This window comes from Agelaius tricolor, unplaced genomic scaffold (assembly GCF_023055355.1).
Source record: "Agelaius tricolor isolate 1412-34295 unplaced genomic scaffold, bAgeTri1.0.p SCAF_3, whole genome shotgun sequence".
NCBI lineage: Eukaryota > Metazoa > Chordata > Aves > Passeriformes > Icteridae > Agelaius > Agelaius tricolor.
Genome location: NW_027269263.1, coordinates 33,087,620 through 33,231,798, shown reverse-complemented (window position 1 = coordinate 33,231,798; position 144,179 = coordinate 33,087,620). Strand labels below are relative to the sequence as shown.

Here is a 144,179-nt window from a genome sequence, read left to right as displayed (position 1 = left end):
AACTTGCAATTCAAATAGATTCATGAACATTTAGGAAGTATAGACAAATCACATACACAAATTTAAGTACCTCTTCCTTGGCAATGCAGCTTGGGTTTTGTAAACTGGTCCCAGCAACCTGCTTCAGACACTTCAGCAGTACTTGGTTGCCTCCTTCCTTTAAATAAAAGCACTAAACCTAAAGCTTTTAATAACATTATCTTCAATGAGACATCACAATTTTTTTCTCATTGCATTTTATGTACTTAAAACCACTTAAAGTTAACCAACCAAAGATTTTTGGCAGTAGAATTCTAATGAGCAATACCAACGACTTCCATGTCAATTATTGTTTAATTTATGGGTTATTTAATATGGTTTTAAAAGCTTGGTTACCTGGCAAGTTCAATTAAGAACATTACAAATGAAAGCATTTTATTTCAGTTAAAATTAATTACATTTAGGACAACATATCTAACATGATAGAGGGAAAAAGCCTAGATCAAGCAATTAAATGACATTTCTTCATTAGATCAAAATAATTTTATACCAATCCATTATTTATTCCATAATTTTATTCCATTATTCCAAAGAAAACATTTTCCCAATTTACTCTAGGATCATCTAGTTTAGTTTAAAAAACAGTGAGCTCCTATCTTGGTAAGGAAATTGAATGCTTAATATGGTCTGCCTGCATAGAGGTGATGTAATTTTGTTCACTCTTCTCTTTTTGGAAAGGTAAAATATTTATGAACATGTTTCAAAATATCAAAAGATGCATGTCAAATCTAATTTAATAATATGATTTTTTTTTTTATTGCCAATGGCCAGGTTGCTGAGTAGTAAAGTAAATTGTCAATGTTGTGTTGAATTGCCTTATTTTACCGTGAGGAATGTTTTCTATTTTGAAGTATTTACCCTCAGAATAGTCAGAGTCTGACAACGCTGCTGGTTATATTAAGTGCAACATTCCACCAGATTGGGCACCTACAACATCTGAATCGAGGGTTTGGAATTTGTGAGGCTTTACTTTGGTTAAAGCATTTTGACTAAGATGGCCATGTAGGCCATTTTGGAGGTTCTCTTGCCAACACCAACTCCAAGTACTAAACCAGATATGCTTTTGAGGACTGGCTGAACATTGATATCCCCTATTACAAAAGCAGAGTATTCTTGCTTTGAATGGGAAAAACCAGACAAATTTAAAAAAAAAAAGTACTAGAAATTACTCATTCACTTTTACTGCCTATTTAAAAGAGCAGGCACCCTGCAGGTCTATTTTCCTGCCCTGTGGATGGTTTGGGAAGGTTCAAGAATTTCTGTAGACAACTTCAATTCTCAAGCAAGGACAAAAGTCTCTCAACATAGTCCAAGATTAATCCAAATGGAGAGTTCTCTCTGATCCACCTTCTGAGGACTGTACCACCCTTGAGCAGTCTAAAGAGAAAGATCAGAAAATATAGTTGGCTCAAGAGGAAAAAAAAATGTTGGGTGATCTAAGTTGCTCCTTCCTCAGTTCTGCTCATCACCTAGGATCCAAAACAAGCATTTGCCTTTAGAAGCCCTACAGCCTGTGGCTTTACTTTAAGAGTTGCTTTTGCCATTTGTTTCAACACTAGAGAGTATTTTATTCCCCAAAAATACAGTAGTGTTCATATGTGCTATTTTGCAAGGGTGGCCCGCAGTCAATTTCCATCCATTAAGACAAGTGCTGTCACTCACTGTGGAATGCACATTTCCAGCTTGTCATACAAATGAGCCAAGGGTGAAAGGAAAATAGTGGAAAAAATACAGCACCATAACAGAAACCGACTCACAACCTGAAGAGATCAAAATATGTAGGCTAAAATTGAAAAATCCTTTCAGAATAGTTGCAATTAAATTAATTTGATTGATGTATGTGAACACCAGACATCAGCCTTGTGTTAAGAGTCTTAGCCTTCAAGTCACCATCAGGAAGGACATGTTAGTTTGTTATTTTCCTCAAATGGATTAAGTATATAGACTAACCTTTTAAATTTGTTTTAGGATATTGCGACTAGTATTACAATAATACCTGCAGCCTATTTTATGCCATTGGATTGGGTTTGCATGGCCAAGTTTTGGTAGCACGTGGGCTACAGTGGTGCCTTCAGTGAGAAGATACCAGAAGGTTCTTCTGTGTCCAGCAGAGCCCATCCCTGGCAGCTCCAAAGACAGATGTGCCACTGGTCATGATTGAACTAATTAGATATGGTGATAACACTTCTGTGATAACAGATTTAAGAAGAAAGAAGAAAGTTATTGCACAGTTGTAGTTGTGGCTAGAGAAGAGCAGGGTGAGAACATGTGAGAGGAACAGCCCTGCAGACACCAAGGTCAGTGGAGTAGGAGGGGCAGGAGGTGCTCCAGGCACCAGAGCTGGGATTCCTCTGCAGCCCATGGTGCAGTCCATGGTGAGGCAGCTGTGCCCCTGCAGCCCATGGAGATCCACAGGGATGCAGATACCCACCTGCAGCCCATGGAGGAGACCCACACCAGAGAAGGTGGATGCCTGAGAGGAGGCTGTGACCCTGTGGGAGGCCCATGGAGAGAGGATCCTTAGCTGGAGAAGCCTTTCCTTGCAGAACTGCACCCTCTGGAAGCCTGACCCACACTGCTGCAATCTGGGGAGGACTGCTGCCCATGAGATGGACTCCTGTTGCAGCTGTACACGGAGAACTGTCTTCCACGGGAGATACCCCGCAGTGGAACAGGGCAATGACTCCTCCCTGAGCAGCAGGAAAAACAGCAGGTCATAACCCCCATTCCCTTCTCCCTGTGCCACTGGGGAAGGAGGTAGAGCTGGGAAGGAGGGACAGGCAGGGGGAAAGTGTTGGTTGTTTTTACTTCTCATTATCCTGCTTGGATTTTGTTAGCAATAAATTCAGTTTATATCTCTAATTCAAGCCTGTTTTGCCCATGACTGTACTTGATGAGTGACCTCTCCTGGCCCCATCTCAATCCATGAACCCTTACTCCATCCTATTTTCTCTTCCTTGCTGAGCAGCAGAGGAGAGGGCAAGAGTGGCTCTGGTGCGTGCCTGGCATCCAGCCAGGGTCAACCCACTACAGCCATCTATTCCTCTGCTTGAGTACTGATAAACCTGGAACACTGTAGGAATTCACTATACCTCAGATTGAGGAAAATCTCATTGGTTCTCAGTTTCACCAGTCCACATGTCACCCAGAAAATATATATATATATATATCATTTGTGTTAGGCCTATACTACATTTAAAAATTCTGTGCCTACAGCTTGGTCTTTTGCACCACAGCCAAGACCTACCTTATGAAGATGCCTTTGTACAATCCAGTGAAAATCTTCTCACATGTGGCAGTACAGCCAGTACAGAAGTGTTTTGAGCTAAAGGAGTAAGAAAGGAATTTGTACTTATAAGAAAGACTATTCAGTTATGAACATAGGAAAAACATTAACTTAAATATCATGATTAGTATTACACACAATACTTTATGTGTGTATATATATGTGTGAGTTTAAAACAGATTCAGTGATGGCTTTTGGAGTGATTCCTCTAGTGACTACTGCTGTGGTTGTCACTCATCTTGTTTCTGACAGATGAGACATATCAGAAAGCTCTTATGTTGTTACAAATAATTTTGATGTTGGCTGTGAAGACAGCTCACTTGCTGGAGAGCACTCTGGTTGGATGCATGGGTTTCAGAAGAGAGAAAGAAGATAGAAGCTGAGCCTTGGCACAGTGACACTCTTGCACTTAGAGCAAGTACACAGTGTAAGACAAACTGCTCAAATCTCTTCTTGGGAAAAGATGGACTTACCAAGAAATGTTCTTTCACAATCTTGAGATTTTAGATCTTGAAGAAAAGACTAATTTCGCCAAAGCATCTTTCAGAAGCATCTTCAATAAAAGACAAGGCAACCAACAGATAAATATTTGCAGATAATGCTGGAACTTAATGAACTACAGGAAAAATACATGCAACCCTGCTGAGTTTTCCTGACTGGAATATAAAAGGTGTGAGAAAATGCTTTATTTCAGGCATCCAAACTCATATTGTAAGAAAACACACTTCAGCTCAGTCTAAAAGAGTCTGTTATATCATCAATAACTACTTATTAACTGAAATATATGGATAAATATAGAGATCTTCTCTCTTGGTTGCATTGTAGTACAATGTCTTAATATTTTGGGTGTAACTGTATTGTATTGTATTTCTGGTAACTTCCTCTTCTGAAATCATAGCCTAAACACACTGTCTATTTAATACCTACCCCTCTGTCCATTTAATACCTAGCTGCAAAGAAAGACTGGAAAATCCACAGGTGCATAATAGGGAAGAATTAGCACATTTATTAAGTCCTCATTTTTAAGACATCATTCAAATGGTTTGGATTCTGATTAATGAATTCTGAATACTTGGCTAAGTTAACCCCAGGGCTTAGACATTCCTTCATGTAGCAATGGGCAATGACTCCAGATGTCATTACTTCTCTGTACCATGTGTTTTATTCCAGCAGGAGAATAAGCAGTAGAAAAGATATGTGATCACTGCTTTAGCAAAGTCAGACATCTCGGAGGCCAGGTCAGGCCACCAGACTTCACAGAAATTATTGACAAGTGCTCACATGGCCACAGACTGCTCTGCAGGCACAAGAAGTGCCATCAGGGAGACTGAACAAGCAGCCAGTGTGTGCCAGGCTCAGAAAGCACCTCTTCCCCTTGCTGTGTTGGTGCAGTTGTAAGCCCAAAGAGAAGCATGAAAGCATGCAAAGAAATAAAAGCAGGATACCAGAACAAGCCTAAGGTTTGTTTATCCAGATACTGACCTCCCTGCCATTAGGCTGAGGAAGGATACAGAAAAAAAATTCAGAGGGCAGCTCGTTTGTGAAAATAATGTGGTTACATATGATCCTCCAGTTAATGAGATCCCAGTTAAATACTCTGTAGTGTACCATCATAACTACATGGTAGTGAACAAGGCTGCATTTCTGAATGCTGATAAAGAAAGGAGTGGAAAGCTTTGCACCTGAATCTGTGCTGAGCAATGTCCTGTTCCAAGATACACTTCAGTGCTGGACAAGAAAACTGCTTCTGCTATAAGAAAAATGTCTTTCTCTTCTAGTTCTGAACAGTCATTGATGGGATGATTCAAAAACAGTTTATTAGAAAACATTTAACACATCTTTAGGTACTTATATTATTTTCAATCTGCTGGGTAAGACTGATTTCCCAGTGTATCAGGGCAAGTGACATTTTACTCTAGTAATACTCTGTAAAAGCTGAAAATGAGACACTGAAAGGCATACAGAGCCCACCAGCAGAGATAGATTGGCACCCAAACAGTTGCATATAGTGGGCATGGCAGATTCTTTGCCATTACCTGCATGTCTTCAGCACTGCTGCCATAAGCAGTGTCTGACTGTTGTGAAGTGTTTTCCATGAATGTAATTAATGATAATGATGGTTGATAAGGTTGGACACCTAGCTGTCACCATCTTAAAGTCAGACATCTGGTCTAATGTACACATTTCTGTTCTTTAAATTCAGTAATATGACATCTGAAAGCAAGTCATCCCATTTAGCTTTCAATTCCTTTCTTAGGGATGGCATGAATAGGAGGTGCTTGTGTCTCTCCATTGCTTCTAAGGAGCATCTTAATAAGGGGCTATTCTCATTCTAGTATTATTTAGTTCATGATTAAAGATTGTTTTACTTGCTTAGTTTTAAATGTTTAAGCTTGATGACTTGTTTTGGGTTTGATTTAGTTTTGTTAATTTGTTTCTTTTTATGGTTTTTTTCGTGTGGTTTTTTTTTTTTCTGAAAGGCACATATATGATGGCCTTTGAAAATTCACAGTTAAATTTTGTTAAAATTGAATATAATTATATCCTTCAGTAATGGGAAGCACTTTTTCTAATAAATAGCAATAAAATGTAACTTTTGAGGCTGATGAAGTACACGGAATAAAAAATGGCTGTAGCTATTTGAACTTCATTATTGTGAGAACACAATTATTATCTATGTATAAATAGTATTTTGATTTTAGATCCAGGCTAAATAAAACTTACTGAGGAAATGAGGACACATAAAATGAATGGTTGGCTACAAGAACTAGTTTAATAGTAAGATGAAAAGTAATACAAAAATTAGTGTTATAAGTCCAAAATAAGAATTGCAAACTCTCTTATGCCCTGCCATATAGGAAAACAGGTCTGCAATACATATTTCAAGAACTTAATCAGGAAAACCTGCCCAAGTTTCTGCTGGGGTTAAAATGCAGAGTCATCGTTTCACAGCATGACTTGAAATTTTGGTAAACCACAGAAGTAATCTGTCATATTTCATCTTCTCACAAATATTTTTGCTATGACCTCATAAGCATGAGGAATGTTTGAAGAGTAACGAAGGGGAAGATTTACTTTGTAGCTACTCCAATTTAGACTTCACTTAGTACATTCCCAAAACATATATGTATGTTGGTTACAAATATAGGCTATACAAGAAACACCCCCAATTTCCTCCTCACCTTCTCCTTAGCCTTTGTAAATACTTCTTTTCACCCTAGCAAGCTTGGGATTTCCTCTTCCAGTTAAATTGCTACAGCTTATGTGTGTGTTCAGCAAACACGGCACAAAGGTCAGCAGCTGGATGAAAAGACTGTCATAAATAAATGCTGTGCAAAAGGGGGTGTGAGTACGAGTGAAAATCTTTGTCCATGCCTACAATATGAAGAAGGGTGTGAGAAGGCCCTGCAGACCCCAAGTGGAGAGCAGCCCTTCTGGCCAGGGCAGTTCTCCTATGCAGTGACCATCACAGTGATTGTGGCTCTCCTTGCCCTGTGGCTCTTGTGCAAACCTCAGCCCAGACAGGCGGTGGCTTGGCTTCTCCCCGTGCTAAAAGAGCTCATGGTTATGGTACCTGGGCACACAGGTGGAGTTTGATGCAAGAGAACCAATTCTCTCAACTGGAATTTCACAGTTTCACTGGACAGAAAAGCTTGACAGACAAACAACCTCCTGAAATCTCCTGAAGTATTGTTTGAGACTTCTCCAAGAGTACCTTCTATGATGTGTGCTTGCAAACCAATAATTGCTTTCAGCTATAGAATAAAATTTGATTAATTTTTCAGTTAAGTTAGAAGCTATACATTTCACTAAGTCTAGCTTTCCCTACTTTGTTTCTTACTTATGATTCTTCCTTGGAAGGTATAAGCTTTGAAAAGTTCAGCTACTTTGTTTACAACCAGATACCACAACTTTTCTTTCAAAACATGCTGGTTTGTTGTGATTTACTAAAGAAATAATGTGTGGCACTCCTCCTTCATAACAAAATTGTAACATGGACTGTTTACCATTACAGTCTGTCTTCTGCCTAAAAGCACCCAGATGAGTGAGAGGTCCTCATCTAGACATGAAAAATGAGGTTTTTCTGTGGCTTTGCTTCTTTAAGTGGCCCAAATACTCTCCCTGTAAAATTAGAAACAGTAGACCTAGTAAGAGGCTCAACTTTAGGTCCAACTTTTTCCAATGGTTAAGAAATTCAAACAGCATTAGTTTCTGGCTTCCTAAATCAACTGGCTACAGAAGTTGTTGTCTAAGGTGTCTCCATGTTGACATCTGGAAAATATTGAACCTGAGGACTCAGTGGTTTCACAAAAGAGTAATGACCAATTTTTTGCTGATTTTCTGTAAGTTTGCATTTGATCTAGCACTAACTGCTATTAGGACTTTCTTTTCTATCTGAAATTTACAAAAGTTTTGCTCATGATACCCTAAGGCAATTTACAAAGAAGACCTGAACCAGTATCTCTATTTTCACAGATATAGAAAATTAAGGCACAAGTTACTTGGACAGTGCAACTGAACAGCTCAAGGCTGACACAAGCTTCCTGAGCATTTGAGATCTGATTAGCCAAACCTGAAAAACAGAGTTAGCAGTGTTACAAGTTATGACCCCTGCTCTGGAAACCAGACCTCTCACCTGAGGCAGAGTATCTGCCCATAATCTGTGCACAGCCCATTGCCATGCTCAATAAAACAACTTAACTGGCTGGCACTGAGGGTGCTGGGCCTGGGAGGGTCAATACTACCAGCTGAAGAGGCAGAAGCTCAATTAAAGGCAGTAACTTCATGGCTTGGGGCTTCCTGGTGTTCCTGTGCTCCAGATGCACAGTGTTTCAGCACTCAGAGTATGCCTGTGCCCCATGCTCTGCTCCCACCTCTGCCCTGGCATGGATAGCACAGTGCATCACCAGGTCCCTTTCTTTTTATTAACACTGCAAGTACTGGTGCATATTTTAGGTTGTTGCCAACCTCCTGAATAAGGACAAATATCCTTCCTTTCCTAGCCAGGCTTTTCTGGCAAGATTCAGCTCTGGACACATAAATGCAGGTTATCTACATGCAAGCTGGGTGCCAATTTATCTCATTTCCCAACATAGCCAGTGAAGAAAAGACAAACAGTGGTGCCTAGGCTGCAGGGTACATTTTCAAATGGATTTAACTTCTTCAACTAGCCATTTGAGATGGCCTTGGGTATCTGCCTTGCCTCCAGCAGTCACTACAGGTGACCTGAGGTCCCCTGAAGATCTTGTGACATATCGGACAGCCCAGTGGAGATGTCTAGATTCCTCAAAGGCATTGTAAATGACATCTGAATCATGCCTTGTGTTTTCTTTGGAGAGAACTGAATCATTCTCTAGGCTCCACTAACTGCTGGCTAGTTCTAAATCCACCAGCGTGGGAGTTCCAGCACCCCACTCATATGCAAATGTCACATGAAACCCCAGGTTCCTGCTGCCTGTCTAACTCTCACTGCTCTGTTATCTTTCCTGAGACACCTACTTGGACTTTGCTAAATTTATTCTACTCTTCTGCCAATTAGCAGTCAAGTACAGCTGCTTTATTTTTAAATAAATTTCAGGCTTCTTACAAATATTTCTTCCAAAGAGTAATAGGGCCCCTAGAAGCTGTTAGAAGCTGTGCCAATAGCTTGCTAGGACTTCACTTACAAAGCCTCCACAATTTCTTCTCAGATAAAGGCTCTGTCTCAGTGTCTTAGTTCAAGAGGTCTACATGTTCTGCTGAGCTATAAAAGTCTGCTTTTCAATCTTAATACTCTTATCTCCCACGTTTTCTTTTTCAAATTAAAAGATGAAAAATCTTCATAGTGCCTATAGGAGGCTGGATTTTTTTTCTGTTTCACAATCACTAAGTTTGTGTGGCTCCTTTCTATCCCCTGCTCCTGGGCCAGGATGCTACTGCCTACACCAGTGCCTAAGTCCTTGTTTGAAATACTGAAGGAAATGCAGCATGGGACCCTTATCATCATTTCTGCCCTGACCTGAAGGCTTAGCTCCATGGTGGAGTATCAACTAGAGGAACTGGGACTGTATCACTGCTGTTGGACATCCAGGGCTGAAGCAGAGCCTGCGTTGTTGATGTTGATGGTCTCTTCCACCTCTGTGTTGAGGTTTTTTCCTGATAAACTCTGTAGAAGTTAGCATTTTTTTTTTTTTGCTTTGTTTTTTCATTTAAGCCATTTACTTCCTCTAATTTGGAGGCAGTGTTTTCTTCCCTGGCTGATCTTACTGTCTTTTAGCAGTAGAAGGCCTGGAAATGGATGACCATGAAGGCAAAATACGTTATTGGCATGGGTGTTATTCCCCATGTACTCAGTGCAGAAATCCAAGTGAGGGCAAAGTCAGGTCAAACTTCCAGATAAAGAGAGCATCAAAAGAAGAGGAGGAGGCACAAGCCTGCCTCTTCTCCTACATCCAGCTCCAGCATAAGGGTAGCATTTCTGAAAACAAAAATGGGGTCTTCTAATTGGGAAAGCATTCTCCCTGCCCAAGCCTTTCAGATTCAAAGTGAAAGCCACGTGAAAATAGCCAGAAACACTAAGGCAGGGAAGAAATGTCCAAAAAAAGGGAGTAAAATTCTTATCCTAGCAACAGCAGCAGCTGAGGGAGGAAAACACTTAGCTGAATGAGGGTGTCTTTTTTGAGGCTGGTGATGCTCCCCATGCTTGGTAGGTCACAGGACTCTCGGAGTGATGTGGAAGCTGCCATTCCCTTGGCCTTTGCTACTCTCTGACCTAGATTTAGTGAAATAGAAAGGCACTGAATGGTGGACAGGCATTTCAACCATATCTAAGGGCCCAAACCACCAACATGGCTCAGCAGGAAGCAGGAAAGGAGTGTCCTGCCTGCATGAAGTATTCCCACTTGGCAGAAGGGAGGTTACAAGGTCAAACACAATTCTTGAGGATCCTCAAGCACTGTCTCAACAGAAAGATCTGTATGTGGAAAGGCAAGGAGCAGAGTTTGGGTTCAGAACTGCAAAGCTGCTCCAGTCTCTCTGCAGTGAGAGGATCTCTACTACAACTCTCAGGGGGGAAGCAGGCACCTTTATCTCTGTAAGGGGCAGGGTACCTCTGTAAGGCTCCGTTAGCCAGAGCCCCTAGGGCCACTTACCAGGCTCCTGAGCTGAGTTACAGGCTCTGGGGAGGAGCAAGACACTTTGTACTGAGAAGGAGATTCTGAAGTTTACCAAGAATTTAGCAGTACTTGCCCTCCAGCATAAGCAAATCTCCCTTTTCCCTCTTGAGTACCAGATGTTGCCTGCTGCCATTTCTCCTATTTCCAGGGCACAGGCAGAGCTCATTAAAACCATCTCTGTACTCCTTACAGGCTTGGTGGGCTAAATGTCTGGTGCCCACCAAAGCTGCTCTATCACTGCCCTCTTCAGTTGGACGAGGGAGAGAAAATATAATGAAAGACTCTTGAGCTAAGGACAGGGAAAGATCACTCACTGATTACTGTAATAGGCAAAGCAGACTTGACTTGGGGAAATCAGTTGAATTTATTGCTAATCAAAATCAGAGAAGGATAATGAGAATGAAAACAAATTCTAGGAACACCTTTCCCCGACCTCTCTCCTGCTTCCTGGGCTCAAGTTTGTTCTTGGTTCTCAATGTCCTCCCCCGCAGCAGCAGCACAGGGACACAGTGAGAATGGGGCTATGGTCAGTTCATCACATGCTCTTTCTGCCACTGCTTCTGCCTCAGGGAAAGGAGTCTTTATTCACTGACCTTGGTCTCTGCACAGTTGTTTCTCTCCCATATTCTCACTCTGCTCTTCTCTGGCCACTATTACTTCTGAGCAACAACTGCTTTTTTCTTCCTTCTTTCCCCCCCATAAACATGTAATCACAGAGGTATGGCTGACACCTCTGATTGGCTTGGCCTTACTCTGTGGCAGGTCTAGCTTGGAGCTGCTTGGCACTGGCTCTGTCAGAGGAAGTTTCTGGCAGCTTTTCATGGAAGCCACTCCTGTAGCCCCACCACTACCAGTACCTTGCCACACAAGCCCATTACCACAAGAAAAGGGTTATATGGAAGGTTTGGGGCAAAGAGAGATCTACAGGCTCTGAGGGAATCAGAGCATGTGCTGTTGTGACTAAACCCCTTGTCTAACTCTCCCTGCCTTCTAATGGAGGAGGGAATATTTGAAGAAATCCCTCTGGATACCACTTGCAACACTTGCAATCATCCTCAAGGTTAAGCTCAAAAATGAGTATCCAGAAAGCTTCCACTACTTCATTTATTTTTTATAAGATGAGTGGATTGTATTTCTGGAGACAATGTGACTTCAGTTAGAGGTCTTTAATTCCAGCATCAACAGTTTTTCCTTTAAAATCATTGGACATATTCCTGGTGATTTTTGGACCTATAGCCCACAGCATATTTTTTATTCTTCCATCACCAAAGAGATTCATAAGATCTGATTCTGAGGCTGGAGGTGGAAGTGCAGAGCTTAGCAGTAGGTTGAGTTCCATATGATATACCCTGTGTAAGCAGCCCTGTCATTGTTCATAATTTTTTCTCAACACAATTTGCAAGAGAAATGACAGTAATCTACATTTCCTCTAAAACTATTATCATTCTGCTATGGCACTAAAATTCATCTGCCCTCAAGAAATGTTTCAATAGGAACCTCCATGTATAATACATGTTTTCAATTTATTATTAATGCACTTCAATCTGAATCACAAATTCAACATGATGTCTGACTTTTTTCAAACTCGTTCTGTTCCATGTCAGCTCTTATAACATGTTCCTCATCATAGCATCTGAACAACAGACAGTGCATTAAGTGATGGACTTAAAAATCAGTCACACACTGTTTAGCTTCTCAGCTTTGCCCCAGAGGTAGAAGTCTAGACCACGTGGAACATTCCGTTTTGAGGGGATTTTTGGTTTGGTCTGATGCATGTTTTCTTTTAAAATATTCGTATTTCAGCCACTCAAAGCCATGGCTTTGAGTATGTGATGGTCAGGTTAGTGACAGCCCCTGGTTCTTGCATGATTAGCTCCACAGTCTTGGCTTAGTCAGGCCCACCCCTGTGATAAAGGGGTCATCCCTTGGCAGGTACCAGCTTTGGTCTTGACCCCAGCATGTCAGGACACTTTGTAGATGGGCACAGGCTCAAAATAAAGATTAAAGTCTAGCAATTAGCTACAAGCCCTAAGAGCTCACCTCCTGTGCCTGCAGAGCTGTGGCTGGTACCCCTGCCTGGCTGCAGTGCTGGACCTGTGGAGCTCTGAGTCAGCTGTGTGCAGCTCACAGGCTTGCATTTATCCTTAGGCTACCCCACAGCCAGGGGAGATCACTCCATACACACGCTCTGGAGAGAGGCAGGGCTTTGTTAGGACATCACCAGCATCCCTCTTACAGACAGCAGTGCACAGTCTCATGCACACACAGCCACTGCCAGGCTGCATCAGGCATTCTCACCATGTAAAATGGTTCCTAAAGCTTCTTTGGTCCCTTCCCAGCACTACCCATTTGCTCCCACAGAGAGGTTTAATAGCCCAGTTACCACCTGGAGAGGATAACAGCTGTGCCAGGGGACATGCAGAGCCAGTGGGACTCTTTTCAGAAGCTGAGAAACAGGGGGAAATGAAGCCAAGAAACAAGCACAATGCCACACACTGTCATTTCCCTTTGCAGAAATCTAAGGAGCTATAGGGAATTGTAGATTTTAGAAATGGTTATCTCTTTTCAGGAGCACAGGATATTTTGCTGCTGATGTAAATATTCCATTTATGACTGTAATCTTGATATCCAGCTCCTGTGTGTTGTTCAAAAGGCACCCCTCAGACTACTTCCTCAGGCAGTCAGTAAAATAGTAAAAATCCCACAAGTCACAATTTGCTACAGAAGCACAGACACTATGAGCTATACAGCAGCTGGAAGGAGTCCATAAAATACATCAAAGCATCCCTTTTGAAGTTCTTTGAGAACATGAATGGCAAGCTAGTGCTGAACAACTTTGCATCCAACCATGGCAAATGTGAGATTGCTTTACTTGAAAGGAACAATCTAGCCAAATTTTCTTTCAAACCTCTGAAAAGAAAAAAAAAAAATTCATGTGAGTAAGCATTTCAGAAGAATGAGTCTGAGCCAAAAAATCATCATTCTGACATTCATAAAACTCACTTTATTAAAGACATCAGCACATATTACAATACTAATGCAGCTATAAGGACTGGGGAACAGACTGAGCCCAACATCTCCCAGTAAGTCAGAAGCAAACCTGGGAAGACAACTCAAGGACTCTAACTTACAGGTTTCTTGTGTATCAGGCTATATCTCCCCTTTTAAAGAGCTTTGTTGCCATCTCTGCACTACATCCCTGGGTGTCACAAAGCAGGCTCCAAGCTCCAGAAACCAAGGAGAGGAGAGAAAGGCAGTTTGCACCCTAAGAGTCTGATTGCTTTCTGTAGAGGAGAGCCCATCAAAGGGCAACCAGGTTATATCCACCTGCAGGACAGACACCTTCCAGGCCCCATCCTCATCAGGTCTGTGCAAACTGAGCCAAGATCTCATCTGAGACAAGGCATCATGAACAGATAGGAAGCCAAACTAAGAAGGAAAGAAAGGAGGAAAAAATACTACCAGTAAGGTAATAGTGCATTTACCACAATGAACTGTGAAGGGGTATACAGAAAAGCAGGTCTTGGGCAACAGATATTTGATGAGTATGTAATACAGAGTAAATTTTAAGAGGCTGTATTCCACTAACAGGGTTAAATTCAGAATTGCACTCTGACCAAGGTAGAGAAAGCACAGCACCAGCTCTTCCTTAGCTGCTGTAAAAATGTTTCTAAGGAAAGAGATGAATCAGTGATCACAGCAGCAAGCCTGATACCCTGTGAGTTTCCCTTATGACTGTCTGAGAGTTCCATGCTTTCCATGCCTGTAAATCCCTTGTGCCCAGCCAGCCATTCCCCAAAATAGGCCAGCCTGATCACCTCTTTTCTCCAAGCTAAATTTCTGTTCATGAAAGCCAGCTGTCACTCAGGTGTTCCTATTAAATTTGCAGTTCAAAATGGTGTGAGTGTTTAAAAAATTTACTAATGTTCTATTTGTGGGAAATAGCTTTATGATATTCTAAGGAAGTGTATTTAGTTTATAAATATTTGATTAATGCAGCTTCTGAAATATTACCTTATCAGCTTTTTCTCTATGATACACACCCTTATCAAGATTTTAAGATCAAAATTTATAGATAGTGCAACGTCTTTCTTTAGAGAGCACAATGTGGGGGCAAGGAAGCTCAGGAAAGTCTGAAAGGATGGATACTCAAGGACATGGGTGACCCACTTCCATGTGCACAGAGGCAATTTATGGTACTCAAAATTTGACAATGGTACCTCCATCCACAAATCTGAGCACATGAAGCCCTCATTGCAAAACTGGGGAAGGGTTGCAGCCTCCCAGTTGCTGCTCTACCAAAGACAAAGAAAGCAGCTGGCACACCTGAGGCAGCTGTGCAGGAAGCTGTACAGATTTATTTCTGGTAGTGCTGGAAAACTAGACCCTTTTGGGATTAGGCAATATTAAGTGATGACTTGTAGGCTCTGGGTGTTGGATGTAAGTGCTGATGGTGGAGGGGCCAATTCAGGTGAGTACCTAAGTCCTTTCAGGCCCCTGAGACTGGTGAGACCAGAAACCTGGTGAGACCACCACTCTGAGGCAGTGGGTTTCATAAACTGTGGATAAAGGTATGAGATTTCCCAAAGAAAAATTTTGTTGGACAAAACCTTACATACAATTATGTTAATGAATAACCCAAAGATGTGCAGTCTCCAGAGCCATTCAATATTTAACGCTGCTATTTTCAGGTTAATTTATGCTGGTTGTTTTGGACTTTGTTCCTGCTCTCTGACTATCACTAAGCAGAGGTGACAGTTGCCTTTGAAAGACAGATTCAGTTTGAAGCTGCCAGAATTTTCCTGAACTGGTTCAAGATTTCCAGCAGATATTTGTGAATGATCAGAAGGAACTGAGTCACCTTACTGAAGATTAGAAAAGAAAATCATCTTTAAGCAGCTTCTCACAGAAATACCTTACAAGATCTTTATCTCCTCAAAGGGCATTACTTTGAAATCTGGATTTTGATCATAAAGGTGATTCACTAAGACACTCAAAGACATGGTTTAAGCACATCTGAAGTCAATGGATCTTGCATAAGTGCATGCATTCAAGGGTACCTACTTTGCTAGGAAGGGATCATTTCTCAGAATGAAGGTTTAGATATTAGCCCTGACATTCCTCTCAGTGGTCTGCAGTCATGACCAAGAGTTTCTGGCAGAAACATGCACAGTGCGAAGCACTTACACATTCAATCTCAGAAGCAGGTTGCCTTATATTGGAGAGTTAAATGATGGATATGTCAAAACATTACAAAAAAGGATAAAGCAGACAGCTTCCAGATTGGCTGCAAAAAACTGATAAACAACATGGGGTCAGCACTGCTGTGAAGGAAAAAATCCATGGTGGAAAAATGCAGAGGTTTAAAGAATAAAATTCTGGTGCCCTCACTAGAGTGTGTGCCACCCAGGAAGGATGCCAAAGACTCTAAATATTAGAGAAGTGAGGGATTTGGTGCTAATTTCCCTGCTCAGATTGCCAGCATTAAGAGCAATTACAAGGCAGAGGCTTTAAGTGGACTTGGGATGAAAATCTAAGCAAGAGTTCAAGAAGCTGAAGGAGTCCTGATGTTTTGTGACAGCAGAATACAATGACAGTGACACAGTAAGTGATAGTGAGAGGCTGTAGAAATTCTATCAGGTGCTGGAGAACACGTCATTGCATTATGCCAGTCTCCTGAACAGGCTAATCAACCCATGTTTGATGATTTCATTAAATCTTGCAAACATCAGATAGCGCTTTAAACACCAGGATGTGCTTTGTAGATAAACTCTCAGCTTTCCATGGAGAACTGGACAACTTCTACAACACTGTGAAAAATTGGAGATCAGAATGTTTCTGGATACTTAAACATACAGATAATGAAGACCTTTGCAAATCATATTAAAAATACTGGGGCACTTCCTAGTAGAGTAGAATTACCAGGAAATGACTGAAGCATTCCCACTTCCAAAGGGCAGTACTGACTCCTGCACTCCCAGACAGGGGAGAGTTCAAAGTGCAAGAGGGGCCCAGAGGTCACAGATACCTGTACTTCAAGTGCAGCAAACAAGGACCAGTACAAGATTCTGTACTGTCTGATGAAAACTGAGCCAGAGCTCAGTTAAAAAGGGTGAGGCTTGGCAGGAAGAAACTGAAGCAATTAGCATCTTTATTGCATCCTTAATGCTACCTGGGCTGTGTTCTCAGCCCCTTGCACCAGTGAGAGGCGGAGTTCTCAGTAGTGGAATTTCTTCGATTTTTTTCTATTAACAGAATGGTCCATCATTTCTAAATGCTTACAGAAAAAAAAAGCATTCAGAAGGCTCTGTGAGGGTCATTCAGGGATTGAAAAATTTCAGAGGAGAACCAGACACAGTTTAGATTGACGTCAGTTGACCTCAGATGAACTGTGGCATTATGGAATGTCTAAAGGTTTCTCAACGTGGCAAAACACAAGACAAGACAAGTGAAATAACCCATATTGGTGGTACAGAGAAGGCAAAAACTTGCTGCCTGGAGCAAAATAAGCATCCATTTGTTTAATCTGGTGGAAAAAAATGTTTCTTGTTATAAATATTTTTCTAAACTAGCAGACACTCCTTTCTAGTCTGAACACATGCTTTGACCATGCTTTGACATATTTTGCATGAGTCATCACATATTTTGTAATGCATTTATTAGAGTCATACCCATGAGCATTTTTGAATCGACAAACACTTTTGTCATTGAATATTACTGGAACCTCTGTTTAATTTGAGTGAAACCCATCTCTGCACAGACTATGATATGAATTCAATGCACTATTTTAATTATCACAAAAGAACAAGCCAGGTTTAGGATTGTGAATATTTACTGCACTGGCCTTTGATGGAAAAAGTTGTGTACGTACATGACTGTAGAAAAACAAACTTTCAATTCCCACATAGTAATTTTTATTACAGAAATGCAAGTCCAGTAAGGGATATGATTGTTATAATCAATCAAAGATGACCACAGACAGATGAAACATGGATCACTCACAATCACCATGGACTCTACACTCACAATAAGCCATATTCAGATATGCTTTCATATGTTAGATGGTATTCCCAAATTCTATCAATATGGACATTTTGGAGGAGGAGTAATCTTACAAGAAGAGAAGAAAAATAATAAGGTCCATAATGTATGCCTAAGTTTTAATTCAAAGACTTTAAATACACTAAAAGAATATAATTTTTTTCCTCCAGATCCATTCCCGGAAATCATTTTCTGTATCTACTTATATCATCAAAAGCAGTAAAAAAAGACTAAACTTTCTAGTTTAGTCCTGAATTATTACATTGCCATTTATTCCTTTACCATTTTTCACTTTCAGAGTTGGGCAGATAATCTAGATTTCCCTTCATAGTTAGATTTCTAGGACATTAATCTTTTCAGGGACCAACTTTGCATGAGTGGATTGCAGTAAAAATTTTAGACTCGGTATGTTATTTTTTCTCTTGCATTTTTGATGTTTTTTCCTGGTCTGCACAAAGACACCTTCATACTTAAAAAATGCCTATTCTTGGCACACTACATATCAACCAGTGGCTTCTGATGCCTTTGCATGATGGCATTCACTAAGACTTTTTCCATCAATTCCATTATTCCTAATCTTTAGGTTCAATCTTCTATTATAACGAATAGATAGTTATTTCATCTTGCATCTTGCATTCATCTTGCATTGCATCCTTGTGCAATTTCAAAAGACAATTTCACAGGATCACTCTGGTTTGAAAATATGAAGGCAGATGCCATTTTGATGCTTTTTTTGAGAAAAAGAACAAAAATGTGCTTGAGGCCAATCTGCAAACCAGTGTGCACTTTCATGTGAGTTTTCTGGAAAAGTCATATTTCTAAACTTATCTTGCTGCTGGTGAGGCATACATGAAATGTGGGCAGAAGCTCAAAGGCTGCATGTAAAGCAATATGGAGCATTCACAGCCCATCACTCTGACTGATTCTATCAAAACCATTTATATCCTTCCTCTGGTGGCCCAGAGAGCTACATTTGTAAGTGTCTTCCATGCTGAGAGGCAGAGTGAGACATAAAATCACATAAACTGAAGAAAGATTATTGTCCTTGTACTTCCCCTTTTTCTTATTTCTTAGTTGTTCTTTCTGCAATTCAATTTTCCCCTGACCATGAGCGCGATGCAAACAGTCTGGGTCTTCTCACACTTCCAAAGTTAGAGGCCAAAGAAGGAAAGGAACCTTGGGCATCCCATGTCAAAGGCAGGGATGGACCTTAATCTGATGTATGTTGCAACTGGTCTCAAGTTTTCTAGTCAGTGCCAACTGTCTCCACTGGCCAGGAGTCACCAGGCTTCTGCTTCATCAAACTGCAAATGAACTCTTCCTGTAGCCAATTTACATGACATAATTTTCATAAAGTAATGATAACAAGCTGCACTGAGGTTTGAGTAAGATCAACATAAAAGCAAATATTTCTAAACTTTTTCACAGGTCCCCAGATGGAAGGCTGGGTTTTACCTTTTACTCTTTTGACCCCAGACTACACTGACAGGTTTGTTAACATTATTCCATGGGAACAATCCCACCAATGGTTGATTTGGGGTTTTTCTTCTGCCCTGTCAAGTGCTCCCCTCATCTTTCACCCCTCCTGTCACTGAGCAGTGGGCACACACAGTGTCCTCTCATGGTTCTCATAACTACTTTCATCTGCAAATTCCATTTCTTAGTTTAGAACTGTGCTCCCAGCCCTACTTGGCAGGAAGAAATATCTTCCCTAAAATGAGATTTGCTATGATATGAATAGAAGAAAATAAGATAAATTCTGTATTCATGTCAATTAGGAGTGTTTGAATAGTCTTTGTTCCATTTGGGTTAGGCTGAATATTTTAATGACTACTGGGGTGTTCTTGTGAACGTTTGTGTGTGTTACACATTTGCAGCAGAATAACTTCTCACTCTGCAGCACTCATTGTCTTCCCAGATCCAGCCTGCATGGAGGGTCAGGGTGACAAGTGACATTTAACCTCTGCATGCTGAAACACGACTGACGCGCTGTTCCTCTTCAGAATGTGCACCTGCTTGCAAAGGCTACCATGTCAGAAGCAGCTTACCCAGAAACTAAAGCAGATTCAGCAAATGTTTTTTAAGGACAGCTGAACATGGTCTCAATGTAAAGGACTAATAGATATGGAATCTGAAAGTAACTTTGTTGAAACGGAAATTTGACAAAGACTTTTTACACAAGGTACTTCTCTCAGTTTAACATCATAACTTGTTAACATTTGTTCATGGTAATACCACCTTACAATGGCACTCATTAAGTGTTTGATACAAAAGGGGGGAAGCCAAAAGGTCAAGAACCCTCACCTCTAAACAGGACCCACACAACACAACTGCTGCCATAATCTCTTTATTATTGTCCAGTAAAAACATTATGTTTTCACTTCTCCACATGCTAGAAGTACAAAGTTAGTTCTAGAGAAAACTGTATGTCTCCAACATATAGTATTCTCTGCACTCCACAAGAGAAAATCATATTTTGATAGTGTTAAAAAAGTTTAAAAAATTTTCTAGTTTTTATTGAGATGGGAAAAAATTAACCCCTGTGCAATCAAGATGACAAAAACACAGTATCAGTCATTTGAGATTATTATTGAAGATATTTACTTTTGTTATTACTTTAGTTTTATTGTTTGTAAACAGTAAGTATGAATCTTTTTGATTAACGACTGAGGAAACAAAAAGTAAGGAAGTGCACTAATGGACATCCATTAAACTATATGAATTTTTCCAAAGTAATTTTTTTTCTGGGATTTCCTTGACAACATTATTTTAGGACAACTATTATATTAAAGAAGTGTTCTAAAGATATACAGTACTACTTTGTAAGTATAACGGTACTCCTTTGTAAGTATAACTTTTCATCTTTGTTACTTTTTTATCAATCCTTGTTCCTTTATCTCCAGGAAAAAAGTAAAAAGAGAGTGCTGGTAAATAAATTTGTAATCCAGGTCCACAGACAAGGGCTTCCAAATGCAGAATGATTGTGTCTGAATTAAAGCCAGTGGAAGGCTGTACAGTGCCCATACACTGAGGGAAAGAGCCTGTGGGGATGCTGCCCAAGAGATGCCCAGCATGATGAGAGCATGTCCTGACCACCAAACTCCTTCCTCCAGAGGTGAAAGCCAGCCTGGGGCTTAAGCTTTGCTGGCTTGAGGCACAAGCCCACATTCAAGCTTCCAGACAGAGTTGTGTCTTCTCAGTGCTTTCCAGGCAGCTCTGGATGATGTGATGGCAACCAGTGGCACAACAGACCACCCCAGATAGCACTAAAAACTCAGTGCTGAGCTCTGAAACATGCAGTCCATCTGCACACATATTGCTCACTGCAAGCACGCTCACAAGCATTACCTGCAGGGGGAGGAGAGGATGATGACACAGATTTGGGGTTTTTTCCCTGCTAGTACACCATGACTGGGAATTAGTGGTCTCTGGCAGTGCCTCAGCACTCACAGGCCCTGTGCAGATTTCTCACCTGCAGCTCAGTGTGTGGAGCCTCAGAGAGGTTATCAGCAACCCTTCCCAGTTATCAGCCACCCTCCTGAACCACCTGTGACCAAAGAGATGAGCTGCTTCTTCACAGCACAGGTGCCTACAAGGAAGGGCTTTTCCAAGGCTGAGAATAATGTCCCAGCTTCCCCCTGCAGAGAACCTTATGCACAAAGCACCTTTCAAAAGCTCCTGGGATCCTTCCTTGAGTATTTAGCAATGTCTGTTGTCCATGAAGCTCCAGCATGGCAGTGAAAGGATAGTTTTGCTTAGAATCATTTGTGGGGAGAAGATGGTCATTTATATTATTTATATATATTTGTATTGTAACTCACTTGATGTTATGTAAAATTTATTTCAGAAACACTGGTGGCCTTGTAGTCCAATGAGGCTAAAGACCACATGCAGTTGTGTGAAGCCAGTACTTGCATTTCAATATCAGCTGCTGTGCTTTTGATGTCTCCTTAAAACTGCCTTAAGTTGGTCTTGAAAGAGAAAATAATAGTGTTACAAGAAAAGGAAAAAAAAATTAATTTTCTATGTATACACTAAATTCATTAATTAAGCCTAATTGGATGTAAAAAAATCCAAGCAAAACAAACAAGCACTCTTATCACCTTAAATGCAACCATAAGCAAGTTCTGGGAATATTTGTAAATTGGAAAAACTCATGAGATAAAGAGAGTTTAATAAGTAAAATTAAAACTAACAAAATGGAAAAACAAAGCCAAGAAAAAAAGTCATGGGAAAAAACCCCAAAAATATTGCTCATGACCAGCTGACCAATGCTGACAGACAGCAAGCAAGAGCAGCCCTGGAGAGTTCCCTCCCTCACAAGCTTTTACAGCTGAGCATCATGTCATATGGTAGTCTTGGACATTCCTTTGGTCAGTTTGGATCAGCTGTCCCAGCTGTGTCCCCTCACAGCTTTTTGTGCACACTCATCCTGGTCACTGGCAAGGTAGTTGGGAAGCAGAAATGGCCTTGAATCCTGTGTCAGCACTGTTCAGCAAGGGCTAAAACGTGGGTGTGTCATCAACACTGTTTTGTTTGAAGATCCAAAAAATATTCCACATGAGCTGCTATGAAGAAAATTAACACAATCCCAGCCAAAACCAATACAATCCCTTAAGCAAAATGCAAAATGACAACTGCATCTCTAACAGCTTGGCCTCTAGAGTCCACACCAAGCCCACAGAGCCATCTATCAAACCCCGACCACACCACGTTGGGCTGGTTGTGGTGACAAACATATTGGCACCACCTTCATTGTGACTCATAGAGCATCAGGAAGAAAACTGCATTAGGACCAGAAATGCAGAGGTTTTTCTCAGTTTCCAGCTGCTGGGGATGCATGGGGGGCAAGGTGGCTCAGGAAGGAGAGAAGCTGGTGGCTGTAGTGATGCCTAGGAAAGGAGGATCTTGTAAGTAGAGCACCCAAGGAGCAAATGCTTTTCTGTGCATGCATCCTGGGGGATGCTCTGTGCATTCCCTCAGAGTGTAGGAGCCAAGCCAAGCCCTACAAGAGAAAAGGGGACGGGGGAGGAGCAAGGTAGAACATTGTGGCAAAGGGGCCAATGTCTCTGGCTGTGAGCAGGAGAGGACAATGCAGCGGTGATGCTGCACCCCACCAAGGTGTCCCATACTTGTGCCCAGGCCCTGGCACAGCTCTCCCCACTGACCTGCCCCTCTGCAGTGTCTGCCTCCCTGTGCAGCACAGCTCATCCCCTCCAGCCCCAGCATAGGAGCACCAGCAGGATTTGGCCACTGAGACTGATGTGGGGTAGATTGTTTCAAGCCCTCACAGCACAGTCTCCATCCAACAGATCCCTTGGGTCTTGGTGCAGACAAGCCAGTGCACAGACACAGGGATCCAGTCCACTTCTGTCCTCCTCCCACTGGGACCAGCATAATCCAAATCCATCCACCTACTCAGTGGGCAAAAACACGAACTCTTCTATCTCTGAAAATAAAATCACCTACAGCTGAGCTCCCACAGAGAGATTGGAGCAGATCCCCTGCCTCCCACTGCCTTGTGCCACGTGGTACAACTTGCAGCTTATACCAAGCACATGATATTGTTAAACACCGAGATGTGCATGATACAAATATTTCTGTGATGATGTGACTACTCTGCAAAGCCATGGAGGCAGAAAGGAATGAGGAGGGGACTGTGACATGATTGGCACTCACTGCACAGCTCTGCTTCCCTGCCAGAAGCCAAGTGAGTGAAGCCCACCACAAAGGGAGAAAACATCCTTGTGAAATCCTCAGGAGAAGGGGACATAGACACATGCTGCAGCACAGCAGCCTGGTGGCTGTCACATAATACTGCTTCTTGGACAAACAGCATGTTCCATCTGATTCCCTAAAACTTTTGTCAGGAATTTCACAGCTTAGTATCAAGGTTTGGATACTCTACACTTACACCTCTGCTGGGTCCCAACCAAGGCAGCTGGCTTCAGGGCTGAAATCAGATCCAGAACACAAAAGGGTGTTGGCAGTGCTGCTGGCAGTGCAGCTGTAACACCAGGGCTGTGCCCTGCAGAGGACAGCCACACTGCCCAGTGGGCTGGGCTGGGCTTTTTAGGAAGGCAGTGAATTAAATTCCAGTGCTGGCCATAGACAGATGCTTGCACCTCTCTGCTCTGTGTGCTGAAACTTCTACAGGGAATCAGACAGCTGCAGTTCCAACCCCTTCCTTTAGCTTAGACATGGCAGTAACAGCCCCACTGAGACAAAGCCAGGCCCACAAATTTCCCCAGAGATCTACTGTGAACTACAGACCATAACCTGGAGCATATCTTTTGCTAAGCATATGCCTGCCTGCCCTGCCAGCTGTTACAAAACATCTCACCTGAAAACTTGGATAAACATATAACATAGTTTGTTTAGTATTTTTAAAAAGACACAGACAACGCAGGAATGATTGAGTAAAAAAAATTACCTGTTACTGCCTAAAGATTTAAACACAGATAAGTGAGACATTCTTCCTAGCAATAAGGACAACAGAAGTCTAGAAATTATGCTTTAGTTGAAGGGTACTGAGGATTATGAATAAAACTTATTTCAGAGCTTCTGTTTAGGACTAGAATATAAAAACTTTTCTTTAAGTAACTTCTTGTAGCTACCTTTGAGGAATGTTTAATTTCTGACATTAATTTAGCTAATGCACCTATTTTTGTTATATTTATCTTTGGATCTGAAGGAAATTCACTATTACAGTAAGTCTTAAAAAAGGGCAGAATCGTGTCAGTATTTGTCATTATTTTTGATAGCTTATGATATATGTTCAGCACTCCAATCATTCTGCTCAGTACTATCATATTGATTAGTAAATGAATAGTTCAGTGAATATGTGGTTTGAAAATCTAATTTCTGAATTTGGTTTCTAAGCAATCATCTCTTTCTGGTTTTTTGGCATGTCCCTCTGTAGTGGCCCAGGCACTGGACATATTCCAGTTGCAAACTGCTTTTCATTGACAGCTGTGCTGCTTTTTAGACAGCATTTTGTGGTTCCAGAATTTAATGTTCCCAACTGTGGCAGCTATACAAAAGATGCTGCAGAGAACTGCAAATTCACTCCAAGCTGGGCTGGACCTAACTACAAAAGATGACATCTCCAACAAGTTTTAGTTGGCTTAAAAAGAAGTCTCCGTCCTGTGCTCCTCTGTCCTTGTGATTTGGATCCAAGTTCACTTACCTTTTCTCTTCCCAGCAGCTCTCATGCAGGCTACAGCTGCACTGTAATGAGGATACAGGCAAAGGAGTCAGGGGGGTAAGTCCTGAATACAGGATGGGCAGCATTGAAGCTAGGAAAACTGCAGAAGACAGAGAGCAGTGAAGGCACATGCAAAGAGAACAAGGGAATAATCTACATAGGGGGTTCAGTAGCCTGCAGAATGAAAAAAATAAAACTGGTAATATGAACTCTGCTTAGAGCTTCTAACATAGCCAAATACTCTTCCACTAAGAGTTCTTGAAGTACACCTGGAGCTCATATGACAGGATGGTTTCACCAGAGATTTCCTGCAACACCAAAAATGAGAAGCAAGCTCCGGAGTCAGTGTGGGAACATGTCCATCCCATGTGCACCTGAGCATGACCTGCCTCCCAGGCAGGCTCTGGTTGCACTCTCCTTTCTCAGAAGAGCCCAAGTGCTGAAAATGAAACTGTTTCTGAGGCAGTGGAGGGGAAATGTCCACGTATTGGCACTGCACATCTGCAAGAGCAAGCAAAACACTGTGAGAGGCGCTGCAGCAGGGCCATGTTACCTCATGTTACAGTCCCTGAATGAGGAGAGAGACAGATCTGGATATTTTTCTGTCAACAGACACTCACAAAGATCAATTTATCAATTTGACCCTTAATGAAAGAGGCATCTAAGACAAAGGTAACATCAGTTTCTAGACATGAACCATCCATCTTCTTTATCTCTGGAGAAAAAAACCCAAGCAGCTTGCTTAGAGTTTGCACCAGGGTGTGCACCAAGCAGAGGTGCTGCCAAAGGCTCTGCAGTTTCAGATGTGTAGATGTGGCACTTAAAGCTGGTCTAGTGCTGGACTTGGACTTGCTGTGTAATCAGTTGGATTCGATGATCTTAAGGTCTTTTCCAATCTATTCTATGATTCTATGATATTGGTGATAAATGTCCTGGAAATGCCCATGCCATAAGCCAGTTGCTTCCCTAAGTACTTAAGCAAGACCTAGTCTTGCTTAAGTAAGCCAAGGACAGTTTTGCAATTCATGTTAGAGAGGTTATTTGACACTAGGACCTTGTGCAGATAATGTCCTGTATTGAGGAAACACTTCAGTAATTACAGATGGAGCTATTAAATTTGTGCATGTGTTCTTCTCTGAGCACAGTCCTCATGCTCTTAAGGTCTCTAATTGCTCCATTATTCAGAGATACAAAGCATAGTTCTCAAAGTTTAAGTAGAGGTTATAAACAGCAGTAACTAAATAAATTTTGTTACTGTGATTTCCAAACAAAACTAAGAAGAGTTTCAGAATGTAAGAGTTACAGTCAATGTTATGACACTGACATAACAGGGAAAGCTGTGTATTTTTATTTCTATGTGGTCACAGCTTCACGTGGCAGATTTCATAAGAATTTAAGAAAACCATGTTGTTCAGTGCTCCCTCTATGCCCCTTTCCAGTGTTCCAGTTCAGAAAAAAATGGAAAAAAACCTTATTTTTTATGCTAGAAAAATGCAAAAATTGCATCTACAGAATGGCATGATCTGAAGACAATCAGACTGCCAAACTTCATTGCACCAAAAATATTCAAAAGCATGGAGAAAATAAGATTTTCATAAAACCATCGTGCTGCATTTAGTCACAAGCAAGGAAATCCCTGTAAGAAACTGAAAATCCTTTCTATATTTAGCATCAGCTTAATAGGATAATGTGGCTACAGTTTAGTATTCTTCAGATTGATGGAGTTTTGCATTGTTTCACTAAAAAGACCAGGCTTCTTCAAGAAGTCTGATCTTGCTACTTTTGCAAATAAGCTGTCTTAAGGTCAAGGAGAACAACTTCCACTTTCCTCTTTAGTAGTTCATTGTCTTATGCAAGTCTAATACTGCTCTGAGGAGGCCAACACAGAATTTTCTGCTTTTCGTGTTTTAAAAAGGTGCCCATACCATTCTCTAAAACAAAGAGTTGTTAAGCTACAGTCATCTCTTACAGCTTCAGTATTTCCCAGGGACTATCTCCTTCTGCATAGTACGATTCATGTTTACAATTCTATAAGAATCCAAATTACTACATTTGAAAAAGACCTCTAAGATCATCGAGTCCAACCACTAACCCAGCACTGCCTTGTTCACCATATCTACCAGTGCCACATCTACATCTACATCTTTCAAATACCTCCAGGGATGGTGATCCCACCCCTTCCCTGGGAAGTCAGTTCTAATTCCTATTTAAAATTGTACTCTCTGACTTGCTCTAGTATCTTATCTCAAAATCCCATTTGAGGAGAAAACTGAGAGCTTCATGTGATAGGAAAATGTAGCAATGCTCTAACCAGATGCAGAACATAAAAGGAACACATCCTAAAAGTTTCAGAATAGCCTAGTTGTGCCCTGGGTTTAAACTGATCTCCAGTCTTCCACCTGCAAATAATACAGGAGATGTTAAATGAAATGCATAACATTTTTGTGCCAAATTTTCAAAAAGTGTCCACCTCCAACTTCATTTTTTTAAAATATGCTAGAATATTGCCATCTGCGAATGTGAAGCTGTGAAAGCATGAATCTGAAATCTGTCAGCTGTTCATCAACATGCTGGTAATAAAAAAATGCAAGTGACAGAAGGTTGGGTTTTGGGGAGGAGGTTGCAGAGGGTGAGGGAATGGTGCCTATTTTGCCAGAAGGCAATGAGATGCTGCACCTAGACCAAACTCGGGATGCTTCTGCAGGCTGTGCTGCAGAGCCAGGAGCCTGGCTGGAGAGCATCCCAGCCTTCCCATGGAGACAGCACGTAAAAGATCCCTGTCTCTGGGGCTAGAAATCAGGCACCCCTGCAATTCCAACATGTCCCAGGGATATTCACTGAAGTAGGAGAGAAATGCTCGTAATGGCACACCAGCTAGGTACCCAACACCCAGCACTAACAGCTCAGTATTTGCCCTCAAGTCAACTCTTGGCTTTTAAACCCCACCACTGTTTTCTCTTGGGAAATTAAATAAATAAAGTTCATTTCCAAGAGGAAGATAATGTATTATAAATATATTAATAATTCTGATAAATTTGACCTGGTAGAAACCTTTCTTCTTTTCTGTAATTTCTTCTCACTCAGTATTCTAAGGCTCTATTATGGAATTGTTCAAGCCATTGCTTGTAATACAGCATATTAATAAATTAATTTTCTTTTTCTAATAGCAGTTTTCCATTCCAATTTCCTTTATCTGACTTCTGCATTTTTTTTAGATTATAAAATGCTCTCTTTCATATAGTTAATTCATTCATGACTTTTAAAATTCATATTTCACGTAACTATGCTGGCAAGTTTGCTCACATTACATTGATCCCTCTCTCCTGTAGTTTTCAGTTACCCATCTGAAGAGATTCCTTAAATTTCCCTCTCTTTTAGAAGTTTTAATTCAATCCAGACCTTTTATAAGAGGTCTGGATTTTATGAATATCAATTTTATGAATATCAATTTTTTCACACATGAGAAAGCCCCCTTATTATACAGGATTATATTAATTATTATTAGCTGCATGCTTCTTAGCAATTCTGGCACCAGTTTGCAGTACACACCCATAAAAACTCATAATGCAATGTCTCAAAATTTGCTGGAACAACATTTTTTGAGTGCTGAATGATAACTGCCTTCAAAGTCCCAACAACCCATAATCTGCTCATCTCCAAAATATATCACAGCTTTTGATCTCTGCAGAAACCCTGCTGTTGTATTAGCTCATCTTTCAAAAGGATGCTCATTTTTGATATCTTGACTTCACAGTTTTAAAAGGCAAATGAATAACAGCTTCTCCTAAATTGTTTTAGCAGATGCATTGCTTGTAAATTCACAGCTGTTTTCTGGTTTTGACATCTAACTCTTAAGTAATACTTAAACAAGGATTGAATAAGTTTTTAGACTCCTAAGTCAAGCCTAGAGATGGCCACAAGCACCCTTTGGTGGGTATTTGATCCCCAGAATACCCACACAGAATACCCACACAGAATCTTCCTGCTTGCACCAAAACTCCTCTCTCCTGGTGCAATTTTGCTTCTCATCATTCATCTACTTTCCTTTAAAAGATGGCCAAAACCAGAAGTGAATGAGAATGTGCAGCCCAATCTTAACATTGTATCTGAGACACTGCAGTACCCTGGGCAAACAGCACAGTGAGCTTTCCTGACATATTATAACACATTTTCTAAAATTGAACACCTGTTTTCTGATCCGGTTTTCTGGAACTTTTCTTACATTACAGCGCATATGCCAAAACACTGTGTTACAACCTCTCAGATCATTTGTAAAACTGTACTAGCTACCTCACTGCACTCAGACAATCTGCTTGTGTATTTGGGGATTTCTGGTTGCCACATATACAGTATATTAGAAGCTTTAAGAAACTATTTATCACCTCCTTTTTTTAGGTTTGACTTCACACCAGGATGCAACAAAACTCCCATCAGACTTAAAATACCCAGCCTGACAGAAACTTCCACATGAGGCACAGGGTCATTAACAAGCTGATAAATTTTCAATTGTTGCAGAAGCCAGCTTATGTTAGCTTTTGAATCAGCTCCTCAGGCATTCCAGGAGGCTGGTTGGAGAACTGGGATGGCCACTAGCAGGCAAGGGACCGATACAGCTAAAGAAAGCTCATGAGCCAGTTCAGAAGATATGTTCCAAGTTCCTCCCCAGGTCTTTTGCCTTTTATTCTCCAATTCAGGTATTACATTTCCACTGGTTTCCACCAGGATTGTGCATGCACCTTGACATGTTCACAGAAGTTCCACGATACAGAGTTTCACAACTGGGACAGGTCCCTACAATTGGGACACCAGGGTGACAAAACAGATTCTGGAGAATTTCCCACTGAATAGGATGGAGAGAACATAATTATCACATCGTAGCACTACAATGTCTCATAAACATAGAATAGACTAGATCCATTTACCACAAAAATCACAGAAAATAACTTATCAAAGAATATATATATTTTATGTAAAATATACATTTGTAGAATATAATTTTAATACAATTTTATACTTATTGATGTTGGGTTTGCAACACTTTGAATTAAAAAAAAAAATAACCACAAAATATTCTTGCTGCCAGAATTTTATTTCTGATAATACTTATAGTTTGAGGTAACAATGAAAGAAGACTGTGTGCTGTGAACAAAGTCAGTGATGTTTGTCTGCAGTCACAATTTTGTTATCAAAGTGAAAAGTAAACTTAGGACTTGGCATGTACACTACAATTCATAACAATTTAGGTCATGGCAAACTGAGAAAGCAAGGACTTATGCAAACCTATTCTGTTCAAATTTGTGACTTTTGCAATATATGCCATTAGTATGACAGAAGTCAAGACAGATGTAGTTTACATCACTATCATTATTAAGCGTGTGTCTTTGTATGATCCACAGCACAGCTTACTGCAGGAACCAGGAATAATAAACACAGGGGTGGGGGTCTTTGCATGGAACCTTAGCAATGATGACATGAATTCAGCTTTCCTTGATATAGATAAAAACTGATTTTCCATGCACACACGTTTTATTTACACTGGCTCATCAACAGTGACTAGTCACCCCTTCCTCTGGCAGCAGTAATTACGAGCGGTCTTTCATCTTCTTTAACAAGCTCTGCTTCGCACGCAAAGTCTCAGTGACCTCCTCAAGGTGTGAGTCGTTTATCAGGGCCCATTCAGCAGCAGCAGTCTCTTTCCAGTACAGTCCTTGGTATGGCTAAATTCCATTGTCCCTTTTTCAGCAGTCAAAAATCCATGATAAATTCTGTACAACACTGTAGTTAATATAACAGCAGCACCAGATATTATATTAATTCATTTGCTAAAAGCTGTTTGCAATTATCTCTCTATTGACAATATTTTACCAAAAGTAAATCAATGTACATCTCTAAATATCAGAAATGTATACTTTGATAACTACATTATTGTACAAGAATTCTGACATGCAGGTCATGCTATTGGGCTTGGCTATATACAGAAGAACATGTTACATGGTCAACAATAAATTTAATTTCTTTTCCTAACAAAAAAGTAAAACATGACAGTCAGGTATTATTCAACAATTTCAAGGATCACTTAAGATTTCAGTCATTATGGTCTTCTAAAACTCTACAGTTTAAGGGTAATTTTTCCTCACCAGCCCAGAACCTCAAATTTGCCATTGCATTTGTCCTGTTGCATAAACAGAGGTTAGTATTGAATGAAAAAGCCACTAGAGGAGATACAGTTTCAAAATTGTAATGAATGCTGGTTGCTGGGAGGAAGATTGATGCAATAGGCAACCGATCAGTGCTGAAAAGTCGCTCAAAAAACCTTAGGAGTGCACACGAGTTAGTCTAGATGATACTAACTGCACTTGAAAAATATGTATATTTCTATCTATACATGGATGTATAGTCCATATGAAAAAAAGAGAAAAGGAGAAAAAAGTGTTCTCAGTTCAACTTAAAAGAGGGGGGCATTTTAACAGAATCTCTGTGCTTTATGGAGACAGATGGAGAATACAAGGAGACAGGTTGCAAAACAGACAGACAAACAACACATAGGACAAAGCACCTCAAAAAACAGTGACTGAAGAAATTTTTGAAGCCCACTAGCCAGAGGTATGAGGCTGGTCAAAAACCCGACTTGAGAACTACTACCCTCTTACAACGGTAAAAAAAGCCCCCAATAATTGTTTCAATTTTACTTGGTACTCAGCTTCTGAAAATGTTGAAGAACCCTGGAGTAGAGAAAATACTACAGTACCAAGCAGCACTTGCTAGCTTAAAATTGCAAGTCTGGATGGCGTTTACCTTTCTTGCATGTTTTGTGCCTTCCCCAAGCCATTAAGAAAGAGATCTGGCTTCTGCTTGCGTGTAACCAGTAATGACAACCTCTTTGCAGTTATCTGTGTGCAAACAACCGGAGACATTCAGAACTCTGATACAGCAATCCAGTACCGAAATAAGTTAATCACAAAATAAAGTCGTTTATAAACAAGTAGATAGTTAAAAAATAAAGGAAAAGGTTAAACACAGAAAAACAATCCCACATGCAGACCAGTTTATCAGTGCTTTCATTTCAGCAGGATGGTAACAATGTGAGAACACACATCCAGAGCCCTCTGTGGTCTCCACGATCCGCAACACTGCTTGTCAGGTGATGGAGACAGGATGGTCCATGCAAATGAGCAGACCCTTCAGAGCAGACATCTTCAGAATGGATTAGAGTCACAAGAAATGGAGGTTCAATGGAGTGACTGATAATTACTTGGAAGCACATTATTTTAAGTAAATCTCCCTGAAAATATACTTATTTATTGAATATATGGACAACAGCATCCACTAACTGTCCTTTTATTGCCACAGGAAAGTAGGACAATATAGTAGATAAAAGGAGAAATGCTACCTGAAGTAATCTTTAAAAGCCAAGACAAAAATCTCCAGGTACCCAAGTGGCTTTTCTTACTACTGACAGTTGTATCATGCAGGAGTTAGACCATATTTGTGGAGCCTATGCTTAATGCTACATTTATTTCCAATATGTGGTAAACAGTATTTGATTTAATGCTATGTAGCCGATTGACGCCATCTGCGTTTACAAGATGGAAGGGATGGGAGACCGAGAGCGCCTTAGAGGACAAGGTGAGCTGTAGGGTGATGTTACTGGAGACAGTCGCAGAGCATTGCCTGTCAAGCCAGCTATGTTGTTTAGGCTTCGGGATTTTTCATAGCCTTGTATGAGAAAATGCACAGACATCAGTTGAATTCAGCCAAAAAAGAGACAAAGACAAACAGTACAATGTAATGTAATCCAAGGAGCTATCAGGGACTCAGAGGGAATCTGCCTGCAAAAGAACTCAGTGCTGAGACACATTACTACCAAAAGATACTAATAAATAAAATTATTTACAAATTAATGCATCCACTTTTTCCCAAAAAAATTAAACAGACCACCACACAAGAGGTCTGACCTGCTCTTCCACATCCCATCTTGCACTTAGTATCACAGGCTTCAGCAGGGTTGCACACAGAGCAAGATAAGGGATCCCACCAGGGTGACTGAGCTATCTGGCTAAGCATAATCAAAAACCCATTAAGACAGACTACAGAAACTGTCAGAATTACATAATCTCTGCTACATTCAATTCCTAATATAGTATAATTTTTTCTTTAAAATAAATAAACCAGAAACCAGATAAATTTTATACAGTATGTGTAAATCAGTTTTGCAGAGGACCGAATGATAATATAAGAAGCTTTATCTTCAAAAATATTAACCCTTAGGCTTTGCTTCTAATTTTGAAGTCTAATAAGACAGCAGAGCTTGACGTATTTGTAATGGCAAACTTAAAACATTGAATTTGTGCTTCTTTTCCAGATGATTTGAACAAAATCAACGGTATTAATTCATATAAGCAAGTAGTAAATTATTAATCATTAAATGAGGCAACCACATAATGCTTCACAATTTGAAGGGAACATTGCACTTGCAGATATTGCTGTTCACATACACTGTGAGCTCTAGCTACCTACTTTTTGCTACTGTGGATTGTTTTCACTTCATAGAGGCTATGCTGTAAACCAACGAAAAAGCATTGCTTTCACTGCATCACTATCTTCATATTCAAGTATTTTCAGCAGCTGCTGAATAACCCCATTTGTTAGGAAACAGATCTGCTTGTCAGCCTGAAGATATCAGCAAGGAAATAAAACAAAGGTTGAGCCAGCCAGGACATTGCTCCTGAAGTACATGGATACATGCTTCAATGCAAGCATGAGAAGTCTCACTGATTTCAGTGGTACTATTTATTTCCTTGAAGACAAGTATGCATTTAGGCATTTGTCAGGTTAAAATATTCAGGTTTAAATTGCTTATAGGGAAATAATGAGACTTTTTTCCCCAGGAACCTTAAAATACCAATGACAGTAAAGTTAACACCACATGGAATGACAGCAAACTTTTTTTTTTCTTTCTGATTGAAACAGTTACTAGCTCAAATTCCAGGTCTCTAGGTAACAGACAGTTAATGGCATCTCTAGGAAAAATCTATCTTAGGCTCTCCCCTGACAACAATTAACATATTTCTTACCCTGAAATCTGCACACTGTAAAACTATACTTAAAGCAAATGTATAACTTCATGTCTGTTAAAACATTGTGCAATGTTCCCTCCAGATGGCAAGGGCAGGCTAGACTGTGATACTACACAGAATTCTGATACATTTCTGAAACAGCCTCCAGTTTCTGAGTTTCTATCAGTATTTACATAGACTAGAAAGAATTATGTTTGGAAAAGGAATTAAAGAGAAGCACAATGCGAGTGTATATATTTAAACTCCCTGTAAACATAAAGCTTATTAAAAAAATCAAAAGAATCAGGTAGCTTTTTCACATAAAAACTAGGAAAGTGGTTTTTAAGATTATTCTCTTGCTACTCTTCCAATGATAAAAGGAAAGAACTGAGAGAGGAAGATGGTAATGATTATAAAGAAAGTAGAAACTCCTAAAAAATGAAAACCAGATACACAAGATGAATAGTGAGAGATGCTTGATCCAAAATCAGTACTTTTCAGGTATTTTAATGGATCAGGTCTGAATCAGTATCATCTTGGAGATGGAGATGCAAAAAGCTCAGAATAAATTATAACTGAACAACAAGAATCAACCAAGGAACAAACCAAATGAGAAGAATGTACCAAAAGAAGGAAAGAAGGAAAGGAAATAAAATGTGAAAGTACTAGACTTGATGTGTGAATGACATTCAAGCATTCAAACCTATTTGTATATTATTTGAAGATATTTTCTGCTTATGGGCTAGCTTCCCCACTCTGTATAAAATACACTCCAAAGCCAGTGACTAAAATATTTCAGCCTCAACTAAGATTATCATCAGAGCCAGGCAAAGAGCATATTTCTCATCAAAAAACTACCCATTCTGAACTCAAGCCCCAGTTTTCTAGTAAAAACTACAAAACCTAAAAAAATAACCAAAAAAATTTATTTTAAATCTAGATTTACAAATCAAAATGTTCCAGGATAAAATAGGTTTTACTGTTATATAAATACATCTTTAGTAGCTGATGGGTAACTTCTTTTATTATTTCTGATCTGCTCTAGTCATGGTTACCACCATAACTTGCTGAGTGGAGTCAAAAAGCTGATCATGCAAGATGCTATGGTACTCTACCTTATCCAGGTGTTCTTGACCTCCTCAAAGACTCTTAGCATTAGAGATATTTTAAATAACCCTAGTTGTTGAGAAGACAGTGAAATATACGCTCAGTGAAAAATGTAGTAAATTCGTGCAAAAACATGCTTGCAATGATTTTTCATTTAAGCTCAACATTATATACAGGAGTACATAAAATGCCCGAGCATTGAGTCACACTCTGCAAATGCCATACACGTGGAACTGGTTGCATATCTGCCTTCACAGGTTTAACCAACTGAGCTTATGCTTTGAAGTGCAAAAAGAGCATTGGCAGAACAACCAAAGAGAATTCCTTTAGATATATGGCTGGCTATGTTTGCTATGCACCAAGCAAGTTTGGGAAAAATAAAAAAAAAAGCCAGAAAAATCTCGGGCAAAAATGTTTGTCCAGTGCCACAGGGCTACTTCAGAAGAACTCTGAGGTGAACAGCTACACTTCAGCACTCAGGAATGCAAAATCTGTCTGAACGATCCAAGATCAGAGGAATATAATTTGCCAAGAAACAAAAGCAGTTCCTATCTTAGGAAATGGGAAGATTACCACTGGCATGCTGATCTTAGGACTCTGTCCTGATGTTGGGTTTGCAGCCACAGCCAGATGTGGCCTGCTGGGGTAGAAACAATCAGTCACGTGGGGGACACAAGCACAAAACAGTTTTGCAACCTCCACCTGGGCACTCCCATCCTACTAAGCAGAAGGTAATCAGATTTGAAGAGGCTAAATAACTAGAAAGGCATTTTTAACACCTTGAAAGGTTAAGCATTGTTTTACTACATAGCTGAATTATGGATGGGGTAGACAGTAATATTTTAGTATCAGTGGTTGGTATTGCCAAGGGAAAAAATAGTTTTTGGCATTATCAGCTCAAAATTTTGTTTGAAAGAAATCTAACTAGCATCTCAGGATATGATTTTTGTGTTCAGAAATGTTGCTTACTTCTGACATGTCAACCTTTAAAGTGTATTCAGCTGTAAATTTTATAAAGAGCAGACTACAGTTATAATATGATTAATTTGTCTTTTAGAATGACAAGTTATATTGAGTGATGAGTGGTTGAATGAGCAAGGTCTGAATTGCAGGCTTTTCCACTAGAGATTACAGGCAAATGAAGACACAAGTGAAATGAGTGTCCAACATCAAGCACATTTTTTGAAGACTAAAGGGGATGAGTGTTTCTAAAAGGAAAAGAATGACTAGGAGTAAAGAAAAAAAGGTACATTGTGAGTACAGTCTTTCCTCTTAGAGCATTGTGCACATCATTTACTCTAAGATTGTTTTCCACAAGCACATTGCTGAGTAACCTTTTATGATCTAATGAAAGAAGTCCATACCTTTCCTGATCCCTCCATCAGTAGCACACGTGTAATCACCTGTTGTCAGTAGGAAACATGTTCCCCCTCTTCTGTTTTTGTCTCTTGTACTAGAACGTCTGATGGGAGGGAGCCTTTCACCAGGTGAGAGTGGCTGCTCACTTCCTGCACTGTCTTCACCTGATAACACTGGTTAAAGCACCATGCCCATTTACAGACAATAATGAATGAGGAAATGAGACATCACAAAGAGCTTACGCTGAATGCCAGATATTCCCATCACTCAAAAAGTAGATATAAAGTAAATCATTAGAAGAAAACAAGATTGCAATTCATCATTAATCAGTACAAAATGGCAAAAGATATACGTTTTGTTCAAGAATAAATGATCTTTTGACTTTCCTGTTCTTCTTCTAAAATTTGAATAAAATTAGATTAAACTAACATGAACTAAGAAATAATCAAACCAAGGCTCAGTTATTCACCTACTCTGGACTGTAATTTGTCAGAATACAGTCAGCCTTGGATATTTCAAATACTTATTTACTATTTTGGCTATCATTTTTGCTTAACAAGAGGTCATGTTAGGCATTTTTGTTTAGAATATATAGTTTAATGTTTTAAAGACAAGCCCTCACCCAGAAGGACTATATTTTCAATATTTGGCACTATACACTGTTAATTAACACACTTAGCTTTCATTTCCATATTTATTACACTTGCACTGCTTGTCATCATAAGTACCCAACATTAAATGCTGTCTTGGTCTCTGTACTTTATTTTGTCAAATGGCAAAACCTGTACCTCTCCTGATTTGTCACTCCCAAAGGACTCTCTTTTAAAATTATCTACCATTTCAAATTCAGGCCACACTTCAGGAAAAAAAATCTCTTCTCAGTACAGCACATAACTTCAGCTTTACCTTTGCATGTAAACCTGCACATGGTTTTTTTCTGAACTGGGAATGCAAAGGGCAGAATTCAGCCTTGAAGTTTTGCACATAATTCATAATGACTCTAATAACATTCTCTACCAGAAATAAAGCTACAGTGCATGATGTGAGTGGTGGCACTACTGAAAAGGAAGATAACACTTTAAAATGGCTCCTTCTTGCATGTCTGCTTTCTCTCTAACTTCAAGGATTATAACCCCTTGTAAACAAAGCTGTAGACACAAAAAAAAGTGTCTCTTAATGAGAGACACAGTGATCACACTGAGCTGTCTCCATTAGAATACCTTCAGTAGGACCTGATGGCATGAAAAAGCTGTTATCATTCACAATTTAAAGATGCTACCTCAAAGGTTATCAGTCAAAGCACTGAAAAACTAACCATATTTTACTGTCAGTCTGAGTATTTTCAAGCGTTTCCATCTTTTTAAATACATCTAGGATGTTCAAAAAACTGTGTTAATTTGTGAACAGTAACTCGGAGAGTGAAACCGAGCTTCTTTGAACAGAAATGCTCTTCAGTAACAGAGCAACAGACAGAAGAAGGATATTGTTCAGAGATGGATTTTCCGGACTCTTCTTTTTAAAATTTATATTTCAATTACTGAATTACACCAGTCATGAGTGGTTTTGCTCTTATTATGCTTTAGCAGCTTTACAGCTGGAATCTCATGACTGGTATGTGAGCTTTTAAACAGATTCTATATGGCTTAAGAATAAATACACTTAAGAAACAAAAAAAATATTCTTGCTGCTAAACTATTTAATTATACTGAGAGGTAAAATTTAGTTTTTAATTGCAACAGATTTGGAACATGGAGCAGTGGCTTGGAGGGACTGAGGCTGTCATTTGATAGGCAATTTCACTGAGTAAAGCAAAAAATACTCCTTATTCATCATTTGGAACTCTAACAAATGAGGTAATAGAAATCACAAAAATCAACTGTAATAGCGATGATGGTGCTAAGGGCTGTCCTTTTCTTTTTCTTGACAAGATTTACATCAGCTATGCTAGTATAATTTAATGAATAGTAAATATCATGCAATGTTTCATCTAACACAGATGAAGGAGATTCTTTTAGCCAGGGAAGCAGAATGCCAAATGGAAAGAAAACTAGAAAGAAAATTTCTTCCTATTTCCTTTGAGTGCTGGGCTTTGGATGTAAAGCACCTGCTCCTTTTAAATGACTGCTTCTTTGTAGGATCTTGCTTAACAGGCCACGATGTGGCACAGGCAAAGCTGACACAAGAGACAGACACTGAGGCAAAACACCATGGAGTCCAACAGGGTGGGACACGGTGGCTGCTCAAATAGTCACAGTCATGCAGAAAAACAAGAAACATCCATACAACGCAACAAACAACAGGCAAAAGAAAAGGTTGATATCATCAGCAGGAAAGCATTCTCAACAGAGCAAGCAAAACTGTATAGACCAGCTACATAGAGGTTTGGGAACATCACTATACCTATTTTTGTCCTCTATGAGACTGACACACGCAAATGTTGGAGGGGAGAAGGGTGGGAGCTACATCTTCTCCTGGCAGAAAGACTGGCTGCTTTCTGACCCCTACCAAACATACTGGTCTATAAAGTGTTTTCAGAGGACATGCATTTCCAGTGGGGTCCTACCTGATGATCTGTTGTGTTCCATCAGCTGGTTGTCCTTGCCCAGGCAGATGTCACCCTGCGTGCTATTGCAGGCCATGTTCAAGTCAGTCTTGCAGAAGGTGGGTGAGCTGGCTTGAGGAGCAGGAGGGATGTGCTTCTTTCGCTTCCTTGGCAATTTCTGCTTTGCCATGGCCAGGGAGTAGTACATCCCAAAATTGTTAACTATCACAGGCACGGGCATGGCTATGGTGAGCACTCCCGCCAGGGCACACAGGGCTCCCACCAGCATGCCTGACCAAGTCCGTGGATACATGTCACCATATCCCAAGGTGGTCATGGTGACTACAGCCCACCAGAAGCCGATGGGGATGTTTTTGAACTGTGTGTGTTCACTTGCTGACGGGTCATTAGGCTGGGCTCCCACCCGCTCTGCGTAGTAGATCATAGTGGCAAATATCAAAACACCAAGTGCCAGGAATATTATCAGCAGCAGAAATTCATTGGTGCTGGCTCGCAGAGTGTGGCCCAGCACCCTGAGGCCCACAAAGTGCCGGGTGAGCTTGAAAATCCGGAGGATCCTGACGAACCTTACCACCCTGAGGAAACCAAGCACGTCCTTAGCAGCTTTGGAGGAGAGCCCACTCAGGCCCACTTCTAGGTAAAAGGGCAGGATGGCCACAAAGTCAATGATATTCAAGAGGTTTTTGATGAATTCAAGTTTGTTGGGAGAAAAAATAACACGTACTAAAAATTCAAATGTAAACCATACCACGCAGACTCCTTCCACGTATGTCAGTGCAGGATCTGTCTCAATCTCATACTGTAACACAGCTTCTGTCCCGTTGATGACCTGCTCAGTTTTGTTTATAATAGTGTTGAAAGCCTCATGTGTTTCCAGGCAGAAGGTTGTGATTGAAACTAAGATGAAGAATAAAGAGGCAAAAGCGATGAACTGAAACACAAAGAGATAAAAGAGACATCAGAACCACACAGGTCTTCACATTAATACAAATGATGTCTGTGTTTATAGCAAAACTTTTACTCATTCTTCCCCAAATGGCTGACAAATTCATACACATAAAAATTTCCATCTAGGCCAGAGAAGAGCAGCAGACAGCTCTCACATGCAGGTCAGGAGTCCAGAAGCAGGAAAAGCCTTGGCAATGGATTTTGTCAATCGTGACAAAATGCAACTCATTAGGAAAGTGGCAACAATTTCTTTAATCTGTACTAAATTGTCTGAATTTGATTCAGTTGTCGCAATTCCTTTCAAGCAGTCCCCATACACACCAACCACAGCAGTATTTACACATGTCCCGCTCTCACACAGTGGAACATGTGGGCTGACCCTAACAGTCTTGAGATTATGGTTCAGAACTCACACATCTTGAAGAGCACCTCACAGGGATCTAGGAGCAGATCCAAATTCTGAGTTTCCTTTATATTTTCATTTATTTAAAAATGCAGGATATTTACTTATGGAAAATGCCTTCTGTGTAACAGGTAGAGTTGGTTGCATAGCCTATTATGTTTGTAGTCATCCATCACTGACTCTCTCAGGCAGCCCTAAAAGTAACCCTTGCAGAACCTCATACACTGTGGTGGCTGAGCTTTGTCCCATTAGGATCCACGACCCTGCTAATCAGGTTACAAATTCAGGGCAATCCAAACAAAAAGAGAAATACAAATTCATTTCTAGTAGAGGCATATGAATTGATAAAATGCAGGTAAATAACCTGGAAACAGCCATCACAAAAGATTATTTAGGACTTAAAAAGCACAGACTACCTGATCTTCAACTCAGCCATCACAGCCAAGCATTGAATAACAGAGAACATTCAATATAGGATCTCAAAAATTAACACTGAGCCAAACAGCTAGAGCAGGAGATAGATTTTCTTACACTGAGGAATATACACCAAATGAAAAGGTGTTTTGAAGTCAGCTGCTCCTTTGCTACAATAGCCAACTTCTTTTCAATGACATTACAACCAGTTTAGCTAGCATTCAGCAGCAGTGGTGTGGTATATAAATAACAACAGTTTTTATTTTGAATTTTCATCTTAATAAACATTTTATAGCCAATATTATTCTGGGGAAAAAAGCCTTCTGGAGACATGAAGATTTTTGAAAGTGTTAGGGGCCCAAGCAGGCAAAAAGATGCCAAAACAGGTTAAAAATATCTAGTACCTAGTTACCACACTGAAATCTTGAATGTCATTGGAAAAATCTAGTTGCAAGGCAGACAAAATAACAGCCATAAGCAGGAATGCCTCTGTTCTGCCACTTTAATCCAAGACACAGCATTGTGGCAAAACTGATTTTGTGTACTTCAGATATCAATGACTGAATTTAGTATTAGCATTCATATTCAGTGCTATGTGCCACAGGAACTCATTTAGGCTTGCACAATACTGAATGCTGGTATTTTTCTTACACAGAACACTTGTTAGACAATAAAATATTGCCTCCACAACCTGTAAAGAGAATTCCTTTTATTCGGGAAACAAGCTTAAATTTGCAGTGCAGGTCTGGCAAATTTATTACATTCAGATTCATGAGATGGATCTATGAAAAATCCCATATAATTACCTATATCAGATATTTGCAGGTTATTTATGGCTTCCTTTCCCCAGTCAAGGAAACAGAAGTTATTACACCATGCCCTACAATTGCAAAGACTGTAAATCTGTTACCTTTCAAAAAGTACTGAGTCAGAGACTGAACTGAACACTTATCATCCAGTCTGGACTTCTAGCCACAAGCTAAGCAAACAATCTTACACTGTCTGATTTTTACTGAACAGGTTTTTCTGCCTTTGCCTTAACTACAAATTTGCTGCATGCTCATAGCTCACAGCACCTGACACCAACATACACAAAAAAGCCTCAGTCTTGTGTGAGACAACTTGTGAGAGTCAGCAAATACAACCAGATTTATAAAACCTAAGTGAATTAATCTCAGCAGATCTTTGCAAAACTTCTCCACAAGAGAGACAGAGAATGTATCAGACTCTAAGCCACTGGTTAGAATGGGCCACTGGGCTAAGAATGACCCTTGGGTGTGTCCTAGAGCATCCTCCAGGATCCTTCTACACAGTCAAGCATGGAAAAAGCAAATCTTTGGAGGCTCTGTCACTGAAGCTAAGTCAGCACACTAGTTGTAATTTGGGAGGGAACTTTTGACACATAAAATACTGGGCAACCTCTTCAACAGCAACACTGGTGATTTCAGACAACTGTGAAAATTTTTTTGTCTGAAAATAAAGGAAAACTACATTCAGTCTAACCAAAGTAAAATTTACCAACTAAATAATCTACCAACAACTGAGATATGACAAGGATTAACTGTGCATTCAATAGCACAGTGAACCCAACAGTACATAAATAATTACCACTGTTTTCTGGACTGTATTTCAGAGTCCATTCAGGTTCAGAAACCTTCAAAAAAATGCCAAATACCACGAGAGTAACTACAGGTAGAACTGCCTGACAAGCTATTTATTACTGTTTTGCTTAACATTGACACTGCATTGACATTGCACTTGGCAAGGCAGATTGGAATTTTTAGCTGTGGACCTACACTCAGTGTTTTATTATCCCTGCAGGAAAAAGACATTCAGTAATGCCCAAAATCTATCCTAAAGACAGTCATGTTCCAGAGGTTAGAACAAAGACAAGAAAACACTATCAACCTGGTGACAGATTTCTTGGTAAGCCTGCAATAAGCATTGATAAGAAATGTAAAACAATAAGCTGTACACATTTTTCCGTGCATATGCATACCATCACTGATTTTGAGCAAAGACACACATTCCTTTTATCTCTCCTTGCATTTGGTTTTAAACTGCCTGCTCCTTGGATGAGGACAGAGCTTGCATAGCACCTAGCAAGATGAAGCCTCATACACAAGAGACCTACACTATTATTGCAATAATTAGAGGATTCAGAGAACATGCAAGAAGCAAATGCAAGGACCAATGCAAGCTGGAACATTTTATCAGTCAAGCAAAAAATGCTTAGGGATTAATCTTATATTAACAAAGATGCTTTGTTAGTATTATGTTACCTATCAGGCAATGTGTTGAAAAGCTTTTCATACACAGCTGCAATGATAGAAACTAAATGAAGTCATGTACTATCCCCATTTTATGCTTTCCTTCTCCTTCATCCTAAATCCAGCTTCTCTAAAGTAATTAGCCCCTAAAAATACATCCATTTTTGTCATGTGGGCAAGCACCACATTTCAGAAAAAGCCAGTACAGATTTGAACTCACAGATTCTCTGGTGGATGTGCCCAACCAAGTTCTATTCCTCAGTCCTGCAATAGTTCCTCAGTCACAATAGCCAGGGTAGCACACACAACTTTCTGCTTTTTTTCCTTTTTACTTTTTGAAGCACAAAAATCTAAAAGGAGTTAGCCTGATCATTATTTCAGAAAGGTTACAGCAAGAGACAATTTCTGTTTGACTCATTAGCAGCCTTTCACTGTGAGAAGTTCTGAAAACTTTGGTTTTGACTAGTTGCAAGACAAGTTCAGCCTTGGTATAGAGCAAAACATCTTATTCACCTCCTTTTTTAAACCAAAGATTGCAGCCCTAACACATTTTTTGAGAGTCTTCAAAAAAAAGCTGAAGAAAACATTTCAAATAATATCCATGTAATCATGATCTTTTCCTCGTTTCTTAAAAAGGGGTTGTCTCTTTTTTAAGTAATTGCTTCTCGTTTGCTTCAATGGATGTGATAAAATTAACTTTCTTCATTTAGGTTTTCTTTTTTCCTCCTGAAGGAACCATCTTTCTAAGTGACAGAATGGTTGTAGGCACACTCTGCGGCCACCATTTGAAATTCAAATTGACACAAATTGAATTAATAAAAAGTTCAGTCCATTTCTGCCAGAAGAGAGCTGTTAAAAGTTACAAAAATGTTCAGTATGTAATACACAGCATGTAGAGCATTCCTCATTAAGCAGTTAAAGCTCTCAGGAGGCTGCTGATTCCCTCTGCTCACAGTTTGAAGGCAGTGTGCACCCAATTTTGTTCTTGTGTGTCAGCATCACACGTTCAGACAGTAGAGATTCCACCTCCCAGCTTGTCTAGTTGACATGATCACCAGCCAAGCTCTGTTGCTAAGTTCTACTAACATTCACAGTAAGTGGATTAATCATATATTCCTCAATTTTCAATGAAGCACATAAATCTAGAGTGTGAGGTGCCTCCAGATAACTTGTTAGAAGTCATAAAGAAAACTTTATGATTCTTACTTTGAAATCAGTGTTTCATGGGGGACTGAGTAGCTCAGAGTTTAAAGCAATTTCAAAATTGACAACCAATTCTAGAACACCAAATTGAGCAGTCTGTGGATTAGCAGAACTTTTATGAGTCCAAAGTCATGTTTTACTTTGCACATGGCTCCTTAAGTGCCTAGAAAAATTAAGGTCACTAAAAATTGTGGCTGTAAACGACCTGACAACAGTCTTAGCTCATAGGCCATGTCTGGATTTCCCAGCAGGAAAAGGCACAAGGTCAGAGGATGCTGTGGCTCACATCTGACCCACAAATATATGCTTCTTTTTCAAGCAAACCCAGACACGGGACTGGTCATTGTCCTGGGATGGAGCCAGGGCCTTGCTGAGCCATTCTAAGGCTCAACAGCTTAGACAGAGTCCAAACAAAGCAACCGTGGAGCTGGAAATTAACCCTCGCACTCAGGTGTATTATACATATTCAAAAAATCAGACTGACCCTAGTCCATATTTAAAATAAGTTTTTTCTGTCCATCCCATGCCCTTAAATAGGCAATTATTTCTACACAATTCTTTAGTGTTCTAAAATGGACAGGTCACAGTCAGTGAGGAGGTTAATGCACAGCGAAGTGTTAATAGCCACAGTCATCCTAACTTCTTGCTTCATATTTAAGAATAAAATCTCTCACCATATTTCAGTGTTTTCTCAAAAAAATAAATCCCAAAAATATATTTCCAAAAAAAATATATGTATCTTGTCTGGATACAACTTGTTCTGGGGTTGGATCTCAACAACTCCTCTTTCAAGTCCCCTCACTGTGTAATGTATATTTTGTATCATGAGCACTTAACAGCAGCTTTTAAGAATCATTTAGTTTGAGTTACATTCCAGGACACAGAAGGTTTGCCCTTGACATACTTGACAATGGAAAAAGAAAATGACTGAATATTTAATAAGCCCTTGAAAATACAACACTTAATATTCTCTAATGCAGGTACAGAATTGCCTTTAAAGAACTTAGATCAAAACCTTGCTTTAAATAAATTTCTTCACAGGCACATAATGAGATTTAATACATGTGTGAACTTAAAACGATTTTTAAAAATCACTATTCCTCCCCACCACACTCGCAGACTAAAAATACAACTATAAAGCATCCAAGAAAAGAGACTGTGATGATTTTTTTCTAAAGAAACTAACTCTGATGGCTTGCTCACTATAATAACCAAAATCCTACTTTCATTAAAAAAGGTAAGAGATTACTGAACAACTTATTTTTTCTGACCAAAACAAGAGTAGAGGAGTTTCCACTCATGGGTTCTTTCCCAGATCATTCATGTTAACCAGAACCCTCAAAACTGGATAACATCTGTTGGACAACAGAAAATTTAAATGGAAAGCAGTATTTTTTTGTAGTACCATACTCATTTTGATAAATTAAAAAAAAAGTCCAATCTTTGGAGATTTAAAAATTATTCCCAGTGATGTCTATTCACATCTGTTAGTTTAAGCCTCATCTTTTCATATTTCAGAATATAAAACAAATTATTTGAAAAAAAAAATTCAGTTTCTTCATCATACTAACCCTCTGACCACAAAAAGTAAGCTGATCTATGCATTACATGCACCCACTCTCACTGACTGCAAGAAGTTTGTCATATATATGCATTACAAAATTTTATTTTACAGATTTTCTTCACATGTATTTTAAGACTCATAGAGCTATTTCTTAAGCTAAAGCAGTTAATAGTTGTTATACCAAAATTATATACTCCCATCATAAACATAATAAGCTGATTTTTTTTTTTTTTTTTTTTTGTGTCTCTCAAGGTTCAGGAAAGAAAAGTATTTTTTCTATAAATCTTCCATAAATTTTTCCTGTCATATTTTCCAGAAGCCTTTTTTATTCTTTCAGGAATTCAAACAGTTTCTGAAATCCCCCTAGCACTGCAGGGGAACTGAATAAGACCCAGACAAACAGGGAACAGAGCCAAAATCACATACTGTTTCTAATCAGTCCTATCTAACTCGCAATGCTGGTTTTTTAATCTAGTTTTATAGCTGCTTAGTCATATAAAACCAAAGTCTCAAAAAAAATCCCGTAAAAATGCAATAAATTTGGGCATTCAATGAGAATATGACTCAACTTGAATGTTACTTATGCAGAAAAATAAGTTGCATTTGTAAAGTACATGGCATGCTTCACTCAAAGTAGCAACTAACCTCGGCAATGAAATCACAGAATTAGATACCACTTCCAGCTTTAAAGAGAGTTCTTTTTGTTTAGATTTGACAGATTGTCCTCATTTCTGATTTCAACATGATAGATTTTTTTTCCTCTGTTTAATTCCATCTGGCTATCAGGAGACTACTAAAATCATAATGTGATGTCAGAATGAGCTCTTGCGATGAACTTACCTCTCTATGTAGTTTAATGTTCTGTGTGGCACAACTTGAACATTAATGTGCATTTCACATAAACCCAAATACCTCAGCAAACATACCATCGGTCTCTTCACAACTCTTTTTCTCACAGCTGCTATTCTCCCTTAGCTGTAAGTTGCCTATAAAAAACTATCATTTCATGAAAAACTAAAAAGAAGGCAAAGTCACAAGTTTCTGGATATACTTAGTAAGAAAACAAATACCATCAAAACCTACTAACCAAACTAGAGGCATTTAAACTATAAACTCAAGGCAAACATACTATCAATTTACTTCACCACTCATAAATCATATTCTCTCACATTATTTCTCTCCAAAGATTAAGGAATGGATACAGACATAGCATTTTAAATAAACCATCAAAGGACAAACAAAAACATGGTACATAAAGTATCAGCCACTAAGACCAATTTTATGTCTCTAAATCTGTAAAGCACCCTCCTTCTTATTCTGGGGAATAATGTGGAATGTCAGCATTAAAGTGGTTTTTTTCAATGTCTACATAAATATTTAACAGCCCAACCTTAGCATCCTAATTGGGAAACTCTGGCCCCCATAATATCTCAACCAACATCAAGCCACAGTTAGAACAGTTCCTGCCAATATTTTTGTTTTCATCTTACAAAAGATAGGTCTACTCTTTTCAAATCCCCAGTACAGGTTTACCTCATTTGTACCCTCTCCTGCTAACAACATTTGGCATTCAATTTAGCAGTTAAACTGCTGCTGTTACAATTCTACACATAGTCATAATTGAATGAAAAAAAAAACCCAGTATGGCAATACTTTTATTGATATACTGTCTAAGAACAGCCTATAGCTAATGTCCAATGTATAGATTTATAGTGCAGCAGTATTTACAGCTGAGAGTGGCTACTGCCTGTATGTAGTAGCGAGAACACAAAGGCTCTCTTGCTTGCTTATTCTTTTCTCATTTGTTATAGTTTTAAAACCTGTTGTTTTTCATTACCATCTGGAGCATAAATAAAAAGGTTATTAATGCATCTTTTCATATTTAGAAATCCAGGCACAAAAGTAAGTCACTCTAACTAAGCTGTTAGGTAAATCAGCAGTCTAACACCAGTTTGACCCAGAAACATGTCTGACTCAACAAATCCTAGTCACATCTACATTTTAAAGCAGATCATAAAGAAAACCAGAACTACAAATCATTCTGCATTTTAATTGCATTTAATTGATATATATCTTTCTAAGGAATTCAAAACTGATTTACAAAGCTACCCTGATTTACACATATGCTCTCCTGCTCAGCATGCAAAATTTTTTCCTCTGCCAAGCAACTGGAAAGAAGACTTGAGCCTGAATTTCAGTGGCAGGACCACACCTCATGCAGTGGGATTCCTGGGGACAGGACTGATCTGCTACCCAGGGCATTCCCTCATACTCCATCCCTCACTGCCTACAATCCAAGAAGATTACTAATTTCCTAAATAACCACTGTTGTTTCCCACTAGGCAAATCAAAATCATCTGACTTTGTTGTCCCATGGAGCATCTCAGTAAAACATGTCACACCAACACACAGCGTACATTCCACTGCATGCTACTGCCTCTTGGAGACTCAGCAGAAGTCCTTGAACAGCAATTACACTGCCTCCAGAAGCCTCTGTTTCCTTTCACTTGAATTTATGAAGCTTTCTTCACTTGTGATTTTTCTGAGCTGTGACTGTTGCAGCAATGCTTTTGGTTTAACAGCTAGCTGTGTGCATTATTTTAACTAGACTTGGCATTTATATTCTAGCAATCATTTTTTAAAAAGGCACAGCAAGGCTCACTTTGCCCTTGTCTTACTGAAAAGGTCTGCATGGCTATGTGGCTTGATAAGCAAACCACTGCCATTCATTCATTAAACATTGCTATAAATCTAACAGGCAAAATATTTATAGCAGCTGCAAAAACGCAATGGATGTTCTTCCCTGAGTCAAAGCAAAGGTGAGAAAAAGAGGAATTCACAGCTTGTATTCTGGCCTGGTATAAGACATTCAGAGGTTTCTTATTACTAAAAGAGCATATTCCAAAATGAGCTAAAACTGTTTGAAGGGAAGAAGAATGCAGATTTTGAAGCGTGCGTTTCAGCCAATCCCAAATTTACATAATGTGTCAAATTAGCCTCTCTGTTTGCTTTGTTGCCCTTCTCTAGGCTACCTGCTGTTCACATCATTACAGGAAAGATTAGGCTCTGGGACCTGGCAACTTGAAATACTACACAGGCACTATATTTCTTTCTGCACTTGATTTATCATGAGAAGTTCTCATTTGCCTCAAAGGGTCAAAACTGGAAAAAATCTTCAGTATAATACTATTTATTATTAATAGACTTTTACACCCATGCAGACAAATGGAGAAAAGAGAGACATTCTTAATACAAATTAATGAAAATTCTATTATAATGTAGTTTTCCTAGTACATAAATCTCACATCCATTAAAATTACAGAAACATTTTCATCTGTATCATCTCACTTAAGCACTCAGGCACATCTCCCTGAAAACAAGTCTGATGGCCTAATTTAAAATTACACTTGGGTGAATTCAGAAGAGTTTTTGAGGCTTGACATCCATTAAGATTTGTCATAGAGCCCATGCCAAATTTCACCAGGGAAGCCTTTTCACTAACTCATCTAACCTCTTTTTGTTATCCTGAAGCTAATCAAAACATTCTGGAATTGCTTCCTAGTTTTCCAGGCCTTTGTCTTTCCTGTACAACATAATAAGACTTTTTACTGCCAGTGCTGGAATGAAAACTACTAAACTACTTCTTAAAAATTGAAGGGATGGAGCCATTTTCTAGCTACTCAAAAGTGAATGCAAATTCCTCAAACTGCTGGTTAACAGGTCTCATTTGACTGGAAGCTTTTCCTTCCATACCCTATTCAAGTAGCACTGGGTTAGTTTTTCATACCTGCACCACAGCAAAAAAATAGATTTGATACTAACTAGTACCTTTGCTTCATGATTGCAATTTAGTTATGGGAAAACAAAACCATAAGGAATAGGATGCCCAGACTGTGGCATTGCCTAACCCTTAGTTGCTTGGTAAGACAGCCCTAATGATGAGCTTCCAGTGGAGCATGCTTTGTGGAGTAATCTAGGCTTAATAAAAGCAAATCATGAACACAGAAACTTCAGCCTGTGGTTTCCTACAGGAACTGCCACAGTCGCAATCCCGTAGAGAAAACCTCTCTGCCACTTGCACAGGCAGGGTAGCCAACAGCAGGAGTACTTTAACTGAATCATGGCAGAGCACACAGTCCCAAGGCTCAGCAGTCTCCGGCTCTCTGGTTCTACCTTGAAAATCCTCTAGGAAGTACAGATTTTTTTCCCCCCTCAGATGTCAAGAGTTTGACCCTTTCTGCATTTCCAACTCCAGTGTGTCCCTACCCTGGTACTTTCTCTCCCTATCCTTCTATCCCTTTCTCAGCCCCAGCTCTGTTCATCAGGTTCACTGCTGGGTCCCAGACTTCCTTCCTCTTTTCTTCTGAGCAATCTCTTCTTAACTTATTTGTATATCCATGTCCTATACCTCTAATCATAGTAATTCTTTATTTCCTTATGCAGCTCTCTTTCCAGAGCTGATGTGCCTCTGCTCTTCCAGGCCCCAGGCTCAGCCTTCACTTCACATGCTGCCTGGCTGTTTGTCCCAGGCTGTTTGATCAGGTAGTTTGCTCAGCTTGTTAGTCTCAATCTCTTTATCTTTCTACCTCACTCCAAATTTCTGAACCTTCAAGCCCTTGTCCTTTACATAAATCACAACCACCTTCCTGTTTTCCATCTCCAAAAGGAAGACATCTTCCTTCTGCTCCAGTGCTGATACCACTCCATGGTCCCCTGGTCCGGCCGCCCACTGTCGTGTATCTTTTCTCCTCATCTTGCAACCTCATCAGGATTTTTATGCCAGCCTACACTCCCTGTGCAGTTTCTGTGACTTTTATATTTGTATCTGAAGGGCACATGTGCCTGGAAACTCATCTGATTTTTCCAACCGAATAACTGGTCTAATGAAAGATATTTTTTCTTTCAAAACTGGTTTGACTTTGAGATCAAGGCTTCCTCCCCTGCAAGGGGGAACTAGATTCCAGGAAAATGGAAGGGAGCATATACTGACCCTAATTTTAAAAATCTACCTTCTAATAAAGTCAGAATAGCTCCTCTTCAGAGAAATATTTACATCATTCTATAGTTAAATCACTGGACAATGTATAAAAAGAAACAGTATCTCATCTTTACCCTTTTCCTAGGCCAGACAGGACAATATCCTTGCAACTCCTCCATGGTCTCACATGACCCTCTGAGAAGTCTCAATAATTTTTTTTAAATAAATATTTGAGATATCTAAATCAATGCACCTTAATACTCTGGTACAGCTGAAAGAGTACCAGAAGAAGCACTTGAAGAAGAATTTAAGGTCAGAAGGGTTTTTTTATGAGAGAGGGAAAGGTAAGACTGCTGAAACTCCTGAGCTTGATGTATGTGAGTATGTTTCAAGTTCACAACACAATCACATAGATCAAAGCTAAATTTAGAGACTGTGAATTATTCATTGCAACTGTAGTCAGCTAGGTTTATCTGAACCCTGAGGAACCAAGCATATCACCCCAGACAACACTAGTTCACATGTTTTTTCAGACCTATCTTTTGGCTCCATGGTGCAAAAAAATTGCATTGGTCAACCAGTTACCCAGAATCTTGTTGAAGGTTTTTTGAAAGATGGGTAAATAACTATATGTAGCTTACTTCCCCTTTTTAATACATTAAAATTCCATTTAAACTTGTCTCCAGGAATGCAGAAGTGACAGCTCAATTGAGCAGAGAAAGCAAATGTAAGAAAGAGAAAAGCCACCAGTGCAACAGCTATTAGGATACTCAGACAACTGTGACATTCAGATTTCATCCTCTGTTCAAAGCAGACACTTGAACTGAGATGAACGATAGTTCAAGGCTCTCCTCTAGAACCTGGGAGAAGCATATCAAAGAGATTACACAAGTTTATGAGAGGGATTATCTAACTCTGGGCCTGTGATAAGAGAGGATTGGAATCAGATACCCAAGAGGTTCCCCCAGCCCCTTGCCCCCATGAATATTTCCAAATCCAATTTACACATCTATTTAATACACAGATTATGTTCTAAGCTACTGCCATTGCAAGCATTAGCCCCAACTCTGTGAATAGCACCATTTCAAATGTATTCCTATTATTTAGCTTAAACATTCTCTTAGAGCTTCATCACCAGCTTGCCTGAGGGACTGACACTAATACTTACACTGAGGGCTGGACTAATCAGCACAAGGACAAATAACAGCAACGCTGTGCATCATCCTGCTGAAGATTCCTTTATTCAAGAGCTTGCTGTTGATGAGCAGAAGTTTGCTAACAGCAGAGGGGAACCATAGAGGACTTGCTTTGTGACCTCAGGAAAACCCAGGACTGAATTCCTGTGTCAGACCTGTCATGCCAACATGGCATATATATTTCTTCATAACCAGGTGCTGATATGGACAAGAGAATTCATCCCAATCCAGTAGGCTTCAGAAGAAGCCTTCCCAAAATGCCAGGGAAAGCTACTGTTTGTCTACTACTTTTGACAACTCATCTCTTTCAGAGGTATAAGGTATAACATCTATTCAGAAAATAAATATCTTTATCCTTTTCCTTGTGATTCCAAATGCCACTTATTTTTTAATTTACATTATTAGCTTACTTAGGAAAAAATCAATACTGAAATAAACACAGCAGACCCATTCCAGCATCTTTTAATTACATTCTCCACACAAAGGAGTATGGGAAGAAATATAAATTTAATATAATAAAAAAAATTGGATGTTCTGGATGTCCAAAATTCACCTACAGTAAAGCAGCCAGTAAGAAGTACTCCAATGATCATGTATGTGTCAGAGTGAACACGCCATAGAGTTTGCTGGGGGAGATGTTTTTCTGTGCAACTAGGGTTTTGGGCAAGCTAAAGGCAAAGAACTCTGCACTGGTTATCTTTACAATGGGCTGGTATTTTTATTTATTTATTTATATATTTTATTTATCATTTGGGTTGGTGTCTTTCAAAGATTGTCACAGGAATGAAAGGCAACATTTGCATCATTCAGTGGAAACTTTGCATTAAGGGAGTTCTCCAGAGAGCATTTCTGTGGTGAAACCAGAGTTAGGAGATCAGGCAGTAAAGGAGATCTTTGATATGTCTGGAGATCTTGCTGATGATTATGCACAAAGGGGACCATGGGAGAATGAATTGCCACTGCTGCCACTACCAGGCAGATTTTGCTCACTAGAGACCTTTTGTGACTGTAATCTGCAGAAGGAGTGGCACGCAATGCTGCACTGAGGCACACTTTGCAGTTTCTATTTCCAGTTTAAGTTCTACATGGCATATTTACTGCTGGCACTTTCCTTTCAAGACTAGTTACATCTGCCTGCGTACTTCTCTTTAAAAAAAGAGCAGGTTACTTGTACATGGAATGAGAAGTGTTGTCCCTGATGAAATATGCATGTGACATACCAGCAGAAGGTGGTCACTGGTGGTGTTTATCAGGCAAACCAAAAAATTAGCAGGATGCCAGTGTATTTACCAGCCTCCTAAATCCACTTATTGACCATGAAGTTTCTTTGTTCCTTAAGATGTCCCTTCAGAACTATAACAAAACTGCATTAAAACATCAGCTGTGGGTTTCTTCTGGAGGGGGGGGAGTTGTTTTTGGACTGAAACTACTTGGACAGATGATCATTAAAATAGTTTAAAGCTTATCACTTGCAGTGTTCAGGATTACTTTGCCAAGCAAGAGCAGAGACACATTAATAGAGTGCATATAACAAACCAGGAAGACTGTGGGAAACAGAAGAAAACTTAAATGCATGAAAGGATTCTTTCTAGTTTGCAGCACATAGGAGACAGTATTCATTTTTAGGAATAAAAGGCTGATTCTTCCTTTACTAAAGGAGATGCTGCAATATAAATGTTAGCCCAGCCAGTCAGATATTTCCCCCACCCTCAACAGATGAATAGCTCAGAACAAAATCATTCAAGATTTTGTGTGCAAGATTTACCAAGTATTCTAAGTTTACAATTATATTTGCAGTACAGGTTACTTATACATCACTGTGTTTGACTTGCAGTTTTACATCAGGCTGCTCTGGGGCATGTCTCTCAGTTCAATTATGAATTTAGCCCCTAGGGAGAGACAGGGTGGTGCAGGTTAGCAAGGTACCAAGGTTGAGAGTAGCATCTCCACCCAACAAATGGAAGAACCTTGTGACTAAGGGAATTTTTAGCACTGCAATAAATACATTCATCTGATTTCAGCAGCCGTTGTGACTCCCATCTGTGAACCCATTCTTCTCTAGAGGAAAACAATTAAAAGAGAAGTTACTTTCTAAATGAGTACATAAAGAGTCACCTATACTGAATATTTTTCATCCTCCCCAGCTCAAGTACGCCAGAAAGATTCATGATACCATTTTTACTGTGTAGGCTTGCATTTTGAATCCCATGTGCCCATAGTTCCTCCTGATTCTGAGCTCAATTCCATCCCACCAGAGAAAGAGCAGGCAGCTCTCAGGCCACAACACTATTATAGATTCTACCAGTACCAAAAAAAAGGACTATTTCCAGCTTCCTCATATAGAACAGAGATGAAAACCATCAAAGTTCAGATAAAAATAACCTGTCTCCCACATCTATGCAGTCTGGTTGCTTCCAAGACCTTCAGGCCTCTCACTTCTCTGTCACTGCATTCATTTAATCTAGAAATGAAAACTCCCTAAACTGTGAATGGCATCCAGTTATAAGTGAGGGTGTTTGGATAAGTCACTGTGCTTCAGTTGATTTTTTTTTTCTCTTGGTCCTTCACCTTCATTCATGAGAAGTTGAACCCTGTTTCTGCATCAGTACCACACACAGAGTGGACACAGAAGCAGTGCCTGGTGAAAGCCATGAGCAATTCCAGTACATTTCCAGCTTACTGTGAACGTTTGGAAGGACAGCACTCTGCATGGCATGCAGGATCTTTCACTGCCAAGATCTTGTGTGGAGACAAAGCTTCTGTCTCAGGCAATACAATAGATGCCCTCCAAGCCTACAGACATGAATAACACTCTTCTAGTAGTATCTTTCTTTATGCTGAATGTGGATATTGATACAGACAATGCATGAATAAGGCACTTAAATATTTCAAAACTTTCAGTGGCAGTGGATCTTCCAAGAACACTGAAAACTGTCAAACTTCTTCCTCCCATAAGTCTCAATATATTTCTGGGTGGGAGGACATAAAGAAATGTTATACAATATCTGGAAATGTTCCAGTTTGAAAAATCATAATGTCTGGTCAACCCCCTTAGTTCTAGCACATCATCTGCACGCTGCTACTTCAATTTCTAGAATAATGTAATCCAAGAGGTGAAAAGCTGCTATTATTAAGACAAGAACTTTTCATGACATTTTCATCGGGGATTCCAGTCTCCTCAGGAGAGAATTTAATTTCTTATCTCCCCTGTCTCACCCCCCACAAAAGAGGTGTCCCACCAAAAAAAAATCCAGTATCCAGGGGTCCAGATGCTCATGGGGTTGATGAAAGACCATGTCAAAGTCTCTCAGGAGACAATGTATGCCCAAACTGCAGCCTTCCAAAGTGAGAAGTCCACCCTTCCCTGCTTTCCAAATGGCTAAACAAATCTCAAACCCCAAAATTTATTTTAAAAAAGTTTTTGTTTTCCAGTCGGCCATAAGCATTATTTTATCCCAGATCCCAGTGAGTAAAATTTTATAACTGCAACACCCCAACATATTCTCTCTCATTCTTTTCCTCTCCATCTCTTCTTTCTGCATCAAGCACCATCTGAAGTGACAGACAGGCAGACAATGCACCAGCCTTTTCAAATCCTACTGGGAAGCACATGTGAAAGAGAAGTATCAAAACCATCCAAAACCACACACAAAATATAATAGCAAGCAATTAATTAACCTGTCAAGAGAGAAGCAGACATTATTGTTCTGATGAGCGTTTTAGATTGTGGGTTGTTTCCCTTGCCAGGTGCAGCTGCAGTGATAGCAGGGGGGAGCTCACAAAATACTGTACTGCCAGTCCAGAACAAAATCTGGCCTTCAGACAAATGGCCTGGCCAGGCACTCAACTCAACTCAGTACCAGAGCTTTGCTCCAGAAGAAATCAGACAAAGCAAGGGTAAGCCTTTTGTATGGGTTTGGGGTTTTTAATTTTCCATTTTGCACAGCTGGCACCAATACTATTTCTATTGATTAAAAAAAAAAAAAAAAGTAATTGGAACTCAAATGGAACCAAATATATGTAGCTATTTAGGCTCAACACTATGAAATACTGAGCACCTCCTGCAGTGGAAACAGCTCTCACTGTTACCCACATTAACATACACAGCTTTCTCTTTTGGCCCAATCTGCAAAAACCTTCTGGGATTCAGAAAATTCTCTGTTACATGAGGTTACACCACTACCAAGATTAAGAGGGTTTGTTGAACGTGGCAATTACACAAGTCTCCTTATTGTGGGGCCTTTCTTGTTCCTAAGTTCACCGTAGTTTTTTCATAAGGTAAATGAGTAGGAAACAGCTAATCCTTCAGGCACAGATAATTGTGGTGCAAAGAGCAGATTGTTATTCATTGGGAGGGGGGGGTTGTTTTTTGTTTGGGTTTTTTCTTTTAGATTTCAGCCATAAAATTTCAGGTGAATCTCAGTATCAATAGGCATCCTGGGGAAGACATAAACAACATAGCCTGGGAAAATATTCTGAAAGCTATAAAATTATGGATAGCAAGAGCTTGGGAAGCAAGAAATATTGCCTCTCAGCAGACTACCAATATGGAAGAGGCTATGAGATTACTTTTGGAAAAACAGGGTTCTGACCCCAACTGAAATATATGTCAGGACAGCTAAGATGGAGTTTTAATCACTGAGTATAGATCTACATTTCAAAATAAAGGAAGCCTTATTTCCCATGTCATATGTAGAGATTTCATCCAAAATTTTGGCTACCAAATGCTATCAAGTCATATAATGCTTCAGGTATGAAGTCTGAAAATCTATGTTTCAAAACCTCGTATTAACAGTTTATTTCTAACACATGAAAAATTATGCAAGATATGACCAGGAAAAGTACTGAAATGTCTATTTTTAAATCTCTTTCCATGTACCACTGGCTAACAACCCAAATACTCAGATGTTAGAAACTGAGGTTGAAGCCTAGGAAGGCTTTTGTGCACTTGTAGATAGACCTGAGCCCACTCTAGATGAACCAACCACTGGTATATTGCCATATCCACTGTCACAAATCCATGACCACATGGGACAACCAGGACAGGAAAACATAAAGTCACTACCTGTACTGGTTGAGTTAAAGTATTTTTTATTTTATTTTACTTTATCTGATAATAGTATGTCTGAAGACAGGATTATATTTGTTTTCTGCTGCTCTCTGTTACCGAAATATGCACATTGCAAGAGGCTAAAGAGGCCACGGTGTGACTTTGCTATAACTGATTTGACTGTGAGGTTCTTGAACTTTCCAAGGAAAGAATATAAGGTAGTGGAAAACTTCCAAGCAAAATGAGTCAAATTCTGTGTAGATGGAGCCAAATATTAAAACATTTTTGTGGTTTCTTGGCTGCAAAAATGACAAAGCATAAAATTGGCTCATGAAATATACGGTCGACTTCCATTTATGAAGAGACGCACACAGACATCAGAAACAGCCCATTTGAAAACTTGGGCCTGTGAAAGAACAGAGAAGGCAATAAGGCAAGTCACATGCCAGAGCAAAAGAACTGTTATCAGTTGAATGTGCATTTACAAAGCACACCAGGGAGGCAGGAGGCCATCAGGGGAGACTCTGTGGTATACATGCATCTACATTATAGTACAGCAACAGCATGCACAGGCAAGGACACCTTTCCCTGGTTTCCTTCAAATCCAGGCTTCCTGTAATGCTCCCAGTATCAACGACACTCTTCCAAAAGTATAAGCAGATTCAGGCTTGTGAATCAGGTTATCACTTCCCTTAGTGCCTGACCATCACCATGCAAGATCTGATTACAAATGCAGCTGCACTGGTGCAATAACAAAATAACTCAGTACAACACAATGATGTTCCATGCTGTTGGAATGGAGAACAGAAACAAACCAAATCTCATAAAACTGGGAAAATGAGAGAGTAAGCCAAAAAAGTAACCTAGGCTGGCAATGTCAGACCACCTGAGACAGTGACTGCAATTGAGTTTGCAATGAGGCACATGCTCAAGAATCTTACTAAGATAGCAATAAGCACATAGATTTTGGTAATGTGATGCTGACTCCATGAGTCCACGTGTGCACAAGCTCACTCAATGTGCACAGACTGCTGCTGTACTGGTCTGCACCTACAAGGGGCAATAAAGTTATAAAGAAGCCATAAAACAAAACCTGAAATCCATTGCTCTGAACAGGGACTTCAGGATCTTCCTTTTACTCCACATAAAATCTGGAAAAACTCATGTAATTTTGAAGTACCCAAAAAATATATTCAGTACAGTCTTGTAAGATATGCAGACACACAGCAAGATCCTGATCTATGTGACAGGGTATGTGAGAAAGCTCCAATTCTCCTGGGTCCCGTTAAATATCTCCACTAAGCTAATGGCATGGTAGAAGTGTTCATTGAACTAAATCTGGATGATATGTATGCATCAAGCCTTTGGAATCTTTACATACCAAACCAGGCAAATTTTAAGTATTCAGCTGACACTGTAAACTAGGCATGAGTGTAACAGAAAACAGTAAAATAAAACTTACCCATCTGTCCCCAAGGCACTTTTGCGTGCACTTTTACTTTTAAGACTATGACACTGCCTTTTTAAAGATTACTAGCTGGAATGACTTGTAGGAGACAAACAGTTGATGCTATTTCCAAACATTATTTTCATAAAGTGAGTCCTAATTTCTAAGAATAGTCCTAATAATTATGCCACATAATGTAGCTCAGTACAAATGAAAAAATAAATACAGCCTTATTCAACCTCTGGTGATATTCTTATCTTAGATGCAACAGAAGTTGATGAAATGCCAGCAGAAATGTTTTGAATTAAAGGCTGATTAGAAGCCTCATTTTGATCTTCAGCATGAATTTACTCTGAACCTCAGGCTAGACTTGAGAGCTGCTATCATATGTGGGCTAACTAGCTCACGGAGGAGACAGGAGGAATTCCCAAGTTAGGAGTGAAAGGAAGGCTCGCATACTTGAAACAGAAAAATAAAACTTTTTTTCAATTCCAATATCCTTTTATTTACTTTTCAGTAAGTTACATGCAGATAGGGCGATTTACTTCAGAGGCTTGCTGCCACCATGAAGCATTGAAGGAGCAGTTTCTTCAGAGTTTCCTATCTCTCAGATACATGTAATTTGGACAGTTGGTCTAAATCACAGATAAAAAACACAGTGAAGCAAAGGTTTAAATTTCCTGAAGGTCTTCCTATTATGCATTTGTAAGTGTTCTTGTGTGTGCTTGAATATTCTGTGCAGTTCTAACATATTTTAGATTTTCAGCCTACATTCTTACTAAGGAGAAAATTCTAAGAAATGAAGAAAATGTAAGAACCAAGAAAAGGTAATAACACATTTCATGTTTTGACTACTGTAACAGAGATTTTCTTACAAACACAGAAATACAAAATAAATCCCAGCCTTCAAAAGTTTATTTTCTCAACTTGGTGGACTCAAAGAAGAAGTAAAGCAGAAGGAAGAACCCACCACGATCTCCAGAAGCAACACTAGATATTGGAATGAAACATTCAAATAGGAGCCAGTCTACCTGAGGGAACATGTCAACAAGTGGGAGCTGGAGGGTACCTTTAAATGGGCGTAGAAATGCACCACAAAGAACTGTAACTCCTTTTCTTAGAGCTGACCTTCAGTCAGATGCTTATTTACAGTTTTAGCCCTGGGAGAAGTATCCTGATTCCTCAAGTCGGCAGCCTGGTTAAGGAAAAATGAGACATGGACAGAACATATGCTCTGATCGCTAGTACCTATTTAACATAATTAGCCCTTCACACGTGTTTTGGCAGTCACTTGTGCCACAATCAAAACCAAGCTTTCCACAAACATCAACCACTCCCACAGAAAGACTGGGTTTAGATGTGTAGTTTAGACTTAGACTACTAACTGTGGGTAGATGAGATCACACACTTTTAGTATTGCACAGGCATGTCTGCAGGTGGTGAATTAACACTGAAAATTCGTGAGGAAGGAGCTGATCACAATTACCATAACTGGAAAACACTGAATGAAAAAAGGGTTTCCTTCTGCTGTTGTAACAGTTTTGAGAATTGCTCTTGTAACAAAGGACAGAGAGAAAGAGCTGCTCCTTAGAGGACAGGATCACTTCCTGGCAAATGTACATAACTGAAAATATGCCTTTGCTACAGGCTACTCTGTGAGTTCCTCAGCATTCTAGATGCTCAATTCAGGATGGTTTTAGAGTACATCTAAAGAGAGACCATATTTTCACCAGGAACGTTAAAAAATCATCTTGTCTTTAACCTGATCATGCAATAGGCAATTAATTTGTTTGCTTTCCTAACGAAAAGGTAAATAAATATGCCATAAACATTCAATCTGCAATCTTTCTCTCTGCCAGTATGTAGTTGGTTTCTCATGGCACAACAGCTGTGCCATTGTCAACAACAGGCCACTTAAGCTACTGCAAGCCTGGATTAGTTCCACTGAATGTAACAGTCCCGTATCTTCAGTCCTTCATCACAGCTGTGCCCCTGGTGCCAGCTGGAAAGGCTGGTTATGGTGGTTCAGCAAGCCAAAGGGCAGCAAACAGCCCCGGGCATAAGATCCTAGACCCTAGTGGGACGTCCCAGTCCCTCTCACCTCCTGGCTCACCTCCCTCGGATGCTGCTCCTACAGGGATGCAGGAACAAGTAGAGATAAAAACAGATAGCTACATGTGCTCCAGAAACCACTCAGAAGAAATAACTATGCAATAGTGAAAAAAAAGGGCAACAGAAACCCAGGTTGGTTCAGCAATTTCAAAAGTCCAGTCTGAAAGTGGTGTGTCACCAGCAGCATCTGACCCACCATCAGCTCATTGTGATGATATTAAATATTTTATCTTTGTAGCCCCTACTACATTCTTCCTTTTGGGCATCAGTCATGTAAGGTACCTGATTTCATTCTGCAGATTATAAGGCCATTTATTGGTAAAACAATTTTCTGCCCATGACCTTCTCCTTAATATCTAGTTGACCTTGGTCAAACGCCCAATTAAAGATTCCTCCTTCATCAGAAAAGTGTTTATATACCATGTTTTCAGTATAATAGCACATCAATCAAGATGCCAGCAGTCACTAAATGCAGCTTTCACGCTCCACACTAGGTAGCTGTTTGCTTCTCTAGCTGACTATAAATTTCACAGCAACTAATAATGCATGAAAGCAGCTAAATAGGAGGAAAATTATAACAATATGAACTATAATGAACATTTTATTGTGGCTTACATTGCCAATGTCTGGAATTCTGGAAATATTACTGTTCAAAACACTATTATTTCAAATAATTGCACATAACACAGTGAATTATTCCCTCTTAATATTTGACTGTAAAATAAACTGTCTAGATAAACTACACGCAGCATTCCACAGGACACGGATTTAATCAGAAATCAATCAGCATATATGCTCTTTGAATTTAATAATCAAGAACTGTCAGTGCAAGCTGAAAATATCCCAAGTTAGATTTCACCATAGTTACTAGCCTGTTAGAAGAATACAAAATATGATCTTAAAAATCCCTGTAACCAATTGACTACATATGTCAACTTGCCTTGAAAGATTAACTTAATTATGTAGAAAGGGGGAACCAGAGCTTGTAGGATTGGTGGGATTTAAAACTCTTTGATGTATGTTTCTTAAGTGCTGAAATAGGGCAGTTGAAACCACATATAATACTATGAAAATGTGCTTTGAAATTCTTTGAAAATATGAAGTGCTACATAGCTGCTATTACAATTACTGTATCTAAAATGTCCATGCACAAACCATCTTTGAATGGCAAATGTTACAAAATCCTTAACCAGGCTGGAAGTTATATCAAAGGGGTGTTTTTAAAGGATGTTTTCTAACATCTTGTAAGTTCCTGCTATTGTAGAAATAATAAATCTCATCAAAGTTAGTGGAAAATAGGCTTGCATTGAAAATCTAGCACTTACCTATTTTTCTCAATTGGCGTCTCTGTGCCAATTTCTTCCAAGCTAAAAACCTCTACGTTTTTCAGCTTCCTAGGTTAATAAGGCCAAATTCAGAGGTAACAGTCACATGTGACTACAGGACTACAGTCCTGAAAATTACCAAAGCTATGATATAAAAGAATCTTCTTATCTGTCCTCTGAGCTTGGAGGTGCACAAAATTACCAGCTGACTCCTTATTGTGTCTTCATAATTTTCTAGGAAACATAGAGGTTCTCCTTATTAAGAGCTGCCCCGCTTGGGGAATGTTAAGGTCTATGTTCTCCTTAAGCTCACTGGGGCGCCAGAAAATAGATATTCTCTGACATTTACAATGAGTGTGCACAGAATTCCTACCTTCTAGCCTCTCTTGATAGTGGGGCAATTCTGAATTACCATTCATCTAGCCCATGAAGAGGTCCCCTTTAGAACAGAACCCATGAGAGTGCGTTCTATGTCTGTTTGGGGGTGGTTGTAGAGTGATGATGATGGTTGATTGTTGTTTTTGATAGTAGGAAATAGAGAAGAAGGTTAATTGAAAGTGTATTGATGACAAATTATTTGGATAATGTAGGGATATGTGGATCATGGAAGTAGATCAGTCTGAACACCTCTATGCACACCAACATTTGAGAAAATGCATCTTCACTTCTAATGCACCTGGGATACAAATACCATTGAAACAACCTGAGGATACTCTTCATATTCAGGAAGCAGATTTCTTAAGACAAAAGACTGATAGTGACAGCAATTGTACATAGAACTGTTAGGCTTCAGTTGCCCTAGCTTTGAGGAGAGGGAGAGTACAGATGTAAAGTTTATATAACATGAGGAGAATCTGAAACACTGAATATGAGATTTTATATTGGAGGGAAGATTCAAAATGTTTACAGACTTGTAAAATTACATTCAAAAAAATCAGTGAGATTATTTTACCTCTGAAATAATTTCATTATGACCAGACAGCATCACATCCTTCAGATAATTTTGAAAGCCCATTATTTTTTTTTTTATTTCAAATCTAAATGTTTGCCTCAGATCCTGAAACACAACAGAATAATTTCTGCTTGTTGCATCTCAGACTATAGTTATACAGTAGCTATAAAATTATGTCCCAAGAAATTTCCCAAGAAAAAATGCTAAGTTAGGCATTAAAGGAAACTGTAATATAAGAGCAGGTTTTCAAATACTTTTTCCCAGTGTAGTGTTAAAGCCAGATCAGAAGAAATTTTTAGCAAGAGAATGACATTGCAATTTCATCAGGAAACAAAGTGTGACATCTTAATTTGATCTTGAGATACAGTCTATTTGGTTGAACGACTGGCCAATTCTTTCTGTTTAAAAGCAGTTATACAACCTAGGGTAGAGAAACAATTAGTTATTAATAACTCTACAAATGAACCTCTATGTTAGGGCAACAATACACTGTAATGAACAAACATTCTTATTTTAAATACAAATTGAGAAATATTTTGCTCTAGAGAAACAGCACACAGGAAAGTTTAAGAGAAAAGTATCTTTGATACAGTATGATTTAAGGAGTGCTTATAACCCCAGGGATCAGTGACATTTCCTGTTACACTAGCAAAATTCTATTTAACAGGGGCAAATCCATTAAACCAGAGATTTCCTGGCTACTGTTCAAGCTAGACATCATGACTTAATGAACGTGAGTTCTGAAGGTCTCCCCAGAGACCTACCAACAAGACTGGATTTTCAGAGATCGCTTCATTGGAAATTCAAAGGTGTCTTAACACACACACACTCACGTGAAACCTTTCAGAAGACCTCAGGGCTGAGAGTGGGCTCTTCAGAGGCACTGAGAGCTGCTGAGAGCAAGAGTGACAGCAACACAGCAAACCTTTTCCACAAACATTAGCAAACCATCACAGCACACCTCCTTTGCATCTTTGTTTTAAAAATTAAGAAACTGACACTTAATAAGGTGAAATGAGTTTACTAACAGGAGGTTGGACTGAGTTTCCCTCCCATCCCATTCTACACAGCCAGGTGTAGTACCCTCACTAGTCACTTACATCAATTTTCAGAAGAATGTCTCTAACTCACTAAAACTCCTATCATATTTTCTGGTTTACCCTAATCCAGTCTAATCTGGCTACTTCCCACTCTGACTACAGAACTACTAACAAAGCCTAATTCTCCCTCATGTTCCCAAGGTAGAATGCCACTGAATTCAAAGATGAGAAAAGTAATTATAGACCAAACAATTTCTTTTATGAGAAAAAACAAAAAAAACCACTTTCTTTTTCAAAAAGATTCTTCATGTTTTCTCCATTGTATCAATGTTTTGAAGATGTGCAATGCTACATAGCTGCTATCACAGTTATTGTATCTAAAAATAAGCTATTATGGTATCATAGAAAAAACTAATTTAGGAAAAAAAATATATACCATAATAGTCTAGCTCTATAAAAAATGCACTCTTGAATGTTTTTATGAACTTGTTTCACAACATACATATACACAGCCAGGATACACAGAGGCCAATGTTAATGTCCCCCTTCAAAATATCTAAAAAATGCGTCAATAATATTCACAATCAATGTCCCGTTTCCTAAATGTGCTATCATTACTACATTTTCCTAAATTAGATATATGTTACTGTAGTATAGTTTGCATTTCTTGTTACAAGATTTAATATGCATGCAAAAACAGCAAAAATAAACAGATGAATAGAAAAGAGTAACCACTTTAATATACCAACAACAGGTGGATGATTATTTTGTTGCTTGGTGAACTTTTCCTGTGTAAGAAATAGCAACAGTTATAAACTAACATAAGCAGATTTATAAGCACTGAGTGCAAGCATTAACTGAAATAATGTCCCTCTGGATTGAAAACTTAATTTTTCACATTGCTGATCTTTAGAATTGTTGATAAATGCATCTATTTATATTCCTAGGTTTTCAGCATATGAAGAGAAAACTTTGACTTTTTGCCTGGCAAATGCACCTTTAGCCTCTATGCTCTCTTTTTTGCTCTGGAACATATGAAAAAAATAATAATAATGAAAGTTCAAAAGAAGCAAAAATGCACTCTTTAGATCTTCAAAGCTTAGAAATTATTAGCAATTAGGAATTAGAAGCATTTAAATTAATGAAATTTAAGTAAAAATGAAAAAATTTTGACTGCCTTTGAAGGCATTATTTCTTCAGTCTCTAACAAATAAATATGGTTTTCATATAATTAAAAAGTATCTGTGATACTTTCCTTTTTATTTTTACATCCTTAGCCTACCCATATAAAGACTGCATCTTCCTATGGAATTATGAATGCAAGCAAAACAAAAATCTAATCCTCCTTGGTTAAAGAGGAAAATCAAAGCAAAAATTCAGTACCTGATTAACTCCTTTCCCTATTGCTTCAGAAGTAACAGTGAAAAAGAAAGCAAGCACTCTGTTCCCATTTGATTCCACCAGTAAGCCTCCCAAGGGGAAAGGATGTCTGACTCATGAACTAACACCTTGGGAGTTCTCAGAATTCTTAAAGTATTTAGTTGCCTTGCTCTCCTTGTCCTTCTTCCCTAGACATCACATAATGTTAAAAAACTGCCTGAGTCCGAACAGATAGGTTTACATGTGAGTTGAACTGCTACAGCTTTCATTTTTTGCTCTTCACACACCAAACAGGGATTAATTATCAATATGCTGTAGAGACCTAGAAGCAACTTCAATTTAGGGAAGTAAATGGTGGTATAACATTGTTTGATTTGACTTTTAAATTTGCTTCCAGATAATGAAAATTTCTTCAGTGGCATTTTCATTTTAACTGTAAAGTTCCCATACATTTATAATTCCATGGTTGTTTTTTTTTCTCTCTCCAAGAAGGCTTATCTTTACCTCCCTTGTATGGACTGTGTCCACCTGCTTAGAAATATTTAACAGTAATTAATTAGACATAAAACCAGGTGCCTTCCATTTGCAGATCAAAAAATTATCAAATTGTGCTTGCCCTTGAGATGTTATACATCAAAGAGGCTCTTCAAGCATGCTGAATGAACAAAGATCAGAATGTTCAGCTCACATTTCACATGAAGAGCTATGATATTTGCAGCACGCCTCATTGGTTTATTTATTATTACCTTTCTCAGGGTTCGTGGGGTTGAAGGTGGCATTTCTGACTCACCACCAAAACCAGCAGGAAGCCAATGGAAAGGAAGAATTCCATCAAGCATGTTATCATATAATGTGAAACAGCATTCCTCCCTTGTCTCATCTGCCACCACTCAGTTAGAGGGCTGAGAAGTCTCCATATTTCACTGTTCAAAGCTCAGAAGATAATCGTGACAAAGCCCTCCCTGAACCTTCTCAGTATTTTCCACCTCTGCAAGTCAAAAGGGTAAATTTATTTGTTGCTTCACAGGCAATTTCTCCTCACCTTCAAGCATCTGCCTCTTAAAATATGGAGGCAGGGTAGAGTAGAAGAGATGGAAACAATAAATTTTTTCTAACATTCAACAAAACCCTGTTTTTTATACAGTCCCCTCCAGAACTATATTTTCCTTGCAGGTCTTCTCAATGAAACATTGGGATTGTTGACAGTCAAGGAGGTGTGAAGAGTTAAAAGAAGGTCAGAGAAGCCAGTAAGAAGGGAAAATGCAGCAAAAGGGGCACTGTCAGGGAGCCAGAGGGTGTAACTATCAGTACAAGTCCAGGACTGTCATTTTGAAAGTTCGTGCTATGAGCAGTCAGCAGCTTGGGTAGTGAAAAGCACGTCCCACGAGACAAGCACACAGGAGGCGAGGCACACTCAGCCCACAGAACACCTACATGATTGCCCATGATGTGTCAGCATCTGGCCCTCAGAGTACATTACCAGGGGTGAGTAAGATAATTTAGCAGTAAGGTTTACACTTTACAGTAGGTGCTTCACAGCTTAGGAACAAGATGGGCATAACATCAACTGGAATGCCTTACACAAGAGACCACAAGATCAGGACATTGCCACTCTGAGAACATCCATTTGACTAAGGGGCTGAAACTGAAGATGTTAGATGGCCAAAAGAAGTGAAAGAAAAAATTAAAAGAAGGCAGGGAAATGTTTTTGCCATTAACTATGAAGGTTACATATAAGATACCATTAAGATAGAGTTTCAAAAGACAACAGATAGTTTTTGCATAATTTCAATTCTACTGGACTCTATTGTGGATATATCATTTAACTATTGTTCCATTTGTCATGTAAACAAGGAACAAAGGAAGACATTCAAACACTTGCTTTGATTGCATTTTCTTTTTGGTATTGAAATGGTTGCTTTACATAATTTCATACTCCAGCTGACTCACTATGATACTCATTATGAAATAAACTATGAAATAATGAGTTATAGAAAACACACATTTCTACAATGGTCTCTTAGGACACATGCTTGGGGCTAGCCATAAAATCACCTTTCTGTTTAGAAGGCTTTGGCCTTGAATATTTTCTTCTAAATTATTCTTTAAAGCATTGACATACACACAACCATAAGGATTAGAAAGTTATGTCTCCATTCTTTCCCCATATCCTCTCTGTGTAAAAAAAATAGAACATGTATTTGAAGTGACAGTATGTATACCATCTCAAACTAAATAATTTCAAATTACCATCTCTGTATAGACATGCATAAAGGCATATTTCTCACTTCCAAATAAACGTCTGTATGTTCCAATACAATATTTGCAATACTCAAACTGTATCCCTTTCTATATGAAACAATTTTCTCTCTATGCCTCTACTGTATTAAGACCAATCCCACAGTAAAAAAAGGAGAAAGCAAAGAAAGAAGAAATGCTGCTGGCTGATCTGAGTTATCAAAGAATATTAACCAGGATGGATCCATAATTTCACCTATTAAGTAGTTCCTATATACCCTCTGCAACCCATAGAGTCAAAAGCAGTCTTCCTTCCTAGCAAGAGATATCATAATATGTAAAGAAGTCTGATATTGAATATGGGGAAGAAAAGAGACAGGAAGCTGCATAGTTTTCTTCACCTTCTTCTGACTATTTGGGAAGAGCTGAATCTGCTGGCTCTCCGCTGTGCTTCCAGCAGGGAAGGGCGCATTGACCATCCCCTCACCTTGGACAGCGGCTGAAAGCCACAGTTTATTTTTAAACACTTTAATAATAGAAGGCTGAAATAACCTTCTGAGGTCTGAGCCGGATCCAGCATGCACATCTGATGGCACGATAACTCACACGGCCTGCACAGATAGTCAGAGACACTTTGAAATAAACTTGATTCAAGTCACCAGCCAAGTGCTAGGTGCATTTTGAAGGCAAACCCCTCAGGCTGTGTCTTCTCACTTCTCCTCTGCCCAAAGCACCGGCTCAGTGAGCAGGCTCTGAAGCAGCTGCAGCAAAGCACAGTGACTATTAATTGCAAACAGCAAAAGCCATCACAACAGCCAGGGGACGAGAAAAACCTCAGAAGTCTCAGGCATGAGGAGTTGCTAAAGGAGAAACACAAAATAGCTTTAGGTTACATTATTTCCTCTCAAAAAGCATAGAGAGAGCAGATACCACTGAACCACTGAAGGTAAAATGAATAAATGCAAGAAAAACATCCCATTTGTGCTCAGGTCATTGGTAGCAACTTGGTTTGCACAAGATACATGATGCTGCATATTTTGTGAGCAAAGGAGGGCTTGTTAAAAAAAAATCCATAATGGCAGCCACAAAGCAGGGCTTTCATACTTACAGCTCCTCTGCTGTATTATAAAACGTGTGGACACCAGTTAACTTTCAGCCACTTCCCTCTGTACAGAAAAGGGAATTATAAAGGAATCACTCATTCTCTTCACATACAACATAAGGTTCCTCAGATGATCCTTTGAATTTGCCAGTGTTTTCATCAGAAACACTGCTTTTCTGACTTAAATTTTCCCAGCTCACGCACTTCTTAAGTCATTCATTTCCAAAACCAATTCACAGCACAGCTGCACAAAGCTTTGTGGCAAAACTGCAAAGGGAGCAAAGTCGGAGGGAAAATGATGGGTCCATGACAAAGCAGAAGTGCCACAGGCCAATATCACATATGGCTTTGTCTGATAAACCCTTGGCTGGGGCTGGTTATTGAAATGCCTGAATTTGGGTGATGAAATCTCCTCTCTTCCCCCACAACTTTGTGATTAGAGGTGGAAAATAAGAGCATCCTAAGGGCAAACAAGAGTTGCTGCATTAAGAAGCTGCTCCTGTCTCCCTGTAGCCAGCCTGTGCCTTTCCACAGCAACACACATCCTGAAACACCCAGTGATCAACAAAAAAATGATCCATTTTCAGCAATAAAACCTTCAGCAATACTTACCAGAATAATTAATCTGCCACAGAATGATCCATACTAGTTTTGCAAAATACTGAGCATATTATATTCCACGTATTGACAAAGATGCTAAACAGTGCTGCCCCCGACAACAAGCACTTAAAGCCAGTGAGAAATTATAATTGTCAAAAGGAATATGACAGAACAGCATTCATAAACAAACAAACGTAACCAGACTCTTCTTCCCTTCAGGATAAACCAGAGATGACTGTGACCAGGAGTCACAGAGGTCTTAGTCCTGATTTAATGCAGTGAAAACATCGTTATCTTACCAGGATCTATGCAGAAGAGCTGGAAGGACAGAAAGCCACAAAAAAAATCACCCTGAGAACTGCACAGGGCATCATGCAGCGATTTACAAAAGACAATTATCTTTCCCACTGCTTCATGAAAGGTATTTTTCCTTAGGTCTAAACGTGAGGAGATAATGAAAACTCACACAGCTCCTTTGGGTTTCAGTGCTAGCTGTTAACACTCAACAAACTAAAACTGGAGGCCTTCAAATGGGAGATGGATAGCTAAAGCTGCATCTTTTTAATTTTACTTCACACCGCTTCCAGCATCCAAGGCAACACCTTAAAGGTTGTTGACTTGCCTTAGCTGTAAAACTGGAGATGGGACAGAGGAGAGAATGACTTTTTTTCCCTTGCTAATGAAATTCAGTAAAGCCTTCATTTGCATCAAACTGACTTTTCATTGATGAATAAAGAGGGAATATTTAAAAAATCCAGCTCAAACAGCTTATTCCAGCAATGGAAAGTGACAGCATATGCACACATATAATCACATGGGAAATAATAATAGTACATCCTAGTGCACTGCAGAGCATAAGAAAGCCAACTGCCTAAGGGATATGTCAAGAATGATTTATTTGTATACAGGGCTCTCTTTCCATGTGTCACTGCCTGATTTCTTCAACACAATCACCAAACCTTGGTAGAAAATAGGTATAGTTTCTTCCCCTTATAATTTTAAAATAATTTAAATAGTCCTTTAAGAGAAATATAGGATCTTCCTCAGCAGCTGAAAAATCGGAGGGAGGTGTTTAAACTACTTTGTTTCTAACTTACATTGACATATGTAATACAATAAAATGTTTAGATTCTACCAAAAATACCAGTATTTTTATTTGAAAAACACATTGCTAATTCAGAAATTGATGGAGGGCTTTTCCTTTCTCTCCTGTAGTTGCTATCTCATGTGACTTTTTGTCTCAATATTTTCCAGCTTTTGCAATGTGATTGTTTTGCTTCTGCATATCTATTATATTATTTCAAACCAATCAGATGTATGGGTAATATATCCATGCATAATAGTTAAAAATTTAATATCTTATCACAAGACTACTCTCTCCTTACTATCTTCTTTTACTTCTTTGTTTCCTTCATCCTCCATTGCAACTTCCCTGAAAAGTTTAAAGGAACCAGAAACTACTGGACAAGGAATTGAAAAACAGACAGCATGAGGAGTGGTAACATCTGGCTTTCCCTGTAATAATTCCTTCTGGAAGTGGGTGGTTAGTCAGAACTTTGACAAAAATTTAGCAACACTACCTGCAGTATGAATTTTATCCAATGCACAGGAGCAAGGTGCTTATGAAATAAAGGTACCTCATTCAGTCATCTGACAGATGAGAGAATATTGTGTTTTCAAATGTCCAGTAGCATTAACACTTGAAATTCTCAGAATTCCTCCAAAGGCAAAGGCATTTCTTCTGAACAGGGTCCTAAGTGTTCCCATTACATCTTCCTGAGCTCTACCAGCCACCAAAGCCCTTAAAAGCACAATCTTGCTTCTAATTTCTAGACTTACTGAAATTTTGAAAAACACACAAGTCCTCATCCCATTTCCAGGTGACTTTTGAAGATCAATGAGCTTTAACTTTGGCCTGGCAAAGTTTGAGAGAAATTAACAAAAGCATTATGAAATATGACCACTTACTATGTGAAAGCAATGAGATGATACATCATTATGGTGAAACAGAACAGCCTGCAAGATGACAAAGTCAATCTTAACACATTCTAAAGATGGCCTGTATGATACACATCTGTTGGTAGCATTTAATGGAATAGATGACAAATCATTGAACAGCTTTGTTTTCACTCATTTTCTTGTTACTTTTGGGGAAATGAGGACAGAAATTATACTCATAAAATGACATAATATTGATCACATGTTGATCTAGTCAATATAGATAAATAGACATGTTCAATTCTTAATACCACACATCATTTTTAAACAGACTTCATTTGGTATTCTCATTGATGATCTGCCTACATTGTGCCAGAGATACAAGCAAACTATTGCTATTGTTTCCTTGACAGCATCAAAATTGTCAGCAAAGGAGTTTGTGGACAATAGGAAAGAGAAAATTTGATGAGGTGAGATTCACATGTGTCTGAGTCCAAGGGAAGGAGCACCAGTGCTCCTCTGTGAAGTGAGCCAGGTAATCAGATAAGGAATTACAGTCCAAGCGCGTGCAGTGAGCACACAGGGTATGTGCTGCAGCACTGAGCATAGCTTATCCATGGGGGAGCTGAAGAGTTTCCTGATTTCCAGATCAGAATTTAAAGGCTTGTTCAGCAAGGGAGGAGGTGTGATTTAGCAGAAAATCTAAAGGCAGAAGAAGTACAGCAAACAGAGGGGGACACCATCATGGCATTATTCAGAGAGGCAGTGCCGGGACATTGCTCCCTGGATGTGAAATGTATTGAAAGGTAGAAGTGGGAATCTCTGCATGAGCACCCACATCCAAAGTACTTCTAACTTCAACATATATGATGCAGTGTGATTAGGTAGGTGACATATTCATTAAAGCAGTAACCATCATTGCCATTCTCCATGCTACACCACAGAAAAGAAACCAAAGATATAAACAGTCATTCAGTTTTACTGATGAGCTAGAGTTATGAAGGGTAAAGGATTTCAGTTTTCCTACAGAAAAAAATATACTGCATTCATTTTTCATCAGCCAATTTGCATACAGAACAACAAAAGCATAAACAATAATCATGTATTTTATTTTCAAAATGTTGTGGCCGCAAGATTTCCTTGCAAATTTCATAACCTGAGTTATTTTCCACCCATATTAGATAAGTGAGACAGGGATGACTACGTATTGCACAAATTACTCTAGACAAACCTCTATATGTTCTGAGCTAATGCTTTTTAATCACAGGCCTGAATCAGCAGCTAGGAAAAGTCACTCAGCTGCAGATAATGACTGGGATAGGTGTCAGGAGAGAGTCCCCAAAAGTCACCTTGCTTCTTGGACCGCAGAGGGTGAGCTGAAGATAGTGAGAAAACCTTCCCCAAGCCCCTTAACAATGTGTGAGATGCTGAAACCAGCAGCAATTTATTTCTGCCAGGTTCCTGATGCTCTGCAGCCTCACAACAATCAGGCTGGGGTAGGTTTTGCCTCCTTTCCATATGCCCAAATAACCTGAAAATGTAGGCTGAAAGCTTGAAAACAAAACAGATGCATGCAGCTCTCCTAAACATGCAAACATCACAGAGATTATGCCAAGGGTTAGCACTATAAATGTACCACAGTCAGGATGCAATCAGGCACAGGTTTGCTTTTTTCATGACTGAAATGTCACCACACCATGCAAATTTGAATATATGATGAAGAGAGAGGTAGTGTGTGCAGCATTAGTTATACTTAATAAATCATAACCTACTCTTAAGCTCTTTTTAAGAAGCTTGGGAGACATATCTATTAATCTTTTTATTTGACTGCTACTGAGCAGACATTAAGGATTTGTAAATTCTCATAAATACTGCAGTTAACAGTTTCTCTAAATATTTTTGTGAACTGTCACCAATTCAGCACAGAAGGGTTCAGAACCTACAATTCAACTACTACTAAATTCTTTATCTCTGTAACTACCAGGACTCATTCAAAAGTTAAGATGTGCACACCCAGATCATTACCTAAGTGATTTCTAGGCTTTACATTCAGTTTCTCTATTTTTTAATTTATACTGTCCTTGCACTTTTAAAGGGCTTTTTATTTCCCTGATAAACATGAAATATTTTACTTAAGGAAGAAAATAAGCCTGTACAAAAGACATTTCTTCAGAGACAAGCAAATGCACAAATCTCACAATTTTATGCCTTCTACTACATAGGAAGATGCAAATTAACATATCATTTTTGTAAAGTAGTTGTGAAAATAAAAACATGAAATGGCGAATTGTTAAGAAAGTCCTTGTAAAATTTGCCTTATTCAGAAAAAGCAAAGTAAAAACCTCAATAAATTACTTAATACACATTGTAAATAGATGAAATCCAAGGATTCCTACCTTCTGCTATTAAAACATTTGTTGCAGTACTGAGCTTTCACTGCAATGTCAGGAGAATTTCACAAACTCTGAAGTGACAAGTCTCTGCCCCAAGAGTTTTTAGCATAATTCAAATCCAAGAAATCAGTAATGGCTTAATTGCTTCAAAATTTTTGATTAATATATCCATTTGATGGGAGAATGTTACAAATATCTGAAAAAGCTTAGAGAAAATGCTATTTAGTTAATTCATTATTAACATATAGCTTTGTGTACAGTTATTGCTACTTGCATCAAGTTGAATAGCCAACAAGCCTTAATTAGCTGCAATTTTCACAGAGTGTGATCTGCAGGGACATTGGAGTCATTTTACATTACAGCAATTAATCTGTTAAGCCCTGTAGCTTTATGCTTAAAAGGTACACCATATCTACTACTCAAGCAGAATGGAAGGAGATTGCATGGATTATGTGAAATTAAAACAGCTACACAGTAGTTGATTCTTTCTCTCTCTTTAAAATACACCAAAATTACATATATAATTTATGTGTTGTAAATAAATATGGATTATAAATAAATATATGCATTACACAGAATTTATATACACACAACCACTAACTCATTGATTAAGACAATATTCCTTGCACTTTCAATGAGCTAGCATATTCAAAAACAAGAATGTGGGTTCTCTAGGCTCATTCTGAAAATCTATTCCTAGAACCTGTTTACATGAAGGTTGGCACTATGGAAACTTGCCTGCCTCCCAGCTTATTAAAAGTAGGCTTTCTCTGCAGTCAGGTAAAGCAAGGCTTTGACAGCGCTCTAACACAGCATTTAACCAACAGGTCTGCCAACCAGTTTCTTCCTTTTCATCCTTAGACCTCATCACTGAAATGATATTAGAAGAGTAAATCTGGAAGGATTATTCTCTCCTTTATTCTTATAACTAACTTCAGGTGGAATCCAAAGAGAGGACAATTAGCATACACAGTATACAGCAGGCATTAATGATTAATTTTAGATGCCTGATCTGTAGATACCTAAATCTAGGTTGTGTTTATAGCCAGGGAAGAGAAATAAGCATTCCTGGAAGACGCAGTATCTCAGCCCAAGGATTTTTTTCTGCCATTGCAGAAGGGTCTCAGAACATCTTAACTGAGCTCAACAGAGAAAAGCTGGGAGAAGTGGGAAGCTTTGCTAGAGATGTCCTTTCTCTGTATGCGAAAGGTACACCAAGACAAGTGCAAGGAGAAGCTGACGTGAAGGAACAAACTAAAGCAGTTCCAGGAGAAATTTTACACCCATAGAAGCACCACAAAGGGCAAAGCACAATCTAAGTCCAGGGTGGTTTAACTTCAACAGCTGCAGAGGTTCTTCTCTGTCTCCTCAAAGGAAAATGCAATACAAATACCAGCAACCACCAGGCAATTTACCTGCTAAAAGGAACTGAGGATTATGGATGATAAAGAAATTGCATCCATTAGCATTTCCCTCCATTTCTTAGTACATTGACCTTTTGGGCCTTATTGTGTTCCAGACAGAACCAGACAAGCCGAATAAGGAAGGAGATTCCATAACACTCCTCCCACCAAGTAATGAAGCCAGGAACTATTTTGCCTTTTCATCCTGCCTCAGAACTACCCTATGCAGCCACAACATCTGAGTGACAGGCACTTTGGGTGCTGATATAAAAATTAGCTTCCTTATTTTTATGAACTGTGTTATTAAGAGATGCTCTTGTCAATTTGTACACCAAGGTTACAACTTCTGTTCTTTAATTTTTTTGTGAATTCTGTGAGTTCTCACTTGCCACTGGACCCACACCATACACTTCAGTGCTGGCCTTGAATTTCTCCCAAGCCACTGAGCTAACCAGCTTTCATCTGGAAGCTTCTCTGCTGGATGTGAGTTAAAAGAAAAAAAATTAATAGACATTTTAATAAATCACTAGTCTTAAGAATTAATTAACTGAAACTTTTTCGTTTAGCATGACCAATGCAGACAAGAATGTAGGCAGACATTGTGCATTACAATTCAGGATGAAATTCTCAAAACCTGAAGGTAACCATGGAATGGTTCTCACACTGATTTATTTTAGTCTGCAAACAAATGACAGGAGATCAGTTATAGTTTTCTTCAGCCATTAAGAAGAGGGGAAGTACACATGGAAGCTCAGCAACCCAGTTTAGTTTCTGGTTGGATACACCACATGGATATTTCAGAAAGAATCGGAAAACACTTGTTAAAACATGGAAATGCTCACAGTCCCTTTTTTTCCACAGGACTTGGGCAAGAAGAGGAAATTATTTCTTAATTCCTGCAGTATTTTTCCTACAGAGTAAAAACATTGTCACTAAGCTCAACTAAGATTACTCAGATTATGTGTCTTTTCTTAGTGTTTTTTCTCCCTGGATAATGAAATAGTTGGACCCATAAAAACTCATGTTCCTAATGATTCTTATCAAAAATACCAGCAGAGTCAAACCAGACATTTTAATGGGCTATGAAAAAATTACCATTGAACCATTTTTCCAAATCGACTGTATATATTTTTGCTGTATGAACTCCTAAATATCTTTAGGGTATCTGACTGATACTTGGTTTTGCACTAGCACTGCACTCCAAAACACCACTAATTTTTCAAAGGGCTTGAGACTGTATGAGCCTGCAGAGAGATGGACACATTTTCTAATAAATAGTCATTGAAATAATTCCTAGAAATTTGTCTTTAAAGTGTTTTCTTAGGAACAAATGCAGCTGAAATGAAAATTATGAAGTCTACACTCATACATCTTTAACAGCTCTTTTCAATTCAGTTTCAATGTTTAGATATTTAGATGTGAAATCTGTCATGGAATCTGCGTAGTCTATAGGATTAACTGAGGGTGAACTAAGTATTTGGCATGGCAGACAGCCTCAGAAATATTAAGATGGTTATTCGCACATAACATTTACAGCTCATTAAATAAAATTTACAGAAGAGACAGAAAGTCACAGCTTCCATGTATAGTCCAAGCCTGAGCCTTGGAGCAGAATTTCTGCTAAAAGTAGCACTACCCTGCCTGTCCTTGTTTTCTTATTAGAAAGATTTTCTAGCTAGCAGAAATCCCCAACCATCATGTGTTTTTGCTTTAAGCTCAGATTTTCACAGGCAACATCTCACTTTGAGTCTAACTTTAGCCAAGGGTTACCTTCCTTGCGTTCTAGTCAATCTTTGATTATTTACCACAAGGTTGCAGGCAGCATCTTTCCTCCAGCACTTGCTGTCCTTATGTAGTGTAGACAATTAACATTTGCTTAAGGGACTTCAAGAGAGCACTCAGTTGTCCCCTTTTGCAGTAGACAACAGTTCAACTAAATATCAGCCCTCAGGAAAGCTTCATAAAAGTAAATCCTAACTAAAACTTTTTTCAAAAGAAAAAAATCATCCAGTTTGGTTTATAGACTTAACAGTGTTTTAAAGGAGTCTTTCCCATCTGCATAAAAGGTTCCTTCACACCATGTGGCTGAAGGTGGAGCTGGGAATTTTTCTGAAAATGGGTCCAGGAATTTGCTTTGACTTTTCCTGAAACTGTCATTTCCAGACACAAAATGGTTCTCCCTCTTTCCGCCTCCATAGGTTTCCTCAAGAAGGAAACAAAGGGTAGTGACTGCAGAGAGGGTTAGCAGGAGTTTGAATCACCAGCATGCAAAAGGCTGCTGAGAAGCCATGGGGAAAAGCCTAATTGCTGCAAATAGGCTTCATTTTGAATGAACAGTCTAAACCTCAAGTGTAAAACATGCCAAGTTCTTCCAGCTAAGGAGTCATGCACACACCCAAGTGACTGACCTTCTAGCCTGGATAGGTCTGCAGGTAGGATTGTACTAAGGAACAGGATGGATTTGGGTCAAAGAACCTGAAGTAGCACAACAGCCAAGCTCAAATCAGGAGGAAGAAAGTAGATACTAAATTTTGCATTTTTCATAGTATAAATCCAGGTAGGGCTAATATATACCCTTGGCTGTTTGAATATAAATTTGGTAGCACATAATACGAGGAAAAAAAAATCAGTACATTAGGAGAAACTCAAATACTTTTGTCAAACATCATTCTGAACTAGGGATACCTTCAGGAAAGCAATATGCTGGATGAGGAGTGTTGGATGAGGAACCAAGAGGAGAATTACTCTTTCACAGTATTTGGAGAGAGGCAGCATTTCAGGAAGGAGATTCTTATTCTTCGGAAACTCTTTCCATGGACTGTGGTGAGAGTGCAGACACTAATGAAATGCAGAAAAACAATGTTTAGATTGATTAGGCCAGGCACAGAGCATGGTTTACTCATTGACCATTTCTACCACCAGTATGAAGAGTAACACATGTCAGTGACCCAAATGCACATCACTGGACAACTTATACCACTGCAGGAAAAAATTGTGCATGGCCCCCAGCCACAAGCCATGTAATATGAGAAATTAGGAATTAAAAATCTACAAGAGAAATTTCCACTTAGTTTTATTTTTAACCTGTGTCTGTGTGCATCATCATGACATCATCATCATCACCACCGCCCCAAGGAGATTTACAAGAGGCTTATGCATGTGACATTCCAATGAATATACCTGCCTCTGCCAAATAAATGAGTGTTGAGCTTCAGGAATAGCTCCTGGAAGTTGTAATGAGGGTAGAACATGAACTATCAGAAGGTCTAAAGGACAAAAGTCAGTACTATTTTTTTTTTCCTGAAAGGTTTCATAGATTTCAGAGGTACCATAAAAAATTCCATTTGTTTCCTAATCTTCACTCTGGAGAATCCAGGAGACCTGGTAACTCCCTTCAGAAGCCAAGCTGCTGGAACTTCAAAAATACCAGACACATCCTGATTCCCCATGAGGTTAACAGAAACATGGTGAAATCACTAGCTCTCCAGCATAGGTAACAACCCTGAGATAGCTCCAAATGTTGTTCAATCCATTAGGAACAAAAAGGAAGAAAGATAATTGAAAGCCCAGATGTCTTTCAAGTTCAGTGTGAATCTGCTACTGTAGTTCTGAAAGAGTAGGCAAAAGATGTTTTACAAGCCTGACATAAATTGCTAAAAATAATCCTACTCCCATTCATAAAAAGTTCTCGTTTTCTATTTCCAATAGCTGTCACCCAGATATCTGCCTCCTAATTTTTATGTTTAAATAGTGGGGGGAAAAAGAACTTTATGACAAAGCTGAAAATCTTCCCCTGATGGATTTCTTCTAAATTTCTCTAGAGATACATCAAAAAACGTAACTACAGGCAACTGCCTATGAGCTTAGATTATCCTTCAGTTAATTTTCCATGCATATTCATACTAGATGACGCACATGGTGTTTCAAATCTTCCTGCCTGGATAGCCTTCTAAAGTTTTATGTAACACAACATAAGATCAGTACAGTTTAACTTACACTTCATAACTACCATTTTTATGGACAGGGTCTCTATAAAGCATTCTAACTTGCATGATTTTCAATTTAAGTCATTGCTTTCAAAAGAAAATTCATATAAGAAACCAAGCTAATAAAAACACCTTTATGTGAAAACAAAAATGTTTATGTGCAAATATTTTTTTTTTCAGGAACTATAGCTTTCCCATTTTGAAAAGGCAACTTGAAGCTCACTTGTTTGGTTCTTTTCCAAAGTCACTAATAAACAGGACAAAAATAAAAATTTTTAAAGCCAAAGTTTGCGGAATTTAATTTTTTCTTGTCTCAATTTTTTTAAGACATTTCTGTCTTCTGCACAGTTAGATTTAAGTAAGACTAAAGTAAATTATTTATTTCAACTAATTTTTACATAAATGAAACAAATGTCCAGAGTTGTAAGAGTGGAAGGAACAGAGACAATTAAATATTGTAATTTATTAAGTCATAGAGCTTCATAACACCATCTTTAGCCTATTGCCTACAATGTGATTCTTTACTTGATTCTGATTTAGTTGCAGTGAGCAACTTAGCTCTGATAAGACAGCTTTTTGCATCTATGAAACAACCTGGGCAGGACTGTAGAATAGCTTTTGAAGTTGCCATGCAAAAAGTGTAAGAGCTAACAAGTAAAGCAGTTAAGACAAGGAGCTAGGGAAAAGCCTCAGACACACTTGATCAAATTTTTCTTTAAGAGTCGACAATGTGGAAAAATACAAAATGACAGATGTGTAGGGATGCCTTGTGAAGGACTGAGATTAGTGTGTCAACAGATCTAATCAAAATTACAGCTTCTTTCCTCAAATTAAAAAAGAAATTAAAAAAAAAGAGATTGGCACATTCACTTTGATTAACCACCATTAGGCTGGGCCAATTCACTGGACTGATTCATTCCTATCATCCTTATTCTATACATTGTAAGAGATGTGGACTGCATAACCTAAAACTCATTCAAAGTTACAGCCATGAATGAGGGAGGCATCCTTTTTGGTATAAAGGTACAATATAGAAACTTAGAACCACTTAGGTAGGAAAAGACCTCTAAGATCATTGAGTCAAACCATTAACCCAGTATGGCCCAAGTTGACGAACAAACCACGTCCTCAAGTGCCACATCCACACCTCTTTTAAAAGCCTCCAGGGGTGGTGACAATCATCTCACTGGGCCACCTGTTCCAGTGCTTGACAATCCATTAACTGAAAAAAAATTTCCCTGATATAACCTCCTCTGGCACAACTTGAGGCCATTTCCTCTTGTTCCATCATTGCTTGGCTGGAGAAGAGACCAGCTCCCACTTGGCTACAACCTCCTTTCGAGTAGCTGCAGAGAGCTATAAGGTCTCCCTGATCCCCCTTTCATCCAGGCTAAACAGCTCCAGCTCCCTCAGCCACTCCTCATCAGACTTGTGCTCCAGACCCTTCACCAGCTCTGCTGCCCTTCTCTGGACTTGCTCCAGCACCTCAATGACTTTCTTGTGCAGAGGGGCCCAAAACTGAGCACAGGACTCGAGATGCAGCCTCACCAGTGCTGAGTACAGGAGGAAAAGGTGGAATTAATTTGGTTACTACTTGGTTTTAAAATCTACACTGATTTTGTGTTAGGAAGGCCTGCACTTTGAAAGGTTGCTCATTCCTTTCTCTTATATAATACCTTGCAAACAAGTCCCTTGAGTTCTTGCAAACTTGAAAAGAAACATTAGAAGAGTATTCCTTTCTGGATCTCAAATAACCTTCTCCTTTCACCTGTTTTATGAAGCCATATTTCTTGGCACAGCAAAATTAGTAACTACAATAATATGCTAGGGATAAAATTTTCAAACATAAGGTTTTTTTACTTTGGTAAAAGCCTATCATTTAATTTAAAGAAGGCTGATCCTGGTATGTTCAGTATTTTTTCCTGGATGAAGAACTAATTTGGTTTCAGATTTTTTTTGTCAGTATTTGTTCCCAGAGAGGTTACTCATGGAAAAAGACAGTATCTCCTGATGACTGATTTTCCACCAGAAAAATACACACGGTATTTAATTTTCTTTTCACTAAGGCAATAAATCCTTAGAGACACTTTAGTAAGTAACATGCGTCTGACTAATTCATTATTCACTTATTTTTAGCTGTTTGTTTCATTTTAACAGACTGGCTCTTAAATATTTTACTATGGGACAATAAATGTTCTAATCCAGAATAAATAAAAACCAATGGTATGTTCAGTCCTAATGGGATAGTTATTTTATAAAATATAATGTTTCTTTCCAGTAGAAAAATATGACTAATTGAAGACAATTGTATTGAAGGATATTTACTTTTCACCATCTGCTCTAATGTGAAATTAAACCAGATCCAAATTTCAAAGCCAAACACTTTTTTTCAATCATCTTAACCAAAGTACTTCCAAAGAACTTCAGCTCCCTATCAACCCAAACAAATGATCTCTGAAGAACTCTGAAAGCATTTCTAAAATCAAACAGGTAGGATAGCCAGGAAGGACAGACCATCCACTAAAAATCTGTGAAAGTTAGTTAATTCAGGGGGTTCCAAATAAGCTTTTTGAGTTCAAGCTATCAGCATTTCTAAGTTTTACTTTCTTTGAAAATCTAAAATAGCTTATCTTTTTAGATAATGCCTGAAAATTATTGCTGTTGCACATTTCTGATAGGAACTCCACATTCCTTCAGTGTTGGAATGAACTAAATATAGACTTTTCAAGTGGTCTCTCTTACGTGATATGAAAATGACATTAATTTCTCATTTTTTCTACTATTTTTTATGACTTATAAAAGTTACAACTTACAAAAATGAGCCACTCGATACCTTTATGCTCTAGATAAAAGAAGTAAGTAGCATGGTAATCAAGTCAATTTAAATAAGGTAAAGTCTCAGGTTGAAAGAAATTGCAGTTGTTTTCATCTGATATATCCACTGGTCTCTAAAAACTCTGCAGCCTTGAATTAACTAAGCTTACCTGTACACCTTTATCATGCCATTTTACAGACATGGAAAAAAAACCATGTAAAAGTATTAAATGACTTCTTAAATCTTCTGCTAGAGCTGCATATAAAGATAATTCCTCATTCTTATTTCTTTGTTTCAGTTATAAGCAATTTCCTTTTCCTTCTAAAATAATTTTTCATTAATATATATACCAGCTTTTTCAAAATGTTCTGCCTTGCTTCTCTCTCACTGTTAACATCCCAGTTCACCACAGCTTTAGCATTTCTCTGTTTAGGGAGACAGGAGTAAAAACCAACACAAATATTTGATTTTTAAATATGAGCCTGAAGTGCAGTAGCCTCATCAAAACCTCACAATTCAGTGATTGGAAGTAAATTGTCTCCGTGTGCAGGGGAATAGAATATTTTATGAACATAAATCCAAATACTTTAGTATAGCTTGTATTTGCAGATTTGACATTACTGTATATCTTTACTAACTAGTAAGTCAGCAACAGCGAGATCTAGAGTCATTCGCACATGTCAAATCTATCAAACTTCATCTACCACTTCTGTCTAAAGTGCAATCAGTCAAAAATTTATATAGACTATTTTGCCTCACCATAAAAATCCTTCACAGTAATATTTGTAACCCATTTATTGCCTTTATCTTTATGGAAAGTGCTCTTCAAGAAATGGAAATGTCAAAAAGCACTTATTTGAAGCCATTACATTGAAACTACTTGATTCTATAGGGATGAAGACAGTGCGGTGCAGTCTGGGTTTTTGTTGAGGTAATATTTAAGAATGGATTAATTTTATTTTGCTAAAGACCAGACTTCTACATGTGGCCTGACACCACTGAAACCAAAGGCAAAGACTGGTCTGTCTAATAAAGAAAGCTGGGTATTATCACTGAAAACACAAAAGCAATAGTAGTAGCAGCTGTATCATCATCATTATTATCATTTTTGCTGTTGTTTTTACTGTTATTTACACTATAAATTGTAATCAGCACATTGTCACCTTCCTTTATACAATCCAGAGAGGGCTTAAACTATGCCAGACTTAAACCTTTATGTGTCTGCATCTCGTTAGAGTAATTTTTTTGGGACATGTGAAGTTAAGACTCTAGCCCTACAAATTAGTCCTCTGTTTTTCAAAGAAATATGTTTCTTTTCTGCATGGAAATAAAATCTTCTCCATAAGGAGATTAAATATTGGCAAACAGGGTACTTTTCATGTGTAATTTTTCTTTCAGCTATAGGAGCATATAAAAATGGTACCCCATAGACCAAAAAAACCAGTAAATTATGCACCATATAGACATTTGAGAACAGCATCTTGCTTTGATACACAGGAGAGATCTTTAATAGACCAGATCACAGTAAAAAAAAATTGATTTTAAAGGCAAAGCAGCACTAATGAAACAAAAAGTTTGCATTTCTACTTAGCCAAAAACTTCAATACCAAAAAATATAATTTAAGAACTCCATTCATACTTAGATCATCAAATCTCTTAATTGCTAAAGGAGATGCTCCAAAGAAATGAAACTGATTGAGCAATTATATGCACTATAACGAGCAAGCAGAAGGGAGGAGGAGAATTTGCTTGGGCTGCTTGAACTTTTGCATGCCCTGACTTTTGAAGTGTGCAAGCCTTGTGACTTCCTTCTGCAATCGCACACATCAGTCACTCTGAGCATCCCTCCAGGGCTTGTGCATCCCTTTGAAGCTTCACAGACCTTTTTGGTGCATGGCACTATTGATAATTATTTCTGAACAATCTTACAAATCTCAGTGTGACTCCAAAACTGAACTGAAAATAAGTTATCTGCTGCTATGCACAGACTTTATTGGAACAACTTAACAAATTTCATCTTACAGATCAAGATGACAGGAGCTTACCCTTTTATTAATCTGATCTTGTTGAGAGTTGCTGGCCAGGTCTTCCCCTCCAGCTCAGCACCTGTACTGGGGAGGCTCTCCTTGAAAAGCACCTGTGAAAATTTTCTCACAAAAGATAACTAAAGCTGAAGCAGGAGTAGATTTTTTTTTTTTTTAAGTAAGTGTTCCTCACAGTCGAGCTCTTAAGCTGTGTACTATTTAATGGTAGTTGTTTTTTCATTTTTCCTGTTCTAAGAAAAATAACATTATTTTAAATATAAGCTTGCAATAGGAAAAAAAAAAGGTTGTTTCCCTACTTTACCTCTATATCTGACAATATACCATGAATTTTCACAGTCAGAGGCTAGTAGTAGTTAAACTCTCTATATGGATTCAGAAAACAGGCCAGAAAGTCACCCTTCCCCTCACCTGAAAGGATTTTAGTTTAGCCTGCACACCTGGTATCAAAGATTTTCAAACTTAATATGAGATACCACTTATCTACTTAAGCAGTTTCTAAAAGACACTTTGAAGTCCTTATATGCTTTTCATAGCTGGAAATCCTGACCCTACACCAGCAAAGAAAACTGAAAATAGCATTTATTACTCTTGCTTTCTAAAAATATCACAAAACTCACACTTCTTTTTAAAATAGTCTAGATTCCTCAAATATTTATATTTCCATCTTTGCAACTACTGTGTATTTTTGTATGTATATATGAAATATGTTATATTTCATGCATATAACCTGGGTTCCTCATGTAAGCACAAACCTTTTAAAGCACAGCTCTCCTTTGCCAGGGAAATTAACGTGCTTGATAAAATTTGCATTCTGTGCAGTGCAAATTAGTTTAGTACTTATCAGTATGGAGTGATTTTGACAAAAATATAAGCAACTAAAAAAATGGAATTGCAATGAAAAAATAACAGACAATCTAACTGCCAGCTACAGCTATGAATTGTTTTGGTTCTCATTGTGTTCAAAGAACCTGAAATGATTCTTTGTGCTCTGAAAAACTATAGTGTTTGTTGGTAAATGAAAAGAAGGCATTAAAAATGGCTGCAATAAGAAAATACTGAAAAGAGAAAATGAGGCATTGTAGACCAGAACAAGGGGAACAGCTAATTATCTAACATGTCTGAGTAAGTTATAAATTCTGCAATATTTTGTCTGTCTATTCTAAATTTTTTTTTCTTAAATGGAAAAATATATACTGCTGGTTTTAAAAGAGGGATGGAAAGTCTGTGAAAATGAGAACTGACATCTAATTGACTTACTGGAACTGAACTGTAAAAGAAAGACAGAAGAGAGAAACTCTTCTTTCCAAGTAAAAACAAGTCTGATCTCATGGCTTTTTCAGCTCAATAGTAAACATGGCTGAGATGGGAGTAAATGAGAGCAAGTATGCTAGTAACTACTCATATCCTTTTTTTTTAAATTATTTTTCCCCCAAAATCCCAAATGGAAAGTTTCATCATGGTAAGATGTGCAACACAAGAACTAGTCAACTGTATCTATTTTGGGTGGTTTTTTTTCTTTGTTTGCTCCCTTTCCACTTCTGCTCTGGCAAAGTAATCATTCATCATTAGAAAATATCATATATACTGATATCATAACCCAAACTCTGATTTTATGGCTCTTGAGAGAAGACAGAATTCCACTCTATAGGAACATCCATGGAAAGAATATATATAGAGTTTGGCACAAAACAGGAAGTTAAAGCCAGCTTCCAAGTTACTTTCTGCAAACGTCCACTCAAGTCTAAATATATGCAGAAATACTCTATTTTCTTTCTCAGAATTAAGTACAAATTGTCTCCACAAACTGTCCATTAAAGAGCATCAACACGATAAATTATCACAGCATTATTTTCAACATGCTATGCACAGCTGAAGAGAAGGGATTTGAATAAAATATCTGTCTCAGCTTTAATTACAGTGTCATTTCCTCAAAGCTGTAATAAGGTTCATTTCCGCAAAGCAGTTTTCCATTTTTCCCCTTGCTTATTTTATCTCAACAGCAAATGCACAATTAAAAATTTCTTAGAATCAGAACAAATGTTTCATGTTACAGAAAGATCTAAAAAATCCCATTAATCATTTCTCAGGTGAAAATTAAAAGGGAAAAGAATAAGAAAACAAACTCAACACAAAAGAAGAAGCTGTTCCACTGAAACTGTTGGAAGAGAACAGGTTTATTTTAAACATTCTAAAAGTACTCAAAACATAAATTTTTCCTAAATATAAATGTTGCAAAATCACTTAGAATTAAGGTACTTCTGTATCTAGCACCTAAGGACAGCTAACTCCATTAGCAGAATGGTTCACACGTGTGTTCAGATGTTTCATCCATCTTTTTATCCTAAATCCCTTGCAAATAGCAAGTTAAAAAGGCTTTGAAATATTCTGCTCACTTTAGGAAGATCTAAGTCTGAATCACCAAGCCTATGTTTTGGTTGAAGGTCCTCCTTCAACCAGTACCAACCAGGGAAAACCACTAGAAGTTTGGCTCTTTTCTCATGTCACGATTAGAGGGCTACATCCCTTGAAACAAACCAAATAAACAAAGACAATACAGAATTTGATGCTGAGCATGAACTTAAGCCCCAAGCTAACATGACTAAAGAGACTTCAAAGCTTAGGCATTACAGTATGGACTGCCACAGACTACTGAAAAATGTATCACATCCAATAAGATGATGTGGATACATTTAGTATTAAATTCCAGTCACCAGCAGAAGAATACAGGTGGTCTTGATGCCTGAAGCTGACTTACTGAGTTTGGAAAGCAGTAAGAGATTTGCATTATATACCGAAAAAGAAAACATAGCTGACTTGTAGCTTTGTGCCTCCTAGCAAAGCCAAAAGAGGAGGGAAAAAAACTAGATTTTTCAAGGTGGATTAAGAAGAACCAGGAGAAAGGCTTGGCAGTAAAACATAAATAATGCAAGCGTGAGCAAGGAAGACTTTGCGTCACTGCTAGAAACAGAGAGGAGGTAAAGGAGGAGTCTAGGCTTGGGGGAAAATCTGTAGCTGTTTGCTGGTGTGTGTACAAAACTGTTTATAGTCTACAGACTGGACATACTGGATGTTGATACTGGTGCTACCTGACTATGTGGTCCATAGCTCTGCTCCAGAGGGCCAACTCCACACACCCTGAATTGGTGTCCCTGTACTTCCAAACTCCTTCACACAAAATCTGCTCTCTCAGATAAGGGAGATCAAGTGTAAACTGCAATGAAAAACGTTTTTATTTCTGATGCATCTATTTTATTTCTAATGCATTTGATGAAGAAAAGTTAAACTAAAAATTAAATTTACTGTTCCCTGCACCCATCATCTGGGAACATGTAGTCACAAACTGTTCAAATAAAAGTTCTTCTACTGCTTCATCAAATTGAATAGAGGTGTTTTTTTCCTAAAGGACAATGTGGCACAGTACCTAATAAACATCACAAAACTGCACAAAACCTCTTACTGGCTAATTTGTTGCTCCTGGGAAAAATCTACACACAACAAACATTTTTATATGCATGGTTATTTTCTATTTATATTTAGGTTTTGACTAAATGCACTAATCACATTTTAAATGGCCTGTTATGAAGAGAAGGATTTACCATATTGTGTCACTGTCAACACAGAGCAGTAAACCTCTCAAGTACACAAAATTCAGCCCTTGTTTGTCTCCTGCCCTGTTTAAGCACTGTGCTGCAGCATTGTTGAGGCAGGCATCATTACTCTCTGATGACTCTTACCCACAGGATGTGAGAAAAATCAAAGTTTCAATATTTTTAATCAAGACTCACAGTCAATCAGTAATTTTGACTGAAAATTTTGTACATTACAGCAACCTAATGCTTGTGAACAAAACAAAATCCTCTTGCTGTAGGAAATGTCACAGATGTTAATCTCTACATTACTGTACAATGGACAATGTGGAATATTACCCTGCTGGGTTTAGATTACTGCTAGCGTAGCTGCAAGTTAAAAATAAGGAGATAAACTTGCAAAAGAGCATTTAAACAGCACAGAGGTTAGACTCATAGAACCATTTAGGGTGGAAAAGATCTGTAAGATCAATGAATCCAACTGTTAGCCTAACACTGGAGTTCACCACCAAACCATGTCCCTAAATGCCACATCTACACCTGTTTAACATGCCACCAGGGATGGTGACTCAACCACTTCCTCAGGCAGCTCTTTCCAATGCTTAACAACCCTTCTGGTGAAGAAATTTTTCCTAACATCCAATCCAAATCTCCCCTGGAACAACTTGAGGCTATTTCCTCTCATTCTATCCTTGGTTGCCTAGAGGAGAGACCACCTCCTACCTGGCTACAACCTCCTCTCAGGTAGTTGCAGAGAGCAGTAAGATCTCTCCTGAATATCCTTTTCTCCAGGTTAAACAGCCCCAGCTTTCTCAGTTGCTCCTCATCAGACTTGTGTTCCGGACTCTTCCCCAGTTCTGCTGCCCTTCTCTGGACTCGCTCCAACACCTCAGTGTCTTTCTTATAAAAGCATCCCCAAAACTGGACACAGACTCAAGGTGTGGCTTCAACAGCGTCAAGTACAAGGGGAAAATCACTGCCATGGCCCTGTTCGCCACACCATTTCTAACACAAGCCCCAGTACCACTGGACTTCTTGGTTTCCTGGGCACACACTGGCTCATGTTCAGCTGCTGTTGACCAACACTCCCAAGTCCTTTTCCACCAGGCTGGTTTCCAGCCACTTTGCCCAGGCCTGTTTGCTGTATGCAGTTGTTGTGACCCAAGAGCAAGACTTGCTACTTTCCCTGCTCAGCCCTCATGCAACTGGCCTTGCCCCATCTGCAGACCCTACCCAGCAACAGATCAACACTCCTACCCAACCTGGTATCATCTGCAAAGTAATTGAGGGTGCACTTGATCCACCCCCTCATCCAGACTATCAGTAAAGTTATTAAACAGATCTGACCCCAACACTGAGCCCTGGGCAGCTCCACTAGTGATGGGTTACCAGCTGGATGTATCTCCATTCACCACCACTCCCTGAGCTTGGCCATCCAGCCAGTTTTTTATCCAGCAAACAGTGCACCTGTCCAAGCCATGAGCAATCCCTTTCTCCAGAAGGATGCTGTGGGAAATCCTGTCAAAGGCTTTAATAAAGTCCAAGTTGACAACATCCACAACCTTTCCCTCATCCATTCAGTGGGTCACTTTGCCATAGAAGAAGATCAGGTTGGCCAAGCCAGACCTTGCCCTTCATTCACCCATGCTGGCTGGGCCTGACCCTGTTTGTCCTGCACATGCCCTGTGATGGCACTCAAGATGATCTGGCACTGAGGTCAGGCTAACAGGCCTGTCATTCCTCAGATCATCCTTCCAGGCCTTCTTGAAGATAGGCATCACAGTTGCCAACTTGTGCTGATTCTACAACAATTTGTAACAGTCGTTGGGATTTTTTTTAATAAATTTAACTGGAATTTTCTCATGCATAATCTCTTACTAACTGGACAAAAATGGATCCATCTTGTATCCAAGCTACACCATTTTGCAGAGTAAAAAACAGTTCTATTGTCCTGTTTCAGATCAGTCATTACTTTTCCTTCTCTTCTGGACACAGAATGCTTTCATTATTTATTTGCAGAGTTTCAGAGCTGTATTGTTGGAAAAGCAATAACCAGGTCATCCAACGTTTCTCCCAAATATAGCATTGACGTACACAGTGAACATGGTATAAAGGCCACCAGGGTCAGTGGCAATGTTCGAAACAATTTAGATCATCAGCTTTGTTATTCGCTGCTGAATGTTCATTTGGGAGCACAGCACCAGAAGCAAGGCACGCAAAATGCCCAAACAAGGTGCACCAACTCTGTCTGAAAGCCAGCCACAGGAAGAAGAAGCTGCATCTATGACCAGATGATCTTTATGATCAAGCTCTGCTGAAGTTCAGCCCAGCCTAGTGGTTGATATTCAGCTGAGCTCCTCTGCTTTTTATTCGGACAGTGCCCATTTCTGGCAGATGGCAGTTTACATAATGATGGGAAATGTGAGTGAGCAGCTGTCATCAGTGCTCATCATTTATGCATCCTGCAGTATCAGCAGTAAAATACTCCCCTTCTGAAGGGGGGAAAATATTTCAAATCCCCAAAATCAACACCTAAAATCACTCTCTCTGGCATAAAAATAGCAACAGGAAATAGTAATCACCAAAAAGTAGTGACTGGAGAACCAGGAAGAAGATATCCTTGACTATTTTGGGACTACTTGACCTCTCCTATGGCTTATCAGTTCCATAGGAAAAAAAAACCTCTTAGTATCTTCATTTCACTCATTTCAAAGCAAAGCTTTTCATCTTAGCTCTAAATACCTTCCTAAAGCATTTTATAAGATGTGGATGACAAATAGATAAATTATTTTTCCTTGCAACTATTATTCTTCAGTCATAATAACCTCTATCCTGGAGGTAATACACAGGTAACTGTTAACACTGTCTTGATGCCTGCAGGAAAGGGCATCTGCCTTTGCCCTCAGCAGTGCAGGAAATGGTTTTTCATTCAGGTTCCCTCCTAAGAGCCACATTTCAGTATTTGCTACAGCTTTGCAATCATACCAAGGTCAATGAACTGACACTAGTATATATAAAAGCTTACCTTAGCTCATCTTTTCAGTTTCTGACTCTCCTGCGCCATGAAGAAGAGATCTATAAAACTAAACACTAAACATTAATTTGCTAATACCTACTTTTCCTGTTTCTCTTTATGTACTGGTTCTTTTCATTAAGTTTACATGGCTGTTAACTCTTCATGTTTACAAGAAAATTCACAGTAATTTAAGATTCATTCTGCCATCTTAATTACTGCCTTTTACTACACTACTGGAGACTCTGTAATACAGTTCTTTGTACTTTAGGGTTACTACTTTGAAATTGGGTTGGTGCAGTGTCCTTCAAAACCAAAACTGAAGATGATTTTTAAAAGAATCTTGCATCAAACTTTGTCCAGCTACAAAAAAGATGCCCATGTCCTGTCTGTATGCAAAGTAAATAAAGTTAGGCAACAGCTAAATAACACACCTGTCATCCTATCTTTTCCAGTTCATTCCCTTTAAATTAAAAAAAGGCCTTGGAGCTTCATATTCTGTCTCTCAGAACATTAAAAAAAATAGAATTTCCACAAACTGCCACTTCAAGCCATAATGGGTTCTGACTCAATACAATCTGCAAAATTTAAAGTGGCACCAATACACTTCACATATTTCTCTCATTTTCTTCTTTCATCACCCATTAGCGTGCAATATGAAACTCTGCTTTCTAATTATACTTATATTTCTCAACAAACAGTTGTTTCTGTTAGCAAGTTCCATGAAAAAGTGCTTTCTTTCAGCTGAGAAAAAAGTTTTTAGACCTAAATTTATGGCCATTCTGTTTTGGTTTGGGGTTTTTTTTTGTTTGCTTGTTTTCATTCCAAACCTCATCTGATTCTAGATTTTCCAGCTGAAAGCCACAATGCAGAACAGGTGTACTTGAAAGCACAGTTGGCATATTGAAACAATTGTAGTCCATCTACACACTGTGTGGTACCCAGCTCACCCACGAAAGACTTTGGCTCATTTGTCCATTAAAATGCAGGAACTTGATAAACTATAATTTTGCATAATTCATAAGCAAACAAATTCCATCTGTCTTACCTTCAGAGACAGTGTTGATTAGGGGGCATGAATGTAATGAAGCAATACTCAGTGGTACTCTGCTGGTATAAACATATGCTGAGGAAAAAGCCTAAAGTCTTTGAAGAGCTGCAAAGTGTCAAGCTTATGTGCAAAAAGAAAAGCAATCAGGACTTGAAAAAACTGCAGGAGGACTCAAGGAGTTCCTGCCGGGCTCGCAATACCATGACAGAACATTTAATCCGCATGACCACCCTTGCATGAAAGGTAGGCACACACACAGAAGGGAAAAAAAACCAAGAAAATCAAGAGTGCAAACGGGAAAACATAGCCACTTTGTGAATTTCTAATTGCAACACTCATCTTTCCTGATAGATCTGCAAAGCAAAGGTCCCTTCAAGGGAGGCAGGTGCAGGCCCATTTGTGCAGCCTTCTTTAGACTGTACAAATTGGAAGAAAGGCAGCAGGTTCACTGAGGTTCCTGTTCCAAACACAGTTCAATACACTACCTCTTCAATAGGCTGTCACAAAACCTCCTCTTCTCACCTCCAACTGCTCTCTGCGTAAACAAACACATTTTATTATACACAAGGCACAGGCACAAACTATCCTGAACTGTTCTCAAGCATACACTAACCAGTGTTCCAAATCCTCAGTTTCAAACAAGGAGCTATGGATATTGTAGGTATTTTCTGTGTGTTTTGGCTTACTCCTTTTAAGGGATAACACACCTAGAATACTTCTACACATTTTAGGATTTACAGAACGAAAACACCAAATGATGACAACTCTCCAGCTGGTATAAACTGTCTTTTCCACTGATTTCTGCCCCTTTCAACAGCTAAGAATCGTGCAGGTGCTCTTGGCTGTCCTACTGCATGTGTTCTGCTCCAAGGGACAACTTTGGAATTTGATACCAGCTACTAGCTCTTCCATTCTTTTTAAAAGACAGTTAGGAAATTGGTGGCCCCTTACAGAAGATCTCCTGGCCACCTCAGAACTACAGCTGCAGACTGATTGCCTGGTTTCAGCACCTGTACTAAATAAATGCTGGCAGCTGCTGAAAGGTTTCCTTTTCTCTGCCTCCAACAACACCACATACAGATAACGTCTTTATTTTTTCTGAGCAATCATTCCATTCTAGATTCCATGCATGTGACTTGACATCTGGGGAACTTGTACTGGCATGTTCAGTTAACTTCCCTGATATCTTGCCACAGAAAAGAGAATTCTGATTAACAAAGAGAAATGAGAGTGAGATGTAAGCTAAGCAGATTGATGGGTGGGGGGAGGGAGGGAGACAGAGAGAAGAAAGAAAACTTTTTTTTTTTTTTAAATGAGGGCAGAGTGCAACAGAATCAACAGTCCTTGGGAAGAAAAAAAAGACATCAAACAGTATTTTAAAACTGCATTACAATAATTTGAACAGATTTCTGTCAACAAGCAGCAACATAAATTCTAGCATAGTGACAAAGTAATTTCCAGACAAAAATGAGTATGTATTCCCCCAACATACCTATAGACTTGAAGGAAAATCTGTATGTCAGCAAATTTTACCAGCCTAAGGCTTTCCTCCTCCAGATCAAACAATATGATCCATCACAGCAGCACTCTGCACCACACATAGGAAGAATTCTTTTCTCTGACTTGTCTAGATGATCTACATAATTAAATTCATAGCAATTGTCATCAACCTACTATCTCTGTTGTTACTGTTTCTCATCTGACAAGGGCTTACACAGCCAAAGCCTTTCCTATTGCTTCCCTCTGTGCCTTCTGATCTCACAAAAGATTTATTTCTACCTGTAAATCATGTTTCTCTTCCACCTGTATTCTAGCAGAACTACAACAGCCTGAACACTAGAACTAGGACAAACAGCTTATATAGGGCAGCTCACTTCTCTCCAGCTAGTTGCTGTCAAAAAAAACATTTGCCAACATCCCAGGTTCCTGCTTCTCCCCTCAGTTCAGAAGGTTAAAGAACATTACAGTCTGCAGCAGGAAGGGTTCAAACTGTATTTTAATACTGAAATTCAGCATTATAGTTTCAGAACTCCCTTTGTTTTTATTTGTTACAAACTGCCCCAAGACTAAGGAAACAATCATACTCTGCATCTTAGCTCTCATCTCCACAAAGGGAAGCTCCAGCTGATGAGGTCTGCCTCAGCAGCGAGTACTACTAACTTGATGGAATAATTTCAGAAGTGTTTTGGGAGATAAATGCTGATTCATCCATATGAAAACAAAGCACACACAAATAAAAGCAATAAACAACAACCACAAACAACAAAAAGTCTTATATGTTTGCTCCATAGTTACTTTTCATCTCACAGAATTAAATATTCATGGACTTTCCAAAGCTAGCTGCCTACTACTCAGGAAAAACTGTTAAATATGTAGCAGGATGATATGCTGTGTGAGCTTCATACACTTAGATATTAAATTTTTTATATGATAGCTTTAGGATTTTCATGTATTTCACAGTTTTCTGCACCTTGGTTCTCTGCCAATGCCTGTCACAAAAGGCATTATATCACATAGAAAACAGACAAAGAAGGCTGGTGAATTTCGTCTGTCTTTCCAACTCAAGCAGAAACACTGCTAAAAGCATCAGAATTTATGTAAGACAGCAGGGCAAAATGCAACTAAGGAAAGCATTTATTTAGAGGAAAATAAGTATTGTAAAGTAAAAAATAAAAACCACATGAGGAAATGTAAGCTGAGAAGAAAATTTTAGCAAATCTTTAGTTTGAAAAACTTACAGAATTAAATATCTTCATCCTAATTCTGATGTGAATTTCAATCGTATGAGGAATACAGGAAAAATCTGCACTTCTCCCATTACTATCTATTATCTATCCATACACAAAGTAACATTGATGGTTACCCTATCAGTGTCCAGACTGATTTCTGGCCCCAAGGAAGGCCCCAAGAAGACCTGGCCCCACCTGTGACCCCAATGAAGGACCAGCCTCGGGACCCTTCCCAAGACATCTGCATGTTGTCCTAGGTTGACTATATGATGCTTTTATCCCCAATCGTCTGTTCTGCTGAATAATAAGTTTTAAGACTTGTTCCAGAGAGTGAAGGGGGAAGAGAAGAAGCGCGCAGTTTGTCTTCAGACACTGCACTCACTCCTCCACATTCCTGCTCCTGGACTGTGTTGTCTGCGGATGGACAGACAGCAGGACAGAGCTCTATAGTTTTAGCCAGCTGAAACAAAAAAGTTCCCTGGACTGTGGGGTTTTTTTTCTTTTTCCCTTTTCTTTGGAGCTGTTCAAACCTGCTCTGGACTGAACACCAGCAGAGCACCAGCAGCTCACATCTGTGAGCCGGTGGGCCTGGGCCGCGGCATTTCCAGCACTGGAGGGACTGATCTGAGACTGAGTGAGCTGAGCTGCAACCCAGGGAGGGGACTTTCTCAGTTTGTCATCTCTTTTGGAGCAGCAAGGGGTTTTATTGATTAATATTGTTTAGGTTTCATTGTTTAATAAACAGGGTTTTTTCCACTTTTCTCCAAGGAGGTATTTTTCTCCTGGACCGGTTGCGGGGAGGGGCCAATTGAAACTGCTTTCCTAGAGGAGCCCCTCTGGGGGGGGGTCTCTCCAAAATTTGCCCTGAACCAGAACAAATACATCTAGCGGTGCCCAATGTGAGGCTCAAGAAAGTGGAAAAAATCCTCTATGGATTGCATGTTGGTTGTGCTTGCTCTGTAGTGAGTTAAAGCAGTCAGTAGCCATGTTGCTTGAATCCGTAATGTCTCTTGGGGTGGAGGCCTTCACAACCCCTGCAGGCTCACATCAGCTCATAGCACACTCCTCTTTCAGCCCAAGAGCTCCTGTGATGCTGCCTCCCACACCCCAAAGAGAGCAAGAGGTGACAGCTTCCAGGACCATGGCTTTTATAGTTAGATGGTATGGTGGCATATTGCAAACCTTATGAAGGCAGCAGCTTTATTTCCAAACACAGCCTGGACCAGTGCTCCATTCAGAAGGTTTTGAAGCAGTTTTTTTTTTTTTCTCTTGACAAAAGAACATTTCTATAATAAACACTCCCATAGCTCACAGACAGGTGATCAATACCATTTAGGTAAACAATTCCTTCACTGATGTACATAAAAGAGCAATCATTAGTCAACTCTTTTAACAGCTGCAGCCTACATAATGGCAAGAGAAGTTTAAAATAACTCATTAAACATGGGAATCTGTTAATATGTTTGAATAAAACACCTACTGAATGAAAAGGTACAATATTTGTGGACTATGTCAACACAAAGTAAATTAGCAAATGCTTAAAGCGACTGAATATTAAATCACTTAAAAAACCAAATACTCCACACTGGTCAAAAAAGTATCTTGAATGACCTTTGTAGGTATTTCCTACATGTGAAAGTTCAGTGTTTTAGAACTTAAAAGAATGAGATATTTTTCTATTTGTATTTTTCCAAAAATAACGTTTTGCACAAAGCAATGTTCTGCATTATATTCTCCACTCACAAAAAAAGGCATTAACAATATTAGTGAGATCATAAAAATCAAATACTCAGAAGACAGAAATGCCAGACTCACTTGCTCCAGCTCCATTCACAGGAACAGAACATGTTACCACCACCATCAATCCTAAGCCCAGAGGTCAAGTAGGCAGGTGTTACTATTGCAGGCAAGTAAACAACAGATATTTATTTTGATTTTTTTTAAGATGTGACCTCATGCTGCTGCTAACAAACACTCTACCATACTGTCTAAAAGAAAACAAACCCTTTCCAAACCAAAAAACCTCACACTTCTGTCCTAAAAGAGACCTAAAAATCAAAGGAAGTGACCCAGACCCCATTCTACAAAGGAATTAAGATGATAACACACCAACCAACCAACCAACCCACCCACTCTTGACTTTCAAACCTGGGTGAGAATGCTCCCTTACCTTTAACAGTGCTGACATGTCTGAGCATGTGACCGTGACAAACTGTTCAGGGATCGATGGCATACTGTTACTTCTCATAGCATCAACACATACCACCAGTTTTTCCTATCTACCTACTTGCAGACACTCCTGTATGCTTAAAAAATGTAAAAAGGAAAAGGAACCAAAAAACACAAACAAAAAAGAAAACCCTTGGAAATAGAAAAAAAAAAAAAAAAGAAAAGAGAAAAAAGAAAAAGAAAAAGAAAAAAAAAAGGAAAGCGAAGAAAAAAAGAAAAAAAAACAAACCAAAAAAGAAAAGCTCTATAAAAAGAAAAAGGGAAAAAGAGGAAAAAAAAAAGAAAAAAGAAAAAAAGAAAAAAAAAGAAAAAGCGAAAGAAGATAAAATCCCTGAGAAGACAGGAAATGCACCAAAATACACCAGAAGGCCCAGGGACAATTCCAGTAAGCTGTGGGCAATGACTCATACACAAAGGATGGAGATAAACTCTGTCAATACCAGTCATATCGCCTTTGGGGTTATCATCAAGCTGGACACCCATGAACTCAGACTAGCTGGTTCAATTTCTAGCAATTTTATCACCCAAGTCCATCCATAAATTTACCAAGTTGTACCTTAAATGATTCTTTTCTTTGTTCTTGGACAGAATGAGTTCTAGTTTCAGCAAAGCCTAAGCTAGCCTAAATCAACACTGATTTTGCCACTAGAGTCCACAAAAAAACCCCATAATGCATAAAAACAGTGACCAAAACAAGGAAGACAAAGATATATAGTTTCTTTGGCATCTGAGCATTTCTCCCTTTTAAGCACTGCCACCCGTGGCTGTCCTCTTCACGAAAGATCCCCAACTACCCCCAGATGAGCAGATATTCAAGGAATGCCTAGTCTTGCTCAAAACAAAGTTTTCACTCTCCTCTCAGCATTTACACACATGCATGTACAGTCCTGACCTGCCACAAGGGAATATGTTGAAGTGTAAGGGCTGTTTTCAATCTACTTCTCTGCTCTTTGGAGTCATTTGCTGTAATCCCAAACCCTGACAGAGAGTTATAATCAAACAGCAGGCAGTTTAAAGGACCAGATTTTCAGGCTCAGTGATCAGACTGGTTATAATCCAAGGCAATGCTTCATGATATTTAATCATATATTCTGCAGCTTCTGAAGAAAGGGGATTTTTATTTCCCAAAAGAACTGCAATTATCCTTTACAAAGCCTGCAGACTTCTTACAGTACAACAGCTGCAATGTCCTGTTGCTTTAACTCTTGGACAGTCTGAGTGTGTGTGTAGACATATATATATAGATATAGATATAGATATATATATTCTTTTCAGGGAAGAATAATTTCAAAGCACGTATGCCCCACTAGAGCACCAAAAAACTATTTATATGAAGGCTCATGCCCCTATACAAATCTGCAGGCTTAAAACAACCAGGCCATGATATTTCTACCTAATTCTGCTATTTCCTCTTTAAGTAATTATCAAGCCATGATTTCTACTTATCTGAAAAGCAAGTACACAAATTTTATTTGTAATGCTGTTGGAGATGCAGAACAATTCCACAAATAAATATTTTTATTTTAGCAGAGAACACGAACTAGTTAAATCAGCAAACCATGCATTTGAATGTCTTAATAACAAAACTGTTTGTTTTCCATTAAACTGGCCTCAATATTTAGTTGGAATGAAACTGTGGCTGCTTCTCTTAACCTAAGCACTTAGAGGAGAAAAGCCCTCACAGCAAAGCCTTTCACCATAATGCAAAGCCTCCCAGAGGAAAGACAATGTATGGAAGGCTGGGGCTGCATGCTGGGGTGAGGCAACACAACAACCCACAGGATTCACACAAGCTTTGAACCCAAGCCAAAGTCATCAAGAGCTTTCCATCAGAACAAGTCAATTAAAACCGAATCTTGTTATTAATATACCTTGTCCATGATACTTCTGAGCAGAAAGAATGTAGTGACATCCTGAAAACCATGACTTAAAAGAGAAGCACTGACATATCCTTAATTGTTTGAGGCCAGAAGTAGCAATGTGATTGCTAAATAAGCTTTGAAGAACTGTTGTAGTAGCTTAAGAACAAGGGTAGAGAGTAGTGGTAGAGTTATTATTGCCACTCAAAAAAAGTTGTCCAGAAAATATGATTTTTTCTGATGATCACAGATGACCCCAAATACAAGAGATCAAAAGGCCTGAGCTTTGGGAACAGACACTTGCAGTCTCTGAGTCCAGTCTGCTTCAAATAGTTTAAACTTTCTACGTAACAGGGAAATGGCTCAGCACTGCAGAAACTATAAACAAAAACATTTTTTATTAATCCAAGATGGGTTTTTATTGCTAGTGTGCTGTGCTCATGCTTCAAGTAGATTTATTAAAATGTTTTCCACTGTAAAACAGGAGATTGCACATGCACTGCTCAGAGTAGGCAATGACAAACTCATGAAGACTACACAAGCTTTAACAGAGAAAAATGCTCTCACCCTTTGGTATGGCAGGCAAGTTTAGTAAGGTTCTTCCCCATGCTGTGCAGTAAACATCTGGACTTTTTCTTTTCTGTGCTGTATTTCTTCCTTGCTGAAAGTAAAATACCCCAATATTCCACCAGCTGAAAACTATAACCAGCTGCTTGTGCAATAAGAAGGTACTGCTTCCTCTGAAACACAAATTTACCTTTCTTCCAAGATACCCAGTGTTTGTTTATTTTTAATCAAACAAGTGATAGTTTATTTTAAACACTGAAAAATCATCAAAATACAACACTAGTAAATCACACCAAATGGAACATTAAGAATACTGATTTGCCATACGGTCTCAGAAAAAAAACTAGATCTTTATCTTAGTGCTTTAAGCCTCTCCATACAAAAAACTTGATACAGGTAATCACAATGATTCAAGCCAAGTTTAGGGCTGTCCCAGCTCAGTCATGCATCAGTGAAAATGAATGATGAAAAAATTCTGACTCTTCTCATATCTGCCCAGAGACAGGACAAAAGAAGCTAGCACAAACGAATATAGAAAATTATGTTTAATGCAAGAAAAATGTATTTTACCGTGAGAATGGTCAGGCACTGGCACAGGCTGCCCAGAAAGGTTGTGGAGTTCCCATCTTTGATATCCTCAAACAGGATACATTACTGAGTAACCAGTTCCAGGCTGCCCTGCTTTAAGCATGGGTTTGGACTAGATGATCTCCAGAAGCCCCTTCCAACCTCAACCATTCTGTGATTTGACTGCAATTTATTTGGATCATTGATTACTGTAGTATGTGTGCCATGACCTCAGCCTTCCTGCTAGCCTACACAGTGAAGCCAATAAGCAAACCTTTTGGCTCAACTCTGACTTAAAAGCACCTTCATGATCTTAACTGGGCCAGAAGGCTGTGTTACATGAGGAAAATGAAAAAAATGTGGCTCAAACTCCTACCAATATTAGAAGAAAATAAATACATCATCAGTATTGCAAAATGACATATCATCAAATTATACAAGTAACTATCAAGATAAGAAGTAAGAGCAGTTGCAAAATTCTAATCAGGTCTAGGAAATACCACCATAGGTTGTGACAGTGACATTTAACAAGAAGTTGATGCTACACCGAGAATTGTTCAGAGTCTCATAAACAGCACCATATTTTGGCTTCCATCCCCCACTAAATTAATTTCTAGAGGTTTGCAGATATACACAGCAGAACCCCATGCCAAAATCTTAAGCAACTGCCTCTCATGTACTTTATAAGGGGCTAATATAAAATAATCATTTCATGACCCCTAAAATTGACAAAATTAAAATATTCTCCCAAGCCAATTTTGCACGGAATAGTCAAAGGAATAGATATTTTTCAACATCTGATCCATAAACAAAAACCTAAGAACATGAATTTCTATCAAAAGTTTAGCCTTGGAATTCTTGCATACAAAACTGAGACTTTTTTCCTACTTAATAAAGGATAATGATACTGAGGGAAAAAAAATCCTGAAATAAATCAAAGTAATAAGAGCTTTCTGATGCATTCAGTAAATAAAAAAGACAAATTCTATTATGGTGTAAACAAAGAGTTTCTCCACTAAACTAACAACTATCCAGTTTACAACAATTTATAAGACGAGTGATAAATGACTATTGACCTCTGTCAAGCAGAAATGACAGAGCAGTTTAATAAGCTGAAACATTATTGGCATTCAATACAATTTGGCACAAATTCTGGGTTTTCTCCTTTGAAAACCACAACTCTGAGCTTTGGAGAACATCAGCAAAAAGAAGCCAGAATATAATTTAATTCTTCCTTTGGAATAAAAGAAGTCACATGTGGCAGCAGTTTTATTTGTTGCATGCAAGATAAAGACAATCAGGTGACACTTCTCTTAACTCCAGAACTGTAGATGCAATAGATCCATGATTTCCCTTCTCAAATATTTCATTCTCTAACATTTCAGTGCTGAAAAATTCAAACCTATTCCCAATATTTGCATCTGATCCAGACCAAAAAAAAATACAACTACCACAAATCAGAAACTCATGCTGCATTCAGGACACAAGCAAATAAAACATGTAAATTATCCCTCCTGCAGTTTCACTGGAGGTAGTACTCTTTTGACATGTTTCACAGGCCTAAAAATAATTTTTAAAATGGGCCAAGAGGAATCTCATGCAGTTCAAAAAAACCAAGTTCTAGATGATGCACTTGGGATGGAGCACCTCTCCTATTAAGAAAGGCTAAGAGAATTGGGTTTGTTCAGCCTGGAAAGCAAAGACTTCCAGGTGACCTAAATGCAGCCTTCCAGTACCTGAAGGGAGCCCACATGAAAGATGGAGTGAGATTATTTACAACAGCAAGGAGTGACAGGACAAGGTGCAATGGTTTTAACCAGAAAGAGAGAGGTTTAGGCTGGAAATCACATAAAAATTCTTGACTGTAAGAGTGGCAAGGCCCCAGAACAAGTTGCCCAGAGAAGTTGTGAATGCCCCATCCCTGCAAGTGTTTCAGCTGGATGAAGCTCTGAGCAACCTGGTCCACGGCAGGAGCATTGGAACTAGATTATCTTTAAGATCCCTTCCAACACAAAGCATTCTACCACTGTGATATTGGGAGGACCAGACCATTTGCCTCTATCAAAAGAGGACATAAAGTACTCCTTATGTTTGGACTTAACCCCACTATTTGTCTGCTAATGAAAACCTAACAGGCTCTAGGCTTGAAGATAGTAATTAATAACATTAACTCACAAAACGGGCTTCTCCAAGACTTTTACCAATTCCAATAATCCCATCAGCTTCAACACATCAGATGTACTTACTTTGCCTTATAAAGCTCTGTGGCATCCCAACTTACATTCAAATGTAACAGTTGTAATTTTCTGTTGTGTCCTGACACACTTGGCACTTTGCATTTAACATTTCCACCACATGGGAAAAGGACTCTGGCATGGTTGATCAAATGTATCATGTCACAGCAGCTTGCCTCTCTCTCTCTGTTCCCTTGGCACTTCAGCCACTATTTAAAGAAAAAAAAATATAATTCGGAAAATCCCAAATACCTTATCTGTTATGGTGGAAGTTTAATTAGACCTAGACTAATTTGAAAATGCCAGCAACATCTTTTTTGAAGAGCATTTAGGTATACTCCATTTAATAATAACATGACATGAAGTAAGTAATGAAATTATGACCGTGGGAGTAAAAATTGTTTTAAAAGAAAGACTATTACTCATACTAAATACCACGTGTTTAAGTGACTGGCATTGCATTAATAATTATAGTAGTTATCACTCTTCATTGAAGAGAAAATATATTCAGATTACTAGCTCTATTTAACACAGCGAAAAAAGACAGATTTAACACATGTTACTGTGGAGTTGGGGTAGTTATCTGCCAGCCTCTATTCCCATTATTAGTAGCCAACTTGTCTTGAAGTCACTAAAAATATGGCTCAGTAAATTGTTATTTATACTAACACACTATTGACAAAACCCCAGATAGATATAAGAGAGAATTTTTAAAAAAATGCATTTTTCAACTCTTTTTGTTCTTCTTACCTTATTCTATCTGTTCCAAATAAAGAAAAATTAAACATTTATTCTAGTTTCCATTGTTTTATGACAAGCAGAGTTTCCACATAGAATAGATGGACATAAAAACCCTGCTTTTTCAAATTCTATTTACTATCAGTAATAGATAAGCTAGAAGTGCCTTTACCTTGGCAGACTTCTTCAAATACATCATTTACCATGATTAACCTGGTTTCCTCAGGATTGAAAGAGCTCTCTAGTGCTTTTCCCACTTGCCCATTAGACTGCTTGGTACTCTTTAAATGCCAGAAACTCATGATCAGAAGAATGACTGCCTTGGATATATCCTGAAACTAAACAGAGAGCAAAGCTCCCATTTCTACTAAGAAAATTAATACAATGCTATTGTGAAAAAAGCTATTGATTGCAGCCAATGCAATCTTGTATTCACTGGTGCAAGAGAAGATTCTTCCAAAAAGAGTGCCAGTTTATAATCATACTAGAAATGCTATGAAGCAGATTCTGTCTAGCACTCTAGAAAATTGGCCTGGCTTTTTACTCCTGGGATGGCCAGAAGGAAGAGCAGCGGTGCTGCATTTGGCCCTTTCAACCACACACATTTCCAACTAGCCTATGTGCTCTTTCCTCACCACAGCTACTACTGCTTCTCCCTCTCTGAAGACGTCTCCTTAACACAGAAAACAACCACGAGGTTCATTTTGTTCCAAAAATCCCCCCACGATGTATATTCTGGAGAGTCAGTTCAAAAAGATCCTTATGTGGGTCACTGCTCACCCCCCTCTCTACTGTTTGTTCAATTGTATTCAATATCCAGATTTATCTGGCCAATTATTAATTTGTAAGGCAGCCAAATCAGCCAATAAAACAGGACATAAAGGTCATGTTTCAAACTCCCAGGCAGAAAGACCACAAGCTGAATTATCACACTGCCCATTTCTGCATAGCTGTCAAAATAATCCTGGCACTGCTCAAACTCTGGGCTCATTTAAGAAAGCCCATCTAGGGTATCTATCCCATACAGATAGATCTGTATGACATATCTGGTCATACAGGTATCAGGGGCCACTTGATATTTTCAGTGCTTCTTTCCTCCCCCTTCCCTTTGGATTGAATTATTTGCAGCTTTGATCATTCAAAGACGTTGTTAACCTTAAATATTCAAGACACATGCTTCCATTACTTTAGCATTTCTTTCTCCCTTTAGCACAATTGCTCTGAAAGGAATTTTTCTACGACACTGTGAGTACCAGGGAAACATGCTGTTGTATGTCTCCAACAAAAACCTTTCAGTAACATCAGGAATGTAGCACTCCTGGTAAAACATCTGCTGAAGACAGTTAACCTTGACAGTGCTGTGAGCTAAAGTATTAGTAACAAAATGAGCCTACATGGTGGGCATATGTGCCTGCTGATGTTCCTGTACAGGAGGCCTTCACCTCAGACTCTGTCCATCTTCATTACGCCGTCAAACAGATCACTGAACTGAGTTAATTCGTATTTCAACTCATACTACAGTGACTGAGAAACAGCACTCAGTATAGCAAACATAAGGACTGGAAAAAATTCTGTTCATAATATAAAAAAATTAAAATACGTAAGGATTAGGATTTTTTTAGTAGTTATTCCTTCACGCAACACAGCTTTTGCATCATACTTTTGAAAAAGGCTCCTTGCACAGGGAACACATAGCAGTACATTCCTCTTGTATGAATGCCAGCAAGTTGTACAAACCCTTTCTCCTCAAAAGCTTATTTACCTGCAACCAGTAACTACTCTTGCAAAGATCAGTTCTGGTCTAAATTTCTGACTCAATCAGAACTTTTCCACCTTGGTGAAAATACCATTCACTTGAAATGGTATTTCTCCTGCTTTGAGTTTTAAAGCGAAACAGTCATTCAATCTTTGGAAACGAAACTGAGACTGATGAGCTTCACCAAAGAAGCCAAGTCAAAACTGAGTGCTGCGTGAAAGACTTCATAACACATGTAAAGAGAGAGCACATAGGCTGGAGTTCCTAGTTTTCCCGTGAAAGGGAAAGGAAAATCCCTCACTGTAGGTCTACGAAGTTCTCAAGAAGAGAAAGACTCACATGGGTCTGCAAGCTGCCAACACTCCAGCCAGGTGGGACTTGACAGCAGAGTCTCACACCTGTGGCACCAGGTAACTCAGTCCCTGCAGGACAGCTGCTGTGACAGGGCAGGGACAAGCCTGCACACTTGTACAGCAGCTCAGTGACACCTGGGCAACAGCACTAATGCAAACTTCTCGGTGTAAAGAACATCCATCGTGGCACAAATTACAGGGGCATATAAAAATAAATTTTGTGTAGGCATTCCAAATAGCAGAGATGCCCTCTAAAGCTGTTTTTTTTTTGGTTTGCAGTGGGGTTTTTTCCCAGGGGTGTCTGTAAGGATAATACTTACTTCTCAAAGAGGAAAGGCCCTTCCCTTGCCTGTGTGCAGTCATACTCCATTAATTCAGAACAGCTGCTGTAACTGCAACATTAACTGTTGTGATTTCTCATATTGAAACTTCTGTCATTATCAATTCAGAGTTTTCTCAATGGAGGAGAAAGTTCGTTTATATCTTATTTATACAAAGGAATTACATTTCCTTTCTGCTGGCAACTGGGCTATTTTTGCTAAAATTCACTTATTAATTCAGCAGAACAAAGCTCACCTTAGTAAGTTATGCACATTAATAGCAGTCTATTATCCATGTCGCCTTCTTATGAATCAATTAAGTTTAATGTCCAAACTTCAAAATGAGCAGAAGAGACATATTTCTGCATAATGAACTCTGAGGAAAAGTCAACAGATGTTCATAAAGTCTCACTACATCTATCTACACAGGCTTTTAATGAAATATATTCATGTTTATAAAAGAAATCTCATCTATATTTTTCTAAAATTTGCCTCTACTTGAGCCTGAGATTTAATGAACTCATTAAGACCACAAACCATACCAGGCTTTGGGTTCTTTTTTAAATGCTTTTCACATCTCTTACCTGTATTGAAATTCTTAGCCCAGATTTCCACTTCTCCTTTCCCAAGACAACTATTATTCTGAAATTAATGAACTTCTCCTGACAGCCACACAGAAGTTGTCTGAAGTGCACATGGCTCAGACGTCCTGGTACACGTTTCAGGCAGCCTGAACCCACACCACCAGCTTCTCCGACCTGAGCAATCTGTTGGTTTGGCTTTGGGTGTTTGACATCCAAGCATGGTTCGCCCTTTAATGCTGCTACTGTAAAAGTCCTCCAGAGAGCTCTAAATTCTGCCTGCTTTCTTCTTGGTTCCCCAGAAAGCCTTAAATGCCTAACCAGAGACAGTCACTTCAACAACAAAAATAATGGACTTCTTACTTTGAGGAACACACAGAAAAACTAAACATTAAAAGAGATCAGTCCATAATGGACATTTTTCTGGTTTTATTTGGGGTTGAGTTTTTTGGGTTTTTTTTTTCTCTCAATATCAAAATATTAAAACCTATCTTCTATTTTTTTCTGATTTTTAGTGAGATTTCTACTGAATATGACATTTCAGAATTATTAGCTGATTCAAAAAAATTTAAAATGCTGCCCCTTCCCATTATTTCTCCTTCCCCAGATCTAAATTATCCAACAATAACAACACAAAATTTATGAATACATTCCATCTCCTCTAAGCTGCAGTTTGGACAAACTTATTACTAGCCAAGTAATAATAATTACCCAGCATTTCAGCTGCCTTTCATGCATTTGAATGTACTCCCACCTATAAAAGACACTCACTACTGTTAGCATTACAGCCCTGATTAGAAAAGTATTTAAGGGCATAAAAAAGGCATTTTCCTGCATAAGCACTAACAACAAAAGGTACAACATAAGAAGGCATGACAAATTCAGAAGAAGAAACAATTGAACAAATACAAAATATATGGGAGATAACATCTGGTTGATGTCAAGGTTTTGGAGGGTATTTCAGAAGGTTTCTGTTATTATTTTCAAGTCTTTCAGAATCTATTTTCAGATCTTATTTCAGGTAAAAAATCTTGCTACCATTTTCCATAAGAAGACAGATCTCTCAATTAAGATGAAGTATTTTTGGCACAGGCACAGACTATAAATGTTTCTATTTTCCCTGTGCTTATTTAGATCCCTCACTGGATTATTTATAAACTAGTGCAAGTCTTTCATATGGATTCTAGACACAGAGGTACAAATTGGCTGGCATCTTCTCTTTTGCCAAACAGGCTTATAAATCTTTATTTGTGTGACGGAAATCATAAATGATGATTCTGAATTTGATGTGGCCAAAGCAATAGGATGCTGCACCTCCTTAGTCACCTTTCAGACTCATAAAAAAGCCTAAAGCTTGCTTTGTGACTGGAAACCCTGGAGCAGGAATTCATGACTGCCCATAGAGACTGCAGAGCAAAAATGTTCCAACCTCCCAGCCAACTCTTCCTGGTGAGCTATTGCTCTCTTCAACACCACTATTATTACACAGTTATTTAAATATGAACACAAATAACTTCAGTCTCCATTCTGACTCCATAATTGTCTTAGCTCACAACACTTCCCTCACAGGAGTCATAGGGAGCTGCTTTTGTCACTTTGTGCTAGCAGCTATACAGATCGACAACATGGGGTAAGAATGCTTTAAAAAAATTAATCAAGACAACACAAAACCCTAACCTATAATTTGAGATCTCTCTCTTATTCTTTATACCATGCAAATGCACATTTCTCAGATTTCTGTGACTGGAAATATATAATCTCCTAATTATTAACAGTTTCTACCATTTTTAAAACTCCGACAAAATACTCTTGCAATTAAGAACAAAACATGAAACAAACATGAATGGGAATGAAATATGGATTTTCTTATACAAAACAATTATTTATTTATTCTATAACTGTCTGGCTACAGAACTGTAATTTGAACTTTAAATCCTAAAGTGTGTAGGCAACTCCAGAGAATGTGGAAAGATGCAAGGAGACAGGAGCAAAGTCTTGGTGTTTCACACTTATGGTTTCAGCTCAGTATCATTAGAATCTGTTCTGCCTAAACTAAAGCACTGAACTAAAATTAAACTAAACCTATACTAAATCCTTCCAGCTCCAGTTAAATCCAATTTTGCTCTCCTTGGTATGGGCACTGGAAAAGCTGTGATGAAAAGATATTCAACAGGAATTTAGGCAATGATCAAATGATTTATGCAGAAGATGCAATGAGCATGGCCCACCCAATGACACAAACGCCCTGGGAAGAAAAGCAGCATCACCAAACTATTCCTGTTCCTGGATGACAGCCACCAAGTCCTTGTGAGGCTCCCTGAAGAGCCACCCAGAAGGGGTTCACCAGAAGGAGGAGGGCACTAATGCACTGGCAAAGCTCAAGGGACAGAGCTTTGTGTAATCTCAGGAGAGAGGAATACTGTGGTGTTTTTACAGCTCAGGGTAATATAAAGAGGTATTTTTTATTCTTCTCTTGGTTTGTTGGGTTTTTTGTTTTTTTTTTTGTCTGTTAGCTATTGTTGAAAGGGAGTTATCAGGAAATATTTATACAGCTGTTCAATTCAAGATACAGTTTTTGTGCATACTAAGACAATTCTATTTTACAGAAAAACAACAAAACTTTGTAAAGCACAACACAAAAGCCAAATAGGTTCTATAGTGTTGTCTTCATAATACTAGAATTTCACAATTTAATTAATGAAAGCATTATTCTTTATGATATCAGTCTGAGTATTTAGTTTTAATCTAAGTCCTTAAGTTACAATCTTTTGAAGCTAATGGACTTACATTTTTAATAAGATTACATAGCTAGAAAAATAAGATTTTATTTTTTTTCTTTTAATGTGTTAATCAGTTAAAGGGTTAATTATGTTGATGCTTATTTGGTCAAATCAGGGCTTCAGCATCCACTGAAGCAAATGAGATAGTTCATGCCTCTTGACATTAATGTTTACCTTGCCTGACTCCTGAAACAAAATATTACTTTGGACACAGACTTAAACATAAGCTCTGCAACAGCCAAACCTTGGAAGTTTGTATGTCCTCAGGTCAAAATCACGAAACAGAAATTTCTCTACCTCAGATCTTACAGTAAGAATAAACATTTAAAAGTGCAATAATTCTTACTTTACTTGGGAACAAACTTAATTAAAGAAATACATCAGTATGAGGTTAATGTACCACATAAGCATCTAGCATCCAGTAAAGCAGCAAACCTGGTTCTCACAACTCATCTCATTTGCTGGAAACTATAATATAAATAGGAAACAAAACATGTTGAAGTGATGCTGAGCAGCTACACATTGCATGACCAGGTTAGGGTCCCACTGGCAAGAACTGTTGTTTTAAAATTTAAATCAAGGATTTTTTTCGTATTTATGGCATTTACAATGACATGTAGACAAGCAATCTCTTTCTACAAAACTAGGAGACAGTCTTCTCTGAAATGGGTGAAGCCATTAACTGCAGCTAAGAAAGTAAGTGTTGGCTTTCTGCTTCTGGAAAAACAAAGCTGCAATAGGGAGCTGAGTTCTTCAGAAGCAGTTTTTCCATGATAGTTTGTTTATTTATTCTGGCAGCATTTGGAGGGCAGTTCTTGGTCTTTGGCAGAAAGTCTGCCTTTGTACTCTACTCTGACACTGCTGAACACTACACAGCAGACTGTCCATGCAGACCAGTGTGCACATTAGTAAACCCCAATAAAAAGTCAGCTGGGATGGATACAAATCATTCTGATGCCCACAGCAGTGTTGGGAAGGCAGCTTAATATGTAATACATAATGAGAAAACCAAGGTCATCTTTACAGCACCACCTTGTTATTCTTCATTTAATTACTGAATCTGTTCCTTTCATCTACTCAATGGCTTTGAAAGTTACAAGAATATTTTCACTTCACACAAAAAAAAAGAATAGATATAATCTAATGAAAGGGAAACTCTTTTAGCACAAAGTAACACACAGTATTCCCAAATGAAAGCAAGTCCCAGTCCACACTGGGATCATTGCTTTTCACACCAGATACTGAATCCATTGCAAAGTTTTCAAGGAAATATAAGGACATGAAAAACTAGTAGCTACCTACCAATATGTCTTTATCATGCAATGGAGTATGGTGAACAAACTGTAGAGGCAGCAACAGCCCTCGTAGTCTAAGTGAACAGTATCCCCAGCACTACAATCTTGTGCCTTAAATACACACATAGGATAGTGTTACTGCTAAACACAGAATTTTAGCATTCTCTAATTCAGGGTGCTAACTGTAAAATTTTAATAGGTGTCTTTTACTGCAATTTCTACATTTAAAGGCTATATATTGTGAGCATACACAAGACCCACAAGTACGTGTCCATTACCTACAACAGAAAGATCTTCTGAAGATCTTGGTGTTTCTGCTTCCCAGGGAGAAAGACATGGGAAATTATATAAAAACTGCAATGGTATAACCTACTAGTCCACTCAACACAGAGGGCCACATTTATTTCCTCAAAATGAACAGGAATACACAGCAGTGCAAAGGAGACAGTTAATGAAGAAGAGGGCAATAGGCAAAAATATAGTTTATTCTATCAAAAAGTTACCCAATAGTTTCTTGTACCAAAAACTGAAACAGCAGTACTAGAATTTACAGTTAGGGAATTATTCCAGCTTCATAAAATAAAAAGAAACTAAACTGAGCTACCATGATGCTGCATAAGCACATTGTGCCTTCCACTTGAACATCACTTCAGCACTGCTGAGCCTACTGCAGCCTCTCCCCAGGCTTCCTGCCGAGCCCCTGCTTTACTTTCCCTTTGAACAGAGACTATTTACATAGCCTTTAGAATCAAAATGTGCTGTCGTCCATTTGGACTGTGACTGCCATTCCTTCATGCAGAAAAACAGTTTTTATGGTTGCTGGTGTTTTGATCTGTCTCTTACTCTGTCACAAAAAAGGCCTGAAAAACAAAGCCATGGACTTCCACAGGTCTACCCTGGCAGCTGTCCATGGCAGCCCCCTCAGTACTGCTCTCGCTGCCCCACACATCACAGGAAAACAGACCTCACCCTGCGATCCTCCTGGCTGGCAGCCACCACAAAAACACAAGCCTGCTACTTACTACAGGAATTTCTCTGCTGATTCTGAACAAATCCCAGCCTCATACAAATCTTCCCATATGATGCAGCCATCCCAGCCTCTGCTCCCTGGCTTGGAAATGCAGAATGCGGGGTGTGCCAAGGGGAATGGAAATCACTAATATTGAAGTAGTAGATTAAGAGGTCTGCCCCAACAGGGGTCATGCAGCCAAAGCACATCCCAAGATAATTCAATGGCTCTATTGGGCATTTGGAGGGCATAGCAAACAAGGAAGGAATTCAGCACAAATGCAAAGAGTGAAAAAAAAAAAAATCAATTGGTGGTTATGTGATGTTATAAATTGCAATAAAGCATGCTGGCAGCTGTCACAGTTCCTCCACATTAATATTAAGAAGATATGCAAGAATGGAATAAAGATGATTTTACTGACTTGATGAAAAAAGAACATCCAAGCTCTCTAAAATATGCTAGACTTTGATGAGGTCACAAACTTGACAGTGAATTGCATTAGGAACTCATTACTCTCCCTACCGGGGCCCATGCTGTGCAATCCAAAACACACACAAGCCAAATATGTGCAGACATATGGCAACAACAGTCTGCACGTATATGGAATCTACAGCTGGAAGAGGCTATGGCAAGGACTGGAAAGATAAAAGTACAAAACACAAGCAATAAGTATCTCAGAAGTAGCTAAGAGTCAGTTCAACCTGGTTTCACTCAGATACTCCAACTTCAAGAAAACTACTTCTGGTTACATGTCTCTATTTCAGACATGTATCTCAGGCAGTCAGAACCAGAACTGATAGTTCAGGGCATGCAACAGTGGCTTCCTAGAATTTCCTATAAGGGTCAGAACACTTTAATATTGCAAGTGACCTTTACAGAAATCAAAACTGAGAGATTTCTCCAGTTTAGCTAAACTGACTTGCAAAGTAACTCATTTACATCAGCGACAGCCTGTAGTACACTCTGATAAGAGTGGGAAAATGAGTTTGGAAGCCAAACTAAGCTGAATGAGTACTGGGCACTCTTTTAACTGATTGAAGCATAGTCATAGAAGCTTGCTACATGGATTTAGGCAAACCAGCTTTAGCTAACAATTTAGTTAGATCAGTGCCAATTCTACATTTAGGCCACAAATACAATTTTCACTTTGCACATTGTTTAGTTCACACTAGTAGAGCTTATGGGAAAACAAATGCAGTCCAGTGAAGTTGAGAGCACAATTGCCCATTTCAGTCTCACATATAGCAGGATTATATTTAAAACACTCAAAAGAGTTTACTGTGTCCAAATGAATGCATCTCTCTCAGCTATTTTCAATTATCAAGGCCTGTACCTCAAATTATCAAAAAGATGGGGAATTTAGATTCCTAATATTAGATCCACTGAATTACACCCCCAGGCCATGAAACTGAGAAATTATATACCACAACATTTGAGAGCTTTTCAGGCAGACTTTGTGTAGAGGATTCTGTAACAGGGACGTAAAAGATCTGCAGATAGAATTAAGATCTAGACGGAGTTCTCTCTGCAGTTTTAAGATTGTTAAATCTAACTGTGTTTGAAAAGAAAATAATATTGTTCATTATACTTAACAGTGAGCCTATCTGTAGAGATTTATGGGTTTTTTTAACAGTACTCAATAAAATGGAAAAAGAAGGGGGTATGGACTTTGCCCATTTATTCTGTATTACAGGATCAGATATCTGAACTCATGAGATACACCACTAGCTCTACAGATATAAAACCCACACTTACAGGAAGAAGCCTTGCTGATGAATCTTTCTCCAGAGGAGCAAAAGGTTACCTAAATTTAGAGAATCCTCAAATAATAAGGAGGGGAAAAAAACTGAAAAAACCAAGCAGAAAAATAAGTTAATAGGAAAAAGTAGAAAATAGCCCGAAGATAATTAGTTTGTTCCAAAATGTAACAAATTCATGAAATAAGAATGATGATGATTCATATGCATTAATTAAAAAAAAATAAGAAAAATCTATATTTAGTGGAGAGGTAGAACTGCCTCTTACTCTGCACATCTGGGCAGAATTTTCCTTTCCACAGAATCATCAGTAAGGCATTCTAAAGTGAACCTCTGATGAAAGGTGTCATAAAATCATCATTCACACATACCAGTTTTCATACATTTGGTTGTTCCCCTTCTTCCTGTTTATTCCAAAATAATTCAAATTTTCATGAAGTAAGTCTGATTATGAACACAGACAAAGCAGACTATCAAGACTGTCTGACACTTTAATCGCCATCACTTATAATTCAGGAAAAGGGGTATTACAAATCTCCAAGCTTCGTTTTTGATTGTTAGTGTTCTTCCTCTCCTTGGGTCTTCATCTTAATTAAATGGACACATAAGTCTCCTAAACCTAATAATAAAAATGATAAAAATGTATCCTAGAGAGTCCTTTTTTTTTTGTAAACTTAAAATGTGGCAGTAAGAAGTTTTTCTATACAGTGTTTATGATTTTTAAAGTCTTTTTATACTCAGAGCAACACAGAAGAGGCAGTTTGCTTCACTGTTCACTTGGCATGCCCCTCTAATTCTGATACTGCGTAAAGAAGTCATGCTTCTTAGTGATCTGGAGCTGGAAGTCCTTTGCTTGGCTCTAGGAGTCTTACTTTATTTTCAAGGGGAATTTCAGAGTGAACTGCTTCTGCTATGGATTAGTGCCACAAAAAGTGGAATCATCATTCTTAGTATCAATGTTCTTTCAACAAGAGCCCTAAAATAGGTTGTGAGATGTAGAAAAAGCTTTCATTTGAGTATATCAGGTCAGAATGTATAAGACAGTCCCTTTAGGATAATTTTATTCAAGGCCATTTTGTAAAAACTAATGAGTTTGAAATTAAAAATAAAACTCTATGCCACTTAGTGGTTTTCCTGAATTTCAAATATTAAACATTTATCTTATTAGCCTCTCTTCTTCCTACATGACCTATTTTTTACTTTCCTGTGAACTAAATAAAAAACAACTCAATGTTCCAATTTCTTGAAATTCACCACTTAAACAGTATTCTTAATATGGCTACATACAGGTACACACTTAGATAGTTTATCTAACATAGTCAGACCTCAATGCTACATATGTTATATATTTAACTTCAAAATGTCTTATCTAAAAAGTGACAGATACTGTACAACAGACACCATGTTTAATAGAGAATTATTAAGCACAGCATCAGGATTACGAGCTATGTACTCTCCAGAAAATAAAAAGTAAATGTATGTACAGGATTGCATTCTAAAGCTTACAGAGGTGCACAGAAGTTTTGCCATTCAGATGAATCTTCAGAGAGATACATGGTAAATGCAAAGATTTAATATATTGCTTTTCAAAAGTAAAAAAGCAACTGTTTAAGAAAACCTAAGACTGTAGCTTTGTACAAATGGACACTGAGGCTTCTCCCTGCCCTCCTCCTTTCTCTTCCCCTGCCAATACTTTAATCAGCTGAAGAATTCCCAAGGACTGTGATAAATGCAAATATTTCACCCTACAAAACTGGTAATGTGTATTATTTCTTCCCTAGGCAGCAGAATAAAACAAATCCAGAAGTAACTATAACCAACACAACCTACATTTCAGGGCATCACCAGTTCCTAATTTCTGGAGCTATGCTTAATTTATAGTCTTCAAACAAAACACCACTCTCCAACAGGCCTTTCCTTTTCTCACTCTTGACCTTTCTTTTTATTTAACTGCCATTTCAAATGTATCACTTTTCTTCGGTATCCCCCAATTAGATTTCTCCTCTAAGATTCTCCCTCCTCAAGATCTTTATGTATTTTTTGCAGATTGGTTTCCTATTTCTAGGCACACTTCCATCCCCTAGCACATTTAATTTACCAGTTGGACAATGCTCACTTTGTCCAGTACTCCCTGCACATTCTAGGAAATCCTTTCCTGGCTCAGAGATTGCCAGACTAATGCAGGAAGCAGTGTACTTCTTTTAAGCACAAAAAGCCTTGACTCAACAGAACAGTACTATGAACTCCAATCTTCACAAAAAGCAAGGTGAGTATTTATCTAGGTAAGTCTTGAAAATCCATCCATTAGGGTTTTCACTCTAACAAATATCAGAGGAGTGAAGGAGAGCCTTCTTAACAACTAGTGTCAAACTCAGTTTAAAATGCACTGCAAATCATTATCATGGCTACCAGCTCGTAGCTTTTTCAGGGTCAAACTAGTCCCTCAGGCCAGCAATTTGCAACGACAACTAGAAATACATAGAACTATTTTTTCATATTAAACTCCTATTATGGAAGGTTTGGGGATTTTTAAGATACACAGTGAACATGAAACCAGATCTGCCCCTAAACTCCTGGTTCAGGACCAGCTTTGCCAAATTCAGAACAACACACAATATCAGCACAGTGCATGAACAAAACAGAAAGTGCATGTGACAGACATGAAGTTATAGCGCTATAAATTTTCTCTTGACAAATACTTTACAGTTGGTTTACTGACTGGGAATGTGCACTGATTTCTAAGTGTAAAATGTTGTATGTTGGTTTAAGTTTTGGCATTACTCTGTATTGGGCATCAGTGCTGAAATCCAGCCCTGTATTACACAGCTATTAACAACACACTAGAAAAGAGTTTTCAAACCTCAAAAGCCTCAGAAGAAACCCCCACAATACAGCCATTCTCTGTCAAAAGTATAGGCAGCCATCATTTCAGGTAGAACAAGACACTGGGCTCACTTGTTTATCCTGCATCTTGTTTGTTCCAAAGCAATTAGCTGAATGAAGAAATTGCTTGCCTGTCCACGATCACAGCAGACTTAGGGCTTGCCAACTGCCGTCTCCTGGAATTCATTCAGCCAATACTGTCACATGCTTTCAGCACATCCTCAGATCTTGGCCAGACATAACTCAATGTTAGCTTTGTTTTGCTTCGTTGCTCCCCAGCAGAAAACACTACAGTTAAACTATTAATGAATTTCCCGTAATAACTCAGTATAGCTTCCTTAAAATGTATTTCCTGATATAGTAACTCAGTATAGTTTCCCCTTGTGAGGGAAAAGAGAAAAAAAAATTCCAATTATCGAAGTATAAGTGCCCCCAGGAATCTTCAAAACACCACTTCAATTTTGATGGCATTGCTCTTCCTCTTCATGGCCTTCACATTAGATAACAGTTCACATTTCTGATCAATAAGCAAAATGTTTGGCATTGTTTCACAATGAACTGTTAAGCAACATATTACACATCTTACTCATGAAAATGCATTCACCATATATAGGACAAATTCCTCCATCTCTACAGAGAAAACTTACAGCTACAGCTCTTATACATGAAAAGCAGGACACAAAGATGGGTGTTCTTTCAGAATTAAGGATTAACTTCTGTTGAAAAACTCTCATACTAAAATTTACAGTAACTCAATTACAACAGCGCTGTAAGGTTAGCCAATACTGATCTATATAATTAAGTACAAACTATTAACCTATTAAAATGCAGCAAAGAATAGCAACTAGCTTTCAGTAACTAATACAAATGCTCCTGAAATACAAAATTAGGTGCTACTGTAAGTACTGATGACACTGACCATGCCCTTGGAATCTTACCCTCTTTTTTTTTTTAAAGCCTGATGAAATGCATCCCCTAGAAAGCAGCTACAGACCACAATCAACAATCAACATGAGCTCATTCAACAAATTCATCATTCTAATATACTGCAGATCAAATTGACAGCAGAACCAACTGTAAAGATTGAACAACATTTTTCACTTTGAGACTTTACATTCTGTTGTGCTAGAATTTAACTGCATGGGCTGAATACCAAAGGTCTTTGCAGACAGTCAGTGAACAGTATCAAATTCTGCAAACTTTTTACTTACTAAAATTGTGGAAGAAAAATCATGGCAGACCAGTATGTGCCAACCTCCTCCTTAACTCGTGATTTTAAAGGTCTTTTCTACTGTTCTATGATTTTAGTTCAATCTCCTTGTGTTTACATCCAACAAAGCAACTATTACTAACGTGACTGAAGAGTTTTTTTTCCATATAGACTTTGCCTCAAAATTGTCACTGTTTTCTTATGGAAGTCAGAATGTTGGGGTTTTTTTCTGTATTCTTCAGGTGTAAAATATAAGCCTTCTTCTCTGAGTACACTTCTCCAACTCTGCTCTGCAAACACTATTATCAATACATTGAGGATTTCCTCTCATTACTGCATACATCCAAATTGCTACACAGTCACACTTTACTTCTACCACAGAGCCACTGAATGAAAAAAAAAAAAAACCAACAGAAAAAAAGAAGGAAAAAAGGGACTGTTAAATGATTATGTACACTTACATTTTCAGGCACAGAAACCAGCGAACAACCCCAACGTTCTTTGAAAATTACCTTAGCTCTCATTGCACTATATTTTACAGTCACAAATAAAAATTCAATTTCTTCTTTTTTAGTAACACTGTTATTTGAGCACTAATTGTTTTTTTATTATTTTTTTTTGTAAGGTAAGAGAGTGGTTGTATCTTCTCAGTTTCCAGTCAAGGGTGAAACACAGCAGACATAAACCTGGATTTCCAGAACTCCCAGCTAGCACTTTAGTTCCTGATCCCTCTTCAATCTCAATGTCCCTCCAAGCCTGACCAAATGAGTTCATTGTCACATAATCCCTACAGCATTCCCAGCTTTCACTGTATTATGACATTCTGCATCTTCTGCTTAAATGTCAGTTTTGTAGTTTTATGCTTCTCATTAGTCAATAATCCTCACAAGAAGCAGAGATGTATGAACTTAACTTGAACTGATACTCTATTCCTTTCAAAAAAAAAGAACTAAGTGAAAAAAGTCAGATTAATAATAAAACCAGCTCTAATACTTCAAAGATGAAAAATCACTGTGTGTTATCAACATGACCTGATGTAAATGATTGCCAAATCTGATTTTATTCAATATACCCCCTCACTAAAGCTAAAGGAGGGAAAGCTGCATCCCTGGGAGACATGACTTTCTTAAAATGTCTTATAAAATACCATAAAGAATGTATGTTTTAACAAACAAGAATAACTTTATTCAGCCCTGAGAGTCACCGATGAGATAGCAGTTCACAGAAAGTAAGATGTCTTAAGTTATGTAACTCCTTCAGGTCTCTCCCACATTCACTGAGATAAAATTTATAAGGAATGGAACACTACTCCTGTTATCAAACATGATTAATTACTGTATGCCAATATTGTAATATAGATGCATATCTAGTAAGATTGATCCATCATAGCCTAAGAAAGCAAGATACTCATACAGTCCACAAAAGTCTACTCAAAGTTACAGCCAGGAACTGAATTAAACATGTAAAAGCAAGAACATTGAATTAATAATGAAATAGAGGATACACCCTTCTTCATTAAAATCTTCAAGGACAAATTGGGAAATCAAAAAAATAAAATGAAAATAAAATCTTACTGACTATCATAATTACAGGTTAGAAACATCTATGTACTAGTCTGTTTATAAATGTATGTGTATGTCTGTGCATGTACATACATTTGTATAAACACACAAAATACCTGCATCCACATTTGTATATATGGATAAGATCACCTCAAGTCTGAAAGCACTAGGATCCCAAACATTCTCCGTCCTGTCTCACACTCACATTTCACCCCATTTTCACATTTCTTCAGTGTACACAATTGTCACACTACTTGTCTGAACAGTAGAATTGCAATGAAAAATTTAGGTCACACACTTTCCTTTAGCCTCCACTTTTTTGAAGACTTTCCCAACCACAGACAAGGCTTGGGTTTCTGGAAGCAACATATTACTCACCCTGTGATTATGAAACTGTAACAATTACCTTGTTATTTTAAAATTCCTTTGCCAGTAAACAAACAAAATAAGATTTGCAAAGTTTGTTCATTATAATTACTAACAGACACCTCCTGATCCTTATTTTCAAGGAGCATACAAACAGCAGCAGTACAAAATAGAATTTTAATATTTCTTCACATTTTAGAAAATTAGCTCTTCACATTTGAAGAAAGCAGGTATCTTTTCAAAGAGTAATGCCTTCATCTCACAAATCTGTCAGGATTGCATTGCAAGAGAGGTTGCTCTAATGAAATACAAACCCAATGTAAACTTACATCTTCACTTCTCTAGAGACTAATGGGTACATTTCTGCTACCAAATACTAAATTTAAATGTCTTTCAATTGTTGAGAATACAAAGTCATTGAAATTTTGCAGAGTTTTCATTTCAGTAAGTGAGGTGAACTACCACACTTTCAAAGGAAAACTGCTAACACAGCTATTAAAGTAGATAGGTATCTACAGCTATCATTGCACTTCAAGCCATAGCAAAATGGTAAATTTTAATACAAAAGCATTGGAAAGGGCATTGATTCAGAAGTACTAGAATAGCTAGTCATTGGCTCAGCGACAGTGCAAGATGCTGAATGCAACACAGTGCAGCTGAAGAGTGAAGAAGCAAGGAAGAACCAATTCTGAGAGCCGTCAATGATAATTCTAAGAGACACTCACTGCTGTCACAGCTCCTGGATGGAGGTGCAGACTGTACCTACTTACCATAGCTGTTTCAAAAATGTCATAATCTAGTCATTAGGGAAGCAATTTTGAAAAGACAGAAAGATCAAAGCTCCCATCTCATGAAAAGATTAGGGAAATGGCAATTGAAGCAAAAAGTTTAAGGAGATAAACCTGCAGTTCACAAAGACTCAGCATCTTCCATCCTTAAAACAGTGAACATAGTCAAAAGAAACACACATGCAACCTGAAACATCTTTGTCAGTTTTAAGGTTTGGCTGGCTATATTTGAAAAACCAAGACAATGAAAACATGTTCTTTGCTTCAGTCCATAACAGCTCTTCTTTTTCCCCAAGACATAATTTTCCCTGTTATTAAATATTTATTTTCATTTTTAATTCCCCCATTTCATTTTTTCTGCTATCAAAGCACCAATTTTAAAAATGCAATGACTAACCAAGGAGACCTTGTAGCTGCAATGCATCAAACCAGTTTCTTTGACCATTCACAGGTCACTGCACTATTAGTTTCACATGCCTGTTTTGGAGACAAACGACAACCACAGCCATTTCTTTTCCAAGCTGCACAGGTATATCACCTAGACAATCAGGAAAATAACTCTGTCTTGCTGTCAAGAGTCTCAATTGTCAAATTTGAACTATATTCAAACAGTCTCTAATACGGCCAGCAATAAAATTCACTGGCCAAAGGATTAAGATGCCTTAAGAATTTAAATCAATTTAACATACAGTATTACCATATAATGAAGAGATAATGAGTTATACAGCAAAGCTGATGTTCAATACTTACACTGAAATCCTACCCTGTTTGATTTTTACCCTAAAAGAAAAAGTTGATGTCATTTATTATGTATCTTTTACCATATACACTTTTGTTTTTAAACTATGAAAATATGAAACACTATCATTACTAGATAAAAGGACTTGATTTTCCATTGTAAAGGAAAAGAAAGTAAGGTTGGAAAACCAGAACTTACTTCTTTAGAATCTAATAGATTCTTTCAGTTGGAAGGGTCCTACAAAAAACATCTAATCCAACTGCTTGACCACTTCACAGCTGAATCAACAGTTAAAGCATGGCTTTAAGGGCACTGCCCAAATTCTTCTGTAATGCTGACAGGCTTGGGACATCGACCACTTCTCTAGGAAGCCCTTTCCAGTGTGTGTGACCACCCTCTTGGTAAAGAAATGGTTCCTAGTGTTCAGACTAAACTTGTGACACAGCTTTGAACCGTTCCCACATGCTGTTACTGGATACCAGGAGATCAGCACTTCCCTCTCCATTTCCCCTTCTCAGGAAGGGGAAGAAGGTTATGCCTTCTACAAGCTGTAGAAAGGCATAACTGGAACCCAGCTGAGTTATTTACCATTTTTTAAAATAATTTTTCAGACCAAGGGAAGAATGTTCAAGGTGAAATTCAGATGTGCTTGTGCCTCAATTACATCCTAAAATTCAAATGAAAATCTGACAGTAGGTGTCAGATCTAGAGCTGCAAATGCAAGAAAATTTATTTTCCAAATGAGATCAGAAACCAGGAAGACAAATAAGGTTCTTCTCCAAACCATATCTGGATTAAACTTAGAATACCGAAAAATTCCTGTCACAAAAAAGACCTGTGTAACACTTTTGATGCTACTACTAAAAAATACCAAAATTATCTCTTTCAGCTTTCAGCAGTTAATAGTGTGAAAATGAGGACACTCCTGAAACCAATTATTAAACATAATTGTCATTCATATTAGTAGGATTACCAACACCCAATAAAGACTATTGCTCACTTGAAAAGTTCAGAGAATTTTTAAATACCTATGCAAAAATAAGGACTACTGAGGACATCTCCTTTGATATTGTCTAAGAACTAAAGAAAATTTATATTCAGACATTTGTATATTTCAAAAACATTTTTACATTTTCCTATAATAATTTTTGCATCTACATTAATAAAAACATTAAAGCTATTTTACTGGACAGGCTTTATATAAAATAATAATTACTACATTTTATTTTATTATCCTCAATCTTATCGTTCAGAGCATACAAAAGCCTAATATATTTTGTGAACGTCCATAATCTGAGAAATTACTTAGGCCAACAGGAATTTGACTAGAGGACATTGTTATTCCCCCCACCCCTTAAGAGTGTCCAGCAGCAGCAGCAGGGTGCTGTTGGGGATGGTTAAACTCTCGTCAGGGCTGCAGCAGGCACCAACACATTCCCCTTGCAAAACTCTCAGGGACTCAGCCTGTGCCCTGCACTATGGCAACAACATGTACCCAGCACTGCTCCACAACCCCCTCTTTCAACTCCACTACATTTCATCTTCCCCAATGCAATTTTCTCTGCCATTAACTGAGTTTCAGCATTTGATTTCTGTTGCTCGAAAATCCCAGGTACTATCAAATCCCTAATATTGGAATAGCCTTGTGCTTTCATCAAAACAAGCATTTTAGCAGGGTGAAAGTCATTGCCAAAGAAGAATTATTTCTCTTAGGGTAAGAATTAAACAGTTAAAAAGAAGTTTACTGCTATATAGCTACAATATCTTTAGTACTCTAAAAATTATCCAAGCCAAATGCACAACCTTCAAGGGATATTTACCCTTTTATAAAGACTAGGCAGAGTGGAAAAAATGTAATTCTCTATGCTATACACTAATGAAAATGTAAACACTTTAAACTATACTTATTTAAAACTACACTTTTTTCAGAAACAAGCTTAGATCATATTGAGTGTCATACTTCATGCATATTAATGAACTCTACCACACTATTCTGCATTGGGCTAAGAGACTGTTCCCTGTTTACAGCCTTTTGCTGGAATATATCAAAGAAGCAATATCTAAGTTTCACCTAGAAACACTAAGAAAGTACAAAAGGCTGTCTGTAACAAGAAAGAACTGAATTATCACACTACTGTAATAATTAACCTACTGGTAAAAAGACCAAAACCCCAGCAACACCTCAGAATTTTCAACTTAAAAGCAGCAGGGGGAATATCAACACACTACTATAATACATAATTAGATGATTTTATTTTTAAGCTTCAAGCCACCACTTCAGCCAGGAAATCTGTAAAGCAAATGACAAATCACAAGACATTGTATTTCATGTGATTAGATGGCATTCTATTTTTAACACTTCCGATTAACAGATGGAAGTGGAGTTTTTCTTTCCAAAGTGCTTTAGTCATCATAAAGTACCAACAAAGATGTTAATTAAACAAATTAGTATAACAAAACAAAAAAAAAAAAAACAAAAACGTGTGATTCATGCTCATTCTCTACAGCTATTTCTATAGCATCTGACAAAATTACCATTTAGTTATATCAACATATACACATATATTCCACTACAGGGGAAAAAATGTACCAGGTCATCAGTACAACTTGAATCCCTTTGATCATGTTGATAAATATCACCAAGCTAAATTTATACTACTATGTCCTTGCACATTACCCCAATTGAATATTTTGTTCACCAGAATAAATTATTTCTGACGTGTGAAATATCCTCGTGTTTCAGCCCTCACATCAAAGAGAAGGCTCTTTGGAAGTAAGAGCACACGTAAGACTGGACGTAGTTCCCCTATTTCCTCTCCAGACAAAATCATTGAATAGCCTTGCTTAACATTTCTTTAAAATAAGAATTTTATTCCTGTGTAATTACTGATTTATCCTGGAAAAGTGTGTACTTGTGAAAGAACAAGAGTATGTAAAGGAACTGTATAACTATAAGAAAAACACTAAGTAGACTGACAGCTGATAGCTTGATATTCTGAATATTACTATACCCATATTTTATTTGCCTAATTTACTCACAATTTAAAAAAAAAAATCCACCACCAAAGCCCTAAAGAAATCCCCACAAATTTTTACACTGAATCAGTAAGTTTATGTAAACCATGCTGACAGAAATGAGGTCTAAAGAAAAGTTTAAAATTAAAAGGGAACACACTACCTCCATTGGGTGCTAAATATAGAGAGCATAAACGCTCTCTTTCCAGTCATGGCTGAAGGAAACTTTCCTTCCCTAAGATGAGCCACGAATCTGAATCATAGGACAAGCAGGAACCATCTCTGGAGAAATGAACAGTGCTGAAACAGCACTTGATCATGAGAAGAACTTGTTTCTTCCATCTTAAAACTACTGGACATCACTTTTATAAGAGATTAAAACATTAAAGATTTACAGAGGGAGCCTTTCCTCTTCTCTTATTCTTCTACCCCAGTTGCAAGGCAACTTCACAGAAAGAGAACAATCACGTTCTGGCAATGACCACTGAGGGAGAGAAGGATAGGCAAATTTTACACAAACTTCTCTTACAGTATATTAAAGTCCCTACAGTGAAGGATATTAATCAAGGATATGGAATTTGTCTGAGTTCTGAACTTTTTTGATTATGACTTAACACAAATTCTCCAAATCAAGCAAAAAACGCTGTTTTCTTCACAGGGTATTGATTGGTATATTTACTTTGGACTAAGTACCAAACACCTTAAGAATAAAAGAACCTTGAAGATATCAGTTTTGTTGCATCACTTATTTCATATTCTGACTGCATCACATGATGTGCATAACATGATTCCTCATCTGACAGTAGCACTGAAACCTATACAATATTCATCCCAAGTTGTGAGCTATTCCTCCCACCATCATCTTAATCAGTTTGAGAATAAATTCTCATCCTCAAAGTAAAGCATTTAAGAATTTTATCACTGTAAACAAACATGACAAATACTACTATCTATAATAACTACATAAAAAAGAGAACATTGTCTGCCAGACTTCTCAATTTAAAATATTTCTCACACTGTTACTATATTGGGCTGTGTCTAATTAGTTGATTTCCACTTCCAGTTACACCAAAGCAAATTTAACCTCAGTCCATTAACTAAATTATTTTAGAGTCACTGAAGGACAATCTGGCTGTATGCACATGCACATACCTAATAGCATCTATTTCTGAAATGATAGGACAGATCATCTCTGTGTCATTTATGTCAGAGCCATGACAAAATCCTTTTCCCAGATGAATAAGTGACAGTGAGAAGGCTGTTTTCAATGGGAAGAGGAAGCGAAGAGCTGGCTTGTTTCCATGGAAACACTAGCAGCATCAGGCAGAACAGCTGTAGAGGAAGAGGCAGAAGTTAGGAAGGCAGAAATCTTGCTGATTTTACCTCTCTGATGTCAGTACCATCAAAAAACATTTACACTTAAGGTAGATCAAGCTAGTTGATTATACATCATGTATTAAGCTAAAATTTCCAGTCAGGACTTTTAAAAGCCAGCTTGCCAGAAGTAAATTAATAAAAATCACTTACAATGTGATTTGGGCAGCCCATGTATGCATGAAGCTACAGAGTGTATGAATATCTGTAACAGTAATGCAGTATGACTTTTGTCATTAGGAACACATCTTGACGTGTCTTTAAAACAGACAGCTCCCACAGCATAAATGCTTTCAGCAGAATGACTGTTTCTCACTTATTTAATGTAATTGACTATTTTCCCACATGTAAATAAATCCAGCCTTTTGATTACCAACAAAAGGAGTACCCTCTTTGAGGCATCAACCTTAACTATTTCCTTTGTGCCATTTTCAGACAGATGTCTGCCTAACTAATAATTGAATGGTAAAATCTAAAATATACCTGCTATTCTCATTGAATAAAAGACAGAGTAAAGATTTCCATTTATGTATTAAAGGGCTTCCTATCTGTTGAGATAGCTAACCTTTGCTATTCACTATTAATCTACAAACATATATTCTGAGATCAATGCACCTCCACCACTCCATTCACAGTATTTGAGACTGATGCAGTAGTGTTATTTCCACCAAAAATAAAACCTGTCTTTCATCAGAACAGGCAAAGTCCTAAAAATATAACTCACTTCAGTCATTCACCATAGTACATGACAGGCTTCCTAAATCAAGGCTTTCTTGACAGGTATCAAAACAGGTATCTAGGTACCTGGAGAAAATGCAAGCAAGCCACCAAATAAAGACATAAGCTATCTTTGTTAAGAATGTTCTCCAACATAATTTCTGTATCTTTAGCCTCGAGGCAATCTATAAAACCATATTTTTCCTCTCTCCCATCCCACTCATTTCAGCTGATTCTTCACCTCACCCAATGTCCAAAGCTGGTGTACATGCAGTGGGACACTGAAAGGAATCTCTGACAACTAAACATCGCATAAAGCAGTAGAGGGGGGTGGTATTTTTTCCCTCCAAAAATACCACCCACTGCTCAAATACAGCTCCCCATGTCACTATGAAGCAGCATCAGTATTTTTAAGAACACTTTCAAGATATATCTTGATGCCTAGACTGCAAGGTTTTTGTGGGTTTATTTGCATTGCAGTGAATATTTACTTACAGCAAACTTGACAAATACTTGCTAATTAGGATTTGTATTTCCTTGTAAACCAAGTAATGATGATCTTTCCTAGAGATAAAAACCATAGCAAAGGGGCTGTGTAAGCTGCCTTCAGCTGCTGCAAACAGCAGTGCCAGCTCAAGTGCCCTGGGCCATGCTGACTCTGGCACTGCTTAACCACCCCACTGGCTCCTTATCCACAAAGAGATTTACAGTCTCCCCAAAACATTAAGGATATATAGCTATGGACCTGGTGAATTTCAGGGCCATTTTTGCATTCCTGCACCCAGTAAAGGAGTAATCCATAATTCTTAGGAAAAATCAATGACAAATACTAATTACTTCTTTAAACAGCATCATTTTACAACTATTATTCAAAAGTAAAAAGGCTTTAGAGGTAATTACTTTGAAATATGATATCTGAGATGAGCACTGGCATTCCAGTTCCTGCTGGACACCTGCAGACACTTTTTGAACTCAGCACTTAACATTGCCTCTTGAGCTTTCTTACAAACTGCTTAGATGTATCTTTGCACTTTACTAAAGCAAACAATACCTGGCACCTAGGAGCCACTGGACACCAAAATCACTTACAGATATTAACAAACAAAACAGTGCACACGTTTTAGTCAGATAAGGTGTCTGTTTCAGACAGGTTTAAACCAACACACAAAGATTGAGTCACCCAGGACTCCTCCTCCTGTGAGAGCACCTTATGCCAGTAGATTTCCACATCTACATTAACAGCATTGTGTCAAACAGCCTTTTGTGAATGATCGTTCCATTACGCGTGGAGTGAAAGGAGTACGGCTGCACTCTAATTTCATTTCACGGTCTGTGAAATCCAAAACGATAATATGAAGACAGAAATAACATTCAGACCTAATTCCTAAACTTGGGAAACAAAGGGAAGTGTTGCAGGTTTCAAAGCAATCATATACACATGGATTATATTTCAGAATTACAAGCCCCATGTTTAGTAGATGTCGCTATCTGACTACCAAACTGCATGCACTAAAAGTTGAATTTTTTAGAATCTCGACTAAAGTAAACCTTCTTGTCAACAAACTAGTTCCACTATTTATATAACATCACTGGATGGTCTTGCTAGAATAATCTTGTGCGTGCACTATCCCCAAAGAGGTTACCATGGCAACTTATATTTGAATTTCTATAAATTTCTATTTTTAGAGATCACAGTTTCAAATAAAGAAAATCACAAATATTAAGTACCATTTCATTAACAGAAAATACCCCATTTTTATCACCATCATAATTCCCAAAAAAAGACACTAGTGAACCTAAATCAGTAATGCTAAAAGAAAATAATTATCACAGTTCTTAGGAAAGTTTACCACTAAGCAGCCCCACCATAATCTCACTGGTGTATGAGTCAGTAACTAACACTGTGAGGCAAAGATTGATGTTCACACAGTTTTGTCTTGATTTCAGTAAGCCCAGGATTTCACTCAAATGTTTTTAGAGTTAGTCATCAAATCAGCTGACATAAAACAAGAGTGTATTTGCCAGAATACTGAGAAAATAAGGGCTCTCGTTTCAGGTGTGGAAAAACATAATGTCTCAGTTCCAAACTAAGGTTACCATCACCTTAAATTACTGTGTTCAAGAGTGCTTACTAAGTGCATGCGAGTCCTTAAATACAAATTCACTTTAATGCTTTAAAACTCACCAGAAATTCTCGAAATTGTCTCCCTACCTGAAAGATCAAGCACAGATCTTCAGAAAATGAAATTACAGATTTAGACGCTGCTGTTACGGTTCTGACACTGCCTTATTCTGGCTGCCTAGGTTTGAAATCAGAATAAAATCTTCAAAACCAGTTAAATTATAAAAAGGTAAATACTCTATCTTCTAAGAGATTAATATTGCCATGCTGCAATTTCCTACTATAGTGTTAATTACAGTATTCATTTTGCAAACTTGAAATATCTTCATCCAAGCCACTAATGGTTCAGGATGACCTAGTACAGATGGAAAATTTGGAAAGCAAGAGCCTATAGCTCCTGTCAAAGACTGGACTGAAAACCCAACTTCAACTCCAAGGCACAACAGCATGCCTACCTTCCTACTTCTCCTGGTATCTTCCATTTAACATTTACTCCCTACTCCTCAGTTCTCCAGAAAAGTTGAGCAGGAAGATTCTCTGTCATAAAAGCTGCAGTTTTGACACTGTCAGCAACTTTCCACAAGACAGTAGGTGAAAGAAAACCTGCAGGGCAATCACTGCTCACACCACAGCCTGTCAGGTAACTGACAGCCACATTTTCTTTAGGATCCCGACAGCTGAGATGTGGGTATGCACTGAGGAGCAAAGATAGACACTTCTGGTAACTTTTCTTCAGAACCCATTCTTTATTAAAAACATACTTTAAGAATCAACTGGAGCCAGCTGTTGAGGGAAAACATACTGGTAGGCAACTTTCAAAAACATAAACAACTCTGGTACTCAGTAAGTGACAGTAATAAGTGTGAGGACTTTTACTTTTGGTTTAACTTACCTCAATAAGCTCATAGGGTGAGTGGGCAGAAGCTGCATCATGCCATGGGGTACAGTTCCAGAAGTCACTAAACCACAAACCTAAGTGCACATCTATGGACTGCCAGCAGAATAAGTGGAACTGATTAGGAGATTACACCCACCATAACTGCACTTTCTGCAAAATGAGGTTTAGCTCCGAATACTTCATGGAAATCCTGATAAATATGCCACAAAATATTTATTGCCATTTTATAATCAAGCATTTCTTCTTACAAGCCCTTTGTCTTGTATCGGAGGGAGGATTTGCTGGTGGTTGCTGTTCTGGTTAAATTAGAGACACCACTGCATATTTCTCACAAAGGAATTACAACCATTTGTTTGCTCCAAAGCCCTGAGTTGAAAGCAAACCCTCATCACCCCTGACAACTGCAATGAAAAGATAGAACTAAAATCCAACACATCAAAGTATAAAGTAGTGAGCATAAAAACCTGAAACCGCTATCTAAGTAAAAGAAAGTCAGTATGATCACTTACTCTCCTGTCCCCAGTCCCTCAGTCACTGAGCCAGCCAGGGTCACCCTGAGAAATCAATGGAGGAAGAGCCAGGGTGACCCCCTGTCACATCTACTTTGTTGAACCAGGATCACCTACCAGAGCAGACAGAGCAAAGCTCAGAATGGACTGAGGTCGCTCTCCAGTGTCACTGTCACCACCTGACCCCAAACCCAAGACCTCAGGCCACCTGCCCCGGCCCCAAAGGCACGTTCATGCAGGAGCTCAGGGAGGATGAGGGTGCCTTGGGGCTGCTCCTGCTCACACCCACACACAGGTTCACCAGTGAGTCACCCCCTCCACACCCCCACACAGGCCAGGGGGTGACTCTGGTCTCCCTTGCAGGCTTCTCGGGGCACAGCTCCCACCTCAGCCCCGCACACTCCCATGGGAAGGATGCTGGCACAGCGGGACCCCCGTGCTGCCTGACACTGCCTGCAGATGTACGGGACACAAGCATCACCACCCCACGCAGACGGATGTCCCCCTTGCAGTGGCCCACCAAAGCATCTCTTCTGCAGGCACACCCCGAGCGGGGCAGCCTCCCCGCGATGCCGGCTCCCCCTCGGGGACCCCAGCAGCCCCTCGGCCTCCCCAGCGCCCGCTGGGAGCGCCGGCCGGCGGCGCTTACCCTGGCGGCGCGGGAGGAGTAAGGGTCCTCGAAGAGCGCCCAGACACGGGGCTGCAGCCGCCGCCAGCGCCCGCCCTTGCCCTCGGCGGCCGCCCCCACGTCCTCGATGCCCAGTCTCTTGGCGGCCAAGTCGTCGTCGTCGCCGTCGGGGGGCGGCTCGCCCGTCAGCAGGTCGGGTGCCTCGAAGATGTCGAGGGCCTCCTCGGCGTCGCGGTGCTGGCGGTAGGTCATCCAGCAGCAGGGCTCCACGTCGGTCTCGTCGATGCCCCAAAAGGCCAGCTCCTCCTCGAAGAGCGGCCCGCAGACGTCGGCGGGGCAGTGCAGCTTGCCGGTGCGGTAGTAGTTGAGCACATAGGCGAAGACCCCCGGGTGCCGGTCGAAGAAAAACTCGCTGGCGCCGCCGCTGCCCCGGGGGCTGCAGCCGCTGCCGGGCTCCGGGCAGCCGCCCGCCGGAGGCGGCGGCGGGTTGGGGGGCGGCGGCGGCTCCTCGCCGCCCGGGGACTCGCTCTGGGACTCGCAGGCGAGCAGAGCCAGGCGGGTCCCCGGCAGGGTCTTCAGGGTGCTGCGGTAGGTCTCGTGCCGCGTGCCCCCCACGTTGAGGATCACCCTCTCGTTGTCCTCGAGCTTCCCCATCGCTCCGGGTGGGACATGACTGGGGAGAGCGCGGGAGGCGGCGGCGCGGATCGGGAGGGGGGCGCGCCGGTCGCTGGGCGGGGGGCAGCCGGTCGCCGGCAGGTCCGTGGGGAACGAGCCTCTGCCTTAAACGCAAACAGAAGAAATCGAGGAGAAACCCCACAAGCACCACCGTAGGAGGACCGTTCCCCGCGGTCACGGCCTGTCCCAGACCCCTCCCAAGACCTCCCGCGGACCCGCACTCCGGGAGAGCCCTCCCGGCCCGGCCCGCCACCCACCGCGGGCCAGCTTCGCTCGCTCCGCCGCGAAGGGCTGTGCCGCCTGCCCGCCCGCTCCGGGCACAGCTCCGGGCTGCCTCCCGCTTCCCCTGGAAGCAGGCTACCGAAATGGCACTGCTGCTGCTTCGACCGCCTATGGATCCGCCACCGTCCCCACCCCCTTCTCCCTCGCGGGGCTGTGTGAACCGAGCTGATGGAACAGAAAGTGTACGGTTAATTATTTAATGGGCATCTATCTTTTATTGTCCTAACAGCTTAACCAGGGGGAAAAAAGAAGGCTTAGATATTTTTCTCTTCCTCCCCACCCCCACCGTGGGAGGGAGGAAAGGGTTGCTTTTTGGGAAGAAATACAGAGCACCCCACCAGCGCAGGCAGCAGGCATACTCTAGGAAAAGCTGCCTGTGTGGAGCTCGGCTCGCTACTTTCTCAGACAAATCACGAAGGCGAGCGCGCATCTCGGGGAAGGGCAGGTGGGATCAGCCTCCCGCTCCCCCGCCAGCCCCGCGCTCCCTCCCGCCGCCCCGCCGCTACCTTTGCCGGAGCAGCGACAGCGGCTTCTGCTCCCGGCCGGGCTCCGGCCCCGGCCGCTCTCCGTGCCGCCCTGCCAGGCGAGACTACTTGTTGTCGGTTCGGGTGTTTCTCCGCGTTCAGGTGGCTGTTTCACCTCCCTCCGTGCTCAACTCCGACAGGCGTAACAGCGGCTCCCGCCGCCCGCGCGGAGATCCCGCTCCCCTCATTTTACAGGGGGGATGCGGCTGTTCCACGTCGGGGCTGGGAGCGGGGACCAGCGGCGGAGCGCAGAGCCATGAGCGGGGACTGGGACGGCCGTAATTCCAGTGGCGCTCCAGGCAGCCGAGCCCAAAGGTGAAATCGTCCCTCATTTGGGGCCGCAGCTCCGCCCCGGGGCGGGGGCAGGGCAGCCGAGCCGGCCCTACACACCCCTCCGGTCCCGCGCTGCCCGCCCGGGGGGCGCAGGGAGGCGACAGCGAAAACGAACGCTGCATCTTTCCCAAAAAGACACCACCTCCGCTCCTGATACATGGGCATTTGGTTCACTCAAGTAAAGCACGCGGGAAGGGAGCGGGGCTGAGAATAGCTCTTTTTCGGAGAAATGCGGAAAAATGAGCCGTAGCTACAGGTGGCTGCGGAGAGGAGCTGCCCGGCCCCCAGGAGAGGGTCACGGAGCGCCCGCAGAGCCCCGGTGGGCGGGACAGGGATGCTGCGGGGTGCCGGGGGACGCGGCTGCGGCGGCGGGGAGCGCCCCGACTCGGGGGAGCCCCAGAGCCAGCTCCTGAGCCGGCCGGCAGCGGGGTTTGGGGATCCGGCTTAAGGAGAGGACATCCAGTTTCCATGTCGGCTAAGAAAGATAAGGAGTAGTGGGTGCGCTTCAGGCTTCGTGCGCTGCATAGGTGTGAGGTTGGGTGTGGCAGAGGGGATGGAACTTCAGTCCCCAATTATATAGGAGGGAAACCGATGCCTGTGCACTTATAATATATGAGAGAGTCCATATCTCTGCCTCCAAGCCAGCTGAGTTATTTACTACAGCCTACACTGCTGCCTAGTTTCAGCTGGGTTAGTCAAAGGGAAAGAAGCTTCCAGTCCCAAAGAGAAGATATACAACATGAGAGGTGATCCCTCTTCCTGCTTCCTCAAAAGAATAAAAAAGTCTTCCTCCACACAAAGGGTACTCCCTGGCCTGAAGGAGGGCAATGAGTGGAATAATGGTATCTGAAACGTCCTCCTTCCACATCAGAGCCTGTGGCTGGGCACTTGCTGGTGTCTGGAGGGCAGAGCTCTGCTGGAAGCAATGCTCTGAGGACACTCTGCTTAGACCAGATTGCTTTAACCCAGATCTGTCTATATGTGGCATCCATGATGTAAACACAGGCTCCCAAAGCAGCAGTAACTTTAAGAAATGGGTTTTGGAAGCTTTCTCCAGATGTACATTTTGAAGTTCCTAAAAAAAAAAGTGAAATCTATCCTGACAAAGCAGATATAATCAGTTAGTGAAAACCCTTGGAACCAAAATTAATATTCAATTACATAGTTGTAAATGCAGTGGAAAAGATTCTACCATCCTAATGCCACCTATGGCCTCATGCCGTACTTGATTTTCTTTGCAGATGGGATTTTTCTGAAAAGGGGACATAGAGAAGGAGTGAGTAAGACAAAAGAAATATCCTTTATCTTCTCTCTGACCTATAAGAGGTTTCTGGAGAAATGCAACACATTAAAGCTCTGCAGCATTCATCATCCATTATGGAAAACCATAGGGTGGCAGTAGCTGCCAAAACACTACACAAACTGTATCATCACAGAGTATCAGGACTTCCTTCTGAACTGTCACCATCTGCTCAAGTCCCACATCTGTGCCCAAGTTAAGAAGCTGACCCCTCCAAAAAAAAACCACACAAAACAAAAATCAAAAGCCCCAACAATACCAAAATCAACGACCCCCCCTAAACCCAGCCCCACTAACCACCCCCCCACAAAACCCCTCACAACCCCCGAAAATCCTAAGAAACCTGAGACTAACAAGGATAGCATCTTATAAACAAAATCTTTACATCTTACCTGTAATGCCATTGCCATGAAAAAGGCATTTTTTTATGAGCAACTGGTTGATATTCAGACTTATGAAGCATGCAGGGGGTTTTATTGCATGGTAGGAATAAGCAACAGAAAGAATTTTTCTAGTTGGTAAGAAAAGGAATGGTCTCTTCCAGAATATAATAGTCCTTCAGTCGTATAAAAAATTTCACATTCTATAACTTGTCTGTTTCTAAATATAATGCTGTTAATTTCTCTGTGTGTCATTCTTCCTTGTAGTTTCATCATGTGGCAGACTTCTCAATGAAGGATGAAATTATGTTAGATGTTGACTTTCCAGAGCTGAAATTTTCTTGAATCACAATATCCTACGTAGACATAGTGACATTTATGAATTAATTTCCTCCTTACAAGAGTTTGACCTGAATTTTTGCACTCCTCAGTGCTCCCAGTAAGAGTGAAAGCATGAGGCATATGTAAGAGAGAGAAAGGTGTCTGTGGAGTGAGCCTTACCTTGAAATATGTCTGCAAAGGGAAAAAAAAAAACCTACAAACCCAAAAACTATTTACAAACATATTCATTTAAAATGTAAGTAGAAACATTTCTGTAGCTCAGAATTTGGAGCTTTATTTGAGGAACTGAGTGATACTGAGCAGTGCACAACTGATTTTTCCTGCTGGCTAATAATTCATTTACAAAGGGAAAGGTCCTATGTTATGGTTTTCACCAGCAAAGCAATAAAATTAGATGTAATGATCACTGTGAGAAAACCAGGGCAAATGAGCATTTTATTTACTAGGAGCAATCATTCTTTGTGTAAGCTTGAGTATTGTAATGCAAACTCATTGGGTTACCAGCTGTCTAACAACAAGAGTAAATGGAAGCAGGGATTTGCACAAAAGAAAAGCAAATTTGAGGACAAACACAGTTTACCTCAGCTAAAGTCATGCTCTGAATCACCTTCTGGAGGAGATTGTCCCTGTTAACTAGTGGGTCCCTGGGAGGGATAACCTGGCCAGATAACATCTGCCATCCTGAGGAGGACATGAGGGGTTGAAGCCACCAAGTTTTTCTAGTGCAGATCACTATTTCATATTCATATGATGTTGAATTGGGAAACAAAAAATAATCAACTTTACAATCAAAAATTATAGCTGAAGACAGTGCAAAGATAAAATATTATCTATTTATATCAATTTATATCAATCATTAAGTAAATTAATTATTTTAAGTATCCACTGTCATTAACATTTTATTAAGCCTCTACTTGTTTCTTTCATGTATTTTGTTATTTTCCCTTATTATTTATAATCATCAATATTATTTACAATTACATGTACTAATTCATTATACATCTTGCAGAACATGGCAGCCACATTATACTGAAGTACACTGATGATCAACCAGAATCTTACTCTGAAACTGCAAAAAACCCTGAATTAATAGATTAAGCAAACATATCTGAAATAAAACTGTAAGGAGCCATGGTGTAGTTAAATTGGATGAAGCTCAAAACAAAGCTAGCAGAAAGACTGTTATTATTATTTTTAAATTCCAGTGCAAGGTTGCATTTTTTAAGGCAGTTGAGATATAAGCTGGGTTTGATCAATAACACAGAATTATTGAAAAACGTCTTATTGTAGAGAAATATGAATAAAAGTAAGATTGGACAGGACAGATGTACAAAATGTGAAAGCTGGGATGAAGTCAGCCTACTCTTAGTCCCACCCTAGCACACAGGAGCTCTCCATATGAGTGGCTTTATACAGACAGGTGTGCTTCATATGCTTTCTCTTACATTTCAGCTCTCTGTGAAATTCTGGGGAATGTGGTATCTCTCATTAAAAAATGAAAACCTGGAAAAAGTTCTTGTATATTACACTTACCAAGGAAATTAAAAATAGTGAACACAAGGCTGGGGACCCCTGAGAAGAGATGATGCAGTAGAAAAAAGTCCAGGTGAGCACTAATTGCATTGCCTAATTAGGAATCCCCAGTGTGATCCAGGCTATATGGTTAAATCTTTGCCTTCCCTAGTGATGGGGATGGAATTCTAAAGTGTGTGTACATTAAAACTGGCTTTGGGTTTCTCTCTTCAAAAGAAAGGGAGAGGTTGGTGTGTCCAAGGGTGAAAATCCCCCACCTCAGGATTGTTTTGCCTGGGATGCTACAAGAAAACACACAGGAAAGTGCAGCCTTTCCAATAGATCACCTCCTCCAGGCTCATAAAGGTTCAGATCCAAGGTACCTCTTCTCACAGGTACCTGCTCTCACCTGGTGAAACTCTTCCTTAGAAACTGTCACCGTTCCACTGTTCCTTTAGATCTGGGGTAAATAGCACAAGGCCTTTGCCCAATGTCAACCTCACCAGAATCTTCAAGTCACTGCCTTTTTCCTTCATGATCAGCCCTGGGTGTCCTTTCTCCCCCAGTACCAATGCCAGAGGCATTAGCAATGCAAGATGGTGGAAGGCAAGATTACTCACCTGCTTCTGCTGTGATTCAAGTGTCTTTGTCAGTGCTGATTCATGTTTGTGGGATGCAGATTTTCTCAAGAGCTTTAGGATATTACATTCTGCTTATAAAAGGAGATATTGCCTCAGGCTCTGTCCACACTTACATTTTTTAGTGTCCAGTGCTAAAATAGTTGAAATGAATTTTTCATCTATCCTGAAAATTTCCTTCGATTTCAGGGAAAGGTCAGTGATGTGTTTTTCTCATTTGTAACTAGCCAGCACATGAAACCCCTTCTAAGGGTCTGGCACCTCTCAGCAAGACAGTGTCTTTGTGAAGACTCATTAGGAAGTGAGAGCAGTACTGAGCTCCTCCACAGCCATTTACTCCTTAGCTGAAGTGTAAATACACGGACTGAGCTTCTTTCAGGTGCTCATGGTACTTAAGGAGACTGAAAGAAACAGGTCTTGGAATGTCCTCATCAAGCATACAGAGACCCAAGAGACAGGAAAATGAATGCAGTACCTCCAAATAGCTCTCAGGTACAAGCTTTCCTCATTCAAAAGGAATAAAGCTTTCTGTTTCTATCTGGAAAGTGCAGAGAGATGGAAAATGGGGAAATGCCAAAGCCATGTATCTTGTCTTACAGCATGGCCAGCAGACCTAAGGTAGCTCCACCTACCTGGAGGAGTTTCTGTTTCCTGTCTCATTAAAATTTTGGGAAATTCTACTTCTAAAATTTCTATGATTTTCCATTTTTTATTCCTCTCATTAATTTTGGCTGAAGTTTTTGGGCAACACATAAATAATAAAACTTCGTGTCATTATAATGAGGGCCTCATCTGGTTGCAAGTCTTAAGCATTCATATAATAAAAAAAATGAACAATCACCTAGATTGCAGGACAATTAGGTTTCTTCAGCTACAGAAGAGCATGCTCTGAAAGAACTAAACTTGTCTAAACAGAAGTGCCTTATTATCTAATTTTAGAAGTCTCATCAGAACAGAGACCAAAAATCCCAAACCAACCACAACCACAACAAGCCTAAACAAAACAAGAACATCTGTAACACACTTTGCTCTGAAACATCTTTCAGTTTCATTTCACTGGCAAAGACTGTATCAAGAAACACCCAGTTTATAGAGGACTGTATATGTACCACTAAACAACCTTGCGAAGAAATTTAAAGTGATATTTAGTTTCTAAGTCTTTGAAGTGATTGAACTGACTTGGATATATTTTGTATTTTGTAGGGAAAAAAATAGAAAAGAGACCTTAATACTTGTATTTTGGTAAATTAAATTATCTATCATCCAGCATACACTCTATCTACTACCTAATTGATATTCAAACAGTTATTGAACAGCTAGCATGTGTTTTTAAAAGATTAGGTCCATTCAATAAAATATTCTGGAAGGAGTCTTATGTTTCAGTTAATTCTAACTTTTACTAATCTTCTAAAATCAGTTCAAATCTGAGACATAATCTACATATGACAGTGATTTATTTGAAGAAGTCAGCACACCCTCCCTCACATGCTACCAAAAGCAATGGAAACACACTATAAGGACTACAGAGGTTTTCAGGTGACTGGCATTGTTACACCTAGTTTCTGTGTTTCACCAAAGTTCAACTGGAAACCTCATCTATCATCTTCCTCCTTCCCATGACTAGCATTCTCCATGCTTTTCGTTAATTTTTAGGAAGAGACCATAGTACAAATGCCTCAAAAATGTAGAGGATACTTGGTAATAATAATTTTCTACTATTGATTCAAAGTTTAATAATTTTGTTTTGCAATGCTTTTTTCTTCCCGCTGTGAATAGCTATAGTTTGTTTACCTGTTAGAAAGGCAATTCCAAGAGTTCAAGGCACAGAAGTCTCCCACAGAGCATCACTGACTGAGGCAGGCAGATTTGAAATCAGATGCTGAGCAGTGTGGGAAGCAAAGAGGTTTCTTCTTAGTTTCTGCAGTCTCTCATGGCAGACCCAATCTCAGTGCATGCAAGCTTGATTAATTTTGACTGCCTCCATTCAGCTGCAGTCAAGTTTTTCCTCTCCTAATTTTTTTTGTGCTACTTTGCAGACAAGATTGCCCAAATCTGGCCTGAGCTGTCTACTGCCATGGAAACAGAACAGCATTCTCAAGAGATAAACACAGCATCTCCTCTGCCTGTGCTTAGGTCTTGCTTGCCAAAGTTAGAGGTGCTGCTACAGATTTCTGCTATGACCCATAAACTGGAACCATTACCCTACCAGAGAGGGGAGAGCCAGATAGGAACCACCAGATCCACTGCAGGCAGCATCATCAGCATTTCCTCCTCATAGACAAGGTGCCAGTGAGCCTTAAACAGCTGTGCAAGGTCATGCTGAGGTGGGAAGTCTTGCCAGAAACAGCCTAACTAACTATGAGTTAGTGGCCCTTCTTAGTAGTAGGAAAATGATACAAGGTTGTAAAACTGCAGGTTTCTCTATGTCTTTGAACAAGTCAGGTTATATAGTTAGTCACAGAGTAAAACCACATTGGTCACACTGACTGTTGCGCTTAGCTGTCGGAGGACGTGCCATGTCCATGCTGATCCTGTAAACATTTCAGCAACATTCGATACCCTTGAGATCTTTTCCCAATTTGTTTTGAACTGCAGTGCTCTAGAAGAAGTATGCTTTCCTTAAAATAAAAAAAAAAAGAGCTGGTTTGGACCAAGGTGGAGTAGGTGCAGGCTGAGGGGCTGCTGTTGCAGCAAATACTCCTTGGGACAGGAGGTACAACACAACCAACAAAACACCAGCCACAGCCACCTGCCTGTCCTGGGTGTAAGTGGAGATGTGGAGATGTGGAGAGATGTGCCTGGACTGAAGGAATGGGGCCATCAGGGCATAAACAGTCTTATCTGAGGCCCTGCACACCTCATGCAGCAGGCACCCAGAACAGAGACAGGTGTTAGGTCCTGGGCTGATCTGATCTGTCCAACCATAGAAACAGGGAAATGGGGATCTACCTCTAAATCTGTGTCAGATAGAAAGAATAAATACCCACTTCACTTTTGCTGGTCACTATAGCTGTGGTGATTTCCCTAAACTTTTACATATTCAGAAAGAGAATAATACATGCCTTAAAGTTCTGGAAGGCTCTGCTTTTTCTTTGGAATAAGCAGACAGCATAAAGAGTGTGACAACAGAGGTACCCTAAAGCAGCTGCCTAAAGCAGCACACTCCTGCCAGGGACTAACTGAGACTCTGCCACAACTCTCATGACACCTTTTCTTGAGAATGGGTTGCTGTAAAACCTCCATTTCCCTCCAGCTTAAAAGCACACAGGCTAAAATGTCCTGAAAGTTTAATATCCCTTTTTAAGAAGACATTTTCACTTCAAGATCCCAGCTCATATGCAGCAGCATGGGTACAAACTTCCTACCGGCTTCTGGTGGGAATTCAAGGTGCCTGTTTTGTAACTTTCACCCTTATACTTAGCTTGCAATTTGGCCTTTAAGAGGACTGGCAGAGAGACAGAAGTCAATCAGCTGTAGTTGGGAACACCATTTAAATGTGCAAGACAGCTGCTTGCAAGGTGTGCACAGGGAAGCCCCTTGCTGTCATTGTGTTCCACTCAGGTCCTCATCTGCTTTTTCTCAAGATCAAGGTTCACAACAGCACATAAACAAAGCCAGCAAAATCTCCCCTCTTAGATTTTTTTACAAATGTCACTGCCAAAATGGAAGAAGTATTCTCATATCATGTAATAATTGTTTTTTTATAAAACTTTATGCAGCCAGGAAATATCACATGGGAGATTCAAAGGTCCTCTCTAAAAAATAATGGCTTCTAAATATCTGCTTGAAAATTGCCTAAACAAAGAAAATCCTTGTAATGTTTTTAACCTCTACCTATCTAGGGACCTATCTTAGTGTTCCTGCTGGACTATGCAGAGTTGAAGATTTGCTCTGACTCTTCAATAATCTTTTCACACTATAAATTGCTGCCATAGGTACTTGTTAAACAAGATGCAATTCAAGATGCTTGCTATTACCTTAAAAGTGGGCTGTTTGTATCATTTACATAGCATCCCCTTCTCCCATCCTCATGTCTTCCAGGTCTCATATTTTTTTCCAACTCATATTTTACATTTTCTGAGGCAAGGATTATATCCCAATGTAGTAGTGTGCATTGTGTTTTGCTCAGGCCATGACACATCTTTTAGGCTCTTTAAAGCTACAAAGCACATTAATGAAACAGTCACCGATGTCCCAGCTCAAAGAGATTCGGCAGCAAAAGGGGAGGCAGAGTAGAAAAAAAAATGCAAAAAGATGCTCTGAGAGCAGAGCTGCTGACTTAAATATATCTTTAAATTTCTCCCACTACTGGGACTAAAAGCTTTGTACTCCTCCTCCATAAAAGGAAGCTCTAATTTAAAATCTAGCAGTATCATAATTAATGTGAATATTATGCTAATCCTGGGGGAGGGGAAAAGGACCACTGCTTATCAGGTTCATTTACATGTTTTAATAACTCCTTGGCTTAGGCTTTTAATACTAATTTTGAAAATTTCTTGGGGAAGTTCCATGTGCCAGCTCCCACCCTACAGCCACCCAGCCCTTCCCATAGGCAAAATGCATTCAAGATGGGCAAGAAGTCCTCTGGTTCATCATCTCTTCTAAAGGGAAAAGCATGTCCACATCCTGTTTTGGTGACAGGAAAATTAGCTTCCTGCTACAGAGTGGACATAAGGCATTTCCAGAAGCACAGATGTGACACCAGCCTCCATTTACATTTTATTAGATCCACTAAACTGACACCTACCATGCCAATTCTTGTTTGATGCTTCTGAACACTTTTTATCAAGACAGATATTAGAAACCAGCAATTAAAACTCAGTCTAAACTGATGTTGTCCTCATTCTGGGTTGATTTTTAAAAAAACATCTTTTTCCACCTTTAAATTGCTCATAGATATGTTAAGAATTCACAGCCTACATTCATGCTGCTATCAAATAGTCTCTACAGCCCAAGAGTACAATTCAATCTAACAAATTATCAAAAAGACTGAAGTAGACTCTTTGAAGTAGAAATGCAAAGGAACAGTTTGTAGTCCATGTTATTTGGAACTAATACAGCTGTAGTTTTAAGTACTCCTTTTATTTTAGTGAGAGAAAAATGCAATTAAGCCAAAAAGAAGGCTAAAATGTTAGTAATCTTGACATAATCCTGACTAGTGTCTAAAGCAACCTTGTGAACTGCTCCTTCAGGGTGAAAGGCAGTTCACAGTTTTATGTATTATTTATGGTAGTAACTTCACAGGGGAGGAGGAGGAGGAAGGCACTGCAGACATGAATACAGTAGCAAGTTGACAAGGGGGCTGAAGAAAAATCTCACCTGGAAACACCTCCACTGTGTTCACTGAATAAAACCTTTCACTTCACCAAGTTAGAGGCAGCCTAACTTAAGTAAAAGAAGAAAAGAAAGGAGCAGGAAATAGACATCCTACATCTTAAACATGGTTGTAGAGAGGCAAGCTTTGGCTTGTCTTACCTGCATTTTTGTGCATCAGACTGCAACGGGGATTACTACACATCTCAAAGTCTAATAAAGATATTTTCAGCTGAAACAAAGTATTTTCCATAGATTCCATTTCCATATGGTATCAAAAATAAGCAATGGTAAAACCTATTCTAATAAATACCTGCACACATAATTATATAACATTTATTAAATGCATAAGAGACTATTTACATACAGCACCTGACAAAAGCTGCTGTGAAACACCTTACATTTTGGTTTGGCTTCCTTTTACCCTTAGCCCTGCTCTTAAAAAAGTAAGGATTTAAAAAAAAATAAAATTGTTCAGTTCTTCTTTATTTTCCATGTTTATGCTGTGGATTTCACTAACAGGTATCCTATGAAGCTAAACTGGGAAGGAGAAATAATACTTCTAGCCAGGTAATGCTGATGTAAACCTGTTACGAGCCTGAAAAGAAGCATAAGCACAAAGCTCCCACAAAACTGAGACACTCACACCAGATTTTCCAGCAAGAACATCTCCCCATATCTCAAAGCATGGTAGAATTTCACTTCAACTGACATGATGCAAGAAAAATCAGTTCTGGAGAAGAAAATTTGTGAGTTAAAATCACAATGTCAGCAAGACTTAATAAAATCAGGTTGTGAAAGGAAAGAGAGAGGGAGGGAAGACATCTGACATAAAAGTAAGCTCTATAATGCAAGTACCTCACTGGCAAGACCTTGACCAGAGCACCGCACCTCGCGTAGAACGTTGAATTCAACACAAGGAAAGTGCCCATTGGCACTCATGGGAGAAAATGAGAATGGTCTTCAATCTGTTAATGCAATTTTCCTAAACAGCCATATTTAGCAGACTTCAGATCAAAGGGGATGTAATAATAGTTTTCAAAGCTGTTACATAAGGGAAGGATGGGCTAGCAGTGACTGTAATCAGCTTAAACCATAGCAAGAAATATTCAGGTCAATCAGCAGGCAACTTGTACCAGCAACAGAACAGATTACCTGGGAATGTGGTGGAGTCTCCATCACAAGTGAGAAAGCAGCACAAGTGGGGTTTTTTTCAGATAATACAGAATAATGGAGTAGACAGCCTTGTAAAATCTCTTCCAGGCAGATCTCTTCTGACTTAATGTGAAGGAAGAGCATTTACATGGACCAATACTACAGGGTAGGCTTTGCTTTATGACTGGTGTTCCAGAAGGAAGAGGAAAGTCAAAAGATATGAATGAACAAAAAATATTAAAGACTTGGAATGCCATTGCAGCTACCATTTGCTTTTATCTGCCCTGTCTCCTATCCTTTTCCCCAGAGACTTTTCTTCCTGGATGTTAGTTCATATTTTGAATTATTTCTGAACATATTTTAGCATTATGGGTGTTACTGAAGAAGCTCATTTCCAAGAAGGATGCTCCCAAAAGAAAAGTTTGGAGGCATACCAAGATAAAACTGGAAAGAGAACTTTGGAATCACATCGTGTCAAACAAGGGGAAAAGTATCAAAAAATAAACATGAAGAATATGGAAAGTTAATTATCTGGCACTGACAACTGATTCCCTTCTAACTGCACTGGTTTTAATAAATAAATAACTGAATTTTTAGAGTGCCTGTTTCCTGTGGTTACTTTGATCTATGCAACAATAATATCTAGAACAGATACCTCTCAAAAGCATATTAAGCCCATAAAAAGCAGAATATCTTGGTTTAAACTGTGTTGCTACATCAGGCACTTGCAAAATGATTGTTCTAAGGGAAAAATAAAAGCACTGGTTTAACTTTTTTTGCTATTTCCTTTGGTCATGAAACATTGAGAACAGAGAAGAATTCAAGAACGTGTAGAGGATGAAAACAACTGCAGTATTCACAACTGAAGCCTTTAGTTAATCACTGCATCTGCAAGGCAAATGCTATTGTCAAAAGAAATTACTTCAGGGGAATAATTTTACCACTGTGAGTGCAGGATTTAATTCATGCCAAGACAAATCATAGGATCCCAGAATTAGACACAGGAGTGATTAAGTGTTCACTTACTCAACACAAGTTGTAAGAAAAAAGGAATACTGCTTTAAGATACATCTCCAAAGCTTTTATTTTATTTTATTTTTTATTTTAGCTTTCACTGATATTAACCTGTGCTTTACTATAGCAGAATGGGGTTTCCCCATGTGAAGTATACAGCAGCGTAAAGCAGTTATCATTCAAGGCATGTTTGTCCCAAAGCATGTTTGTCCCCTCATCTGGGCCACCATTAGGGTTAGAGCTAGGGTTTAGAGAGTTACAAAGCATACAGCTCCAGGGTTACCTGGGCTGGAAAAGGCATGCCAAGGGGAGCACAGCTTAGCATCAGCATTGCTCCTTTCACACCTTTCCAATTTGGGCCTCCCACTTTCCTGGGGTCCTCAGGCTCAGCCCCAAGCTGTCACTATGATTAGGGTTGACTATGGTTGACTGCACTGGAACAGACTGCCAGAGAGGCTATGGAGTCCTCCTCAATGGAGAGATTCATATAAGACATGGCATAAAACAGAAATATGTGGAAAAGTAAAGGCTGAAGTGTTCAAGGCCAGGCTGGATCGGGCTTTGAGCAACCTGGTCTGGTGGAAAGTGTCCCTGGCAAGGTGTGAGAGACTGAAATGTTATGGCTGATGGCTTCAACATTGTTGTGAAGCACTTTTTGCCCATTCTGGCAAAACTGTATAAAGAAGCTCTGACTACTGAACTTTGGAGTGTGAGTTAAGCAACCTTAGGGAAATTGGGATAAGATAAAGGTGACACTATTATCTCAGGTCTAGGCAGAAGTGAAGAAGGCTGAGGGAGAAGAATGTAACCCCAAAGACAGGCAGGCAGCTTTGCCTCTGCCCCCACCAGGGCAGCCCTTCTCACCAGTGCTTGTGCCTGCTGACCTCAGCTGTCCCAGAGGAGAACCTCTCAGGTCTTTGTCCACTGGGAAGGAGTCCAGCAAAGAGATCCTTTGAGATGACTCAAAAGGGCAGTATGAAAGCCATGTTGAGTGTCTAGAGGGAGAATTCTCATTAATTAAATACCTAGACAGCACACCTTCTTAAAAACCATTTTTCCTTCATTTTTCAGAATTTCTCAGGTTCCTTTTTTCTCCTAAAACTGGGAGTGGAAATTACAGTAAAAGGTCAGAAGACAGGAGTTAAAAAAGCATACACAAGCCAGGAAAAGCTGTTAAAATATTAAACATCTTTCATGAGAATGGAGCAAAAAATCAAACCACAAAGAAATTACTATTACTTCTCTTGGAGCTGCTTCTCTGGGGAGACTGGACACACTAAGTTCTGACATTGTCAGCAAATGCTGATACTGAAATTTCTGTGCACATATCCAATTAATTCCACCCAATATGTAACATATGAGAGAGGAGGAAAAAAATACCCAGAAAATACTACAAATTCCAGATAAACAAAATAGATGCTCTAATAAAAATTAAGAAACCTGTGATAAGCACCTATTTTTTTTTTTTTTTTTTGCTCAAAGGTATTTTTTATCAACTTTAGGCCTCAAGTTCCTCACAGTCAAAAAGGGACACCACAAAAGTGCAGGAGTCACAAAATAAAAATATTTCATAGGGTCATGATGCAAATAATGTCTTAGCAAATTTCTTTCCTAAGTACCTTCCAATCTGGTTAATATTATGAAATGTCCCCTGTGGAACAAATAGCCTAAATAGACCTCTTGCATCAGTGGAGACATCTGATGGTTACAACAGAGTAGTTCTGACTCAACTTGTCAAAGACAAGATGGTTAACAACATGAAAAGCAAGTACTGAAGATCTCAGTCTCTGAATTGCTAAGTATAAAGAAGAAGGATAAACTATTAGAGTAATATCAAGGAAAAAAAAAAGCATGTAATTTT

The 144,179-nt window shown here is 39.1% G+C and overlaps 1 protein-coding gene and 1 long non-coding RNA gene across 14 annotated transcripts; both read right to left on the bottom strand.

Moving 5' to 3' along the window:
- Nucleotides 1-29,371: 29,371 nt before the first annotated feature.
- KCNC2 (potassium voltage-gated channel subfamily C member 2) lies at nucleotides 29,372-130,777 on the bottom strand. Of its 13 annotated transcripts, none has more exons than XM_071423404.1 (7): nucleotides 130,314-130,775; nucleotides 128,872-129,629; nucleotides 38,813-39,743; nucleotides 38,354-38,485; nucleotides 36,255-36,422; nucleotides 31,523-31,617; nucleotides 29,372-30,502 (listed from the first exon to the last, which is right to left on the bottom strand). In XM_071423404.1, exons 2-6 carry the CDS (start codon nucleotides 129,502-129,504, stop codon nucleotides 31,556-31,558), a joined length of 1,926 nt encoding a protein of 641 aa, XP_071279505.1. In that variant the 5' UTR covers nucleotides 129,505-129,629; nucleotides 130,314-130,775; the 3' UTR covers nucleotides 29,372-30,502; nucleotides 31,523-31,555. The 13 variants fall into 13 exon arrangements, 12 of the variants coding, with proteins under 12 accessions (XP_071279505.1, XP_071279503.1, XP_071279500.1 ...); XR_011678607.1 differs by having other exon boundaries at nucleotides 30,455-30,502; nucleotides 31,523-32,443; nucleotides 130,314-130,776; XM_071423402.1 differs by having other exon boundaries at nucleotides 29,372-32,443; nucleotides 128,872-129,625; nucleotides 130,314-130,777.
- Nucleotides 123,821-128,216, bottom strand: LOC139588271 (uncharacterized). Its single transcript, XR_011678608.1, has 3 exons — nucleotides 127,708-128,216; nucleotides 126,906-126,993; nucleotides 123,821-123,934 (listed from the first exon to the last, which is right to left on the bottom strand). It is a non-coding gene; the product is annotated as an uncharacterized lncRNA (long non-coding RNA).
- Nucleotides 130,778-144,179: the final 13,402 nt, after the last annotated feature.

What these genes read in the sequence shown, in the direction of transcription:
- KCNC2 (XM_071423402.1), bottom strand. Translation starts at nt 129,504, where the DNA reads ATGGGGAAGCTCGAGGACAACGAGAGGGTGATCCTCAACGTGGGGGGC. An exon ending in ACTCCTCCCGCGCCGCCAGG is followed by an intron (nt 39,744 to 128,871) that starts GTAAGCGCCGCC and finishes TTTGTGTTTCAG; the next exon opens with TTCATCGCTTTTGCCTCTTT. An exon ending in TGATGGAGGGATCAGGAAAG is followed by an intron (nt 32,444 to 36,254) that starts GTATGGACTTCT and finishes TTCTCATACAAG; the next exon opens with GCTATGAAAAATCCCGAAGC.